General features: G+C 48.1%; 39 protein-coding genes across 39 annotated transcripts; 16 read left to right on the top strand and 23 right to left on the bottom strand.

Annotated features, from left to right (window-relative positions):
- Window positions 1–3161: 3161 nt before the first annotated feature.
- EDB91DRAFT_1132440 (uncharacterized protein) lies at window positions 3162–3536 on the bottom strand (the record flags this gene model as incomplete). Its single annotated transcript, XM_041318687.1, has 3 exons — window positions 3162–3269; window positions 3330–3357; window positions 3409–3536. Coding segments are annotated over 3 exons (231 nt in total), but the record flags the coding sequence as incomplete, so codon positions are not given.
- On the bottom strand, window positions 3443–5467 carry EDB91DRAFT_1132438 (Alpha/Beta hydrolase protein). Its single transcript, XM_041318686.1, has 13 exons — window positions 5168–5467; window positions 5052–5107; window positions 4948–4994; window positions 4839–4900; window positions 4565–4692; window positions 4377–4514; window positions 4111–4324; window positions 3863–4057; window positions 3716–3807; window positions 3672–3693; window positions 3644–3646; window positions 3594–3609; window positions 3443–3536 (listed from the first exon to the last, which is right to left on the bottom strand). Exons 1-10 carry the CDS (start codon window positions 5405–5407, stop codon window positions 3675–3677), a joined length of 1191 nt encoding a protein of 396 aa, XP_041177243.1. The 5' UTR covers window positions 5408–5467; the 3' UTR covers window positions 3443–3536; window positions 3594–3609; window positions 3644–3646; window positions 3672–3674.
- A 665-nt stretch (window positions 5468–6132) lies between these two features.
- EDB91DRAFT_1132431 (uncharacterized protein) lies at window positions 6133–6616 on the bottom strand. The gene has a single exon (XM_041318685.1). It carries the CDS (start codon window positions 6551–6553, stop codon window positions 6248–6250), a length of 306 nt encoding a protein of 101 aa, XP_041177242.1. The 5' UTR covers window positions 6554–6616; the 3' UTR covers window positions 6133–6247.
- Window positions 6617–10993: 4377 nt separating this feature from the next.
- EDB91DRAFT_1282245 (Alpha/Beta hydrolase protein) lies at window positions 10994–13198 on the bottom strand (the record flags this gene model as incomplete). The annotated part of the gene is made up of 15 exons (XM_041324752.1): window positions 10994–11069; window positions 11128–11155; window positions 11208–11335; window positions 11393–11408; window positions 11472–11491; window positions 11541–11606; window positions 11662–11856; window positions 11910–12123; window positions 12176–12313; window positions 12364–12508; window positions 12563–12582; window positions 12637–12694; window positions 12742–12788; window positions 12849–12904; window positions 12965–13198. 15 exons carry the CDS (start codon window positions 13196–13198, stop codon window positions 10995–10997), a joined length of 1440 nt encoding a protein of 479 aa, XP_041177241.1.
- Window positions 13199–14310: 1112 nt separating this feature from the next.
- EDB91DRAFT_1248312 (uncharacterized protein) lies at window positions 14311–15617 on the bottom strand (the record flags this gene model as incomplete). Its single annotated transcript, XM_041322918.1, has 4 exons — window positions 14311–14741; window positions 14790–14989; window positions 15139–15344; window positions 15390–15617. 4 exons carry the CDS (start codon window positions 15615–15617, stop codon window positions 14311–14313), a joined length of 1065 nt encoding a protein of 354 aa, XP_041177240.1.
- A 2229-nt stretch (window positions 15618–17846) lies between these two features.
- EDB91DRAFT_1248311 (uncharacterized protein) lies at window positions 17847–19051 on the bottom strand (the record flags this gene model as incomplete). The annotated part of the gene is made up of 4 exons (XM_041322917.1): window positions 17847–18214; window positions 18261–18540; window positions 18593–18930; window positions 18982–19051. The coding sequence occupies 4 exons, from the start codon at window positions 19049–19051 to the stop codon at window positions 17847–17849; spliced, it is 1056 nt and encodes a 351-aa protein (XP_041177239.1).
- A 1502-nt stretch (window positions 19052–20553) lies between these two features.
- EDB91DRAFT_1020358 (uncharacterized protein) lies at window positions 20554–20796 on the bottom strand (the record flags this gene model as incomplete). The annotated part of the gene is made up of 1 exon (XM_041312554.1): window positions 20554–20796. A coding segment is annotated over one exon (243 nt), but the record flags the coding sequence as incomplete, so codon positions are not given.
- A 957-nt stretch (window positions 20797–21753) lies between these two features.
- EDB91DRAFT_1248310 (uncharacterized protein) lies at window positions 21754–22502 on the top strand (the record flags this gene model as incomplete). The annotated part of the gene is made up of 3 exons (XM_041322916.1): window positions 21754–22251; window positions 22302–22394; window positions 22461–22502. The coding sequence occupies 3 exons, from the start codon at window positions 21754–21756 to the stop codon at window positions 22500–22502; spliced, it is 633 nt and encodes a 210-aa protein (XP_041177237.1).
- A 515-nt stretch (window positions 22503–23017) lies between these two features.
- Window positions 23018–25295, top strand: EDB91DRAFT_1248309 (uncharacterized protein; the record flags this gene model as incomplete). Its single annotated transcript, XM_041322915.1, has 5 exons — window positions 23018–23287; window positions 24190–24378; window positions 24427–24537; window positions 24597–24743; window positions 24900–25295. 5 exons carry the CDS (start codon window positions 23018–23020, stop codon window positions 25293–25295), a joined length of 1113 nt encoding a protein of 370 aa, XP_041177236.1.
- Window positions 25296–27192: 1897 nt separating this feature from the next.
- EDB91DRAFT_1248308 (uncharacterized protein) lies at window positions 27193–27645 on the bottom strand (the record flags this gene model as incomplete). Its single annotated transcript, XM_041322914.1, has 2 exons — window positions 27193–27510; window positions 27559–27645. The coding sequence occupies 2 exons, from the start codon at window positions 27643–27645 to the stop codon at window positions 27193–27195; spliced, it is 405 nt and encodes a 134-aa protein (XP_041177235.1).
- A 4026-nt stretch (window positions 27646–31671) lies between these two features.
- Window positions 31672–32015, top strand: EDB91DRAFT_1248306 (uncharacterized protein; the record flags this gene model as incomplete). The annotated part of the gene is made up of 2 exons (XM_041322913.1): window positions 31672–31859; window positions 31913–32015. The coding sequence occupies 2 exons, from the start codon at window positions 31672–31674 to the stop codon at window positions 32013–32015; spliced, it is 291 nt and encodes a 96-aa protein (XP_041177234.1).
- Window positions 32016–34594: 2579 nt separating this feature from the next.
- On the top strand, window positions 34595–35161 carry EDB91DRAFT_1053259 (uncharacterized protein; the record flags this gene model as incomplete). Its single annotated transcript, XM_041313736.1, has 2 exons — window positions 34595–34732; window positions 34805–35161. Coding segments are annotated over 2 exons (495 nt in total), but the record flags the coding sequence as incomplete, so codon positions are not given.
- A 3425-nt stretch (window positions 35162–38586) lies between these two features.
- Window positions 38587–39622, top strand: EDB91DRAFT_1053224 (uncharacterized protein; the record flags this gene model as incomplete). The annotated part of the gene is made up of 2 exons (XM_041313735.1): window positions 38587–39439; window positions 39489–39622. The coding sequence occupies 2 exons, from the start codon at window positions 38587–38589 to the stop codon at window positions 39620–39622; spliced, it is 987 nt and encodes a 328-aa protein (XP_041177232.1).
- An 85-nt stretch (window positions 39623–39707) lies between these two features.
- Window positions 39708–40460, top strand: EDB91DRAFT_1248302 (uncharacterized protein; the record flags this gene model as incomplete). The annotated part of the gene is made up of 1 exon (XM_041322912.1): window positions 39708–40460. The coding sequence occupies one exon, from the start codon at window positions 39708–39710 to the stop codon at window positions 40458–40460; it is 753 nt and encodes a 250-aa protein (XP_041177231.1).
- An 840-nt stretch (window positions 40461–41300) lies between these two features.
- EDB91DRAFT_1347012 (CHAT domain-containing protein) lies at window positions 41301–44986 on the bottom strand (the record flags this gene model as incomplete). The annotated part of the gene is made up of 6 exons (XM_041325903.1): window positions 41301–42444; window positions 42666–44161; window positions 44218–44312; window positions 44360–44499; window positions 44555–44705; window positions 44782–44986. The coding sequence occupies 6 exons, from the start codon at window positions 44984–44986 to the stop codon at window positions 41301–41303; spliced, it is 3231 nt and encodes a 1076-aa protein (XP_041177230.1).
- Window positions 44987–46633: 1647 nt separating this feature from the next.
- Window positions 46634–48549, top strand: EDB91DRAFT_1328993 (uncharacterized protein; the record flags this gene model as incomplete). The annotated part of the gene is made up of 13 exons (XM_041325302.1): window positions 46634–46758; window positions 46822–46887; window positions 46939–47061; window positions 47114–47256; window positions 47303–47422; window positions 47488–47530; window positions 47579–47690; window positions 47745–47824; window positions 47872–47887; window positions 47936–47997; window positions 48049–48152; window positions 48206–48457; window positions 48499–48549. Exons 3-13 carry the CDS (start codon window positions 46953–46955, stop codon window positions 48547–48549), a joined length of 1092 nt encoding a protein of 363 aa, XP_041177229.1. The 5' UTR covers window positions 46634–46758; window positions 46822–46887; window positions 46939–46952.
- Window positions 48550–48619: 70 nt separating this feature from the next.
- EDB91DRAFT_1222755 (Alpha/Beta hydrolase protein) lies at window positions 48620–51280 on the bottom strand. The gene is made up of 15 exons (XM_041320925.1): window positions 50904–51280; window positions 50788–50843; window positions 50694–50740; window positions 50589–50646; window positions 50515–50534; window positions 50316–50460; window positions 50128–50265; window positions 49862–50075; window positions 49614–49808; window positions 49493–49558; window positions 49420–49439; window positions 49349–49364; window positions 49161–49288; window positions 49082–49109; window positions 48620–49021 (listed from the first exon to the last, which is right to left on the bottom strand). The coding sequence occupies exons 1-15, from the start codon at window positions 51141–51143 to the stop codon at window positions 48947–48949; spliced, it is 1446 nt and encodes a 481-aa protein (XP_041177228.1). The 5' UTR covers window positions 51144–51280; the 3' UTR covers window positions 48620–48946.
- A 1375-nt stretch (window positions 51281–52655) lies between these two features.
- Window positions 52656–53880, top strand: EDB91DRAFT_1328992 (heat-shock protein 70b; the record flags this gene model as incomplete). Its single annotated transcript, XM_041325301.1, has 4 exons — window positions 52656–52935; window positions 52983–53137; window positions 53194–53711; window positions 53788–53880. Exons 2-4 carry the CDS (start codon window positions 53038–53040, stop codon window positions 53878–53880), a joined length of 711 nt encoding a protein of 236 aa, XP_041177227.1. The 5' UTR covers window positions 52656–52935; window positions 52983–53037.
- Window positions 53881–54105: 225 nt separating this feature from the next.
- EDB91DRAFT_1053107 (PIN domain-like protein) lies at window positions 54106–55223 on the top strand (the record flags this gene model as incomplete). Its single annotated transcript, XM_041313723.1, has 3 exons — window positions 54106–54351; window positions 54403–54518; window positions 54566–55223. Coding segments are annotated over 3 exons (1020 nt in total), but the record flags the coding sequence as incomplete, so codon positions are not given.
- Window positions 55224–55565: 342 nt separating this feature from the next.
- On the top strand, window positions 55566–58102 carry EDB91DRAFT_1053146 (uncharacterized protein; the record flags this gene model as incomplete). Its single annotated transcript, XM_041313727.1, has 7 exons — window positions 55566–56056; window positions 56111–56464; window positions 56518–56714; window positions 56771–57129; window positions 57200–57442; window positions 57497–57915; window positions 57976–58102. 7 exons carry the CDS (start codon window positions 55566–55568, stop codon window positions 58100–58102), a joined length of 2190 nt encoding a protein of 729 aa, XP_041177225.1.
- A 2223-nt stretch (window positions 58103–60325) lies between these two features.
- Window positions 60326–62528, bottom strand: EDB91DRAFT_1053035 (Alpha/Beta hydrolase protein; the record flags this gene model as incomplete). The annotated part of the gene is made up of 15 exons (XM_041313718.1): window positions 60326–60400; window positions 60458–60485; window positions 60538–60665; window positions 60723–60738; window positions 60798–60817; window positions 60871–60936; window positions 60991–61185; window positions 61239–61452; window positions 61505–61642; window positions 61693–61837; window positions 61892–61911; window positions 61966–62023; window positions 62071–62117; window positions 62175–62230; window positions 62289–62528. The coding sequence occupies 15 exons, from the start codon at window positions 62526–62528 to the stop codon at window positions 60326–60328; spliced, it is 1446 nt and encodes a 481-aa protein (XP_041177224.1).
- A 3071-nt stretch (window positions 62529–65599) lies between these two features.
- On the top strand, window positions 65600–67144 carry EDB91DRAFT_1237273 (Clavaminate synthase-like protein; the record flags this gene model as incomplete). The annotated part of the gene is made up of 10 exons (XM_041321564.1): window positions 65600–65663; window positions 65715–65857; window positions 65910–66035; window positions 66083–66125; window positions 66173–66284; window positions 66341–66420; window positions 66468–66483; window positions 66532–66593; window positions 66643–66746; window positions 66800–67144. The coding sequence occupies 10 exons, from the start codon at window positions 65600–65602 to the stop codon at window positions 67142–67144; spliced, it is 1095 nt and encodes a 364-aa protein (XP_041177223.1).
- Window positions 67145–67538: 394 nt separating this feature from the next.
- On the bottom strand, window positions 67539–71121 carry EDB91DRAFT_1248295 (CHAT domain-containing protein; the record flags this gene model as incomplete). Its single annotated transcript, XM_041322911.1, has 5 exons — window positions 67539–70475; window positions 70531–70628; window positions 70676–70815; window positions 70874–71024; window positions 71082–71121. 5 exons carry the CDS (start codon window positions 71119–71121, stop codon window positions 67539–67541), a joined length of 3366 nt encoding a protein of 1121 aa, XP_041177222.1.
- Window positions 71122–74028: 2907 nt separating this feature from the next.
- EDB91DRAFT_1248294 (amidase signature domain-containing protein) lies at window positions 74029–75271 on the bottom strand (the record flags this gene model as incomplete). The annotated part of the gene is made up of 6 exons (XM_041322910.1): window positions 74029–74264; window positions 74316–74363; window positions 74416–74555; window positions 74606–74850; window positions 74882–75099; window positions 75148–75271. 6 exons carry the CDS (start codon window positions 75269–75271, stop codon window positions 74029–74031), a joined length of 1011 nt encoding a protein of 336 aa, XP_041177221.1.
- Window positions 75272–75721: 450 nt separating this feature from the next.
- EDB91DRAFT_1237272 (uncharacterized protein) lies at window positions 75722–77418 on the top strand (the record flags this gene model as incomplete). Its single annotated transcript, XM_041321563.1, has 11 exons — window positions 75722–75787; window positions 75863–75923; window positions 75975–76117; window positions 76165–76290; window positions 76356–76398; window positions 76447–76558; window positions 76612–76691; window positions 76739–76754; window positions 76803–76864; window positions 76917–77020; window positions 77074–77418. 11 exons carry the CDS (start codon window positions 75722–75724, stop codon window positions 77416–77418), a joined length of 1158 nt encoding a protein of 385 aa, XP_041177220.1.
- A 143-nt stretch (window positions 77419–77561) lies between these two features.
- EDB91DRAFT_348386 (CHAT domain-containing protein) lies at window positions 77562–81585 on the bottom strand. The gene is made up of 5 exons (XM_041326963.1): window positions 81363–81585; window positions 81154–81304; window positions 80956–81095; window positions 80811–80908; window positions 77562–80755 (listed from the first exon to the last, which is right to left on the bottom strand). Exons 1-5 carry the CDS (start codon window positions 81400–81402, stop codon window positions 77816–77818), a joined length of 3369 nt encoding a protein of 1122 aa, XP_041177219.1. The 5' UTR covers window positions 81403–81585; the 3' UTR covers window positions 77562–77815.
- A 2004-nt stretch (window positions 81586–83589) lies between these two features.
- Window positions 83590–85542, bottom strand: EDB91DRAFT_1248291 (amidase signature domain-containing protein; the record flags this gene model as incomplete). Its single annotated transcript, XM_041322909.1, has 8 exons — window positions 83590–83825; window positions 83877–83924; window positions 83977–84116; window positions 84167–84659; window positions 84708–85052; window positions 85104–85121; window positions 85169–85358; window positions 85414–85542. 8 exons carry the CDS (start codon window positions 85540–85542, stop codon window positions 83590–83592), a joined length of 1599 nt encoding a protein of 532 aa, XP_041177218.1.
- Window positions 85543–86412: 870 nt separating this feature from the next.
- Window positions 86413–87377, bottom strand: EDB91DRAFT_348257 (uncharacterized protein). Its single transcript, XM_041326962.1, has 3 exons — window positions 86862–87377; window positions 86748–86809; window positions 86413–86689 (listed from the first exon to the last, which is right to left on the bottom strand). The coding sequence occupies exons 1-3, from the start codon at window positions 87229–87231 to the stop codon at window positions 86588–86590; spliced, it is 534 nt and encodes a 177-aa protein (XP_041177217.1). The 5' UTR covers window positions 87232–87377; the 3' UTR covers window positions 86413–86587.
- A 669-nt stretch (window positions 87378–88046) lies between these two features.
- EDB91DRAFT_1053093 (uncharacterized protein) lies at window positions 88047–90566 on the bottom strand (the record flags this gene model as incomplete). The annotated part of the gene is made up of 13 exons (XM_041313722.1): window positions 88047–88150; window positions 88203–88348; window positions 88401–88539; window positions 88610–88716; window positions 88775–88891; window positions 88940–89005; window positions 89053–89101; window positions 89159–89255; window positions 89314–89526; window positions 89582–89663; window positions 89746–89792; window positions 89840–90037; window positions 90093–90566. Coding segments are annotated over 13 exons (1839 nt in total), but the record flags the coding sequence as incomplete, so codon positions are not given.
- Window positions 90567–91026: 460 nt separating this feature from the next.
- Window positions 91027–93183, bottom strand: EDB91DRAFT_1132246 (amidase signature domain-containing protein). Its single transcript, XM_041318684.1, has 7 exons — window positions 92947–93183; window positions 92705–92894; window positions 92208–92573; window positions 91984–92156; window positions 91665–91939; window positions 91428–91615; window positions 91027–91375 (listed from the first exon to the last, which is right to left on the bottom strand). Exons 1-7 carry the CDS (start codon window positions 93055–93057, stop codon window positions 91140–91142), a joined length of 1539 nt encoding a protein of 512 aa, XP_041177215.1. The 5' UTR covers window positions 93058–93183; the 3' UTR covers window positions 91027–91139.
- A 925-nt stretch (window positions 93184–94108) lies between these two features.
- On the top strand, window positions 94109–95541 carry EDB91DRAFT_1237269 (peptidyl-prolyl cis-trans isomerase; the record flags this gene model as incomplete). Its single annotated transcript, XM_041321562.1, has 7 exons — window positions 94109–94232; window positions 94283–94370; window positions 94424–94461; window positions 94511–94596; window positions 94652–94766; window positions 94824–95093; window positions 95144–95541. The coding sequence occupies 7 exons, from the start codon at window positions 94109–94111 to the stop codon at window positions 95539–95541; spliced, it is 1119 nt and encodes a 372-aa protein (XP_041177214.1).
- Window positions 95542–98589: 3048 nt separating this feature from the next.
- EDB91DRAFT_347691 (Chloroperoxidase) lies at window positions 98590–100217 on the top strand. The gene is made up of 4 exons (XM_041326961.1): window positions 98590–99006; window positions 99078–99281; window positions 99337–99550; window positions 99601–100217. The coding sequence occupies exons 1-4, from the start codon at window positions 98784–98786 to the stop codon at window positions 99821–99823; spliced, it is 864 nt and encodes a 287-aa protein (XP_041177213.1). The 5' UTR covers window positions 98590–98783; the 3' UTR covers window positions 99824–100217.
- Window positions 100218–100624: 407 nt separating this feature from the next.
- On the bottom strand, window positions 100625–101730 carry EDB91DRAFT_1053120 (uncharacterized protein; the record flags this gene model as incomplete). The annotated part of the gene is made up of 6 exons (XM_041313725.1): window positions 100625–100762; window positions 100816–100923; window positions 100985–101430; window positions 101483–101548; window positions 101598–101634; window positions 101701–101730. The coding sequence occupies 6 exons, from the start codon at window positions 101728–101730 to the stop codon at window positions 100625–100627; spliced, it is 825 nt and encodes a 274-aa protein (XP_041177212.1).
- A 44-nt stretch (window positions 101731–101774) lies between these two features.
- On the top strand, window positions 101775–102207 carry EDB91DRAFT_1222722 (uncharacterized protein; the record flags this gene model as incomplete). Its single annotated transcript, XM_041320924.1, has 2 exons — window positions 101775–102010; window positions 102068–102207. The coding sequence occupies exons 1-2, from the start codon at window positions 101932–101934 to the stop codon at window positions 102205–102207; spliced, it is 219 nt and encodes a 72-aa protein (XP_041177211.1). The 5' UTR covers window positions 101775–101931.
- A 127-nt stretch (window positions 102208–102334) lies between these two features.
- On the bottom strand, window positions 102335–102805 carry EDB91DRAFT_1248285 (uncharacterized protein; the record flags this gene model as incomplete). The annotated part of the gene is made up of 5 exons (XM_041322908.1): window positions 102335–102465; window positions 102521–102570; window positions 102624–102645; window positions 102698–102710; window positions 102758–102805. 5 exons carry the CDS (start codon window positions 102803–102805, stop codon window positions 102335–102337), a joined length of 264 nt encoding a protein of 87 aa, XP_041177210.1.
- Window positions 102806–103053: 248 nt separating this feature from the next.
- EDB91DRAFT_1053030 (BRO1-like domain-containing protein) lies at window positions 103054–106116 on the top strand (the record flags this gene model as incomplete). Its single annotated transcript, XM_041313717.1, has 5 exons — window positions 103054–103240; window positions 103294–103805; window positions 103854–105002; window positions 105052–105353; window positions 105405–106116. 5 exons carry the CDS (start codon window positions 103054–103056, stop codon window positions 106114–106116), a joined length of 2862 nt encoding a protein of 953 aa, XP_041177209.1.
- Window positions 106117–106323: 207 nt separating this feature from the next.
- On the bottom strand, window positions 106324–106803 carry EDB91DRAFT_1053180 (uncharacterized protein; the record flags this gene model as incomplete). Its single annotated transcript, XM_041313731.1, has 4 exons — window positions 106324–106534; window positions 106589–106609; window positions 106669–106703; window positions 106756–106803. The coding sequence occupies 4 exons, from the start codon at window positions 106801–106803 to the stop codon at window positions 106324–106326; spliced, it is 315 nt and encodes a 104-aa protein (XP_041177208.1).
- Window positions 106804–106921: 118 nt separating this feature from the next.
- On the bottom strand, window positions 106922–110106 carry EDB91DRAFT_1132205 (amino acid permease-domain-containing protein). Its single transcript, XM_041318683.1, has 14 exons — window positions 109969–110106; window positions 109811–109917; window positions 109410–109758; window positions 109246–109353; window positions 108959–109193; window positions 108726–108900; window positions 108501–108673; window positions 108376–108448; window positions 108146–108323; window positions 107919–108098; window positions 107657–107864; window positions 107491–107608; window positions 107397–107434; window positions 106922–107341 (listed from the first exon to the last, which is right to left on the bottom strand). The coding sequence occupies exons 2-14, from the start codon at window positions 109881–109883 to the stop codon at window positions 107192–107194; spliced, it is 2058 nt and encodes a 685-aa protein (XP_041177207.1). The 5' UTR covers window positions 109884–109917; window positions 109969–110106; the 3' UTR covers window positions 106922–107191.
- Window positions 110107–110731: 625 nt separating this feature from the next.
- On the bottom strand, window positions 110732–111241 carry EDB91DRAFT_1081966 (uncharacterized protein; the record flags this gene model as incomplete). Its single annotated transcript, XM_041315441.1, has 1 exon — window positions 110732–111241. One exon carries the CDS (start codon window positions 111239–111241, stop codon window positions 110732–110734), a length of 510 nt encoding a protein of 169 aa, XP_041177206.1.
- Window positions 111242–113546: the final 2305 nt, after the last annotated feature.

The raw sequence follows: 113546 nt of genomic DNA, 5'->3' as shown, positions 1-113546 counted from the left end.
GCCCCCTGCTTGACATTATACTTAAAGTTAAACTTGAGACACTTACTTTACCCTTGTATTAGATAGGGGAAGGAGGTGATAATTAAATAAAGCCTCGGGAAGCTCGACACATGTTGGAATTCAAAAAATTTGCACTCAGGTCATACTATGGTGAAGAGAAATGCAGACTACATAGTACTTAGAGTGGTGAAGGGGCGCTAGCAGTGCTCTGCTCACAAATCTTACGCAGTTCAGAGTGGACCCTCAGCATACTCATGACACACAAGTTTAGTGTCATAATCAAATATACCAAACTTAAATGCCCGTGCTCAGGATCAAATTATGTCGAGGAACACAATTGTGGATTCAAACTTGATTCCAATTATCTTTTCATTGTGATGGTCAGTGTCTTTGGTCCTGGTGAAAAGAGTAACACCTACGCCAATGAACGACACGTTGCTCACATCGCCAGTGTGCTACCAATATTAATGCAGGTGTGACCTTTGTATTGCCACGTAGTGAATGAAAATCATGGGACCACAGAATTCTAGCTCGGCACTTGCTCCATCCCTGCCGACTGTCTTGCCACCTTTGAGGTCAACAATACACATCTTGCAACTGCATAGAAGGCGGCCCAAGTTGAGGATTGCTGATGGGTGGCCAGATCAAAGGATAACAGAGGTACTACAACAGACGGTCATTGGACACTGAGACTTGAGAGTGGACTGGGATAATCAAACATACTAGTACCTTGTAGTTAGGGTTGCCGATGGGACTATGGTGCGTCCTTGCAAGGGGTATGGAAGGCTCATAGGTGCCATGTGAGGGAGTTGTGACTCAGTATGAGCCTCGTGAGGTAAGTGGGGAGGTGTGGGAGTCCTCCCAGGCACTTCCGTGCCTTTCTGGATTGGGGCAGTTTTGCTGATGGTGCCCCGGCTCTTTGTGTTCTACATCTGTAAAACACCCAAGTTCTCGCTTAGTAGTGGAAGAAGTTTGATCTGTTACTAATACTTACGGTTCAGTGATGTGGCTTGCCAATTGGTGGAGATCATATTGATGATAGATTTTCGGACAAAATAAAGATCACAGAACAATCAGACTAATTATTGCTTTATCATGCACGATCTCATCATTATCATGATTGGGCATCTACTATAGTACTACTACAACCCCAGCCTTGCCTCTCCACGCTCCTTCATCCTTGCTTCCAATGCCTTGATTCATCACTGAACCATAAGCATTAGTAACAGATCAAACTTCTTCCACTACTAAGTGAGAACTTGGGTGTTTTACAGATGTATCTTCATCTTGCCGGATGGTGAATTGGTCCTTCGAATCATTACATATCTCAGCTAGTCTATCCTTTCCAAAAAAAACTCAAGTCCGTAACAAGTCCATAATCAATCCCTGGACTATCCCAAACTGAGCGCTCAATGAGTGGCTAAAGTTGTAGATGTAAGCCGGGTTACTGTTACCTTGTAAATGTGGACTTCAAATAGAGACGCTCAAAGTTGGGCGCACACGTCGCACACTGCACACCGCACACGCACACGACCCCCTCGCACATGCACCCCTACCCAAAACGGTAACCTTAGATAATTGTCGGACTTTAGACTAAATCTTGCGGTGTGCAGCGCCGCACAATACTCTACAGTACTTGTCATGAATTGTCTATAGCTAAAGCAGTGTTCCTAAACCTTGCCCAAACCAGTTCCAAACCTCGTCATCCCTAAACCTTATGGGCCATTGTAACCCTTGCCATGTTTGGCCTAGACTTTGTCCCCAAACCGGCAACTTAGATAACATTTCGGGTCTTTCCAAGTCGAGCTCATCAGCCAACCACTAGGTCCAACATCCACAACCCTGCCTCAACCTCAGTACTTGACCAGTCCTTTTAAAACCTTCTAAACCCTTTCCACACAGTGTATTGTTCAGTATATACAATGTTGTGCTTTTTCATATATCATATATCACGTGATCACTTGAAATACGACTTTGAATTGATTACATAAAATAATCAAGTACTTGTGTACAAAAAATGTTCAGTATACGTGATCGTAATCAAATCGTTGCGCAATTTGTGTGATCAATTGATTAGTGTACGATTGAGTATGCAAAATGTCAGAACATGAGCAGATTGAACACATTTACTCAGCGCAGTGATCTAGCGTTGTTGACGTAAGTTTACATTTATCGATTTGCGTAGTTATCACAATATTCTTAGCATAAAACTAATATTTCCGTCATTTGCCATAGATATGGCTAGGACCGTTTTTCACTGGGGTTTAGGGATGACGAGGTTTGGAACTGGTTCGGGCAAGGTTTAGGAACGCTGCTTTAGCTATAGACAATTCACGACAAGTACTGTAGAGTATTGTTCGGCGCTGCGCGCCGCAAGATTTAGTCTAAAGTCCGACGATTATCTAAAGTTACCGTTTTGGGTAGGGGTGCATGTGCGAGGGGGTCGTGTGCGTGTGCGGTGTGCGGTGTGCGACGTGTGCGCCCAACTTTGAGCGTCCCTATTAAATGCATCCCCGAACAGGACGAAAACCAGTCATCCGATAGACAGACACTGCTCGCACTTCGCAACCCCACCCCAGCGATTCTCCTACGCACCAAGGCAGCGGAACAGTAACTTAGAGCAAATAATTATTTCAGATTATCCGCGTTATCCTCCTTCGCGCAAGGTGGTCGGCACTATCACATCCAAACACTTCACGAAACTCGCAGCGTCAACTTCTCAGAGCTGCATTCCCTTCTAATCGTGCACCAGACACGCACCGTCGAACAAGCGGATAACACGCTCACCGACGCTAATATGCGAGCGCGAGGAGGAAAAAAATCAGTTCATCGCTTCCAAACTGCACGCCTGGACTATGCTAGACGACGAGAAATACACATGAGCTACTTAAATTGTAACACGCGCGTACAATCTACCTATCAGCCGCCCGAAATGTATTGAACCGAAAGTTTTACTAGGGGGAAAAACGGATCAGAGCACATACCGCAAGGCTACAGATTCCTAGTCTCCCCTAGGTAGTCATCCCTTCTATAGGTAATGCTTAGTGAAATTGTATCGAGGTGCAAAGGGACTTGAGGGTGTCTGGAAACTGTTGGAAGGTCGAAGCGCAGGACAGCGATCGTGATGCTCCCAGAGAGTGAGGACAATCAGATCAACGCGTCCCGCCACGATGTGCGCTATCTGAATCTGTTCGTTAAACGGAGTGAAGCTGTTCCTTCCGTACAACCTGCGAGAAAATCTCCAAAGCTGCTTCGGGCTGGAAGGCAGGCTAGCAACAACATATATGGCCTATCAGTGGATATTATCATCCTGAGGCGAGGCAACCGACCACTTCGTGTCCACTTTCATACACACGTCTAAAGGCAAAATAATGAGATACGCCTTGAAAGTGGAAAGAGAAAACTCACGCGAAAGAGAAGTTGCCAACGTTCTGCACAGCCGCCACGGGCTTGCCATTAATCGTCATATTGGTGAATGGGGTATTATGGAGCGTCTCATTGCCATACCAATCCATTGCTAGGACTGACGCATAGACCTGTTAACCAGCATAAATAATTCAATAATGCGTGCGGCGAGATACGTGACACCCTACCCCAAGCCAGTTGCAGCTGAAGTTGATGAGAAGTGTCAAGATAACATCAGATGCCATAACAGCAGGAAATCGAACTTAATATCAGCATCTCCAGCCTGTTCTTCCCCAGTAAATTAGCAGACAAGGAAGTAGACGTTGAGGCACGCACCCAAATCAAGATCTTCATCCCAGAGTTCGCCAATGTCGATAGCTGGGGTAGCCATGTCCTAGCGTCCTTTGACAGGAATTCACGTTTAACACTCGAGGAAAGAAATTAGACAAAAACCTACGTCGCCTGTAGATGCAAAGCGATAATAGGGTGGGTCTGAGCATTCCTCGTATTCGGAATAAGCACCGATCTTCTTCATGACATCTTTCTTGTGCAAATAATCCACGTAGTATGAAGGGGGGAATAAAGCAGATGTGTTTTGCCGCAAATCATAGCTGTCGTAATTAACCATAGCAGGGGCGTAGATATGGTCAATCTGAAAGTGCTAGGTGACACCCGTAGAGATAGCACTGATATGTTGTTACTCACGCAGTAACGATCGGCATTCTCGCAAATCGCGTTTGAGCTGGTGGAATTTCCAGCAGCGTAACAGGCTTTCTCTTGCGCTATGCAACCATCGTGGCCGTAGAGGGCATCCGAAATGTTCTTGAGTACGCCATCCGGCTGGAGTTTTCCATAGCCAGGGGCATATGTCGTAAATGTTAGGTATGCGATGTTTTGAATGAGTGGATCGATCCAGCCACTGTGAATGTTCATTCGACATGGTGATTAAGCAAGTCACGAAAGCGACATACTTATTAATCATCAGAGCGCCAACAGCTATTGGAACGGCATGGATCGCCCCGCTAGCGATCAAGACATTTTTCTCTTGAAAGTAGGCCACAAAACTCGGTGCATAGTGACCACCATAGCTTTCTGTAGTAAATATGAATCTGAGTCAGACATGAGCAATCGTTCACGATCGCCGAGTAAAGCGACTGACTCTCGGCTGGCATACTTTGAAAATAGCTGGCTCTCAAACAAAACCTGGAATGCAGTCCATACAAACGGCGCAGCCTCTTCCGTACTATTGACCAGACCGGTACCATAAGAGAATCCGGCCCCGATTGGCTGGTCAATGTAGATCACTAGATGAGATGAGAAAGTCAGCATTTGCGACAAGATCGTAGAGCTACGTGCTACACACTGTTGCTGAGATTATTCCAGCTGCCGACATGGGTTAGCATGCCGCATGCGAAGACGTCGATCATCCTGACATACCTGTAGGGATTAAGAGTGATCGAATTACGATCGGCATTCACTGAGCATGGCCCGTTTTCTGTACAAAATGAGAAGCAGAATAAAAGCCAGTCAATCCAATACAACCTCGGAACAATCCGATCATAGAAGAACATCCAGGGCCGCCATTCAACCTGTGAAAGCATGTCAGAGGTGCGACTAGACTCAATAAAGTGATCCAGATCACCTACCATAAAGTGAATGGGGCTTTTTCAGGGGAGTTTCTAGACTCAAAGAACCAGAACCACTATTTTGCCATGGGCGAGCTTTGTAACATCAATAGTATAGTGCACAAAGACGTACTTACCATGGACATGTTCGTTCCGACGTCGATGTAACCAGAAATTTGCGTAACATGTGGAGTTGTTTCGCATATCCCTGAGTTCTTAACATAGCGAATGCCAGTTGCATTGTGAACCTCGGATTTAATCTCGATGTGCCCTGCTTCTGAAGTGTCGAGATCATGCTCCACAACAGAGACGGCACAAGTTATGGATGCGACAGCTAATAGCGTAAAGCCGGTTCGGATGAGCGTTCTGAGACACATGTCAACGCGTGTTGGTAGTGATAAAGCTTCGTGGCCAACACGGCCAGGTATTTATACAGTGCCACTCTGGCCAGATATCAGGCGATCAAAGGCAAGTTCGCGCATAGCGGCAGGAAAAATGAAACATTCTATTAGGATGCCGTACGCTAGCGTTTTAGCATAAGCACGCTGTCGCCGTTTTTTGATTGGTTCCGCAACTGGCAAGCGGTGTGTTAGAAATAAGAACTGCACGAACGAGCACTTAGCCTATCATTAAATGCCAAAGGGTAGGTCTTTTGCTAGTGAGTGATGCGGCGAGGAACGCGGGCTATGGATGTGTCTCGTGCGCTGATGTCACAGGATGTGACCGTGTCATCTGTGCATCAGAAGACACGCTGGAAATGGCCGGGAATCTTGCGACTACGGGTACCGTAATTGCGGAGGACTCAAACCGTCATTAGTAGATACGTACACCGTGCTCATCTAGGAATTTTAATTTTGCCGCCGTCCAGCCTGAGCTATACTCCGCCAGGAGATGCAGATGAGCCTACTTTGGCCCAGCCTGAGAATGGCCATCTTAGAGATGTCCTCGATACCCCAATCATTCGAATACACAAGCCTGGATTGCCATCGAGCATTTGTCAACGAATATTGACCCTAATGAGAACCAGACCGCGAGAATATCAGGATAATTTGTGCAACGGTTTTCGGAAGTACAGCCTGGCCAGATGAACGAGAATAAAAGATCAACAGTGACTCATGAATGACTTCTAAATTTGTACAAAGATGAAAGCAACAAGGTATGAAACTACACACCGATATGAATGAAAACAACTTTCTGTTTGAGCGGTACGATCCTCTTCACGGCACACATAGCATGGTTGAGTGCGGAGGCCGCCTTTGTACAGTCCATGACATGGTCACCCTCCTCCAAATCCTTGAACATATCGCTTCGATAACGCGTTTTGCAACATCATCGTCGACCACCCACAGCGTGCCAATGATGCTCTTGAACCCTGAAAACTGAAGACCGGCTGCGAGGTGAATGACCTCATCGGGCATCTTCTCATCGCCGACGGCGGTATGACACGCCGATAAGAACGCGAATTCTGCTTGCAGAGCGGCGTTCTCTATGATATCAAGCTGAGTGAGAGGTTTATCTTGCATGGCGAAATTAGAATTGTAAGGCTGCTCGCGGTCCTGCTTGCCGTGACAAGCGAGGTGCACCCAAGCATTGCGTGGCAAAGCTTCGAGTGCACCTGCTCATGTGGCTGCATCACCAGAAAGAGTGGTGGGGTTGGCCGTTGCGGTGATGGACTTGCGGACTAATTCGAGCTCACTGTCGATAGCCAAGAACGTCTCGCCTTGACCGGCACCCGGTTGACTTCGCCCGATCAACACGAAGGATGGGGTCACGTGGGTCTTCATCAGCTGTCGAGATCTGATCGACGCCGAAAGTGTTGACGTGCAAGAGTAGATGTAGAGGTCCTCCAGGCATAGCTCTGGCCCAGAGTGGTCTGCCTTCTTTCAAAAGGGGTGAGCTGCATGGAGAGGAATGGACGTAAAAGCTGCAGTCAGACACAGCCAGATTCGAGAGCGATGCGGCAACTTCAGATCATGCTGGAGTACTTTTACGATGGGTAGCATGATCTCATCCCATATCTTCCGCAACAGTGCAATCAGCGCTGTCCTCGGCTCCTTTGGTCCCATACCAGATGTGTGCCGTATTGCCTTTGCAAAGTTGTTCTTGAGCATCTCGAGATTTGCGAGAGCGTCAGAGCAGAGGGGAACATGATGGGACCGCCCTGATGTCAGGACAATGAGGGCGTTGCACGAGTATTTTCTGGCAATGAGGATGATGACTGGGCCATGGCTTGCTGTAGCTTGCAGGCCTTCGTACAATGGTTGGAGTAGGAATCGCGAGAAACCTTGAATATCGAATCTTAGCCACCACAGCTTTCCATTCCGTTTTAAGTCTCCTGTACTCTACTGCTGCCCTATCAGCAGCAGCTCGGTCTGCGCTACCTGCGGAGCCCTGAGCATCAGACAGGCGCTTGCTGTGCACCGAGAGTTTGTGAGCTAGTGACGGACTTACAGACTCGAGGTCTTCCAATGGTGCCCTGAGTCAAGAGGCCAGAAACCATTGTTGGCCGCGACCATGCTTCTCAAGTTCAATAATATCTTCATCAGATCCAACCGTTGGAATATCGTTGCATGCCTGGATCACATAACTGACAACATTATCCCCTGCCGCAATGCTATGAAGATAGGTGCCTAGCTCATGGTAGAGTGGGGCAGATTCACAGAAATCGGTGGCGGTATGTCGATGAATAACCAGCGCTGCAGTGAGATGATATAGAGGAGAAACGATCAGGGTGGCCCTGGGGCCGTAATGCAAGGGTGTCGCAAAATGAAGTGGTGATGAAGTCAATGTCTTGGAGATGCTTTCGACTATAGCCTACTAGCCGGGCCAACGCGAGGTCAGTGAGAGCGGCTGCATAGTCGGGATGGCCGACCGGACACCTGTCCAGAAACGACTGGAAATCCTGCACAGCATTGTTCAGGTGAGACACTTTCGCTTGCTACGTATTCAGAAAACCATGCGTGGCCGGCATTTGCGCGTCGAGTAATCTCGCATTCAAGGATGGACTACAGTTTGCGTTCTGTCAGCAGAAACCGAAAGCATACGGCATCACTCACGTCAAATAACGCACTGTCATCGTGTCCGCAAGCGTGCACAACAGTGGCCTTGAGCGTGACAACAGGGTGGACATCACGGATGAGTAGGAAGGACAGATCTACAACAAGTTAGTAGATGCGCATGGATGAGAAGCAGATCACTTACCGAAAGGCTCATCCCCATAATCAAGCAGGATGTTTCAAGTTTCCCAGCGACTTCCCCGGGCCTAGAATTCGACCGAGTTCATTAATGATGCACGGATCTCCAGTGATAATCTAGGTGACACATCTGTTGACCTACAAGCTGATGATGAGTACTGGAATTGCGTACACACGTCAAGGCTTTACAAGATCACGATATCGCCCCAAATTATAGAGTCATCGGATGATAGCACTCGGACAGCTGATTTCCGGCGTCTCCCCGAGTCGACATTGTTTGATATGTAAATGACTGTAGGTATGCGCTCGGAGGGGATTGTCATATCCCTTCCGCTAATGACTGTGAATAGAGCGTGAAAACCATGAAATGAATTCCAAGGTCATGTAGAGTGGCCCACCTTCAAGTCTGATATATTGGCCTTCCAAGCTACCGGGCATGATGAAGCCAACAATAAGCGACACGGAGGATCGAGGATGGGCTGAGTGGTGGGACAAGAAGTGTGGCATATGGTGACTGTGGATGAAGTTCAGGCGAGAGGTGGAGGAGAAATGAGTAAGGATGCAGTGCATGACGATGGCTCGGCCGGCACGATAGACACTGGTCTGATTTCCTCGAGCGGAAGTGGGCAATGCGGTGGTCAGTCGTCAGCGATAATTGCGCATGACGGTGTAAGCTGCTGGAGCGGTCATGTGAGTCTCAGAGCGCTCTCTAGTGCTAGCCTAGTCTTACCACTGTTATGTTAGCTTTCATCACTCATACTAGTCATTAAGCATACTATACGGCAAAATGTGGAATCCGGTGTATTTTGTAGTCCAAATAAGACAAACCACTGACAACAACGTCAAGTCACTATCCATTCTATACGAGTCCAATTGAGCTGATGCTACATGGGGAGGATGATCAAGAGTGTCGTGGAAACAAAGGCGACGGTTCGCACCGGGAGGGCACAAAAGGAAGCGGGCGGGCAGGAAAGACGATGGGCAGGAAGGATGGTGGGCATGCCACGATCATAATGCAAGAGTTGGGGCAGAGCGCCGCATTACAATGCGGCGGCGGCGGGACATGGTCGTTGCAAACATCGAGCGGGTTTTAAACCCCGAACACCCGACGATGCACTCTGGAGTCTGTGCTACTCTGTGATGGACTCGCTCATCAAGCACTCTCTGTAAGGCTACCCATTAATAGGTTTGACGTGATGTTGGTATCTCCCTTATGGTTTCAAAGCTTGACCTACTGTGATAGCACAAGTCACTCCGAGTTCTAGTACGTTCGATTCCGATTTCAAATGCGACCATGTATCAGCTAAGAAAACCAGTTCACAAATGAAAAGCCGCACCCCGATTCCTGACGACCTTCCACGTCATGATCATGTATTCCGTTCGGGCCAGCACCAAGTCTCGTACAAATAATGAAGTCACCGCGGCTCGTTCCTGCCTTGAAAGGGGATCGCGGTAGAATTACATGGAAGCAGGACTCCCCGAATGCAGCACCACGCGTTACAGAGATCCACATTCACCACGACCCTATGCCTTGTTCCTGAGGGAGGCTCCTGCCCGACCACTCACAAGAACTGTAACTCGAATACCGACGATCATGAGCTTAAGCAAGCTTGCTTGCATTGGAATGCACGCCTCTGAGCACATCTATGATTTGCTAGGTTCTGAGTTCATCAGATCTCCCGTCAGGTGAGCACGTCATTTACTACATATAGACACCCTGCCCTGTCCGTTATACGATACTCCTGTCACCTGCGCTCAGTCAATTCTTTCTCGTCACTTCCTCACCATACGTTCTCGCTCCGCACTGATATTTCCTTGTCGTATTCTTTTCACACAAATAGCAGGTTCATATAATAGGGAATGACAGATGCATTATTACCCGGGGTTCATCAATGTCTCAAAAACCGTCGACTTTATGAGCTGAGGATTTTTTTTCCGTTGGTGAACGAGTCGGAGAATGGTTTGTGGATCGAATCAAGTGACAGATTGACATGAGACTCGGACTTAGCAGATCTGCCTAATGCCATGACTCATTTTTTTTGTTCCAAGCTGGTCATTGCCTCCGACACTCTAGGGCGATTTCAAACTCATGCATCTGATGGACAGACGCTACGCCAATGAGAGTAGATAAACACGTGAAGAGAACAACGCGCGGCAGAATTCTTACCAACATCCCCTCGTACTCGCAACCGCACCCCAGCGACTCTGAATCTCCTCCATATCAAGCTTAAGGCAGCGGAACTATTTAGCGCAAATATCAAAAAGAAAGCATCTCAGATTTTGCCGAACTCTCCGCGCTATCCTCATTTGCAAGGTAGGCAGCACTATCTCATCCAACTGCTTCGCGAACCTCGCAGTAACCAATAACAACTTCCTAGAGCTCTCTGCCCTGGACCTTCTAGTTGCGCACCAGATACGTACCATCAAACAAGTACTTATATCGGATAACACGTTCACAGAGGCCAATACGCCAGAAATGCGGGGAGGGGGAAGAATTATCAAAATAAATGTCGATTGAGATGTGTCCTGGTACATAAAATGGGGATAAACATTCTTAGTCTCCCTGTAACTTAGGCAGACCTTGGACGAATGGAGACAATCGTCCCATGCATAGGTAGCGTTTAGTGAAATTATATCAAGGTACAGAGGGACTTGGGGATGGTTGGAAGCTGTTAGAAGGTCGAAGCGTAAGAGATCGTGATGCTCCTAGAAGGTGAGGACAACCAGATAGACGCACCCCGCCACGATATGCGCAACCTGAATCCGTTCGTTAAACGGAGTGAAGCTGTTCCTTCCGAATAACCTGCGAGAAAATCTCCAAAGCTGCTTCGGGCTGGAAGGCAGGCTAACAACAACATATGTCGCGTCAGTGAATATTATGATCCTAAGGCAAGGCAACCGACCACCTCGTGTCCAGCTTCATACACACGTCTGAGAGGCAAAATAATGAAATATGCATTGGAAGCGGAAAGCAACCATTTACACGAAAGAGAAGTTGTCGAGGTTCTGCACAGCTGCCACGGGCTTGCCGTCAATCGTCATATTGATGAATGGGGTATTATGGAGCGTCTCATTCCCATACCAATCCATTGCTAGGACTGACGCATGGAGCTGTTAATCAGCATAAGTAATTCTGCAATGTTGGCGGCAAGATACATAACACTCTACCCCAAGCCAGTTACAGCTGAAGTCGATGAGAAGCGTCAAGATAATGTCACATCTCATAACAGCAGGAAATCGGACGTACATGATATCAGCATCTCCAGCCTGTGCCTCCCCAGTAAATTAGTAGACAAATAGATGTTGAGGCACGCACCCAGATCAAAATCTTCATCCCAGAGTTCGCCAATGCCGATAGCTGGGGCAGCCATGTCCTACCGAGCTTTAACAAGAATCCACATTTAGCACTCGAGGAAAGGAATTAGACAAAAACCTACGTCGCCTGTATATACAAACTGATCATAAGGTGGGTCTGGGCACCGCTCGTATGTGACCTGGGCACCGATCTTCTTCATGACATCCTTCTTGTGCAAATAATCCACTTCGTATTGAGGGGGGAATAAATTAGATGAATTTTGCCGCACATCATAGTCGTCGTAACCGTGGGCAGCAGGGAAGTAGACATATTCATCCTGAAGGCGTTAGGTGACACCTGTAGAGATAGCACTGATATGTTGTTGCTCACGCAGTAACGATCGGCATTCTCGCAAATATTGTTTGAGCTGGTAGAATTTCCAGCAGCGTAACAGGCTTTCTCTTGCGCTATGCAACCGTCGTGGCCGTACAGAGCATTTGAAATGTTCTTCAGTACGGGATCCGGCTGGAGTCGTCCGTAGCCAGGGGCATAGGTCGCAAAGGTTAGGTATGCGATGTTCTGAATGAGTGGATCGATCCAGCCACTGCGAATGTTCATTCGACAGAGTAATCAAGCAAGTGATAAAAGCGACTTACTTATTAATCGTCAGAGCACTAACAACGATTGGAACGGCATGGATCGCCCCGCTAGCGATCAAGACATTTTTCTCTTCGAAGTAGGTCACAAAACTGGGTGCATAGTGACCACCATAGCTTTCTGTGGCAAGGATGAATCTAAGCCAGACATAAGCAATCGTTAACGATCACCGAGTTAAGAGACTGACTCTCGGCTAGCATACTTCGAAAAAATTTTGCTCTCAAACAAAACCTGGAATGCAGTCCATACAAACGGCGCAGCAGCTTCCGTGCTATTTACCAGATCGGTACCATAGGAGAATCCGGTTCCGATTGGCTGGTCAATGTAGATTACTAGATGAGAAAGTCAGCACTTGCGACAAGATCGGAGAGCCACGTGCTACATACTGTTGCTGAGATTATTCCAGCTGTATAAACCCGTGTCGGGTTAGCATGCAACGACGTCTATGATCCGGACATACCTGTAGGGATTAAGAGTGGTCGAATTAAGATCGGCATTCACTGAGCATGGTCCGCTTTCTGTACGAAGTGAGAAGCAGGATAAAAGTCAGTCGACCCAATCAAACCTTCGAACAATCCGATCATAGAAGAACATCCAGGGCCGCCATTCAGCCTGTGAAAGCATGTCAGAGGCGCAACTACTAGACTCAATAAAGTGATCCAGATCACCTACCATAGAGTAAATGGGGCTGTTTTAGGGGAGGTTCTAGACTCAAAGAACCAGAACCACTGTTTTGCCATGAGCGAGCTTTGTAACATCAATAGTATAGTGCACAAAGACATACTTACCATGGACATGTTTGTTCCAACATCAATGTAACCAGAAATTTGCGTGACACCTGGAGTTGTTTCGCATATCCCTGAGTTCTTAACATAGCGAATGCCAGTTGCATTGTGAACCTTGGATCGAATCTCGATGTGTCCTGCTTCTGAGGTGTCGAGCTCCACAAGAGAGACGGCGCAAGTTATGGGTGCGCTAGCTAAAAGCGCAACACCGGCTTGAATGAGCGCTCTTAGACGCATGTAAACGTGCGCTGATAGTGAAAAGTCTTCACGGCCAGGTACTTATACAGTACTAGATACTCTGGCCAGATATCAGGAGATCACAGGGAAGTGCGCACATAGCGACAGGAAACATGAAAACATACTATCAAGATGCCGTACGCTAGCGGCGAAGCACTTTTGCATAAGCACGCTGTCGCCATTTAGACCGATTGGTTCCACGGACCACAACTGGCAAGCGGAGCCCACTGACCCCGTGTTAGAAATGTGTGCTCAACCAATACAACTGCGCGGACTAGCACTTAGCCTAATCAGTATATGGTAAATGGTAGGTCTTTTGCTGGCGACCGATGACGGAGAACCGCGGGCTATGAATATGACCTCAGACCGACGTTTCGGCCGCTGGTATCACAAGATGTCACCGTGTCACCGTGTGCGTCAGAAAACACGCTGGAAATGCCTGGGAATTCCGGGCCTACGGGTACCATAATCGTGGAGGACTCATAGCATCTGAGAAAGGCCTCACTTTACGTTCTTCACTGATAGCGCGGCCCATTGTAAGACGAGAGGTAGAAGACGTGACTGGAATGTCACGCATTCCCGCGCCACGCATGCTGATGTTTTCACGGACTTATGCAAAGGGCTGTAAGAATAACACATCGGCAGTATCGGAGTTTTACCTTAAGGGAGATTGAAATCAAAATGTCATTGGAAGATTAGGGGTTTTCACTTCAAATTTTGACACTGGAACAACGATAAATTTCGGTAGACGGCGAGATGATAAGGTAAAATAAACCATTCTGACCCAAATTTTAAGTCCCATTTGAACTTAAAGTTTTCTATTATAACAAATGACAAACAAACATGAAGTTTTGTATCCAATGTAAATAATAAAGTTTTGAGCGTGGGAAAATGTTCCTCAGAATATCATGCAAGGACGGGCATTTTCCAATTGGCTGCACAATCAATTTTTTTGATGAGGTAAAATGTAGTAAGTAAAACTTGGAGTTTTAGCACCAGAAAAAATGATGTGGGCACTCATTGGGCATTCATTGGGCAATTGTCGGGCATTCATAAGGGGGCATAAAATATTGTAGAGTACTGGGAGTCTGGCAATGACGGGGTATAGAAGTCTATTGGAATCTACGTTCCTCCACAAGGCATATCTGATTGAACCGCATAGTAAAGCTAGTCCTAGCAGTAATAGCAATCTCAACAGAATTCTTCTTCATGTTGCATTTTGCGATAGTTAGGATCTTGCCGCAAGTATTGCCATCCAGGATGAGACACTGTTGGTTTTTTTTGTGCGGTGAGGCTGGGATTAGATCACTGGCAGGAATATGGTAGTGCTGAAGCGCGGCTCTGGCACCATTGGATGTGCAGAATACCGCAATGCAGCCATCGGGTGCAGGTCCATTGTCACCGCAGAACGGGTCAGGACAAGCTGTCGATACAAAGCAATTGTGCAGCTTGTCTCCCATGAAGCATGGTGAAACTTTAAACAGCATGTGATACTGAGTCAATTTCAACGCAAATTCTTTGTTCATCAACCAAGGTAATGGGTCTGTAATGAAATAAGCCAAACATTAAGAAGTCCATGTTGGAAACTCACTGTCGCTTCGGAGTTTCTCTGTTCTCTCTGCAATGGTGTCTTTGATGTCCTCAGCATTGTTGGCAGCCCAGGGGTTGTATGCCTTGACACCGGAAAGGTTATCTGTCAAATCAAGATTGTTCCCGGACCAGTCAGACCACTCGCTGGAGCTGGGATCTATACTGGATGGGACTATGGGATCAGATGGGGGAGGGGTCTTGCTTCAACATTGTGGTATTAGGTATGATTTCCTCCGCATGTTGCAGAAAGAGATCATGTCTGATCCTTTGAGCATTGTGCCATTTAACCTCATTCCGTACCTTAAACAGTCATGAATAAAAACCAACAAAAAAATGTGCATGGTGGTCACCTAGTAGCAACATCCGCGTGTTTGACTGTGGTGCGCGCTTGCCCATGCACAGAAATGAAGCAAGTATCATGAGTGAGCTGGTATAGTGTGGCTCGGTAACCCTTCTGTGCACCTCCAATAATGAAGACCTCTTTCCCAATGATATTGCGAAACAAATCTAAGTTCACGTTGGATACTTTCATGATGAATCCGATAGGAATGTTGACCTGTCATAACTCAGAGATGCTCGAGTTGAGGAGAATAGTACTTACAAGTGAGTAATCACCCTCAGATATCAGGGTCAAGCACGTGTTTGGAAAGTCCACGATTTGCACGACCCCTTTCATCTGGAACTCTGGCCCACGGGCAACAATCACGACGTCTCCAGGCTTAACGTCATAACCCCTTTCCTTGGTAAATTGGAGTGTCTTGGAGGACGGTGTGGGGAACGTCCCCACTGTAGGCCCGTATCCTGTATAATTCCCATGCCTTCCCACCATTTTCCCGTGCGTTCCGCTACCATCCCACTACCCATCCGCATCTTCCCCAAGCCGTCCGCTACACGGAACCAAGCGGAACCCAGTGGGACCCAGCGGAACAATTGCGTACCTGTCACGAATCCCAAATATGAACCATTTTTCATTTCTCGGTTTTCCTTCGGCTACTTCCAGTACCCGAGCCGGTCACATGACTTCACGTCATAGGTCACCCGTTGCTTCTCCGATTGGCTCCCCTACTCCATGGGCTAGAACAATCTTGCTTCCTAAAGAAGAACTGGTCGGATCTTGGGTTTCTATTTAGTAACCGTCTTACTCAGTTGCTTATATATCATGATGTCATACTTACTCATCCGCAGTATCGTACAACTCTTTTCTCATTGGTTGATTTCTTTTGTACCCAGATATCTCCGACTCAATGTTATGTATAAGAGTAGGGTAGTTAGTGTAAGAGCTCCTTAGACTTAACCTCTTCGTTTCTACTGTTGTAGTGACCTAGACGTTCACGCTCAATCCAACTCTGTTACTCATCATCATCTCTGACCGAGTCCTAGTGGTTGTGTACTCACCTTCAACATTATTGTTGGACGTCGGTCATAACAGTACCACACACATCATATCCTTTTAGCCTTCGGAACATCCTCCTCCGTCCTGTCCTTGTCCTTCCATCCTCGCTGGTGAGTACTAGCTACGTTCCCCGTGTTACTAACATGTTCCTATCTCATTTCCTATGTGTTACGGTACTTATATGGATCCTTCCGCTACATGGGACCAATTCCTTATCTCACAGCCTCACCCGGTTGTAGCATAGCGCATTTCAGAACCCCTTCCTATATAGGTAGCAATAGATGGGATCTTAGTTTTTTACCTTCTGATAGACTCGACTCCACTTCCACTTACAGAGTACTTCCCAGTACTCCACTCACTGTCTAAAATATCTTCCCGAATCTATTCCTGATCACATTGCATCATTCCCGTCCCTGTGAGTTCCGCTTGAAATGCCTGACATCGGATCCGACGACTTGGAGCAAGTACCAGACACAAGCCTGGTCTGACTTTGCCCAATCATCCTCCTGCAGACTTGTAGTTTCTTTTCCCTCTGTTTGTTCCCCATTAGTTCCGTTTGTTCCCCGTTTGTTCTGTTTGTTCCATGTTAGTTTCGTTAGTTCCCCGTAGTTCCACTCATTGCGCACTGAGTTCCGCTCGTCGGGAACCCTCCACATCTTTGTGTTCCCAGTCCTAGTAAGGACCGGAACCCTTCGGGTCGCTAGACAGAGTCTAGTCTTTGTTTCCTCGCACTTATTTGAGGACTCGCTACCCAGTAGCAATCCCCTCGGGACGAGTATAAGTCTCGCACCCTTGTTAGACTTCTGAATCACCCAGAGTCTATTTTCCTCACCCACAATGGAATGCACTTTACAAATGCCACGGGGACATGGACCAGCGGGTCCTTGATACCACTCCCAGCCCAGAACCACAGCGTGGTTTCTCCCTTAGGAAACCACACTACAATCCTGCATTTCCCCATGTACTCTCCCACACACACTTCTATGTCATCCCTGATTTGAAGGGATTCGGGCTCAGGGAGAGGGTTGAAATCTGGCTGTGTTGGCAGCCGGGATTGAAGCATGTGAGTTAAAGGACGACAATCCAAGTAGTACTTTGATACTTCCACCTATGCAATAATCAGACAGGCCTACAGGATGTTATATTTACTCATACCTCTTCATTGGTGGCCTCTTGACATACGTGAAATAAGTCCTTGGACTTTCTAATGATATGCCCTTCTAAACCTGTGTATGCGCCCGCTATGACTCGAACCGTGCTGCCGACCCAAAAGACAGGCTCAATGTCCTGAAGTCGAAATTCCAGTTCTTGTTGATGTCCATCGAAGGTGAATTCTAAGTGTGCGGTACCAAATGTATGGCTTGTCAAGACGACCGTACCGATTTCTGAATGGACTTCTCCTGTGATAGCCCTGGCCGAATCACCTACGCACAAGAATTGCAGTGAAAAGGCCACCAGAGTTTTCTTTAAAAAAGGTGAATCCCACCTGGCTTGCAGATGTAGTTGAATATTGTTAGCATGAGGTGAGGCAACCAGCTCCAGATTGTCGTGGCAAAATTTCTTGAGTAAAAGCCCCATGTAGTACCGCTCTCCTTTGTATGACCATCCTACAACTTTATCATTCTGAACAATGTCCGACACTGCCTTGTTATTTGGCAGGCAAGATCAGTCGAGCAGCACCACAGATCTCGCAGGCATGTGATATGGGAAGTCGCGTGGGGGAATTAATATTGCGACCAAGTCATTCGATTGCTTGGAATAAAAGACATAGCCGATATCGCCCTTATATTTCCCTTGTGTGATTTTCACCCACCCAGGGTTGGGAAGTGTGGAGCGTGAACGTTCGACCGCTGCTTGTTCTTCCTCCGAAATGCGAATATACTCTTTCACAGAGGAAGAAAGGAAGTTAAGTGATATTGCGATCGTTCTAGGGCTATCTGAGACAGCATAAAGCTGACTTGGTATCCAAGGTGATATGGTAACTGCAAATCCATTGCTCCTAAGATGTTCAGCAACATGTTGCGTGGCAGATCCTACAACATTAAGTGACCATGCTAGATCATTGAAATATACACTCACTGTGAACATGAAGAAGGTACATCCTGCTTTGGACCGCGCCGTAGGATGAGGCCGCTCTATGAGATGCATTCTCTGCATACCTGTCGAAGATGTGATCGATTGCTATGGCTAACCTATCCTTGGCTGATGAAGGTCCTAGCAAGCTTGTAACGTTTGACGACTGTGCGGAAGGGCCATCGTCACCCTCCGACTGAGGGTTTTCCTCTTCTTCCTCTTCTTCTTCCTCCTTCTCTTTCTCATCATCGTCAGATGCTTCGTCATTGATAAAGGGATTTTTTGGCTACGTCTATTATTTAGTATAGAGGCCATGACAACAGGAATGTATTTCTTACTCTTTGGATGCATGTACTTTTCAAGCGACTGGCTGCCTTTGGTGCAGATGTTGATATGGCAGATTCTTTCTGCGGGGTCACAATATTTAATGGACCAGAGGCGCCCTGGGGCGCATGCCTGGCCTTCACAGCGAGAAGATTTTCCAAGGCGAGGCTGTCATCACCGTCACTGGAGAACAAAGCATCATGAGCATCCTTCCAATCGTCCCCATTGTATCGATCGCCGAGATACGAAGAAAAGGACACCTCTATCTGAGGGTAGGTCATGTTGGTGGTGAGGTATTGTTCCAGAATGTGCCATGCGCCATGATCTGCCAGTGGTGACAGCACTTTTGTCCCTGTGTTATCCGCATGAGAAAAAATATAGATGACATGATGTAACTACTCACCGTCATGATTCCTGATGCGTTTTGGGGTAGGTTCATCATCATGAGATTCAGATGCCATACGTTTGGACATTCTGTAGTTGACATCGATTAATTGAACATAGACTTCTGTTGCAGCAGGGAGGCTTACATATTGCACTCTCTATTCTCTATGTATTCAGTATTCTAAGGACTTTGTTATGCTATGTATCAAGCTATGGAGTAGTGGTGACAGAAAGAAGAAATGTTAACGTGAAGGGATCCGTATTTATAGTAAACAACTAATTTTGAGGCACTTAGCAAATACGGCCACAAGTGTGCAGCATTGTTGGAGACAATATTGTGGACTCCGATGTTTTGTGCTGAGACCTAGAATTCCAAAGTCCTGCCTGCCCACATATCCAGCAGTAAGTAGTCAGTAGTTAATGCAATAATTATGTCATAGATGAATTCTATCTTATTCCATCACCTATACATACTTGCAATTGGGTTCAGAAAGGAAATATTTTAGTCAAAGGACACCCTTGATATACAGAATGACTATGAGTTCAAACCCAGCTGGCTGCGGGCACTGAGCACTAGCATGAATTCAGGCTGAGATTGAATCTCAAAGTCATTTTATATATTAACTGTGTCCTTTCAGATGCTTGAACTCTTTCCGACTTTCATCTCTTAGTTCTGCTTGCCTTGACCTTGCACCTGACTTTTTGCCTTACTTCTCAAAGGCTTGGTTTCGCACTTGACTTTGACTCTAGAATATTTGCATATGTAATAGTAATACTTAAGCTTGACATTCAAAGAATAACACTACTGTTAGAATAGTATCAATATGATAACAAAGACAACTTCAGCTGGGCCTGTTGCCCAGCACAGATGTGCCTATGCATATGGTCGTGCATTGCCCATCAATGAATGATTATCGATGCGAATCGATGTTTCACATGAATCCCATTTACGTACATACATTATTTCATCTCAACGGAATCTGTCTAATTTCTGAGAAGAATCATGGTGTGCATGTCCTCATCATGCAACTTCTCACTGCCCAATATGATGGGTTTCACTTGTTCAGAGTGTTTCTCATTCTCCACCAAGCTTTGCACCCTCTCAAGGCCTTCGCCCCTCCTCTGATCTTCGATGTATTTCTCTACTAAGAAACAAACATCATCTGTCAGGTCCTGCGGTCGATCCCCAGACTTTGAATATTCTCGCCAAACATTTCCCAGTGATGTCAATGAGATGGGTGATGTGTTCTGTTGCCTGAGGACCTGCAGCCTGGTGGGTCAGTTTGTCGTGTGGTTATATGTCAATGTTGCTAACATATGCTATCATTGCCATTGCGATAGCCAGCTGGGCTATTTCCCGCACAAAGTTCTTCAGCGCTGACACCAAAGGATGGTCATTTGCCGACTTTGCAACACTGTTCCATTTCCAACACCAGATGGAGATGGTCGGTTCCGTGTCATTCATAGACGTTGCCCCAAAGATCAGGCTGTGGTGTGTGTCATCGTATGTCTTGCAGTCTGTCAGTCTGATTAATCATTTCATGTCATGTAAATGACGCACTGTCACAGTTTGTACTCAGCCATTATCGGCATGTTGCAAGACTTGTTTCAGTGTTCCTTCATTTTTGTCAAAAACATAAATAACTCCTGTGTCACTACCCCCAACTACAAGGGTAGCCTTCGCCCCCAAAACAACCTGCTTCGGGAATGTCTTGACTGGGTTGGTATTATAGGTACGGATACACACTGCATCGTCCAGGTGATGTAAGCTGAATCCGTTCATGACATTGTCAATCAGGAATAGTGTTTGAGCTGCGTCCACAGAAGCATGCCCGCTATAGTGAAATGGTAAGTGATTGTCGACTACTTCTGATGTGAATATCATTCACATCATTGGTCCAGCGTTGTTTGTGGCGATAATAACACCATCTGTGCCCCTAAGTACATGTCTAGAACGAAATATTAGATTCATAGTGATGAGGTGGGTATGGACACCTACATCTTGCCATCATACATGCCAAAGACTACTATGTTTCAACTTGCAGTATGGTGGAAATTTACTGTGCATGGGATCGTAGTAGCGAGCTCAATGCTAAAAATCGGTATCAACGGTCCTTTGAAGTCAAATGACCACACTTGAATGCGTCTGTTGCACATCCCACTCGCAATTCAAGTTTTGTTCCTGGTATGGTCGTATGTAAGACACAAAATTTCCTTACCCGTTCCGATCCTCCTTGACACTGTTGCGTCAAAGTCATGCAAACCTTCCCCCTGCTGTTGCCAAATCCCTATGAAACCAAGTCCCATGCCATAGCATAGCATCTCGCACGTTGCCTCATGGTGGGTAATCCAACATGCACAAGTCACTGGATCAGTTGGATTTCAAACGGCTGGGGTTTGAGGTGGAGTTGGGAGCTGAACTCGCCTTTTGAGGTCCCAGATTCTCATTCCGTCAGAGCCTGATACTTGGTGAGTTAAGTTGTATTCCATCATGCATATCGAACTCACCCCCACTTGCTAACATATTGCCATTGCAAGAGACTGCTAAGCAATTGATGGCGTTCTTGTGCCTGACAAGGCGCCCTTCGAGGCAATAATCGTTGGAATGACTGGTGGAAAGTAAAAACATTGGGGCGTCAATGTAAGTCCATTGTTGATGTCTTAAAGGGCTTTAATATTGACTGACCATAAGGTCATAGACAACAATCAATAACGACACCCTGCCTAACAATGTTATCCTGGTTGGTGCTTGATGTCTGATCTACACCTGAACTATATGACTCCATATAAAATGTCTTTCTGGCTCAAGTTGGGTATCAGGTCAGTCATGACTTGGTCCTCCGTGCCTGTCGCTCCTTTTTATGAGCCCGAGGGCCCCCCCCAGTCCCTTCCATTATTGACGTATCACACAGAAATGTTTTGTCCAATGACATCATTCGTCTTGGTATCTTGGCAAGAAGAGATGGCATTCTTCCCTCCTAAACTCAAATTCACGGAGCGTACGCCTACTCCTTTGCATGTGTTTACTATCGCGTCATCTCACACAGCTACACCCATCCCTTCTGGCCTGCCTGCCCTCAAAGTCGCTAAGGCTGTCTCATTTTCTGCAGATCAGATCACGCAGATCAGCCAGCCAGTGCAGATGTCAACGGGTTCTTCCTTGTCATCCATAGATTCCCATGAATTCAAAATCCCCAAACCAGACAGTGAGGCTGGGCGTCCTAGCTGTGGTGGATACAACTTGGAAAAGGCACTCAAGTGGGATGCCGACCACTTCAAGGCGTTCAAGGTGAGATCACACCTTAAGTAATGAGGTCTCCTTGAAATTGATGACATTAGGAGTATGTTCATGGTTCGATCCAGACACATTGTGACACTAGCAAGAGCAAGGCATCTCAAACTCCTACCATGATAACTGCAGTTCAGATAGAGGTAGATGTATAATTATCTACATCTGTTTGATACTAACTTCGCTTGAGGTCCTCTCTCACTTTTCAGAACTCAATGACTATGACGGCTGTTGGCCAATTGGAGATATAATTCAGATGCAGCTGAAAAATATGTCTGCAAAGCAGCAACAAAAGCATACAAAGTAGCAGTACGTACAAACAAACAGAATTTCTACACCTGTTTGATACTAACTTCATTTGAGGCCTTGCTTTTTGGAACTCAATGACTATGACAGCTGTTGGCCAATTGGAGATATAATTCAGATGCAGCTGAAAAATATGTCTGCAAAGCAGCAACAAAAGCACACGAAGTAGCAGTACGTACAAATGAACCATGAACACAATTCAGTTTTTTGTTAGTTAATTGACTACACTCGAACTCCTAATGGAGGTAGTGATAGTTGAAGAGAATTACCTATCATGTTATGACATCTATATGCCCCATAGATTGCCCCATAGATTGCCTCATCGTACACCCTGGATACTGTTTTTATAATAGAGTTGTTGTAAGGCAAGAATGTTGTAGTCGCATTTGGTTATGCTCTTGACATTTAGGTGAGCTGTCTTGAGATAAAATGTGCACTACTGAAATATTTGAATCAGAAGATGTCCCGCCTGGTGTCATATCTCTTTTTGAATGCTGCAGACAATCATCTGCTTACCCCAGTTGTGGAGTCTTACCCTCTCAATGAGCTTCGTCTGGCAGCCACCATGCATATGTATCCACCCCAGCCTGCTGCCTCAGCTAGTTTAGATTCTCATCCATCAGTAACCATGTCTTCAACCACTACATCAGTCGTCGTCGAGTTCACAATGGTATTATTTGATAATGCCAGGGAGCCTGCTCGGAGGAAGAGAGATGATGATGACCAGCGGGTGGGTCATTGAATTCTTCGCTTTTCTCAGCTAAGAGCCTGGACAGCTGCCGTTTATTTCGCAGTTTATTTCGCAGTTTATTTCATTTACCACAACATGCACAAATAAATGTGACAAGCCACCGTCCAGCGTTACGAACCAAATTGGATACATTGCGCGACCTCACGCCACATGGTGTCAAAACCTTCGTGCTCGCTGTAGGCAACAGCGAGCTCAAGTATTCTACCATTTCAATAAAAAATTTGTACATTCTCATGGACTAAAATCATTCAGCATGTATTTATTACAGTGAACAAAATAGATAGTATCTGATGGCCAATAATGAACAGTTTGGAGTAGCGAAGCATGAAGGCTGTGAATTGAACCTTGTTGTTGGTCGCAGTTGATCGTGATGACAGCGCTGCCCAGCGCCGCCGCAAGCCAATCTCATGGACATGTCACAAATGCGTCACTCATTGTCACCGCAAGTCACACATTGCCACGCCACATACAGAAACAAACTGAGAAATAAACTCGAAATAAACGGCAGCTGTCCAGGCTCTAATGAATATTCAGCCTAATAAAATATTCCTCAAAGAAGTTGATCAGTCATCCAGACTGTGGGATGATGTGCGCGAGCTACAATTCTCCAAGCACGATATATTGCTCCAAAAGCGGCAAATCCAGGTACACATAATTAAACATCTCCTGTGTTCGTACTTGACTAGGTTTTAGATCACTGCCAACTCGCGAGAATCGGATTTGCAATCCATCATCACACAGTATTGAGAACATCAGGAATTCCTTGAGTGTAGCAATGCCGATGCCCTTGCATTATTGAATGACAATCATCACAAGGAACTTGCCGAATTCCAGGTGGGGTTCTGTCCTCACAACGTTAATATCCTGACTTTCTGTGGCAGCTTCAGATGACATTGGGTCTGCATGAAGCACAACAAGAAGCCCGTATAGAACGAGACACACTATTGGCTGAGAAAGACGCTCTCTTTCAATACAAGGCTAGGGTCACCAGAGAGAAGTTGTTGGCTGAGAAAGAAGCCGAGTTAGCCCGCTTTTCTTCCGAGTATAGCAGCAAGATAGCTTCATTGGATGTGCGTATCGACATGTTTGTGTGGGCAGCTCTCCTGATATATTTACAGAGTCAAATGCAACAGGCAAACACCACAAGGTCCCTCCCCTCCCCTGCATGGTGCCATCTTGTAGGCAAAAGACCTGTCACCACATGCACGAATATTGTTGGGTTTTCGATAGTAAGTTCATCTCTCTAGCGTAGATTTATGTTTATTGTCTAACACCACCCATGCCTCAGATTTCTGACGCAAGTTCAGAATCTGATGGAGATGAGGAACCTCAGATTGGCATTGGGGGTGATGCTGCACCCCCCCTTACTTCACTATTAGCCGATGTTCCGATTCAGAATGCTACTGTTGGCATGCTTGTTGAGGCGCTTGCAAAGGTTCTTCACATTCCATTGCAGACAACACCCCCCAGGGCAACTTGATCGAAGCGCAAAACACATAAGCCCCCTGTTGAGAATTTTACTGATGCCCAGCGCTGAAATAATAAGGTACATTATTTCCTGAAACAACTGACATTGCTAATGAAACGCCAGGCCAATGTGCAGGAGCTATTTCACATGGCATTCCATTTCGCAAAAGATGATGAGTATATGCTTCATGTCACTGCATTGTGTGAAGCCATATCGTCTTTCATGCACAGATCGGGCATGGGCCCTGATCCTCTCGAATTGCAGTGGGATATGACAACCACACACAACTCCAAGTGGAACCAAAAAGTAATTGACATTCTCTGCTCCCAGTATACTTCCTTGCTTGAGAAGAACCAATGGACCTCAAGATCCCGTCAGTCCATCATGGAAAATATTACCAATAAATTCAATCAATGCCGCAAGTGCTGGAGAAAAGCGCAGCCTCGTGTGCTCAGCGATGGCATTCGTGAGACTATGCAAGAAATAGGAGATAGACTCGTGGATCAGACCAACAAGTGATTGCGGCTCACTAGGGTTCACACTCACAGAGCGACGGTCAGTCATCTTTCTGTTGTGCCTTGAAGAGTTGAAGAATGTTGAGCTGCTTTCTAGAAGTTCGAAACTTGTAAGAAAGTCACGTCAGCCCTCCTAAGTGACAGGATAGCAACTGGAAAGGATGACCAGGCTGTATGGGTGTATCTACAATCTCTTGTGGAGACTCTCGGCAAAGATGGTATGAGCTCTGATGAGAGTGAGCATGAAGATGGCGAAGTTCAGGTATTTCAGCTGAAGAAAATGCCATGGAGGGCAGAAGTCAGGCATGAGATGCATATCATTGATCAACAGCGGTTGGCAGGTGCCGCGAACTTCACTCCCCACAAAAAAAAACCCCGTGAAGCGTTTTCGCAATGTGAACCGGGAGTCCTCTCGCCAAGCAATAGAAGGCCTGCCAAGGGTGTTATACAATCCTTCATGGTTGAATGACCAACCTCCTTCCTTCACAGTATCTGATAAGAAGTTCCAGAGGATGGAAATTATCGTTTCCCACCAGTGATCATGAACTCAAGTAGCTGCCGTTTGTACACTTATAGTGCCTCCTTTATCCCCTTGTATTCCCTATGTACTTTTACAATCTGTTCACCTCTGTATTGCCTCCGGGGTATTTTTTTGACATGCACTCACATGGGCAGCTCGATTCAAAAATGTCTACAATTACAACAAGCGGGTGCTGATGCGATCAGTGGAGATTGATTTTAGTCGTTCACTATATTAGGCTGCATCTTCACATCTGTTACTCTTTCTTTCTGATTTGAATGTTCCTTATAGCTAGGGCCTTGACAAATCAAATGTGCATTGAGCGCACTTGCTTGGCATTGTGATCTGCGAGGTAGAGACTCATTTTTCTATGGTACATGTTATACATTCTTACGAAATCAAGTACGTTCTGTCTGTAGTTCAATCAATCCGTCAACTCTGTTGCTGTTGGATATCCTCCTGGCATTCCAGCAAGGGAACCTAGTGTGTGGCCTAGTGTGGTGCATTAGACCATCACACTGCAAGGTTCATGAACGCACCTCACCCACAAATTAACAAAGGTTCTGGTCTCACACTTTGAACTGTTCCGAGGGGAAATGATCCGTGCTTCATGCTATTCCAAATGTGTTGTGCTACAGGTGGGATGAATTTGTCGTCGGTGCGAAGCTTCTAATAAACATTGTTAAGGTCATGCTCAAGGGAGGTTACTCAAAGGGCTTTGGCTTCAGCTCGTGCGCTGCGCCCCTTACCTGAGTACGTGCCCTTAATTTCCGGTGGGCAGAGGGGAAGTCCAACAGAAGTCCGGGGAGTTCCAGAGGACAAATGTTGGTGGAGTTCGGTGGAACTCCAGAAGACTATGTAGGGGCATAGTAAGGCTACTATGGAAATCCAGAATAGAAACAGAACAGAGGTTAGACTACCCTGAGGTAGAGCTGGAGAATCAGTCCTAAGGTTTAACCCCTAAGACTTGGAGGTGGACAAGAGGTGAGACTCAAGTCCAGAGATTGCAGGAATGAGCAGAAATAAGATAATATTCGAACTGAGGAGGTCCGGAGTATTACAGGGGTTTATATACTGTAGGTATCATGTAAGTAAATCAGTCAGCAAAGGTAAGGGCTATGTACAAAGCATGTGGAAAGTCTATTAATAAGTGTAACGGATCAAAGCAGTGAAGTCGGAAATGAAGTAAGAATGGAACAGATCAGTAAGCATAGCGGAAGAGGACATAACCTGTAACCAGAGATAGCTATTCTAAAAGGAGTTAGGGGTGAGTACGGAGATGAAGGCAGAGTGCCGGGCAGAATAGCAGGGTCAAGAACCGGACTTTAATGGAGTAGATCCGGAATTCCGCATCTGGAGGTATGGGATATGACAAACAGGATCAATAGAGATTACTGTGAAATGAATTCACTGCCCATACATCTTGTCCGTTGTCGTTTGTTTTGGGCTTCTCTTCACCATTGGGCATAATGTTGTCCACTTCCGTGTCCAACAATGCACCCTTGAGTGCTGCATAGATGCGCTCGCGTAAGAGGTCAGTAGTTGGATGTCCCCCCTTACAATGATAATGGAGATACTTGTTTATTGCCTTTTGTAGGCTGCAAGCAAGTTTCTTCTTCTTCGAAGACAGATGCCCTGCAATCTGCCTGCCGCCAATGTTATTGGCAACATTGGCCATTGAGATTGGCGCCTGAAATTCCTAAACACAATAAGTCTAGAGCTTGTCGGTGGTACTTATGTTGCTAACCTCATCGCCCCCTACATTAGGGCTTGGGATTGAAACATCTTGTGCACTTCCCAATGTCTCGGGTGATTTGGGTTCATCAATCAACATGGCGGATCCCATCCACACAAGCTGTGTATTTGGCTGGGAACAATCAGTTGAGTGGTTGCTTCATTGCGAACACATCTTCACCATCTCTTGTCCCAGACAAAGATCGTACTTGTCTAAATACATGGCAAACCTCCTCATCAGAGGTGTTGGTTCCATTTTTGTATTGCTTGATGCCTCGATCTGTGGCGATGGCCAAACATATTGATTGAAGTGTTTCCTACAGACTGTAGTGGTTTGTGATGTTAGTGTATACAGCGGCATGATCATGAGTTGTGCGATTGAGCAAATGTAGCCTTTAAAACAAGTCCTATGCTCCATGAATGGAATCACGATATGGTCTCCATTCAGGCCGTCTAGAATTTCATTTCGTAGCTTGTTTTCAATTGTATTCCCTACTGGTGAAATGTTTCTGGTTTATCCCCTCTGATTTATCCCCTCTGATCTTTTATCCCTCTACAGGCGATTAAGTCAAATTTAAAACCTTCATGGTCGCTTCTGTGACTAAACAATAAGCTTCCTCAGAACAATCACTTCAAGTGACTTAAAACAAGGTCCTCTTCAATCCTTAAAGATTATTTTGCGATGGGAAACTCAATAAGTCACATCTCTGGCCAGAAATCCGATTTATGTGAGGTCCGCTCTGTATATTCATTCCCTCTGTTCTGTTGTAACTTATTAGATACAGTCCTGGGACTCCTTGTCGACGACCACCTCCTCTGGCACGGTGAGGCTTTCACATGCATATAAGCACCCACTTACTGCTGATTTGTAGAACATCGACACTCTAACAATGGCACCCCTGAAGCGTAAATTCAAATTTGATGATGATTCAGTATCCCCGCGAAAGCAACGCCTCCTAGAATGTTATTCCATGGGCGACATAAGCCACATTGTTGCTATGGTACGTCCCGATTTCTAACATATGCACTGGTATTGACTAAGTTTTAGCCCAGAACAATAAATCGTCGCAACACTGACTTTACAAACCCCTCGGCCAAGCACTTGTACAGGGAGGCGGTATGGAAAGACCTCATATATATTTGTCTCTGTTGATCTCAACCCTAGTCTGATATTTTCTTGAAGCATAAAGTGGATGCTGTACTAGATCCCTTTTCAATTCAACGCGTCAACCTTTATGAGCCTTGTAGCACCCCGGCATTTATATGGTCCTTACCCGCGGAAATCCTCATGGCTATCGTCGCTCTTCTAGGACCACAAGATCTGCGCTGTGTTACCCAGTTTGTTCTCTGTTTAGAGAAATCACTGGTCCCCTCTTCTTCGTCAACCGAAGCTTCCCAACTTCACTGCAGGACATGTTTCACATTCAAGTAGACTCATACAATTTTGACGTTTTGCTTACTTGGATACGTATGGATACCTTTTGTCCTCCCCATATGATGTTGTGTTGGATCCTGATGTGCGGTCCACACAGCTCTCTGCATTTTCACACTTTCTCCAGTCCATCCCCCACAAATTGATACTATACATAACTGTCATATCCCGTACCTCTGGATCTGGAATTGAATTCCAGATCTACTCACCCCTAACTCCTTTTAGAATAGCTATCTCTGGTTACAGGTTATGTCCTCTTCCGCTATGCTTACTGATCTGTTCCATTCTTACTTCATTTCCGACTTCACTGCTTTGATCCGTTACACTTACTAATAGACTTTCCACATGCTTCATACATAGCCCTTACCTTTGCTGACTGATTTACTTACATGATACCTACAGTATATAAACCCTTGTAATACTCCAGAACTCCTCAGTTCGAATATCATCTTAGTTCTGCTCATTCCTGCAATCTCTGGACTTGAGTCTCACCTCTTGTCCACCTCCGAGTCTTAGGGGTTAAACCTTAGGACTGATTCTCCAGCTCTACCTCAGGGTAGTCTAACCTCTGTTCTGTTTCTACTCCAGATTTCCATAGTAGCCTTACTCCGCCCCTACATAGTCTTCTGGAGTTCCACCGAACTCTACCAACATTTGTCCTCTGGAACTCCCCGGACTTCTGTTGGACTTCCCCTCTGCCCACCGGAAATTAAGGGCATGTACTTGGGTAAGGGGCGCAGCGCACAAACTGAAGCCAAAGCCCTTTGAGTAACCTCCCTTGAGCATGACCTTAACAATAACACTTTTCTGGAATTTTGACATTCTCACTTGCTTAGTTCTCCCTCAGATCATCACAGTCCTCAAGAACATCTGTGCCTCTGGCTGCGAAGATCTGACGTGCATGGGATTCTGCGGTCACATTGGCTCATCATCCATCACTGGACTCACCCAAATTCAGGGGCATGTAAGTGGGAATCACCTCAAAACCTTTGATGCATCATCACAGGCATTTTTTTCCCCAAAACTCCTTCCTTTCACAATCCAGACCATCCACTCTTCCCGTTTGGAAAAGCTTTGACTCAGTTCCATCAAACTCAGTTCTGCACACTGGGACAAACTCCTGCAGCACTTGGCCATCCCAACGCTCATTGAACTCCAAGTTGATGCTGATTGCGCGCCATCCACGCTCATTCGTTTTCTGGCCCATCACCCTGGCATTCATGACCTTAGTGTCATTCTGCAACCCTGTGGTCTCTGGAGGACCCATCGAGCCACCGCCCCTTTGGCATTATCGGTGTCTATGCTAGATGGGCCTTTGTCCCATGTCCTCCCAGTCCTTCGGAGTCACCTTAAACCACCCACCCTCACCTGCCTTGCTCTATCATTGCAAGCTCATGATGCTTCACCTGACTATCTCACCACCATCTTACAATGTGTCGGCTATTCCAACAGCATTGGATATCTCACTGTTTCCCTGCCTCTGCAGAGTCATTCCTATTCGGCAATGATTTACACAGGCACCCAGTCAGTGGTTCACATCAGACACTTGGCGATCCACTCCTTGACCGCTGCAGGATCATGCTCCACTTTGTTGGGAGATGCATTGGTGCATGTTTGTTAGAGCACTATTTCAATACCTCAATACTGATCATGGCCCAGGCATTATCTGCTTCGTGGATTGAAGCCTTTCCTCTAGTCAAACGTGTCAGTATGCAAGGCTGCTCCAATCTCACTGCTGAGGATCTTATTCACATTATGCGCAAAATTGCTGCTGATGATGTCAAACTGTCTGTGAATCTGTGTCCATAAGATTCCTTGTAATTCATTATTTGTGTCGCACCCATGCCCCTCAGAATCGGATACCCGAAGGTTGTATTTGCGCGGTACTCAATAGTACTTCTTGTACTTCTATATCCTGCTTTTCAATTGACTCCGCTATATAATCAGCCTATGTACAATCAGCTGCCCACACAGCGGGCGCTGGGTGCCAAATTCTGGCAGGAGTTTGATTATGTAGTCATTTGCTATATCAGGCGCGTTCTTTAGTCACTTCACCTCTTTCCAATTTCTATGTTACAGTTACGTTGAAAGTTCTAAGTACCTACTATGATTGTGACAGTTCAAAGTTCAAAGATTCTCAATAAATGTGGACCAAAGTGTTGGTGCTTCCAACACACCGAACACCAACCGAACACAGTATGTCCATCCATTCCTTGATGGAACGAACTTTGAATTGGCGCACCTAGGAAGCCGCATTTCAAATTCCAGCCCTATGCTCACCATCTACGACATTCGTATCCTTAGAACAATCTTTGTCGAGTACAACAGCCGATTGACATGCCTCAATACTTAAACCTTTGCCTGCGCATCTCATAAGGTAAGAATCTAGTGAAGCTAGTGGTCCATGTTCTGAAGTTTGTTTAGATGCCTAGCCAAATATTCCTTTGCAAATGTACTCAATGCTGCGAGGTTGGAGGAGACAGAGTGCCTAGGAATCCTGGCGGCAAAGAACTGCCCGTCGCTATGAAGCATGTACATTCGCTGCAAGCTGCCAGCATTGCTTCCTCATCCCGTGAAGCTTCTGTGCTTCATCTTGCTCATCAGGCCTTATTTGAGTCCAGCGATTTGCATCATATCACAGATCGTCAAGCATCATCCTCCCAACATTTGGTCCACCCAACACATGAACCCACAATGTCGACACCAGTGGACGATCTCACCACTGAACTATTCGCAATCACCCTAAGTGACAATGAGGCTGATCCAGATAGTCATAGTAAACTCTGGGTTTCTCAATCAGAAGTTCAGCAGGACAAGGGAAAAAGCTGCTCTCTGGATTTTACGACCAATCTGCTGTCTGGACTCACTCTGGATAATATGCAGTGAGCATTGTATATCACCTTACATCGAGCTCTCTAACTTGGCTATTTCTTAGATATATTGCCCATGCTCTTCAGGCTGCTGAAATGCGGCGCCAGTCAAAGGCTCAAGTAACATTGAACTTCGTGGAGTCACAAATGGCCAGAGCTTGCGCTTGAATTTTCTCCACAACTTCTCGTGATGTGTTGCGTGTCATCCGAGATGAGCTGACTGTGATAACTGCGACCCTCAAAAAAGTCAAACACAAGGTCTCCTCTATTGTTTCTAGCAGAAGTCGGCTAGAAGCTTCATGCGATGAAATGTACAGACTGCTGATCAACAAGGAAGATGAATTTCCCGTATCATCTGAGCCTTTCAAGTTTGATTCTTGTGAGTGTTGTTCATTTCCTTGCTATGTTCCTCTGACTAATATCCCATGAAGCACATCATTATGATTTGCCAATTGATTACTGTGACGAGGTTGCCCAACTATCCCTCTTTCTAGGGGCAGTCTCTGTTGTCATTTTTGGCATCAGTCGCAGGCACAGGGAGTTCCTCATGGGAGTTCTCTCCCTAATTTTGAGTCTTGCGATGGAGATGCAGAGCCCTCATTCTGAGTCTCGTTGTCAAAACACTCTTGCTCAGATCCCACAATCTATGGAAACCGTGCTTTCACGCTTTAAGCTTGACAGCCAGACCACTACTTATGCAGTCTGTCCAGTGTGCAATTGTACTTACAAAATGACGGCCAACCCCAATTCAAGTCACCTGTGATACCCTATGAATTGCATCAACAAACCCATACCAGAGGCTGGTCCTTGCGGCGAACCGTTGCTGCAGTGCTCCGCTGACAGGCAATTCGAGCCGATAAAAACCTTCATCTATCACCACTTCCACAACTACCTTGCTGGATTGCTATGTTGTCCCGACCTGGAGGCCTTGATGGATAAGCCTTGTGATGAATTACTAGTGTCCATCGGGAGTGCACCACATATTGTCAAGGATGTTTGGGACGTGGGTTTCTTTCGTACTTTCAAGGGACCGACCGGCCAGTCTCTATTTATTGACAGAGGTGATGAAGGCCGATACACTTTCAAACTCAACGTTGAAGGCAATTGTCAGCGAAATGCATCAACATCCACTGGCATCATCTCGTGCACATGTTTGAACCTCCCCCTTGATATCCGGTACAAACACAAGAACATGTACTTAGCTGGCATCATTCCTGGGCCTTCAGAACCTTCGGGAGATGAGTTAAATTTCTTTCCTAATCCCGTGGTTGATGATATGGTTGAAAGTTGGGAGCGAGGGATACATTATTCCCGCACAGCTCTCAACGCTCACGGTCGGGTGACACACAGCACCATAGCATGTCTAGTATGCGACCTCCCAGCAGTGAGAAAGGCCGCTCAGCTAGTGGGTCCAACGAGCCATTTTTATTGCACTGCCTGCCATTGCTGGCACAGGTCAACTTGTGGTCGAACAGACATCCAGTCTGAAGATTGGAGACTTTGGGACAAGGACAAAGTGCGCCGCTATGCTGAGCTCTGGAAGAATGCCAGAACTTCGGCTCAGCACAACAAGTTGTTCGCATTACATGGGGTGCAGTGGTCGACACTCTGGAGATTATCATACTGGGATCCCCCTCGTCAAATTGTTGTCAACACTATGCATTGTCTGCTGGAGGGTCTCGCACATGCTCATTTCCGTGAATTTTTAGGCCTCACAGCTGACTCCACACATCGCAAGCCTGATATTATCCCTGCTTTTGCTTATTCCTTCCTCGACGTTGACCTCAACAAACCTCAAGACTTCCAAGAAAAAGACGTCATAGTTGTCAAATCAATCCAGAGCCTCCTTACTGAAGCGGTCCCCAACCTTGAGGGGAATGATACACAGCTTATTGAGGATCACCTCGTACAGTTAGAGAGGAAATTGTTGAACAAGACAGTTGCATCCCTTCGGTTCGTGTTGGTAGGATTGGGCATCATGCCAGACGCCCCACACCCTGGCAAAAAAGTCTTCAAACCCCATTGGGTTAGATCGCTTATCAGTTGGGTAGGTATTTTATTTTATTGGTGTTATTGTACCCTCTTAAACCGCCACCATAGCATCGAACCCAACCTTTCACTTCTGAGCTGTCCAAATCGCGCATTGGTGCCCCAGAAGTCATGCAACATATTACTGATGTCATTAGGACGACAGATACGCCATCCTCATTAAGATCAGTCCCCTATAACTTCGGGGAAACGAAAGCTGGGACTGTGAAGGCCGATGAATGGCACACATTAACGACAGTATACTTACCCATAGCTCTGGTTAGCTTATGGGGTGAGGGATCTACTCATCACACCTCGGAAATCGCAGCCAGTTGTCGTGCCATCCTTGATCATATGATGGCCCTTGTATCTGCCGTCCACATTGTATGTCAATGATCCATGACCACGGCTCGAGCAGAAGCATATCGTGGATACATTGTCGACTGGATTAGGGACTTGCAGGTATTACTTCCACATGCACCCCATCGCACGAATGGTCATATGGCATTGCACGTCTGGGACTACCTGCAGCTCTTTGGTCCCATAAGGTCATGGTGGTGCTTCCCATATGAGCATCTCATCGGGCAGCTGCAGCGGTTGCCCAGCAATCACATTTTCGGTATGATTCCAACTTCTGTGTCAATAGTGATCCTCTTACACTGGCTCACACAGGTCAGCAAGAATCAACTCTCCTTCACTCATACATCAAAGCTGCAAAGCTCAAATACTGGCTGAACCGACCTTCTTGTCCTCCCATGTTTAGGGAGGTGAAGTCTCTATTTGACAGATTTGTGTCTCCCTCAATCGACGCCAATCCTATTTCTGTGCCCAAAGATCACCCACCTACACCACAACAAGTTATTCCAGAGGACCTCCACCAACTCATTCAAGTTCGGTGGGCAGTTTTGCATGCTTGCACACTTCACGAGGGATCTGTTTATACCTGTGACTCCACCCATCTGGGCAACAGCCTGATCCTCTATTATCCTGGTGGTATCAGGAATGTGCAACCAACACTGGGAATCATCAAGTATATTTTTGAGACAGAGCAAGTAGTGGGCTTCGCCGGGCGACATCACCTCCCTCAGTACTCTCGCCCTGACCCTTTCCGCCACTATCCTCACTTCCAAGCTTGTTTATATTCCTCAGTGCTTGCAGACCATCTCGAAACTGTCATGCCTGAGTGGGTAGTGTCACATTTCGCACGATGGAACTTCTCTACACAGCATATTGTTGCCGTGTCTTTGTGTCAGGTGTGTTCCTCCCGCTTTTTTCACATGTTATGACGGTCTCACAATGAATGAATAGGACTGAATCATATGATTTGCTGAAGGGGAGTACTTGTATTTTACAATATGTAGATGTGAGCCTTTATGTTGTTGTTTATTTGTACATTCTCCAGTAACACCATGTGCAGGAAATTCCGGACTGAGTTTCATTCTCTATATAAACCTCATTGAGTCATTGTTTTTTTTTCTCTTTTTCATCATCCTGCGCACATACACCTGTAAGCATGATCCTGTTTTTTGCTGTTACATACCTATACCCATACGTACATATTATATACATATATCATGATCCGGGACCCTACCACATCTGATGGGACTGTAGATGTAGTTGCAATACCAGTACACATTGACGCGCAGGATTCGCAGTCTGCTACCCCTAGCAATATCCAATGTGATAGTTCTCCAGCCGACGGGACTGTCATCCCTGCTGCAGAGCTGATACTATCACTGCTTTCTGCATGGGACTCACAGCTCACTGATACTCCCATCAAACGGGATAGTTCCACCTTATTACCCTTCACGACTCTTGCATGATGCCGAGTCGACACTCTTAACGCTATGGGCAAGGAGATAAAAGACCATGTTGTTGGCCCAATGCCAGTGGAGGACTTTCTCGATGAATTCCTACCGAATCCGAAAAATCATGACCCCTTGGACTTCACTTCGCTCTTCACTTCAGCCTCCAATGCTGAAGTATTCAACATGCAATCCATTAAGAAAGAGGAGGATTCTTACAATCTATTCGTGAGTGACTCCACATCTAAGATATTGAGATCGTTGACAATCTAACTCCAGATCAACCTGTCATATACCTGATCCGACCGCCCTGATATCCGCTCCGCTTTCCAACCCCCTCCGCTCCATTCATCATCCACTCCGCCCGATCATCATTCGTATCCGCTCCGCTCAACCGCTCAACCGGTCCCCTTCCATAGCATCTCCATTCAACTGGACCTCTTTCCCCTTTTAGATATATGCTTTCCTTTTCGGTACTTAGACCATTACTTCCGGATCACCGGTAATTCCTATTACCACTCAATCACTGATCTGACACGTACATATTGATATCCGCCCCGACTTATGTCTTTCCTATGTAAAGTACTTACAAATGATATCCTTGGTACATAGCTTTACTACATAGTTATCCTGGTCACTGCCTCATACATAGAAGTATATAACATATCATGTACTTAGATATTTTTCCTTAGTCTTAATATTACTTGTCTTCTCGCAGTTACATCTTGTGAGAATTCTCAGTAGGACCTTTCCCCCTCTGGACACAAGTCTCAACTTGTCATCACCTCCAACCCTCCGATCCCCCGCTCTGACTTAGAGCCGTGCTCTAAGTCTTTTCCATATACTCCGCCCCTATCCAATATTCTCCCTTGTCCCTCTGCATCATCCCCCACCTTCTCCGCCTCTGCCAAACATTCCCATTGCTCCTATCCACCCTCTGCATCAACCCCCGTCTTCTCTGCTCCGCTCCTAGTCGGCCCACCGCTAGCAGCTCATACTCCCCGACCCTCAAAGCGGACCGAAGCGGTCCATTTGTCCTATCATCGGACAACGTCGGACCCGCTCCAAATTCGGGGCACATACTCGGCTAAGGGCGCAGCACAAGAGCTGAAGCCAAGCCCCGACCCCTCTGCCTCTTGAGCCGGCACGGTACCTAACACAACCACATACAACCCTTCGCCCCCCAATTATCATTTGTGAACTCGTCCAACCGTGCAGACGTGAAGAATTGTTCATCATTCACATTCAACGTCAAGCCAGATGTATGTGTATATGCCGACGGAACATCTCAAGGCTGCGATATCGCCAAATTCGAACTTAACATTGAATTCCAATGGAATGATGCAAATGACGCATTCAGCAAAGATCCTGGGCTTGATATGCATATTGTATCTGAGACCGAGAAGGCCTTTGATACATTGGGCCAAATAACGAGCTATGCTAGCGCTCAGCTTGGCGCTCAATATTGTACCCACACATTCTCTGTGCTGATCCCCAGTAGAAGTCCACTGTTCCCAGAATGGCTGAGGTTGTGTGAGGTTGTGCAAAAAATTGAGACGAAGCTGAGATTGCTTGAGATTGGCTGGTGGTGTTAGTGCACTGGTCTGAGATTGTGTGAGGTTGTATGTCTCTAATGTCGTCACTGCACATTGCATGTTGCACACAACAAATTGCATACATTTTACACAATGTCGATGGCGAAGCTTATCCGAGTCCCGGGTCTGCGGATTTAGGATGACTTGGAGTATTGGAGAATCCCAAGTCCCCAACCACAGCTTTTCCCTCAACTGTCTTTCCTCTTTCTCCCCAACCATCATCTTCACTCCAACCATCTCCCAAGTTCACTCTAGTCAATCGTTGGTCCACCTACTTCTAGTAACTTTCTTTTCCCTCTGGTGATTTTAGAGGCCCTCTCACTTAGAATGACTTATACTGGATGCACTCAGAATCTGATTCTGAGGACTGGAGGGAATGTTTAAGTGAATATATGCGCATATATTCATCCTTTAGTGAGTTGTTGATCCACGCTTTCACCTGTCTTACCCGCTGGTGGCTCACATTTATGACAATTATTCGTGTTCTGTGCTCGTGACTCATAGAGACGCATTTTCTCCCATCTGTGATTAAAGCGAGGGCTTGAGGGTATGTTTGAGTGACTGTATGTGCATATATTCATCCTTTGGTGAGTTGTTGATTGGTGCTTTCATGCATTATCTTTCCCCCTGGCTCACATTTATGAATTGTCCTGCACTTGTGACTCATAGAGATGGCTACCGTACTGACCCCAGAATACTCCCTAGATCCCTCTGATGCATCCGATGGGGCTGTCCCACCAGTCACCATTGCCACCGATCTGATACAAATTACTAGTAAGTATTACCACATAACTGCATAACTAACTCAATCTCCTCCAGCACGTGAATGGCTCGCTCGCAATGAGACTGGATCAGCAGCCGAGTTCAAGACCTACTACGATGGACTGTCGGAAGTGCAGAAAAAAGTGCGTCTTTTGTATTGTTTGTCCTCGGGTTGGACTGACATCTTTAATCAGTCATACGACGATCTCGCTGCCAAGAAGGTATGTAGTGACTTCGACTAGAACATGTTGCACCTACTGACAAGTACTCTTTCTACTAGGTTGCAGCTGGCGAATGGCTCCATTAGCAACACCACTCTCCTTCCAACTTCTTACGATCTAGAACGAGCATGGGGTAGAACGGATGGTGGCAGGAACGAGCGCGGGCTAGAACGGACGGTGGTGGGATGCATCGAGTTTTATTATATCCAGCGTCTACCTGTAATAATGTATATACTACACAATACCAGCAGATCTGGCACAATCTAGAGTGACACAACAAGCATTGCAGCCAAGCAATACCAGCAGATCTAGCACAATATAGGGTGACATGCAAATATTGCATCTAAACAATCTGCGACAATCACACACAATCACACACATTTGCACATGTGCTATTAGTCTCATTTTTCTCTTGAGATTGTGTCGCTTAGTTCAGACAATTTCACGAAACCTCAGCCATCCTGGGAACAGTCGACTTCTACTGGGGCTGATCATCCGCAATCACGCTTGCATCATCAGATGGGATATGGAGGGAGCTATTGTTACGGGCGCCTTCAATTACAACCACGAGCCACACTTAGCCGACTTCTTCTATTGTTATGCACGAGCATTGCCTGAGATGCATGGCATTGATACTTCTGTCATGCCCGCTAGCACTGAGGATGCTACTCTTGCAAGGATGGCCTTGAAACTTCCCACCACTACGCGCATGTTCAAAGTTGCAGTTCCTGAGGATCCTGCTGTCAAGGACTCTGGCTGGTTGACGTTGATTATTCCCCAGCCTGTTGCAAAAGGTTTTCCACCTGTTGGCCGCTGGACTCGCACATGCCCTGCATTTGATATCCTGAACCAGAAGGTCGTAATGTTCAAGGACTCTTGGCGCGTGTCAATAAAGGATGTCCTACCGGAAGGTGAAACTTATAAATTATTAAAGTCACACCAAGTTCGCAATGTTGCAACATGCATTGCATTTCATGATGTAATCCACCATATCCCTCAGCAAAACACCCAGACTGCCAAGTTTGGAAGTGCCAAATGGGCGTGTCCCAACAGGGCCGTCACCAAGAAGCCCATCACTCTGCATACTCTTCACCGCCTGGTTCTTGATATTGTGGGCGAGAAGTTGAACAACTTTGCAAGCTCTCATGAACTTGTCCGGTCTATCCGTGACGCATTGTTAGGTGTGTATCTTTGAACCTCGCATATCACCTGATTTCATTAGCCACGCAGCTCACAAGGATGCATACGAAAACGCAAAAATCTTACATCGAGACCTCAGTGTCGGGAATATTGTTGTCTACCAAGGGGAGGGCTTCCTTATCGACTGGGACCTAGCAAAGTTACTCACCATTCAGGGTTCTTGACAAATGACTCGCACGGTATGTTAATTCCATGCCCAAACTCATATCTTGTACTGATTTTGCTGTCGCTAAGGGAACCTGGCAGTTCATGTCTGCTCACCTCGTCAAGAATAGCACCACCAACCATACTGTTGAGGACAACCTTGAATCAAGCCTTTATGTCGTTCTGTGGACGGCTTTGATGTACAAGGAGAGCTACATGAGCATTGTTGACCGGACACAATTTATAATGCAGGTCTTCGACACTGATCCGCTGCGGGGGTCTGAAGGATTTGTGAAATCGAATTGGCTCGTCGCGAGAACCTACTTCCCACAGGATATATTTGTTGGCTGCAAGCCGCTTGACAATGTTGTCCTTGAACTTGCTCAATTCTTCTCGCATAGGTACTTCACGGTCCCCCTTGATGAGCAGGAGTCACTTGCACAATTGCAGCTCTCATTGAAGGATGCTTTAGCCAAAGGGGGGCATGTACGCACGGCTGGACATCAAAAGATGATAGATGTCATACAAAGCTTCATGTGGGAGTCGCCTGCTTACAAGAAGGAGATGGGTATGAAGCTCCTGCACTTACACGACCCTGTCATCAAGATTTACAACAAGCACCTTGAGTCATTCGGTTGGCCTGATCAAGACACAGCCACACTGCAAGCACTGCATCCGAGCGAGAAGGCAGCTGGGTGTCACATGTACACGAAGTTGCTATGCATCTCACAGGACGTGACGCCAGTACGGGTGCAAGTCACACCAACTGGCAAGAAATGTAGGCTAGATCCTGAGGATAGTGACGAGATCCTCAGTTTGGTGGTTGGCTTAGATGACCTTTTGTCCTTTACCCAATGATATTCTAGTGTTACTTTGCGTGCTATGTGCATCCTTCCTACGATACTGTGATACATTTTTCGTATACAACATTACTTGTAATTGTAGTACGTCAATGACCTGCCCATTTGAAATCGATGTCATTCCCCGGATTGAAGTTGTGAAGCCGAAAGAGATGATGGTGTATGAGATTCTGCAGGATCAAACACTCTGTCCTTACATATGGTAGACACTAATGACATTAAGTGCTTCTTACCCAACGGGCCACCAAGTGCCCAATGAGTGCCCACTGTAATTTTCCATGGTCAAAATTATACATTTTTCTGAACCTCATTTTACCTGGAGACAATCTGAAATTTCCTGGAATGGGAAAACACCCGTTATTATATAATATTTCGCGTCTGTGCTTCAAAATTTTGTAATTACCATGAATACCACTGGTTGCAAAAGTTAATATTTATACTAACATTTATGTCAGCAGAACACTTAGAGTATTATATACATTTAGATGGACTTGAAATTTGTATCGAAATGTGTTGTTTTGCTGTGTCAATTTGCCGGCAGTCAAAATTTGTTATAGTTCCAGTGTCAAAATTCAAAGCAGAAATGGATAATTTGTCGACCACATTTTGATTCAAGTCTTGCCTGTGGAAAAACTCCCAAACCGCCGGTGTGTAAGTATATGTGAGAATTTACTGATGAACTTATATAAAATGAAAGAGAACCAAATATCAAAGACTTGTAAATCTACGACATAGAACTACACCATGACCCCAATATGAATGAACACAACCCTCTGCTCGAGTGGTACCTCCTTCTTTGGCACGGTGCGTGTAGCATGGTTAAGTGCCCAGGCTGCCTTCATACAGTCATGTCACTGCCATCCTCCAAATCCTTGAACATATTGTGATAGAAACCCTCGACAATGTGTTTTGCAACAGCATCATCAACCGCCCAAAGAGTGCCAATGACGCTCTTGAACCCCGAAAACTGCAGACCAGCTGCAAGGTGGATAACCTCGTCGGGCATCTTCTCATCCCCAATGGTAGTATGACATGCCAACAAGAATGCAAATTCAGCTTGCGGGGCATCATTCTGCATGATGTCAAGCAGTGTGAGAGGTTCATCTCTCATGGCAAAACATGAATGATAAGGCTGCTGGCGGTCCTGTTTGCCATGACAAGCAAGGTGCACCCAGGTGTTGCGCTGCAAGGCATCGAGTGCACCTGCTCGTGTAGCGTTGCCGCCAGAAAGATTGGTGAACTTGACATTAGAGGGAATGAGTGCATGAACAAGCTTAAGCTCATTATCAACATCGGCAAGCACTGTGCCTTGCCCGATTGCCATGAAGGACGGAGTTGCGCGCATCTTCATTGTCTGCTGAGACCTGATCAGAGCAGACAATGTCAACATGTAAGAGCAGACGTAGAGATCCTCCAGGCATGGTTCCGGCTCTGAACGGCCTGGCTTCTTTTGACAGGGGTTAGCAGCATGGAGAGGGAGGGACGTGAAGGCTGCCGTCGGACATAGCCATATCCGAGACTGGGGCTGCAATCCCAGTTTATGTTGGAGGACATTAACGATGGGTTGCATTATCTCATCCCATAATTTGCGCAAGAGCACTCGCAAATCCTTCCTTGGCTCTGTTGGGCCCATAAGACCTGTGTGCCGTATCTCCCTGGCAAAGTCATCCTTGAGCATCTCTAGATGTGCGAGAGAGAGAGATGGGAAGGGAACATGGTGGGGTTGCCCCGACATCGGGACAATGAGGGCGTCACATGAGTATTTGCTGGCAATGAGGATGATGACTGGGCCATGGCGCGCTGCCACTTGCAGTTCTTTGTATGATGGTGGGAGCAGGAATTGCGAGAAACCATGAATATTACGAATTTCGGCCACCGCAGCTTTCCATCGTGTCAAAAGTCTCCTGTACGCTGTTGCTGCCCAATCAATAGCCGCTCGGTCTGTGCTAACTGTGGAAGCCTGGGAGTCAAACAGGCATTTGCTGAGCTCTGAGAATGTGAGAGCTAGCTTGGGACTTCTGGACTTCTGGACTTGAGGTCTTCCAGTGGCGTTCTAAGTCGAGAAGCCAGCGACCATTGTTGGCCACGGCCCTGCTCCACGAGCTTGACAGCCCTTTGTAGGTCACAATGGCGTAAGGCACACGATGCAGCATCTACAAGGAGTTTTCTTGCATAATGGAAGGCAGCAGCAGCTTCACGTCACTAAATGGTGGATGATCGTGTCGCCAAATGAGCGTCAAGAAGCTCAAAAAATGTTGCGTAGGCCTCCAGTGCCGATTCATGGTAATAAGCCTCAGCTTCATCAACCCAGTGAAAGGCCCCCTCAATTCGATGCGGAAAGCCTTTAGTGGGGTGTCTGGATGCCAGCTTGAAGTTTGCCATTGCAAGGGACAAATCAGCAGGTTTGTGTTGTGCCCGGTAACGAGATGCATAGGCTCGTTGCAGCCATCTATAGCTGTAAAATCTGTCCGGGTGCAGTGGAGGCAAAGCCGTCAATGATTGCTGGCACAGAATAATGGCCTCCTCAACATCTTCATTCTTCCAACCTTGCGTGAAACGAGAGCAAAGTGCCGAGCTCAAATTGTGCAGAATTCTATGGCGCTCTGGATGATCATGCTGCATTAACCAAAGTGATTCTCGGTACCAATCGATGGCCTCGTTAAGATCCCCACTGGCATGCGATTTGTCATATCTGGTTTTGAGCGCAGAGGCAATGTTGGCAAGGATGGTGCCACGACATGGATGCCAAGGTGGGCGCAATATCAACGCCTCGCGGTAGAGGCTGATAGCTCTGTTTACGTCATGAATGTAATGACTTGGATGTTTTTCGAAACGGGTGCAGAGGGCGGCCCCCAGGTTGTCCAATGAAAAATCACGATATCTATGTCCAACAGGGCGCAGGCGCAAGGCTTCTTCATACAAGGAGATGGCCTCGTTGAGGTCGTGGGATTTGCCTTGATGATCGAAGCGGCGTGCGATAGAAAAGGCCAAATTATTCAAGTAGGTGTCACGACCATGACATCCTTTGGGAGCCAGAGAAACAAGTTCACGGCAACATTGTATCCTCTCGTCTAAATCATCAATGTTGCCGCATTGTTCAAAGCTTGCTCCGAGGGCCTGTGAAAGCTTCTCGAGGGCATTGAGATGGTGTTGATGACCCAAAGGACAGAGCTCGAGTATGATTCGTCGAAGTTGGATGTCTTCATCAGATCCGTCCGTTGGAAGCTTATCGCATTCATTGATCACATAATCAACATCATCTTCCCCAGCCGCAATGTTGCGAAGATAGGTGCCCCCAGGAGAGAGATGCAGTAGCTCATGATACAGTCGGGCGGATTCACAAATGTCAGCGGGGGTTGGTTGATTGTGGTGGCGCCAGATCAACGCTTTGGTAAGATGGTAGAGAGATAAGGGACAATCAGGGTGGCCCTGCGGATGCAATGCAAGGGCGTCACGGAATAGAGAGATAGTAGAGTCGATATCTTGAAGATCATTTTGGATATAGCCTTGAAGGCGGGCCCGCGCGAGGTTGGTGACAGCGGCCGCATGGTCGAGATGACCAGCAGGACATTGGTCCAGAACCAATTGAAATTGCTCCACAGCATTGTTCAGGCGAGAGACCGTCTTGCTTGTGATGTATTCGGCAAATCTTGTATGGCCTACATTTGTGTACCGAGCAATCTCGTAATCTATGATAGACTATAGTTTGTGTTCTGTCAGCAAAAGCGCACAGCACAGGGGCTGGAGTCACTCACATCAAACTGTCCACCATCGTCGTTTCCGCAAGGATGCACAGAAGTCTTCAGCGTGAGAGAAGGACAAACACCCTGAATAAGCGGGAAGGACAGATCTACAACCAATAAGGAGATGTAGATGAATGAGATGCAGTTCACTCACCAAAAGGCTCATCTCCATGATCGAGGAGCTCATCCCACGATGTTTCAAGTTTCCCAATGAGTTCTCCCTGTCCTAGCATTCGACCAAGCTCAAAGGATGCCCAGATCTCAAGTGATAAACTAGGGGACACATCTGGTGATCTGGAAGGCGATGATGAGTACAATCACATCTGCAAGTCTCTGTGGAAGGCTTTACAAGGTCACTGTATCACTCCAAGGTACGGAACAGTCGGACAATAGGACTCGGATAGCTGACTTCCAGCCTCTCCTCTCGTTGAGTTTGATGGACACGTAAATCCCTGCAGGTATGCGCTCGGAAGGGACACTGAGATTATGTCCTCTGATGACTGGAGAGAGCGTGAAGATCCCGAAAAAATACCAAGGTCCTATATAATAGCGCACCTTGAAGTCTGATGTATTAACCTTTCCAGCTACCGGGTATGATGGCATTATCAAGTAAATGACAAGCGGCACGGTGCATCGAGGATGAACTGAGTGGTGGGACAAGAAGGGGCTGTGGATGAACTTGAAGTTCAGGTGCGAGGGAGAGGAGGAATGGGTGAGCATTGAGGGGATGTTGCAGCCTGCACCTGCACCTGCATTTCCGGCCTTCCCCACTACCGGGCATGATGGCGCGATGAAACAAATAACGACTGGCACGGCGCATCGAGGTGGAGCTGAGTAGTGAGACAAAAAGGATGTAGGATATGGGGACTGTGGATGAAATTCAGGTGCGAGGGGGAGGAGAAATGGGTGACAGTTCGATGCACGCTGCAGCCTGCATATGTATTCCCATGCTGTTGATGGTTGGTCGGCACGATAGACGCTGGTCGTAATTTCGCCTAGTGATGAGACAAAGATATGACACAGGCGGCAGCGGGAGGGGCTCTGTTGATGAAGTGTACAATATTGTCATGGTTAGTCGTCAGTCAAAGTGGCCTGCGATGAGGCAGGCTGCTAGAGCGGTCATGAGAGTCTGAGAGTAACCTGCAATGCTGACCTGGCCTTTCCACTCTTATCGAAGCTGTTGGTTTTTATCACGCATACCAGTCACTTAGCACACTAGGGCAAAATGTAGATCCCAGTGTATTTCATAGTGCAAACAATACAAATACAAACCATTGAAAACGACATCAAGTAAAAAGCGGGTCCATTGCATACAAGTCCAGTTGAGCTGATGCCATGGGACAGGATGACCGAGAGGTGCATCGAGTGACGAGAAGATGTGAACATGAATGTGTGACTTAAGCAAGAGTCAGATGGGCACCGAAGCGAGACTTTGAACATTGAAAGTGTACGTGGGGAGCCTGTTTGTTAGGCGCGCGAGCTCAGCACACTTAGGAAACGCTACTTGTGTCGGCAGGGATCTAAAAATTTAAAATAAGGGCAAGAAGCGGGCGATGATTTGGGCATTTCCGCGTATTCCGCGGAGGCCACATGGCTTCGATAAACCTCGCCAGCATCAGCTGGCGTCGGTTGTCTTTGCTTACAAGCCGCTTAGTTGTATCTTCCGCTTCGAGTTCTTGTTCAGCAGCACGTCGGGCTATAGTCGGTCCTGAAGCTTCAAGTCCCACGGCCACGCGTTGGCTGGGCTTCCAGTGCCGGCGGCCCGGGATCGTATAATGGTACCTGACAATCTGGAGAGTTAACAAAATCAACGACATTGAAACGGGATGACGATTCAATGATATCAGTGCATGGATGTCCTGTAGTGCACGTCGTTACTTCATCGCAAAATGATGGTATATGATAGCTGGCGCGTTTGCGATGAGTGGTTCCGGGATTTCTACCAGGCTATAAAGAGGATTAGCGACGTCCAAAGCAAGGAATCGGATGTACACACGATGACAGGAAGCCCGTAGACCGCTTCGACCTCCTCCCTCATCAGCTCCAGTTGGTCTCCGGTATCGCGAGGGGGAATTTGCTATGTAGGTCAGGCCAAGTCGGGAACTTGAAGGAGTGCGAGGACAATGAAGATGTGACTGAGGCTAGAAAGGGCTAGAGTCTAGAGACTCAAGTAGAAGTGGCAAGTGCCGAAACATCACTCATGCCAGGGCTCGGATGCGATAAGTACTTGATTGATTGATGAAACGACGAAAGCAGCAAGAGGCGCTGTAGAAGAGCCGGACCAGAAGCTATAGGGTACGACGAGCAAAGCAACGATGCAAAATTTAGGGTCTGTGCGCAGGTACAAAAAAGGGAGCAGCAAAGGGCTTCGAAAAAAGCGGTCCACAGCGGTCCGGGATCACGGGAATGACGGAGATTTTTTCCCCTGGTCCCTTATCGGGTCCAGGGATCTTTGCATGGACCCCTGGACTCCTCAATACCGTGCTAACTTCTGGATGGTAATGAAGAACGGATTGTGCTTGGATGCCGAGGCTGCATGCATGGAGACCATTGGTGAGGAGGCCCATGTAGGCCCATGTGATGTTTCGAAGCTAAGGTTTCCCGAATACGCACCAGATGATCACATGGCCCGCTGGCGCCCAACATAGAAGAAGTGTACTAGCAGCGACTTGCCTTTGTTAGGTACGTGACCATGCAACCATCCCTGCATTTTCCCTAAATCAGGTTGGCAAGGCCCATATAAGAACATGAGGGTTAGTGTTGACTTCTGTTCCTTGGTGCCCTTGAGTACAATGTCCAGTCTTACCTTGCCCTATGCGCCGCATTACGTTGCAGCACCTCCTACAAAGGAAATTTGTCTGTATAGAGTCTTCTGCTCAATACCGGACACTGACATGTGCATTGATAGTGGAGTATGCTGACCTTGCGATCATCGACATTTCGAAAGCCGCCACCGAAGAAGGTCGCGCAGCGCTCGCAATTGAATTAAGGGAGGCTCTCCTCAACCATGGGTTCTTCTGTGTCGTGAATCATGGATATTCGCAAGCCCAAGTGAGGCAATTCTCGCATATCATATTTTTATCATATCTCGACCCAGACAGCTCGCATGCTTGACATTGCGGATATGCCCTTCTCGACCGTCCACGATGACGAGAAGCAGATTTATATGTCAACAAGAAAAGAGTCAGTTCACGGATATACATTACTGCCATACACGGTATGTAGCAGTTGTGCATCGCGCAAAACACAAGCGTTTTATTTGTGCAAATCAATTAAATTCAGGATGTCGATGGTAGAGTACGCGACCAGCTTCAGCAATACTCCAGTGAGCAGAACACGTTCAATCTTCATCGACTTACTCACACCATTATAGCCAATTGCGATGTGACCGAGCGAGGACACCCAGAAGCCCTCCGTCCTCTTCTCCCAGAGATCCAGGAGTTTAGCAAACACAATCACTTCAACGTGTTGCATCCTATCCTAAGGTAAACATATATCCTGGTGTGCTTGAGATGTTTCTCTGATAACACATTTTTCAGGCTTATTGCACGCTGCCTCGAGCTGCCGGAAGATACACTGGTGAACAACCATGACTATGATGCCGTTGGCGAGACAGCTGGTACATACTTTCCAAGCAGTTCATGTCATTGCTAACTTATTGATAAGTCACGTTCCTCAAGTAGTAAGTTCTTCCTTGAGTTTCTACTCTTCACTAATTCATGTAGTTTAGCCACCCACGAACAGAGGAAGAAGAAACCGAAACAAAGAACGTTTGGCTGAAGGGGCACACGGGTCAGTGACCTGAATCACGAACAAAACATGGGCTCACAGCTTTACCGCAAGACTTGGGAAGCATTACGATTCTGTGGAGTCAGCCTGTCGCTGCACTTCAAATTCAGACCCGTGAAGGCGAATGGCGTTGGATCCGTCATCTGGAAAATGCGCTTGTAGGTGGTCACGTTCTATCTCTCAACGCATGACATAACGAGAGGCGTTACAGGTTGTCAATGCAGGCGATGCAATGGACTTTCTTTCCGGCGGGTACTACAAGGGCACGATTCACCGTGTTGTGCAGCCCCCAGTGGACCAGCGGAACTATACTCGCCTTGGACTAATCTACTTTAGCATGCCCAACGACAATATCAAGTTGGTGCCGATGGTTGAAAGCCCAGTCTTGAAGAGAGTGGGAATCCAGAGACGTTGCGATGATAGCGAGGCACCGACGATGGAACAATGGAGGAAAGCGAGGTCAGTGGCTTATGACCATTCAAAATTGAAGGTGGAAATGGGAAGGCCGTAGAAGAGGAGATCATTAATGGGGTGGTAGTTAAGCATTACAACTGAAGCTTTTGTTGTCCTTGTATGACGAACATCTCCTCGGCGAGAATATATAAGGTTCAGTGCGAGAGGTTCTTAATTGCGCGCCTGGGCTATGCTAGACGAGGAGCACTCGTGCGCTACTTACGTGACACGCGCGTACAATCGCAAGTACCTGCTTACTAGCCAGCCCAGATGTATCAGAGTACATAAAGCAGGGCTGCACAATCCTAGTCTTCCCTAGACAATCGTCCCTTCTGTAGGTAGTGCTCAGGGAAATTGTATCGAGGTGCAGAGGGACTTGAGGATGACGGTCGGCAGCTGGTGAAGGTCGAAGTGCAGGACTCAAGCAGAAAGCGATTACAATGCGCACACAACCGGGTCAACGCACCCCGCCACGATGTGTGCTACCTGAATCCATTCTTTACACGGAGTGAAGCTGTTCCTTCCGAATAACCTGCGAGAAAATCTCCAAAGCCGTTTTAGGCTGGAAAGCAGGCTAAAAACAACATATATGGCCCATCAGTGGGTATCATCATCTTGAAGCGAGTCAACCAACCACTTGGTGTCCAGATTCATATACACGTCTAAAGGCAAAATAATGAGATATACTTCGAAAGTAGAAAGAAAAAACTCACGCGAAGGAGAAGTTGTCGACATTCTGCACAGCGGCCACTGGCTTGCCATTAATCGTCATATTGGTAAATGGAGTATTATGGAGCGTTTGATTGCCTTGCCAATCCATTGCTAGGACTGAGGCATGGACCTATTCACCAGCATAAGTAATTCAGCAATGTTGGCGGCGGCAAGATACGTGACACCCTACCCCAAGCCAATTACAACTGAAGTCGATGAGAAGCGTCGTCAGATGTCGTAACAGCCGGAAAGCAGACTTACATTATATCAGTATCTCCAGCCTGTTCTCGCCTAGTAAATGAGCAGGCAACGAAGTAAACGTTGAGGTACGTACCCAGATCAAAATCTTCATCCCAGAGTTCGCCAATGTCGATAGCTGGGGCAGCCACGTCCTAGCGCTCTTCAACAGAAATCTGCATTTAACACTTGAGGAAATAGATTAGACAAAAGCCTACGTCGCCTGTCTGTCTAAACAGACCCCTGGGTGCATCTAGGCATTCCTCGTACTGGACCTGAGTACCGATCTTCTTCATGACATCCTTCTCTCGCAAATAATCCACGTAGTATTCATGGGGGAACAGAGCAAATGAATTTTGTCGCAAATCATAGGCGTCGTAATCGCCCACAGCAGGGATCAAGAGATTACCAATCTGAAAGTGTTAGGTGACGCCCGTAGAGATAGCACTGATGGTTTGTTCCTCACGCAGTATTGATCGGCATCTGCGCAAATCTTGTTTGAGCTGGTAGAATTTCCAGCAGCGTAACAGGCTTTCTCTTGCGCTAAGCAACCATCGGAGCTGTTGAGGGCATCCGACATATTCTTGAGTACATCATTCGGCTGGAGTTGTCCATAGCCAGGGGCATAGGTCGCAAAGGTTAGGAATGCAATGCTCTGAATGTGCGGATCGATCCAGCCGCTGCGAATGCTCATTCGACAGAGTCATCAAGCAAGTCATGAAAGCGACTTACTTGTTAATCATTAGAGCGCTAACAGCGATTGGAACGGCATGGATCGCCCCGCTAGCGATCAAGGCATTTTTCTCTTCAAAGTAGGTCACAAAACTGGGTGCATAGTGACCACCATAGCTTTCTGTGGCAAAGATGAATCTGAGCCAAACATAAGCAATCGTTCACTATCACCGAGTTAAGCGACTGACTCTCGGCTGGCATACTTCGAGAACAGCTGGCTCTCAAACAAAACCTGGAATGCAGTCCATACAAATGGTGCAGCCTCTTCCGTGGTATATACCGGATCGGTACCATAGGAGAATCCGGTCCCGATTGGCTGGTCGATGTAGATCACTGGATGAGAAAGTCAGCACTTGCGACGATATCGGAGAGCTACATCCTACACACTGTTGCTGAGATTATTCCAGCTGTATAAACCCGTGTCTGGTTAGCATGCGAAGACGTCGATAATCCTGACATACCTGTAGGGATTAAGAGTGGTCGAATTAAGATCAGCATTCACTGAGCATGGCCCGTTTTCTGTACAAAATGAGAAGCAGAATAAAAACCAGTCGACCCAATCAAACCTTGGAACAATCCGTTCATAGAAGAACATCCAGGGCCGCCATTCAACCTGCAAAAACATGTTAAAGGTGTGACTAGACTCAATAAAGCACCGACCATAGGGTAAATGGGGCTGTTTTAGGGGATTTTCTAGACTCAAAGAACCAGAACCACTGTTTTACCTCGGGTGAGCTTTGTAACATCAATAGTATTGCGCACAAAGACGTGCTTACCATGGACATGTTTGTTCCAACGTCAATGTAACCAGAAATTTGTGTGACACCTGGAGTTGTTTCGCATATCCCTGAGTTCTTAACATAGTGAATGCCAGTTCCATCGTGAACCTCGGATTGAATACCGATGTGCCCTGCTTCTGAAGTGTCGAGATCATCATCCACAACAGCGACGGCGCAAGTTATGGATGCGCCAGCTAATAGCGCAATGCCGGCTCGGATGAACGCTTTGGGAAACATGTCAACGCGCGCTGTCAGTGAGAAGTCTTCGCGGTCAGGACGTCCGGGTATTTATACAGTACCAGATATTCTGGCCAGATATCCGCTGGTAATCAAACGCAAGTTCACACATGGCGGCAGGAAAAATGAAACATGCCCGGACCGTACGTGCTCAAAACATTCGAATACACAAACGCTGGGATTGCCGTCGAGCATTTATTGACCCTAACAAGAATCAAACCGCGAGAATATCAGGGTAATTTGTACAACAACTTTCGGAAGTATAGCGTGGCCAGACGCAAATGGCTTGTAAATTCGTACAATTATGTAAGCAACACCCTCGATATTCAGTTTTCTGGGTTTCAATAAAACGAGAACAGAGTGCCAAGCTCAAATTTAAGAAAAATCTATGGCACTCTGGATGATCATGCTGCATTAAACGAAGGGATTCATGATACAGATCAATGGCCTCGTTAAGATCCTCGCTGGCATGCAATTTGCTATATCTGATGTTGAGCGCATGGGCAAGGTTGTGAAGCTTATGACATCATGACTTGAATGCCCAGGCGGGCACAATGTCAGTCCCTCGCGATAGAGGCTGATAGCTCTCTCGACGTCATTAATGTCACTGCGTTGTCTGACATGAGCGCAGAGGGCGACTCTCAGGTTGTCCAATGAGATTTCACGATGACCGACGAGGAACTTGCTCTTGCTATACACGGCAAGGATATGAAGAGATGACATTGGGAGACATTGGGTTGTAACTTATCACTGACAAGCTTGTGAATGTAAGTGATGATTGATTAATGCATGTATCGAAGCTAATTTCACGTGCAGGCTGAGCTCCAGAAGAAGCTTGCTGGGGGGGGTTGCCTTAAAGAAGTGTTCAACAGTTCGCGAATCTCTACAAGACCTCGATTTTCATTAGCACCGGTTCCATCCTAGAGGCCCACATAATGTTTCGACGCTAAGGTTTCCCGAATGCGTATTCGTCAAGACCGGCGCAATGTGTCCTTGGAATTGTACGATCAAGTGTTCCCATGACCCAGCGAACACAGGAAGTGTACTGCCAGCGACCTGCCTTCGTTAGGTGCGTGACTAATACAACGGGCCATCCCTGTGTTTTTCCTAAATCAGGTTGACAAGGCCTCCAAGACATATAAGTCAGGATATCTGGAAAAATTCACGATTAGCTAACGTAAATTCTGTAAAGGGGGTTCGTCTGAGATTCGTTCTATAAAAAAAAAGGAATCCTAAAAAGTCACGTGACGCCTTATTCTAGCCCAAGATGAACTCGAGAATTGCCGCCTGGTGGCAGTACTAGTACTATCTACAGTCTATGAGAAATGCTAAGTAAAACTAGAGCGGAAACACGAGAAAATACACTCGTAAAACATAGGCAAGCATATGTGAACCAAAATGATAGATTTGAGGGAGCTTGCATGTAAATTTACAAGTACGTGGCACCGGGCACATCCGCAGGGAGGGAGCCTGCCCAGAAGTTCGGAATTTACAAAATTTACAAAATTTACCGTGTATTTCTCACTGTCCCGCACTTTCCTCACTTTACTGACTCAAAATCACACTTTACTGGACTTTACATTAATGTATTGCACTCACACTCCCTTATCTCTACCTTCTCCTTCTCTCCCTCGAACTCATCCTACACAGCTGCCATAAACAGGTGCGGCTGTGTTCCAGTCACGTGACAGAGCTTTCCTCCGCTCTGAACCTTCTTCGTCACTGTCGTGCGCAACGCTGGAGGTGAATGCTGCCAACAACGCAACAACAACTCCCCTGGAGAAGAAATACTGTATGTCATTTTTTTTCCTCATGCTTCTCAGTACTCACATTATACAGGGCCTCTGGACTACTGCACTTCCACTCGCACCACCCATTGGAGGGTAACTTCAAGATGAAGGCCACTGCTGGTGACACTCACTTGGGTGGTGAGGATTTCGACAACCGTCTCGTCAACCACTTCGCGCAAGAATTCAAGCGCAAGCACAAGAAGGGTGAGTCTATCTTCTAACCTAGTTATTTACTCCGGTGCTTAATGACATCGATGCAGATCTTTCCTCCAACCCTCATGCTCTCCGTCGTCTACGGGCTGCTTGCGAGCGTGCTAAGCATACTTTGTCGTCGGCTACACAGACTTCCATTGAAATCGACTCCCTCTTCGAGGGTATCGACTTCTACACTTCCCTCACTCGTGCCCATTTCGAAGAGCTGTGCGCGGACCTGTTCCGCAGCACGCTCGAACTCGTCAAGAAGGTTCTCCGGGATTCCAAGATCGACAAGGCCAATGTCCACGAAATTTTTCTTGTCGGTGGTTCTACTCGTATTCCCCGTATCGTCAAGCTCGTGTCCGACTTCTTCAATGGCAAGGAGCCCAACAAGAGCATCAACCCTGATGAGGCTGTTGCATACGGCGCTGTCATTCAGGCTGCCATCCTTTCTGGCGACACCTCTGAGAAGACCCAAGATCTCCTGCTTCTCGATGTCTCTCCTCTATCGCTCGGTATTGAGACCGCCGGTGGTGTCGTGACCGCTCTCATCGAGCGCAACACCACCGTCCCCACTGAGACAGTCTCGATATACTTGGGCAGCCAGCCTGATGTCTTGACCAAGGCTGCTGCTTTCAGCAGCGGTCAGCTGACATCAGCTGGCCCCTCTCTGGCTGCCCCCTTTTCAAGAATTTCTACTTCTGCACTACCATCACAGCTCAGCATGGGCATCCAAGGGCTATGGGAGGTGAGCGAAATAAATCCATGGCGGTATTGACTTTGACTGGTACTGATGCCATCTGCAGCGCGTCAGCACATCCGCCGACAACCGAACACTTAAAGAGCTCGCACTGTCAGAACTGAAGACCGAATACATTGGTGGCAACCCCATAGTCAAATTGTTCAGGATCGGGATTGATGCTAGGTACGGTGCTACTCTTCTTTCACATGTCTGCAGTGAACTGACTCGTGTTGTTAGCGCATGGATGCACGGCATATGTGCCGTCTTTCAGATGAACCATGCAGGAGCTGGCAAATCACCGGAACTCCGAACACTGTTTTTTCGGCTGGGCACACTACTAAAGCTTCCCCTGCATGTGGTCTTTGTCTTCGATGGCCTGAGCCGCCTGCCAGACAAGGGTCGAACAATCAGACACAGCCCCCACTGGCTCACCCGCGACTTCCAGCGCATGCTGGAGTTGTTTGGCTTTCAGTGGACCGAGGTAAGTTTTGCTCACCTCACCTCATGAGACTGTTGTCTCACCACTCCCCAGGCCCCGAGTGAAGCCGAAGCCGAATTGGCTGCCATGAACACCCATGGTGTTATCGACGCTGTGATGACCGAGGACAGTGATGTTCTGATCTTCGGAGCTGTGTGCATAATTAGAACGTATGCCGTCATGTTTTTCTCATGCTTTTGCCATTGATTTGTCGCAGTGCGAAGAACGACAAGGACTATCTCAATGTTCAAGTGTATACGGAGGATGGTCTCGAGCATGGTGCCTCCTTGACCCGAGGAGATCGGCTGCTCATTGCCCTCCTGGTGGGCGGAGACTATGATAGAGGGGTGCCTGGTTGTGGAATTGAGATTGCTCACAAGGTTGCTATGTGCAGCAGAATTGGTGAGAATATGCTCTGCGCATTCCTGTCTATGCCGCCGGAGGAGTTCTCTGAGCGTGCGGAGGACCTCGTCGATGAACTACGCACTATGCTCACCAATGACCCCTACCATGACCTCAAGCGTCGGTATAAGGCTGTCGCAGATTGTATCCCATGCGATTTTCCACATCGTGCAGTGATCGACAAATATGTCCATCCTCCAACATCTTTTTCAGCCGCGGAGAATGTGCTACTGGACGTGTCGTCCTCCCAGCCACATCTTGCAGACCTTGCAGACTTCTGCAGGCTGCAGTTGGGCTGGGACGATGATGCCATCATTGACAAGATGCACGGGAGTGTGTGGGAGGGTGCATGTCTCCGCACCATATGCAAGGTAGGCGGCACATGTGGTTCAATTTTTATAGACTCTAACTCATGTTTTAGTTGCCCCGTCAGCATGCGGACCACACAGACCGCCGGCCGGTGTTCAAAATAATTGCTCGTGGAACGTTGATGGCATTGCGGCATGATATCGCTATTTATAATATCAAAGTCGATGGTTGGTGGTTGGCACACAACACCCTAGGCAACTCAGCTCAAGGGAAATTCTCTCCCTCGTACATGCGTCTTCCGGCAACAATACTGGATCATATGGCTCCCCAAGTAGTGCAGCAGTATATTAGTGCCTAGTGCAATCAATTGTCGTCTCCTAATCTAAATAGTGTGAAATGTGAAATGTGAAATTGTCATTAACTAGTTAGAGGCCCCTGACAATGATCTCCGTCCCGAAATTTTGAACTACCTTTGTGCCACACTCACTCGTTCGTGTTCACAAAGTATGGCACGACTCAAGAAGGATTCCGCGAAAGCCCCCCAGCTGCCAGACACTGCTCAGAAGAAAGCTGGGCGAAAGACGAGATCAGCTGCTGCGAAGACAGCTTTAGCAGACGTCCAAAAGTGTAAGGAACATGGAATAAAAACTCACCTTCAGGCAAATAACACAAGGACGAACTATGCCGGGCATGTTCGGCGTGGACGGGAATGGTTGGCAAGCCATTTCGAAACCCCGAGCTGTTCTGCTGTCAGCGAGACTTGGAGGGGTGACACGTCTGAAAACTCACTCGTTCTGTTGCCTGCAACTGCCGAAATACATGCCGACAATGACGTGTATGAGGACCCGGCCTTCAAATATGCATTTGAGAGCATCCCGAACAGATGCTCTGACAAAGCACTGGCGCTCTTCATGTCCCTGAAAGGGTTCCACGAGAACCTCAGCAAAACTACTGTCGAGAGCATCCGTTCGGCATTTAAGAAGCTGTGGGAGCTATCGTGAGTATTATCAGTACACAAATTAGAGCATACGAGCACTGACTTACATTTTAGAGATGGTGATACCTATCGTGGCAAATGGCACTTCAATGAGGCGAAGCAGCGCTGGGAAGGAAACCCTGCTGATTCTGCAGACATTTATGATGTGCTGTCATCCATCAAGCATAAGGCAAGTGCCGAGGGAGGAGATCGCACTCACTCAATGGCAATGACGAAGGACTACATGGATCGGGCATTCCGATGGCACCAGGCTGTGTGTCCACTCGAGATTGCACTACAGATGATTCAGAAGGTGATGAGTGGTGCTCGGCCTTCGGATATGCACCTGGACTTGGAAATGAGGACAAAACTTACTCGCCATCTTGAACAAGTCACGTTCGCATCGAACGGATGGACGTTATGGACAAGGTGAGATCTGATTAGCTTTTCCGCAGCACGTGCGCGATCTAACTTGCCCGCAGGTGTTTTGAGCTTGTAAAGTTGCAAAGAAAGGATATCTCACTTGATACCACTATTTTGGATGGGGTGCTCGGCGTGTACCTTGCAAACGAGACACTCACGCTGAGTAAATGCACATCATACTTCGAGATCTTTCTCGCTCACCGGAAAGGATGGCAAAAGAAGGTGGACAAGGGCCAATGGGAAGCAGATCTGAGATGTGAGTTGCTCACATTAAATCGAAGCCGGATGACTAAATGACCTCACCACTGGCAGCAAATCACTACAAGATTTATCCACGCCCCAACATGCCAGCCTGCGACAATTTCTTCTGGATGTTAGTTTGGATCAAGTGGCTTGAATCATTTCACTACGGGCGAACTCTCCAGCCGAACGACTTCATTTTTCCTGCGATGAGTGCAAATGGTGTTGTGCATCCTGGACAGCCAATCTCTCACGATACGGTACAAAAATGGATCAATGAGTCAACCGCTGGCGCTGGCATCCGTGGTAACTTCTCAACTCACTGCTTTCGTCGGGGAGGTGCGCAATATTGGTTCATGTTTGCTCCAGTGGGCCAGCGGTGGACACTCGCTAAAGTTCGTTGGTGGGGGGGATGGGCTGATGGCGAGCAGGTATGTCTCATGTTCTTATGACTGACACTTGACTGATGCAGCATTTTTTTCTCATTGTGTCTATTTTCAGCGTGATACACTCGTTCGCTACCTCCTCGACGAACTACATGCATATGAGACTGACTACAGTGATGCCCTTGCCCCCATCTCCCGCGGTGCTGATGCCTCCCTTGCTGGCGAACATGCTCTCGCCAGACCAGCATCGACAGAAGAGCTTCGCATGGTGCACGCATCCGTTTCAGCAGATGTCAACTCCCTTCGCAATGACATGCGCTCCCTAACGAGTGTTGTAGCACAGGCTGCCTGCACCACAGTAATCGCTCTCCAGCGTCTCGATTCAGGCCCCCGCTTCACCAACGTCTCTGAGTGTGCCTCCCGCACACCAACTCCACCTGTCAGAGACATATGTGCGAGAGCCGAACAGCCGGTTTTACCCAGGCCCGTCGTCAGCCACACTCTCCCTACCACCGAGCCATCCATCCGCACCTCGTCACAACAACTCTGCACCACGCTGCCCATCAGCATCACTCGGGCTTCAAGTACCCAGAAACTCCCAACACCTGGCCTTGTGATCCCTCGGGTCCCAGTCTCTCGTCCCAACGGAACCACCAGCCCGAAGCACAACTCCTGGAAGGAGATTGTCGAACACTGGCTTGTTGGCGATCGAGACCGAGGACTGACAACGCCACTGAAGGACTGGCCAAGGCACTGGTACCAAGGTGCAAATAGACGGTTTGCATCAAAGTACCACCAACGTGCAACAATCGCGCTAGAGTTCATTAATCAGTAAGTCCCTGCGCTGGTATCTACACTGCCGGCACTGCTAACCCTCTGTTTCGGCTCCAGGTACGAGTCGAACGAGGCACGCTTCCTCGCAGCCTATCCAGAGGCCGAGCTAGGGCACACGCAACTTCTGAAGGCTGTGAACAAGGCACGCGCTGCACGAGGGGACCGTATCTCTCGCAACAAGTGATACCGGTCCCGTTTTTACTACATACTATCATTGCCTTTCAGTGCTTTCACTGCTTCGCTACGATGTTTCACTGCTTTGGCTGACTCTGTACATTCCACACTCACTGCCTACTACTTAGTAGCATACTACTGATACTCTACCTTACCACTCGCCGTCGCTAATCATGCCCGCACCCCACTCGCGTTTGTTCCGTCCTGCCAGCGCATTTGTTGAAACGCTCTGTTTTTTTCAACCAAAACTCACGCCTGTCACACAAACTGGTCATGTGCCAGCGAGGTCAGCGAATCCCGCCTCGAAAAGGGAATTGATCGTGGTCACGTGCTCTCGCTTGGTGTTTTGGCTGAGCGCCACCGTAAATTTCTCGACATAAGTACATGTTACAGGGTCAATATTGACTTGGTTCCCATGATTATAATGCCCAGTCTTACCTTGCCCTATGTGCCGCATTACATTGCAGCACCTCCTACAAAGGAAAATTGACTGTGCAGAGTATCTTGCTCGATACAGAACACTGACATGTGCATTGATAGTGGAGTATGCTGACCTTGCGATCATCGACATATCGAAAGCCGCCACCGAAGAAGGTAGCGCAGCCCTCGCAATTGAATTATGGGAGGTCCTCCTCAACAACGGATTCTTCTATGTCGTGAATCATGGGTATTCGCAAGCCCAAGTGAGGCAACTCTCTTGTATCACGCAGCTTTCCCATCATGTCTCGACACAGACAGCTCGCATGTATGACATTGCGGACATGCCCTTCTAGTTCTCAGCTGCTGCCGTCAATGATGATGAGCAGCAAATTTATGTTCAACAAGGAGAGAAACTAGGTCAGTCCAAGCATATAAATTTCTGCCATACACGGTACGTAGAAATTGTACATAGTGCGACACGCGAGCGTTGAATTCGCGGAAATCAATCAATTGAATCCAGGATGTTGATGGTAAAATACGCGACCAGCTTAAACAATACTCCAGTGAGCAGGATGCGTTCAATTATCATCGGCTTGCCTCACGCCATTCTAGCCAATCGTGACGTGACCGAGCGAAGACACCCAGAAGCCCTCCGTCCTCTTCTCCCAGAGATCCAAGAGTTTAAAAAACACGATCACTTCAATGTATTATACCCTATCCTGAGGTAAACATATGTGTGCTCGGGGTGTTTGTCTGATAACATATTGTTTTTCAGGCTTATTGCACGCAGCCTCGAGCTGCCAGAAGATACACTGGTGAACAATCATGACCACGACGCCGTCGGCGAGACAGCTGGTACACACTTTTCAAGCAGTTCAAGCAGTCGCTGACTTATCGATCAGTTAGGTTCCTCAAGACGTAAGTTCTTTCTTGAATTTCTCCTCTTCACTAGTTCATGTAGTTGAGCTACCCACGAGCAGAGGAAGAAGAAATCGCAACAAATAACGTTTGGCTGAAGGGGCACACGGGTCAGTGACCTGAATCATGAACAAAACATGCTCACAGTTTTGCTGCAAGACATCGGAAGCATTACGATTCTGTGGAGTCAGCCTGTTGCTGCACTGCGAATTCAGACACGTGAAGGCGAATGGCGTTGGATGCGACATCTGGAAAATGCACTTGTAGGTGGTCACGTTCTATCTCTCGATGTATGACATAATGAGAGGCGTTACAGGTTGTCAATGCAGGCGATGCAATGGAATTCCTTTCCGGTCGGTACTACAAGGGCACGATTCACCGCGTTGTGCGGCCCCCAGTGGACCAGCGGAACTATACTCACCTTGGAGTATTCTACTTTGTCATGCCTAACGACGATGTCAAGTTGGTGCCGATCGTTGAAAGCCCAGTCTTGAAGAGAGTGGGAATTCAGAGATGCTGCGACGATAGCGAGGCACCAACTATGGAACAATGGAGGAAAGCGAGGTCAAGGGCTTATGACCATTCAAAATTGAAGGGTGGAAATGAGAAGGGCATAGAAGAAGAGATCATCGATGGGGTGGTAGTTAAGCATTACAACTGAAGCTTCGAGTTATACTTGCAGTCTAGTCGTCCTTGGGCGACGAACATCTTCTCGGCGAGAATATTGGTTTTTCATATACAAGGTCCAGTGCGAGAGGGCTAGCAAGTATTAACACGAACTAGGATGCCATGTATGGAAGGTCGAAGCGCAGGACTCAAGCAGAAATGCTCCCAGAAAGTGAGGACAACCAGATCAATGCGCCCCGTCACGATGTGCACTACCTGAATACATTCTTTAGACCGAGTGAAGCTGTTCCTTCCGAATAACCTGCGAGAAAATCTCCAAAGCTACTTCAGGCTGGTAGGCAGGCTAAAGAAAACACATGGGCATTAGTGAATATTATCATCCTGAGGCGAGGCAACCGACCACTTCGTGTCCACATTCATACACACGTCTAACAGGCAAAGCAATGAGATATGCCTTCAAAGTAGAAAGGAAAGACTCACGCGAAAGAGAAGTTGTCAATGTTCTGTACAGCCGCCACGGGCTTGCCATCCATCGTCACATTGGTGAGTGGGGTATTATGGAGCGTCTCATTGCCATACCAATCCATTGCTAGGACTACCGCATGGACCTGTTAACCAGCATAAATAATTTAGCGGTGTTGGCGTTAAGATACGTGACACCCTACCCCAAGCCAGTTGGAGCTGGAATCGACGAGAAGCGTCAAGATAACGTCAGATGTCATGACAGCCGGAAAGCGAACTCAATATCTGTATCTCCAGCCTGTTTTTCCCCAGTAAATTAGCAGACAACGAAGTAGACATTGAGGCACGCACCCACATCAAAATCCTCATCCCAGAGTTCGCCAATGCCGATAGCTGGGGCAGCCATGTCCTAGCGTCCTGTAACAGGAATCCACATTTAACACTTGGGGAAAGAAATTAGACAAAACCTACGTCGCCTGTACTTGCAAGCTTATCATAGGGTGGGTATGGGCATTCCTTGTATGTGACCTGAGCACCAATCTTCTTCATGACATCCTTCTCTCGCAAATAATCCACGTAGTATTCATGGGGGAATAAAGAAGACGAGTTTTGCCGCAAATCATGGGTGTCGTAACCGTTCACAGCAGGGGCGAAGAGATAGTCAATCTGAAAGTGTTAGGTGACGCCCGTAGAGATAGCACTGATGGTTTGTTCCTTACGCAGTATTGATCGGCATCCGCGCAAATCTTGTTTGAGCTGGTGGAATTTCCAGCAGCGTAACATGCTTTCTCTTGCGCTATGCAACCATCGTGGCGGTAGAGGGAATCCGACATGTTCTTGAGTACGTCATCCGGCTGGAGTTGTCCATATCCAGGGGCATAGGTCGCAAAGGTTAGGTATGAGATGCTATGAATGAGCGGATCGATCCAGCCGCTGCGAATGCTCATTCGACAGAGTCATCAAGCAAGTCAAGAAAGCGACTTACTTGTTAATCATTAGAGCGCTAACAACGATTGGAACGGCATGGATCGCCCCGCTAGCGATCAAGGCATTTTTCTCTTCAAAGTAGGTCACAAAACTGGGTGCATAGTGACCACCAAAGCCTTCTGTGGAAAAGATGAATCTGAGCCAGACATGAGCAATCGTTCACGATCACCGAGTTAAGCGACCAACTCTCGGCTGGAATACTTCGAAAACAGCTGGCTCTCAAACAAAACCTGAAATGCAGTCCATACAAATGGCGCAGCCTCTTCCGTGGTATATACCAGATCGGTACCATAGGAGAATCCGGTCCCGATTGGCTGGTCGATGTAGATCACTGGATGAGAAAGTCAGCACTTGCGACGAAACTGGAGAGCTACGTGCTACACACTGTTGCTAATATTATTCCAGCTGTAGAGACCCGTGTCGGGTTAGCATGCGAAGACGTCTACAATCCTGACATACCTGTAGGGATTAAGAGTGGTCGAATTATGGTCGGCATTCACTGAGCATGGCCCGTTTTCTGTACAACATGGGAAACAGAATAAAAGCCAGTTAAACCAATCAAACCTTGGAACATCCCCATCATAGAAGAACATGCAGTGCCGCCATCCAACCTGCGAGAGCATGTCAGAGGTACCACTAGACTCGATAAAGTGATCCAGATCACCTACCATAGGGTAAATGGGGCTGTTTTAGGGGAGTTTCTAGACTCAAAGAACCAGAACCACTATTTGCTATGTGTGAGTTTTGTAATATCAGGAGTACCATAGCGCACAAAGACGTACCATGGACATGTTTGTTCCAACGTCAATGTAACCAGAAATTTGCGTGACACCTGGAGTCGTTTCGCATATCCCTGAGTTCTTAACATAGCGAATGCCAGTTGCATCGTGAACCTCGGATTGGATCTCGATGTGCCCTGCCTCTGAAGTGTCGAAATCATCCTCTACAACAGAGACGGCGCAAGTTATGAATGCGCCAGCTAATAATACAATACCGGCTCGGATGAACGTTCTGAGAAACATGTCAACGCGCGCTGGTGTTGAGAAGTCTTCGCGGCTAGGACGTCCAGGTACTTATACAGTACCAGACACTCTGGCCAGATATCAGGCGATCACAGGCAAGTGCACATATAGCGGCAGGAAAAATGAAACTCCAAACATTCGAAATACAAGCGCTGGCATTCCCGTCGAACATTTGCCAACGAATATCGACCCTAATGAGAACCAGAACGTGAGAACATCAGGGTGATTAGTACAAAAACTTTCGGAAGTACAGCGTGGCCAGATGAAAGAGCCTGAGAATCGCAATATGGACTACATTTTGCCTGGTGTCAGAAGAAACCGAAAGCACACGGGGTAGTGTTATTCGCATCAACTAGTGCACTGTCGTCGTGTCCGTAAGCGTGCACGACAACGGCCTTGAACGCAACGAAAGGTTGCACATCACAGATGGATGGAAAGGAAATATCTACGACGAGTTATGTATGTGCATGAATGGGAAGCAGATCACTCACCGAAAAGCTCATCTCTGTGATCGAGCAGCTGCCAATAAATCCTCCGTGGCCTAGCATTTGACCAAGTTCAGTCTCTAGTGATTATCCAGGTGACATATCTGTTGATCTGTAAGCCGGTAATGAGTACTGGAATCACACCCGCTATTCTCTGCAGAAGGCTTTACATCTCCCCGAGCTACAGAGCTGTCGGATGATAGCACTCCAGCGTCTCCGTTTTTTTTTTTTGAAAAAAGGAAGAAAAAAAATCGAACTTTTGTCCGTTGGGATCGTAGACCACATGTTGGACATAACTGTTACAGCGTTTCCTCGAGTCGACATTGATAGATATGTAAATGCCTGCGGATATAGCGTGAAGACAATGAAACGGATCCCAAGGTCGTATGGAGTGGCCCACCTTCAAGTCTGATACATTGACCCTCCAAGCTACCAAGCATGATAGTGCAATGAAGCAAATGATAAGCGACAGAGGCTCGAGGATGGGTTGAGTAGTGGGGTATAGAATATGGTGACTGTGGATGAAGTCCAGGCGGCGAGAGGCAGAGGAGAAATGAGTAAGGATGCGACCCCAGTGTGTGATGATGGTTCGGCAGGCTCAAAGCGCCCTGCAATGTTGATCTAGCCCTGCCACTCTTATGGGGAAAGTTGTTCTTGGCTTTTATTAGTCAATACTAGCATACTATAAGGCAAAATGTAGAACTCAGTGTACTTCATAGCGCAAACAACACAAACTGCTGAAAACGACATCAAGTGCACAGAAGAACCGATCCCTTCTATATCACTATGCCATTGAGTTGATGACATAACAGTACAACGAGTGACGAAGAAAATGTGAGCATGAATGTGAGTAACGTGGAGTCAGAGTGGGGATTACCGTACTCAGGCTAGGCCTGATGCAGCGGACAGTACAACGACCGATGAAAAAAAAAAGTAAACGTGAATGGGCACAACAGCGTGTTGGCTGCAACGAGCCAGCGCTGAGCTGCGAGAGAATAAGTACCTGTGCGTCATTTTCTGATTCGTCCAGTCCACATGGTGCAGTCCTTATGATATCGGTGGGGTGCGCGTATCGGAAGGACGAAATATTCGACGCACACCGGTGTTTGCTGAGGCTTTACCAAAGTTTGTCCCGCTCATTGCAAATGTTCGGCATGACTTCTAGCTCATCTGCTACAGGCCAATCCATACAATCCACTCCCGCTCGTAGGACTATCAGAAGGGATATGAAAATTCAACCACTGAGCCCGTAGCGTCTGAATTGATCTTCGCATGGATCTGTGGACTCCTCTACCGTGCTGCACTGGATGGCAATGAAGTTGTTCAACTGCTTGGATCTTGAGGTTACATGTAGAGACGATTGATCAGGATCATCGGGGATATGTCAATGACCAAGGAACTTGCTGTCCACGGCAAGGATATGAAGAGAGAACATTGTTCAACACCGGAGCTATCAGCGACAAGTAGTATCCGGTCGCCGTGAACGTAAGTGATGTTTCGTGAATGCATGTATCAGAGCTAATTTTTCTTGTAGGCTAAGCTCCAGAAGAGGCTTGCTGGGGACGCCACTGCTAACCCTCGAGCGCTTTGTGTCGTGCATGGCGATGTATCCTGCCTTTGTAATTCGTTACAGGAACGGTGTATTCTACATTTCCCTGCGGCGTGCAGCGCGTGAGCATCGTCGTGGACTCATATACCAATTTGAATGAGGGCAGGTGGCGCATCTCAGCAGCTAGTTTGCATGTTATTAAAAGTATGAGCATCTTCAAGTTGGCTCTGATTTCCTTTTCAGCTTCCATCGATCGGTCGGGCAGAAGAACTTGAAGACTAAGATCGTTCCGGTTTTACCCCGACGTTTCCTTGCTCGCAAACGTCAGAAATGCTAACCTCTTGCTTTTGTGTCAACGTTTAATAACGTTAACGCTCCCGCTCTGCAGACTCAATCAAAGGAGGCTTGGTTCTACGTCAAGTGTATTATTGGCAACGCTCTCTTGTGCCATCTTACTATATTATTATGATGCGGTGACTTCGATCTTGTTCATTCTTTAGATTCATCGAGTTAATCATACAATCCCAGTCGACAACGTGGCTGCACACGACTGGGCGCGATCTAACTTCGCTATCTGAACGACAATATAAAAGAGGAAATGACGGAGTTGAGGTGGAGCCTGTACGTGGCATCGACGGATTGATTATGCGGAAACAAACCGTTCCTCCATTAATATTGTGGAGAGGTATGTCCATTTCAAATAGCATCTGGGTGTTCATTCAGAAAGTGTTCAATAGCTCATGAATCTCTGCATGACCTCGGTTGTCACTCGCAGTAGTTCCATCCTAGAGGCCCACGTGATGTTTCGAAGCTACGGTTTCCCGAATGCGTGCCAGTCAAGGGGTCCTTGGAACGGTGTTCCCATGGACCGGCGAACATAGATGAAGTGTACTGCCAGCGATTTGCCTTTGTTGTGTGCGTGACCATGCAACCATGACCCGCGTTTTCCCTAAATCAGGTTGACAAGGCCCCAAAAGCGTATAAGGACGTGTTACAGGGTTAATGTTGACTTCTGTTCCTTGGTGCCCTGGATTACGATGCCCAGTCTCACCTTGCCCTACGTGCCGCATTATGTTGCAGCACCTCCTACGAAGGAAAATTGTCTGTACAGAGTCCTCTGCTCACACAGAACACTGACATGTGCATTGACAGTGGAGTATGCTGACCTTGCGATCATCGACATTTCGAAAGCCGCCACTGAAGAAGGTCGTGCAGCGCTCGCAATTGAATTAAGGGAGGCGCTCCTCAACAATGGGTTCTTCTATGTCGTGAACCATGGGTATTCGAAAGCCCAAGTGAGCCAATTCTCTCATACCATGCAGATTTTTCAATCATACCTCGACCCAGACAGCTCGCATGTTTGACATTGCGGATGTACCCTTCTCGGCCGTCACTGATGAGGAGAAGCAAACTTATGTTTCAACACGGAGAGAAACTGGGTCAGTCCAAGGATATACATTACTGCAGTACACGGTACGTAGTAGTTGTGCGTTTTATTCACGCAAATCAATTGAATTCAGGATACCGACGGTAGAGTGCGCGACCAGCTTGAACAATACTCCAGTGAGCAGAATACTTTCATTTCGTTGACTCGTCCCACACCATTATAGCCAATCGCGATGTGACCGAGCGAAGACACCCAGAAGCCCTCCGTCCTCTTCTCCCAGAGATCCAAGAGTTTAACAAACACAATCACTTCAACGTGTTGCATCCTATCCTGAGGTAAACGCTTATCGGTGTGCTCGGGATGTTTCTCTGATAGCATATTGTTTTCTCAGGGTTATTGCACGCAGCCTCGAGCTGCCGGAAGATACGCTAGTGAACAACCATGACTATGACGCCGTCGGCGAGACAGCTGGTACATACGTTTCAAGCAGCTCATGCCGTCGCTGACTTGTCGATCAGTCAGGTTCATCAAGTAGTGAGTTCTTCCTTGGATTTCTACTCTTCACAAGTTCATGTAGTTTAGCTACCCACGAACAGAGGAAGAAGAAACCGAAACAAAGAACGTTTGGTTGAGGGGACACACAGGTCAGTGACCTTGATCACGAACAAAACATGCGCTTACAGAGTCACCAAGACTTGGGGAGCATTACGATTCTGTGGAGTCAGCCTGTCGCTGCACTGCAAATTCAGACCAGTGAAGGCGAATGGCGTTGGATCCGTCATCTGGAAAATGCACTTGTAGGTGGTCACGTTCTATCTCTCGACTCATGACATAACGAGAGGCGTTACAGGTCGTCAACGCAGGTGATACAATGGAATTCCTTTCCGGCGGGTACTACAAGGGCACGATCCACCGCGTTGTGCAGCCCCCAGTGGACCAGCGGAACTATACTCGCCTTGGAGTATTCTACTTTTCCATGCCTAACGACGATGTCAAGTTGGTGCCGATGGTTGAAAGCCCAGTCTTGAAGAGGGTGGGAATTCAGAGACGTTGCGACGATAGCGAGGCACCAACTATGGAACAATGGAGGAAAGCGAGGTCAAGGGCTTATGACTATTCAAAATTGAAGGGCGGAAATGGGAAGGACATAGAAGAAGAGATCATCGATGGGGTGGTAGTTAAGCATTACAACTGAAGCTTCGAGTTGTACTTCCAGTCTCACCATCCTTGGGCGACGAACATCTCCGCGAGAATATATAAGGTTCAGTGCGAGAGGGCTAGCGAGCGTTAACACAAGGACGTCATCAAAGCCGCTGCGGAAGCGCGGTTCAATGCCAATAGCATATGTCTATCTTGAGGTGTAGAAGAATGGGTGGAAGGTGCGAGTCGACTCGTACTCAAGCAGGCCTCGGTGATGCTGCAAACACCTAAATTCGAATACAGAGTAGACAACAACACGAGCGAGAATGCGACAAGATACCACAAGAGTGACATGGTAACCTACAAAACCTGAAGCAGCGAACGGAAGAGAATGGAATATCAACGACTTGGAGATCTGTACGAGATGAAAGCAATACGACATCATAGAACTACACACCAATATGCACGAAAACAATTTTCTGCTCGAGCGGTATTTTTTTCTTCACGGCGTTGGTAGCATAGTTGAGTGCCAAGGCTGCCCTTGTACAGTCAACGACACCCTCCTTCTTGAACATATTCTCGTAAAAAGCTTCGACGACGTGTTCTGCGACAGCGTCGTCGACCCCCCAAAGAGTACCAATGACGCTCTTGAACCCGGAAAACTGCAGACCAGCAGCGAGGTGGATGACTTCGTCTGGTGTCTCCTCATCGCCGACGGCGGTATGACATGCCGATAAAAACGCAAATTCAGCCTGCGGAGCATCATTCTCCATGATGTCCAGCAGCGTGAGAGGTTTATCTCTCATTGCGAAGCGTGAATTATAAGGCTGCTCACGGTCCTGCTTGCCGTGACAAGCGAGGTGCGCCCAGGTGTTGCATCGTAAAGCATCAAGTGCACCTGCCTGTGTAGCATTGTCACCAGAAAGAGTGGTGAACTTGACACTGGGGGGAATGAGTTTATGGACAAGCTCGAGCTCACTGTCGACAGCAGCGAGCACCGTGCCTTGCCCAGCACCTGGTTGACTTTGCCCAATTGCCACGAAGGACGGAGGGGCCACGCGGGTCTTCATCATCTGTCGAGACCTGATCAAAGCTGACAGTGTTGGCGTATACGAGCAGACATAAAGATCCTCCAGGCATGGTTCCTTCGTGCGAAAGGGGTGAGCTGCATGGAGAGGAATGGATGTGAAGGCTGCTGTGGGACACAGCCATATTCGAGACCGGCGCTGCAATTTCAGATCATGCTGGAGGACATTAACAATAGGTAGCATGATCACGTCCCATACTTTCCGCAAGAGTACCCGCAAATCCTTCCTCGGCTCCGTTGGGCCCATAAGACCTGCATGCCGTATCTCCCTGGTGAAGTCGTTCTTGAGCATCTCGAGATGTTCGAGAGTAACAGACGGGAAGGGAACATGGCGGGGCCCTCCTGATGTCGGGACAATAACAGCATTGCACGAGTAGCAGCTTGCAATGAGGATGATAACTGGGCCATGGCTCGCTGCCGCTTGCAAATCTTTGTACAAAGGTGGGAGCAGGAATCGTGAGAAATCTTGAACATTGCGAATTTTTGCCACCACAGCTTCCCATTTCTCCGTAAGTCTCCTGTACTCTCTTGCTGCTACATCAGCAGCAGCTCTGTCGGTGATGGCTGCAGAGCCCTGAGCAGCGGAAATGTGCTGACTGAGCTCCGAGAACTTGTGAGCCAGTTTCAGGTTTGCTGATTCAAGATCTTCAAGCGGAGTCTTAAGTCGGGAGGCCAGCGACCACTGCTGGCCACGGCCCTGCTCCGCGAGTTCAACGGCTCTTTGTAGGTCATGATGGCGCATGGCACACGACGCGGCATCTACAGGGAGTGTTCTGGCATAACGGAAGGCAGCGGCAGCTTTGCGCCGCGAAGTGGTGGATGATCGTGTGGTGAGATGAGCATCAAGAAGCTCTAAAAATGTTGCGTAGGCTTCCAGTGCAGACTCATTATCATGCTCCTCCGCTACAACAGTCCAGTTAGATGCTGCAATAATGCGTGGCGGCAAGCCTGCAGTGGGATGTCTTGATGCCAGTCTGAAATTCTCCACTGCAAGTGACAAATCAGTAGAGTTGTGTTGCATCTCGTAGCGAGACAGATAGGCCTCCTGCAGCCATGCGTAGCTGGTGCATCTATCGGGGTGCAGCAGAGGTAAAGCCGCCAATGATTCTTGGCAGAGACTAATGGCTTCTTCAATATCTTCGTTCTTCTGAGTTTGCTTGAAGCGAGAGCAGAGTGCCGAGCTCAAATTGAAAAGATGTCTATGGCGCTCTAGATCGTCATGTCGCGTTAACTGAAGGGATTCGCGATACAGATTTATGGCCTCGTTAAGATCCTCGCCGCCATCCAATTTGTCATATCTGATTTTGAGCGTGATGGCAAGGTTGTGAAGCATGGTGTCACGACGTGGATGCCCAGGTGGGCACAATGCCAGTGCCTCGCGAGTGAGGCTGATGGCTCTGCTGATGTCATTAATGTCACCATGTTTCTTGAAACGCATGCAGAGGGCGCCCCCTAGGCTCATTAATGATTCATGACGAGATCCATGCCCAACAGGGCGCAGGTCCAGTGATTCTTCATGCAGAGAGATGGCCTCGTCTAGATCATCAGGTCTGCCTTGGTGATCGAAGCGTTTACGGATAGAAAAGGCTAGGTTATGCAAGTAGTCATTACGGCCAGGGTGTCCCTCGGGGAACAGAGAAAGGGCTTCGCGACGAAGTTGTATACTCTCGTCTATATCCTCTATGCTGCCCAATTGTCCGAAAGATGTGTCGAGTGCCTTTGAGAGCTCAGTGAGGGCTATTGGACGGCGGTGATGACCCAGAGGACATAACTCGAGCACGATTCGTCGAAGTTGGATGCCTTCATCAGATGTGTCTGTCGGAAGATTGTTGCACTCCGCGATCACATAATCGGCACCATTCTTCCCTACCGCGATGCTATGAAGATAGGTGCCCTCGGGACAGAAAGGCAGTAGCTCATGGTAGAGTCGGGCGGATTCGCGCATATCGGCGGTGGTACGTTGATTGCTGTAGCGCCAGCACAGCGCTAAGGTGAGGTGGTGGAGAGATAAGGGATGATCGGGGTGACCCTTCGGACGCGATGCAAGGGCATCGCGGAATAGAGAGGCGGTAGAGTCAATGTCTTGAAGATCCTTTCTAACATAGCCTTTAAGGCGGGCCCACGAAAGGTTAGTGAGTGCGGCTGCATGGTCGGGATGGCCGACCGGACACCGGTCTAGAACCCCCTGAAAATGCTCCACAGCATCGTTCAAATCAGAGACGCTCTTGCTGGTCACGTATTTGGTAAAATTCGTGTGTCCTGCATCCGTATCTCGAGCAGTCTCGCAGTCGATGATGGACTACAGTTTGCATTCTATCAGAAAAAGCCAACAGTATAGAGGCTGAGTCACTCACATCAAACAGTTCACCGTCGTCGTTTTTGCAATCATGCACGGAAGTGGCTTTCAGCGTGAGAGAAGGACAGACGCCTTGAATGGGCGGGAAGGACATATCTACGACCAATGAGGAGATGCAGATGAATGTGAAGCAGATCACACACCGAAAGGCTCGACTCCATGATCGAGGAGCTCATTCGAGAAGATACCAAGTTCTCCAATGAGTTCTCCCTGCCCTAGCATTCGACCGAGTTCGAAGGATGCACGGATCTCCAGTGATAATCTAGGTGACACATCTGTTGATCTGCAAGCTGACGATGAGTACTGGAATCGCGTCCGTGAGTCTCTGTGGAAGGCCTTACAAGGTCACGCTATTCCCCCAAGCTACGGAACTGTCGGATGATAGTACTCGGACAGCTGACTTCCAGCGTCTCGTCTCATCGAGTTTGATAGACACGTGAATGCCTGCAGGTATGCGGCCGGAAGGGACATTGAGATTTTTTCCGCTTGTGACTGCGGATAGAACGAGAAGATCATGAGATAGATCCAAGGTCATATGAAGTAGCTCACCTTCGAGTCTAATATATTGGCCTTCCAAGCTACCGGACATGATGGCGCAATGAAGCAAATGACGAGAGACGCGGATGGGCTGAGTGGTGGGACTAGAAGGGGCGATTGGATATGGGGACTGTGGATGAAGTTTAGGTGAGAGGGAGAGGATAAAGCGAGGGCATGCTACACGTGTATTTCCATGCGGTCGATGGCTGTCCAGCACGATAGACGCTGGTCTGATTGCACTGACTGAGCGCTAAGACCAAACTAAGACGCAGACGGCTGCAGGAGAGACTCCGCTAATGAAGTGGACAAATATTGTCGTGATGAGTCGTATCAGCAAAAGTGGCCTACGATGGGCCAGAATACTGGTACGGAGCAGTACTCATGCGAGTCTCCTTCAATAAGAGTGGGACGCTCTCAGCTGTATCACTCATACTATCCATTTACCGCACTATAACGCAAAACGTAGAATCTAGTTTATTTCATGGCGCTAACAATACGAACCATTCTATGCGAGTGTTAAGCTGATGCCATGGGGGAGAATGAACGAGAGTCAGAGCGTCGTGGAAACAAAGGCAATGGTTTATGAGAGTATGACAGGTCGAAATTCGGTCGAATATAAGATGAGATAGCGTGACAGTACATGTACAACGAAAATGTGGAGGTGAATGTGACTTGGAGAAAGCGTGGCCTAGGGACAGAGACGAGACTTTGAACATAAACAACCTGCAAGTGGTTGCAACAAGCCAGCGTCTAAAGTTCCTGAGGTACGAGAACCTGCGCGACTCTTTCACTTGGGCAGTGCCGGAGTGAAAGGCGCCGAGACACGAGTACTATGGCAAAATATGCTGCAGCTCGCACATTGGAACGGGCTTCCGTCGTGCAACGTTATGAAGGATAGTTGACAGTCCTTTAGGCCTTGACTATAGATTGAGCGGAAGAACAAATATTCGTGGGTGGGCGGACGTTGCACCGGTGTTTGCCGAGTTTACTTGGGCTCTTGCACGCCCTCTCTCAACCAGTCTACGTATCTTGATAGTTCTTGTTCCCTTATCCTATTGACCGTCTTACTCTCTCATGAATCCACATCAGCTCTTCCCACTTCCGACAATACACTTCCCCAAATGCAGAGATCCGCATTTACCCTCCTAGTATCTCGACCCTTCCATGTGTACTTCAGCACATGAATTCTGAGCACACCAGGCTGCACCTTTGCATAATCACTGAAACACAGCATCCACTCCCTCTCACTCAGGATTCTGCCTGCCAACGCGTACTCGAACACTTCCCCATCCTCAGTCGGATCTGAGCCTCCCCCATCAGATCACGCTGACCATACCAGAACTAAGCATTTAGTGCTGGTGTGGAACCGACCTCTCCGCCTAACGGGTGTAGAAGGAATGTGCCTACCCCCCGCGCATTTGCTGATAGCTAGCTTCAGATATCATCAATTCTCCCATCGGGCGGTCGCATCGTCCTTATAGATGCCCCTCTGTATTCCTGTCTCCTCTGCTCGGATATTGCCTTCGATCTTTCATCTCTCCTCATCTTTACTCCTGATATAATACATGCATGCCAGGAAAATGTCCTGGGGCTCATTCTGGAAACCGTGAACTTCGCATCAATATCTTGGTTGAAGTTCGTTCCGCTGGTGGCGAGTAGTATTGATTATACTAGAGCGTTGGTCCTCTTCCGTCTGACGACCCAGCGCATGAACAAGTAACAGAGCAGTGAAGAATTCAAAGCGCATAATGCCAGGACAAACCCCATATATAAGTCTTCTCTGTTACGGTTCTGCGAGGGAAGGACACATCTACACACTTATCAGATGCACGGAATGGGGAGCAAATGCATGTATCACCGAAAGGCTCATCTCCACATATGATCAAGCAGCTCGTATTCATGAAGTTTCAAGTTTGCCGATGAGAACTCTGTGGACCGTGGCCTAGCACTTGACCGCTCGAGTTCAAAGGACGCCCTGATGGGCCCCAGTGATAATCCAGGCGATGCATCTGGTGATCTAGACGCCAAAGATCAGTCCTCGAGTCGCATTCACAAGTCTCGGTCAAATGCTTTCAAGTTGTAGGACTGCAAATATGTCGTATGATGGGACTCGATGCTGATTTCCAGCGTCTTTTCGAGTTGACATTGATCGACATCTTGCCGAGCAGGTACCCAGGTCATGGGGCGGCCTTAGATTGGCCCTCCAAGCTAACCCGCATGAAGACCCGATGACAATCGGTCGACACAGATGGTGGGCGGCAGGACAATAACGCAGTGTAGATGTGCAGTCAACTTAGGCATTGATAAAGGATGCTGCTCGGGTGAGCAGCATGATAATGACAAAGGCGTTGCACTCGGAAGGAAGTCTCCCCTAGGCGGACCAGACAGAAGAAAGACGTCATTCACTAGGTGAGGGTGAAAGTGTTACTAGGAGAAAAATGGATAGTGTTCGGAGTACATAAAATAGGGCTAAACATTCCAACCAAAGTCTAAAAATCTATCCTCGTGCACAACGCCCAAGGAGGATGAAGCTTGAAATAACAGGAGAGATAGTCTTCCACGACCAAACACCAGAAAGGATCAAGGGCAAAATGGAAGCATAGATGTGCGAATCCAAGCACTGGCCTTTCATCCTGCGGTGCGTTAACACGGCACAAGGATTTTGGATTTTCTCGGGCATGTGTCGAAGCGAAGGGGCGAGAGGAAGGGAAACAAGGACCCACGACAAAGAATTCCGCGATCGAAGGAATGTAAACGAGAAACCTGGCGAGAATAAAGCATCGACCACTCTAAAGAAAACTCACAGCTGGTGTATGACGTTCACGCCTTCCACTCATGCGGGGAATGAATAATGAATTGTCATCGTTCAGTTGCATACAAATCCAAGACATGGCTCTATATCACGATGAACGTGTGTTCAAAAAGGGGAACGTACGTAGGTGTACGCGCTAGTCTCTGTTCAAGCTGAAAGCACGTCCTTGATCTGTGTCGCAGGAATTGTTTCAGCATAGGCCCTTCTTTTCAGACGGGCATGCGTAGCCTGCTCAAATGCATAGGCAATGCTAATAAGACTGAATTCGCTGTACCCGGTGCCTATGAAGGCTATTCCGAAAGGAAGCCCGGGAGCTTGTGTGTGCAGTGGCGCAGCGGGCAATGGCAATATCTCAACATTATCTGGCTGGAAGCCCAGCGGAACTAAGCGTTTGATTTAGTCAAATGAACTTTCATCAAAGTGGTGAATCTCACCCGAGATTATAGGGTATCCAGAAATTGCTGCAGGTTTTGAGGAGAGCCCTAAACAAAATTTGAGATTCCAAAATCGACGCAAGTATATGTTCGTACATACCGTCAGCAGGAAGAATGATTGCATCCAATTTGTATTTTTGGAGAGTTGCATCAACGCCTCGTGTACGGCCTAGATCGAAATCTTCAGCCAGAGCTGCATAATAAGCATCGGTTTTTTCCGTTGCTTCAGCCTCGATGAACCTTGCAGGAAGAGTGAGAAACTCCATAGCACTACCAACACATATACCTACCTATCCTGATTGCCGTGGTATGGTGATATGAGTTCCAAATCCGCGTGAGTCTTGTTGAAGTCGATCAAATCCGCGAGGTTCTTTACGCCAGTCGGAACTTTGAGTAACCCCGAAATATAGTTGGTCACATCGACCTTGAAGTCTGTCTTTAGCACAAGCGATTCTGCTTGCGACACTTTCATCTCCTCGGCACAGGGCAAGTCAGCTGGATCTACGATCTCCGCACCGAGTGCCCGGAAGGTTCTCTAATGAAGCGTTGAAAGCTTCTCGGATCACTTCACCATCGCGGAGGAACATCCGCGGCACTCCCAGTCGCTTGCCTTTCAGGGCGTTAGGATCAAGCGCTTTCATGTAGTCAGGGAGGACACCGGGCTGGTGCAACGTGGCTTCATCTCGAGGATCTGGCCCGGCGATGACGGAGAGTAGGAGGGCTGCATCCGCAACTGACCGACACATTGGCCTAGCTGTATCTTGATGTGATGAGATAGGCATCACTAAAGAGACTCAACCAACTGTCAAGACAGGTTTGGAAAAGAAAATACCTCCTGCTCGAGAAACCAGCCCTACAGTGGGCTTAAAGCCCACTACATTGTTCTTGCTGCTTGGAGAAACAATGGAACCATCCGTTTCCGAGCCCAGAGAGCCAGCAGCAAGACCTATGGCCATCGAAACCCCACTTCCGGAGCTCAACCCAGACGCATCACCATCCGGGTAATAAGGGCAAAGAGTCTGACGTTAGGAACCACATGCGATCATGCCACTCAATTGTATCTGCCGATCTCATCAAATCAAAGACGGACGACGACATTCTTAAGTGCTTACATGAAAATTTCAAACACTACGCTGCAGACTACTGCACTGCAAATAAGCTCTCGTTGATCACAGGAAAGGCTAAGGGTAAGATTGACCCGCAGGTCGCTCGCAGGGAAGCACGGAAGAGAATGGCAAGACAAATTTTCAACTTGATGACGTCGTCACTTGACTAAACTTTAAATCAAAAACTAGAGGAACGAGTCAGTTCACGGACGAAATCCAATCTAACAAGTATGCAGTGAGACTTTGCCTTCACCTTGCCATATCCGAGCACCGACGAGAGTGTGCAATCAGAAGACGACTATGGAGGTATCGATCCAGACACTGATGAGGAGAAAGATCTTTGTAAGAAGCCTACAAAAGTCAAGGGTAAGCGAAACATCAGTAAATCCCCGAGTTCCTTTTCGTCCCTTAGATTACTTAAATTATTGATATTGTGAAGAGGTATGTCTTACCTTGCCCTACGTGCCGCATTACGTTGCAGCACCTCCTACGAAGGAAAATTGTCTGTACAGAGTCCTCTGCTCACACAGAACACTGACATGTGCATTGACAGTGGAGTATGCTGACCTTGCGATCATCGACATTTCGAAAGCCGCCACTGAAGAAGGTCGTGCAGCGCTCGCAATTGAATTAAAGGAGGCCCTCCTCAACAATGGGTTCTTCTATGTCGTGAACCACGGGTATTCGAAAGCCCAAGTGAGCCAATTCTCTCATACCATGCAGATTTTCATACCTCGACCCAGACAGCTCGCATGTTTGACATTGCGGACGTACCCTTCTCGGCCGTCACTGATGACGAGAAGCAAACTTATGTTTCAACACGGAGAGAAACTGGGTCAGTCCAAGGATATACATTACTGCAGTACACGGTACGTAGCAGTTGTGCATCGCACAACACACAGGCGTTTTATTCACGCAAATCCATTGAATTCAGGATACCGACGGTAGAGTGCGCGACCAGCTTGAACAATACTCCAGTGAGCAGAATACTTTCATTTTCGTTGACTCGCCCCACACCATTATAGCCAATCGCGATGTGACCGAGCGAAGACACCCAGAAGCCCTCCGTCCTCTTCTCCCAGAGATCCAAGAGTTTAACAAACACAATCACTTCAACGTGTTGCATCCTATCCTAAGGTAAACGCCTATCGGTGTGCTCGGGATGTTTCTCTGATAGCATGTTTTCTCAGGGTTATTGCACGCAGCCTCGAGCTGCCGGAAGATACGCTAGTGAACAACCATGACTATGACGCCGTCGGCGAGACAGCTGGTATATATTTTCCAAGTACTTCATGCCGTTGCTGACTTATCGATCAGTCAGGTTCATCAAGTAGTGGGTTCATCCTTGGATTTTTACTCTTCACAAGTTCATGTATTTTAGCCACCCACGAACAGAGGAAGAAGAAATCGAAACAAAGAACGTTTGGTTGAGGGGACACACAGGTCAGTGACCTTGATCACGAACAAAACATGTGCTTACAGAGTCACCACTGAGACTTGGGGAGCATTACGATTCTGTGGAGTCAGCCTGTCGCTGCACTGCAAATTCAAACCCGTGAAGGCGAATGGCGTTGGATCCGTCATCTGGAAAATGCACTTGTAGGTGGTCACGTTCTATCTCTCGACTCATGACATAACGAGAGGCGTTACAGGTCGTCAACGCAGGTGATACAATGGAATTCCTTTCCGGCGGGTACTACAAGGGCACGATCCACCGCGTTGTACAGCCCCCAGTGGACCAGCGGAACTACACTCGCCTTGGAGTATTCTACTTTTCCATGCCTAACGACGATGTCAAGTTGGTGCCGATGGTCGAAAGCCCAGTCTTGAAGAGAGTGGGAATTCAGAGACGTTGCGACGACAGCGAGGCACTAACTATGGAACAATGGAGGAAAGCGAGGTCAAGGGCTTATGACCATTCAAAATTGAAGGGTGGAAATGAGAAGGGCATAGAAGAAGAGATCATCGATGGGGTGGTAGTTAAGCATTACAACTGAAGCTTCGAGTTATACTTGCAGTCTCACCATCCTTGGGCGACGAACATCTCCTCTGCAAGAATATATAAGGTTCAGTGCGAGAGGGCTAGCGAGTGTCAACACAAGGATGTCATCAAAGTCGATGCGGAAGCGCGGTTCAATGCAAATAGCATACGTCTATCTTGAGGTGTAGAAGAATGGGTGGAAGGTGCGAGTCGACTCGTACTCAAGCAGGACTCGGTGATGCGGCAAACATCTAAATTCGAATACAGAGTAGACAACAACACGAGCGAGAATGCGACAAGATACCACAAGAGTAACATGGTAACCTACAAAACTTGAAGTAGTGAGCAGAAGAGAATGGAATATCAACGACTTGGAGATCTGTACGAGATGAAAGCAATACGACATCATAGAACTACACACCAATATGCACGAAAACAATTTTCTGCTCGAGCGGTATTTTTTTCTTCACGGCGTTGGTAGCATAGTTGAGTGCCAAGGCTGCCCTTGTACAGTCAATGACACCCTCCTTCTTGAACATATTCTCGTAAAAAGCTTTGACGACATGTTCTGCAACAGCATCGTCGACCCCCCAAAGAGTACCAATGACGCTCTTAAACCCGGAAAATTGCAGACCAGCAGCGAGGTGGATGACTTCGTCTGGTGTCTCCTCATCGCCGACGGCGGTATGACATGCCGATAAAAACGCAAATTCAGCCTGCGGAGCATCATTCCCCATGATGTCCAGCAGCGTGAGAGGTTTATCTCTCATTGCGAAGCGTGAATTATAAGGCTGCTCACGGTCCTGCTTGCCGTGACAAGCGAGGTGCGCCCAGGTGTTGCATCGCAAAGCATCGAGTGCACCTGCCTGTGTAGCGTCGTCGCCAGAAAGAGTGGTGAACTTGACACTGGGGGGAATGAGTTTATGGACGAGCTCGAGCTCACTGTCGACAGCAGCGAGCACCGTGCCTTGCCCAGCACCTGGTTGACTTTGCCCAATCGCCACGAAGGACGGAGGGGCCGTGCGGGTCTTCATCATCTGTCGAGACCTGATCAAAGCTGACAGTGTTGGCGTATACGAGCAGACATAAAGATCCTCCAGGCATGGTTCCTTCGTGCGAAAGGGGTGAGCTGCATGGAGAGGAATGGATGTGAAGGCTGCTGTGGGACACAGCCATATTCGAGACCGGCGCTGCAATTTCAGATCATGCTGGAGGACATTAACAATAGGTAGCATGATCACGTCCCATATTTTCCGCAAGAGTACCCGCAAATCCTTCCTCGGCTCCGTTGGGCCCATAAGACCTGCATGCCGTATCTCCCTGGTGAAGTCGTTCTTGAGCATCTCGAGATGTTCGAGAGTAACAGACGAGAAGGGAACATGGCGGGGTTCTCCTGAAGTCGGGACAATAACAGCATTGCACGAGTAGCTGCTTGCAATGAGGATGATAACTGGGCCATGGCTCGCTGCTGCCTGCAAATCCCTGTACGAGAGTGGGAGCAGGAATTGCGAGAAATCTGGAACATTGCGAATTTCTGCCACCACAGCTTCCCATTTCTTCGTAAGTCTCCTGTACTCTCTTGCTGCTACATCAGCAGCAGCTCTGTCGGTGACGGATGCAGACCCCTGAGCAGTGTTGGCAATGCGCTGGCTTAGCTCCGAGAACTTGTGAGCCAGTTTCGGGTTTGCTGATTCAAGATCTTGAAGCGGAGTCTTAAGTCGGGAGGCCAGCGACCACTGCTGGCCACGGCCCTGCTCCGCGAGTTCGACGGCTCTTTGTGGGTCATGATGGCGCAAGGCACACGACGCAGCGTCTACAGGGAGTGTTCTGGAATCACAGAAGGCAGCAGCAGCTTTGCGCCGCGAAGTGGTTGATGACCATGTGGCCAGATGAGCGTCAAGAAGCTCGAAAAAAGTAGTGTAGGCCTCCAATGCAGATCCATGACTATGCTGCTCCCCTGTGACAGTCCAACAATATGCTGCAATGATGCGTCGCGGCAAGCCTGCAGTGGGATGTCTTGATGCCAGTCTGAAATTCTCCACTGCAAGTGACAAATCAGTAGAGTTGTGTTGCATCTCGTAGCGAGACAGATAGGCCTCCTGCAGCCATGTGTAGCTGGTGCATCTATCAGGGTGCAGCAGAGGTAAATCCGCCAATGATTCTTGGCAGAGACTAATGGCTTCTTCAATATCTTCATTGTTCTGAGTTTCCTTGAAGCGAGAGCGGAGTGCCGAGCTCAAATTGGAAAGATAACTATGGCGCTCTGAATGATCATGTCGCGTTAACTGAAGGGATTCGCGATACAGATTTATGGCCTCGTTAAGATCCTCGCCGCCATCCAATTTGTTATATCTGATTTTGAGCGTGAGGGCAAGGTTGTTATGCATGGTGTCACGACGTGGATGCCCAGGTGGGCACAATGCCAGTGCCTCGCGACGGAGGCTGATGGCTCTGTTGATGTCATTAATGTCACCATGTTTCTGGAAACGCGTGCGGAGGGCGCCCCCTAGGCTCATTAATGATTCATGACGAGATCCATGCCCAACAGGGCGCAGGTCCAGTGATTCTTCATGCAGAGAGATGGCCTCGTCCAGATCATCAGGTCTGCCTTGGTGATCGAAGCGTTTACGGATTGAAAGGGCTAGGTTATGCAAGTAGTCATTACGGCCAGGGTGTCCCTCGGGGCACAGAGAAAGGGCTTCGCGACGAAGTTGTATGCTCTCGTCTATATCCTCTATGCTGCCCGATTGTCTGAACGATGCGTCGAGTGCGCTTGAGAGATTGTCAAGGGCTCTTGGACGGCGGTGATGACCCAGAGGACATAACTCGAGCACGATTCGTCGAAGTTGGATGCCTTCATCGGATGTGTCCGTCGGAAGATTGTTGCACGCCGCGATCACATAACCCGCACCATTCTCCTCTACCGCGATGCTATGAAGATAGGTGTCCTCGGGACAAAAAGACAGTAGCTCATGGTAGAGTCGGGCGGATTCGCGCATATCGGCGGTGGTACGTTGGTTGCTATAGCGCCAGCCCAACGCTAAGGTGAGGTGATAGAGAGATATGGGATTATCGGGGTGGCCCTTCGGACGCGATGCAAGGGCATCGCGGAATAGAGAGGCGGTAGAGTCAATGTCTTGAAGATCCTTTCTAATATAGCCTTTAAGGCGGGCCCACGAAAGGTTAGTGAGTGCGGCTGCATGGTCGGGATGGCCGACCGGACACCGGTCTAGAACCCCCTGAAAATGCTCCACAGCATCGTTCAGGTCAGAGACGCTCTTGCTGGTCACGTATTTGGTCAATCTCGTGTGTCCTGCATCCGTATCTCGAGCAGTCTCGCAGTCGATGATGGACTACAGTTTGCGTTCTATGAGAAAAAGCCAACGGTATAGAGGCTGAGTCACTCACATCAAACAGTTCACCGTCGTCGTTTTTGCAATCATGCACGGAAGTGGCCTTCAGCGTGAGAGAAGGACAGACGCCTCGAATGGGAGGGAAGGACATATCTACGACCAATGAGGAGATGCAGATGAATGTGAAGCAGATCACACACCGAAAGGCTCGACTCCATGATCGAGGAGCTCATTCGAGAAGATACCAAGTTCTCCAATGAGTTCTCCCTGCCCTAGCATTCGACCGAGTTCAAAGGATGCACGGATCTCCAGTGATAATCTAGGTGACACATCTGTTGATCTGCAAGCCGATGATGAGTACTGGAATCGCATCCGTCAGTCTCAGTGGAAGGCCTTACAAGGTCACGATATCGCCCCAAACTACGGAACGGTCAAAAGATGGAACTCGGACAGCTGACTTCCAGCGTCTTGTCTCGTCGAGTTTGATAGACACGTAAATGCCTGCGGGCATGCGCGTGGAAGGGACTTTAAGTTGTTTTCCGCTTATAACTGTGGATAAAGCGTGAAGACCATGAAACAGATCCTAAGGTCGTATGGAGCAGCTCACCTTCAAGTCTGATACATTGGCCTTCCGAGCTACCGGACATGATGGCGCAATGAAGCAAATGACAAGAGATGGGGATGGGCTGAGTGGTGGGACAAGAAGGGGCGAATGGATGAGGACTGTGGATGAAGTTGAGGTGAGAGGGAGAGGATAAAGCGAGGGTATACTACACGTGTATTTCCATGCGGTCGATGGTTGTTCGGCACGATAGACGCTGGTCTGATTGCACTGAGCGCTAAGACCAAACTAAGACGAAGACGGCTGCAGGAGAGGCTCCGCTAATGAAGTGGACATTGTCGAGATGAGTCACATCAGCAAAAGTGGCCTACGATGGGCCAGGATGCTGGTACGGAGTAGTCATGCGAGTCGGCCTCAATAAGAGTGGGACGCTCTCAATTGTATCACTCATACTATCCATTTATCGCACTATAACGCAAAATGTAGAATCCAGTTTATTTCATGGCGCTAAGAATACGAACCATTCTATGCGAGTGTTGAGTTGATGCCATGGAGGAGAATGACCGAGAGTCAAAGCGTCGTGGAAACAAAGGCAACGGTTTGCGAGAGTATGACAGGTCGAAATTCCGTCGAATATAAGATGAGATAGCGTGACAGTACATGTACAACGAAAATGTGAGGGTGAATGTGACTTGGAGAAAGCGTGGCCTAGGGACAGAGACGAGACTTTGAACATAAACAACCTGCAAGTGGTTGCAACAAGCCAGCGTCTAAAGTTCCTGAGGTACGAGAGAATATGGCGCCGAGACACGAGTAATATGGCAATATATGCTGTAGCTCGCACATTGCAGGGATGGAACGGGCTTCCGTCGTGCAACGTTACGAAGGATAGTTGACAGTCCTTTAGGCCTTGACTATAGATTGAGCGGAAGAACAAATATTCGTGGGTGGGCGGACGTTGCACCGGTGTTTGCCGAGTTTACTTGGGCTCTTGCACGCCCTCTCTTAACCAGTCTACGTATCTTGATAGTTCTTGTTCCCTTATCCTATTGACCGTCTTACTCTCTCATGAATCCACATCAGCTCTTCCCACTTCCGACAATACACTTCCCCAAATGCAGAGATCCGCATTTACCCTCCTAGTATCTCGACCCTTCCATGTGTACTTCAGCACACGAATTCCGAGCACAGCAGGCCGCACCTTTGCATAATAACTGAAACACAGTATCCACTCCCTCTCACTCAGGATTCTGCCTGCCAACGCGTACTCGAACACTTCCCCATCCTCAGTCGGATCTGAGCCTCTCCCATCAGATCACGCTGACCATACCAGGACTAAGCATTTAGTGCTGGTGTGGAACCGACCTCTCCGCCTAACGGGTGCAGAAGGGATGTGCCTACCCCTCGCGCATTTGCTGATAGCTAGCTTCAGTTATCATCAATTCTCCCATCGGGCGGTCGCATCGTTATTATAGATGCCCCTCTGTACTCCTGTCTCCTCCGCTCGGTCGTTGCCTTCGATCTTTCGTCTCTCCTCATCTTTACTCCTGATATATTATATGCATGCCAGACAAATGTCCTGGGGCTCATTCTGGAAACCGTGAACTTCGCATCAATTGAAATTCGTTCCGCTGGTGGCGAGTAGTATTTATTATACTAGAGCGTTGGTCTTCTCCCGCCTGACGATCCGGCGCATGAAGAAGCAACAGAGCAGTGAAGCATTCAAAACGCATAATCACAGGACAAACGCTGTATATAAGTCTTCTCTGTCACGGTTCTGCAAGAGAAGGACACATCTACGAACTTATCAGATGCACGGGATGAGGAGCACATGTATGTATCACCGAAAGGCTCATCTCCACATATGATCAAGCAGCTCGTATTCATGAAGTTTCAAGTTTGCCAATGAGAACTCCGTGGACCGTGGCCTGGCATTTGACCGCTCGAGTTCAAAGGACACCTTGATGGGCCCCAGTGATAATCCAGGCGATCCATCTGGTGATCTGGAACTAAGGACCCACGACAAAGAATTCCGCGATCGAAGGAGCGTAAACGAGAAACCTGGCGAGAATAAAGCATCAACCACACTAAAGAAAACTCACAGCTGGTGTATATCGTTCACGCCTTCCACTCATGCGGGGAATGAATAATGAATTGTCATCGTTCAATTGCATACAAATACAAGACATGCTTCTATATCACGATGAACGTGTGTTCAAGAAGAAAACCGTACGTAGTTGTACGCGCTAGTCCTGCCAGTGTACGTCTCTGTTCAAGCTGAAAGCACGTCCTTGATCTGCGTCGCAGGAATTGCTTCAGCATAGGCCCTTCTTTTCAGCCGGGCATGCGTAGCCTGCTCAAATGCATAGGCAATGCTAATAAGACTGAATTCGCTGTATGCGGTGCCTATGAAGGCTATTCCGAAAGGAAGCCCGGGAGCTTGTGTGTGCAGTGGCGCAGCGGGCAATGGCAATATCTCAACATTATCTGGCTGGAAGCCCAGCGGAACTAAGCGTTTGATTTAGTCAAATGAACTTTCATAAAAGTGGTGAATCTCACCCGAGATTATAGGGTATCCAGAAATTGCTGCAGGTTTTGAGGCGAGCCCTAAAGAAAATTTGAGATTCCAAAATCGACGCCAGAATATGATCATACGTACCGTCAGTAGGAAGAATGATTGCATCCAATTTGTATTTTTGGAGAGTTGCATCAACGCCTCGTGTACGGCCTAGATCGAAATCTTCAGCCAGAGCTGCATAATAAGCATCGTTTTTTTCCGTTGCTTCAGCCTCGATGAACCTTGCAGGAAGAGTGAGAAACTTCATAGCACCACCAACACGTATACCCACCTATCCTGGTTGTCGTGGTATGGTAGTATGAGCTCCAAATCCGCGTGGGTCTTATTGAACTCGATCAAATCCGCGAGGTTCTTTACGCCAGTCGGAACTTTGAGTAACCCCGAAATATATGTGGTCACATCGACCTTGAAGTCTGTCTTTAGCACAAGCGATTCTGCTTGCGACACCTTCATCTCCTCGGCACAGGGGAAGTCGGCTGGATCTACGATCTCCGCGCCGAGTGCCCGGAAGGTGTCTAATGAAGCGTCGAAAGCTTCCCGGATCACTTCACCATCGCGGAGGAACATCCGCGGCACTCCCAGTCGCTTGCCTCTCAGGGCGTTAGGATCAAGCGCTTTCATGTAGTCAGGGAGGACACCGGGCTGGTGCAACGTGGCTTCGTCTCGAGGATCTGGCCCGGCGATGACGGAGAGTAGGAGGGCTGCATCCGAAACTGACCGACACATTGGCCCAGCTGTATCTTGGTGTGATGAGATAGGTATCACTAAAGAGACTCAACCAACTGTCAAGGCAGGTTTGGAAAATAAAATACCTCCTGCTCGAGACACCAGCCCTACAGTGGGCTTAATGCCCACTACATTGTTCTTGCTGCTTGGAGAAACAATGGAACCATCCGTTTCCGAGCCCAGAGAGCCAGCAGCAAGACCTATGGCCATCGAAACCCCACTTCCGGAGCTCGATCCAGACGCATCACCATTCGGGTAATAAGGGCAAAGAGTCTGACCTCCACGTCCGGAGAAGCCGTTTGGAACCTTACCACGATAGTTTGCCCACTCAGAGAGGTTGGCCTTTCCGAGAAAGATAGCACCGGCCGCGCGGAGCTTAGTCGCAACGAATGCATCCCTCGGGACGACGGAACCCAAGAGGGCATGAGAGCCTAATCTCGCAAAATATTTAACCCAGAACTAGACGTTCTTGGATATCGTACCAGCGGTAGTGTTCATGCCTCCGGGAGGATGAGTAAAGTATTGTTAACCATCGATAATCACGTACCTTCTTCGTGCAGTGTAGCGATGTTATCTTTGAGTAGCAAAGGCATGCCATGCAGTGGGCCTCTACTCCCTTTAGACTTGCGCTCGGCATCAAGTTCTGCGGCCTGAGATAAAGCATTCGGGTTCGTCTCGATGACCGCATGGAGAGCTGCACCCTTCAGGTTAACCTCTTCAATCCTGGCAAGATAAGCCTGTAGTTACGTGAATATTCGTCATGAAATAAACCAATTCTTTAATGAATCTCACCTTGATGAGATCAACGCTCGTAAAGTGCCCCTTCTCAAGACCCTTTTGGAGGTCGGTAATTCCAGATTCATATAAATCAGGGAACATGCTCTCCGAGAGCACGTCACGATCGGGCATATCTCCAGGCATTGTGCACTGCAGGCGTCAACGAGATTCAGAGAGGTAATGAATGGGTTAGGTTAAACACGCAGTTCCGACTATTGTCTGTTGATAAACCACTTCTCTTACTATGCGCATCTGGACGCCCGTGGGACTAGAGATAAGCCTCGTACAGTCACGAGTTCGAGATTGTTAGCAACGCGGCCCCCCGCGCCGGGACCAGAAGCCTTACGAGCAAGGGAATTACTGGGAGTTGCCACCAGTAGTCTCCCGTAGCCAGACCTTCAGGTGAAAAAGGAGGAAAGTCATTCCTTCTTTTCATAGGAGTCACTTGTCACCAATATCGACCCTATAGGACGATTGACTTGGCATGACCCACCCTGGGCCCTTGTTTCAGCCACAGGCACCTATCGATACATCCAGTGCTCTCCGACCTGCGCGAACATCGGGTCAACACTGGCATTTTTCTGTGTAAGGACGTTGGCGGTGGGGTATTGACGTTGACTTACGTATATTTATACGCTCATTTTCCCGGATCTAATAGCCTATAGGCCAACAAATCCAAAGATGTGGCCAAGACATCTTTCCACCCTCCGACACTTCAGCGCTCGGTTTCAGAATAAGTGTAACTGGGAAAACGCGAACGAAAAGATGTCTGCTTTGCATGTGGGCTACGAGTCCTCGACAAACGGCGAACCGTCTAAGGGATGCTAACGGTATGTTCATGTAACAAGGACTAAACGATAGTAAAAGGTAGAAGGATCGAAAGTATAAAAAAAGTATAAAGAAAAAGCAAAGAAAGCATGTCCTGTGTGTACATAGAAATGAAAAAGCCGTTTGTCAGTCCTTCGTTGTCTGCTTTGCCTTGAGTACTATGTAAGTCCAATCATAAATAATCACGTAGATTCCGTAGTATATCATCAGGGCTCATGAACCATGAGCGACCAGTCCGTTGAGAATCTTGAGATTCGTTCGTGATTAGCGTGGGTGAGGGTATAAGCTATTTCCGGCCGGGTAGCCCATACCCACCCTAAAATGCGGAGTTATTTTGGCGCGGGAATGAATTATTATGTGTTTATGCTATTGAGTGGAACAGCTGGGAGGTCGGCTGTGGAGGACGGGATGAAGATGCGGTAGACAATCTACGTGGCCGGTTTGGATTTGGGCGGCGGAAGGTCTGTGGGTTGGGCAAGACGTCAGTGATTGTAACTACCAGGTGACGAAGCATTGCATACGTGTCGTGACATGATGAGCTTTGCCATGGAGAGAGGTGCCGGATTTTGGTACACTACTGGTGCTAGAATGCAACAAGTTAGCACTGCGACACAGAAATCGATAGAAATTCTTACGTGGTGGCTGGAATTGACGACCTGGTCGACGCAATTGCCAGTTGCCAGGGAGAGATCCGACTCGTTCAGGTGAAAGTCCTACGCCAGCTCCTGCGCCGACTTCAGGCGATGGTTTCTCTGGGATGGTGAACGAAAAGGGTAGTGGTGCTGGGAGAGCACGCTGCAGAGACTGACTCCACGTGTTGGGTAGCGACGACAAAGACGCCCAAGCAGAGGTCTTCACGTCCGATGCCGTTGAGATAGTAGGACAAGACCAGAAGCGCATAAAGCCATAAATTATGCGCGCAAGAAGCAGGCAAAAGAGAGATGCAATGCAGGCAAGCATGACAGCAGCGACGCTGGGAAATTTGGTGGGTACAAGGACGCTCATGACGAATAGCAGTTGAGGGAGTACACCCTACTTGTTAAAGGAGAAACACGGAGATTGAGACCACGGGGGAAGAGAAAAGAGGATGGCGTCCAGGACAAGGCACTGCTGGCTAACAGAAACGCGCACAGCTCAAGTTGATCTCCAACATGGAAGGAGTTTCTTATAATAATATTTCACCTTTTACATTTTGACGTAATTCATTTCGGATATACAATTCAGTATGTATTCCCACGGAATTTTGTTCGCCTCCGTACCCCCGTCGATCAACACCATGACCTCAATGCACGTTGGACCTACTTAGAGCTCTATGAAATCTCAAGGACATGCTAAGGCTTCAATGAAGGGCGCTGTAGAACCAGATACGCTGTCTTATCAGGCCTTATCATGTCGCCACTGCGACACGTTTATAGGTCACGAGGATTCTTGGAGGCTGACACAGTCTTCTAGTCTCCCTTAGTCCATAAGCCCATTCATATTTGGTAGTTAATCTCTGAATGGGAAATTGGAATATCGAGGCTGGTCTGCGACCTAGTCCGTAAAAGAAATGAAATTTGGACGTTCCAATGCGTGAGTGAAAATGTCCTTATTTAAATAATCCTCACGAAGAATTTCGAAATACGGTGCTGCGGAGTGGATACGACGAATAGATACGGGGCGTAACACGCGACGTAGCGCAAAGTTAACTTTGGGTGAGAAGTATAGTAGGGTTGGGGGGGGTTGAGGAGAAGGTTCAATTGCACTTCCCCGATGATCACCACGCGAACCCAACCTAAAATAGGAGTTCTTCGCGCCTGAACAAGCCCTCCAAACTCGCTTTAATCTCTGTTAGACCGTGGTGAGCGAGAAGCCACAGAATGTTCAGAGTGCGTCTCACGTAAGGCTAAATGCATGCTGTGAATGCGTGCTCGTGATAGGTTTCCTGGCGCCCGTTAGCATGCGTAGAATGATTCGTTATTAATGAGCTCGCATACCGGCTGCAATCCAAAGAGCCTCGTGTCCGCTATCCTTCCAGACGCCACGTAGTTCGCCTTCATCGTCCAACCCCCACATAGGCCCGACCTTCTGCGCAACTTCCTCGCCACACATCAACCTCACGCTATCACGTAGGTCGCCAAAGCTGCAAATTACATTCAAGAACCCCCGCCTCCGCGGTAGAACGGCGCACATACCCCGTGGCAAGAATAACTACATCCGCTTGAAACTCAGTTCCGTCATCCAGTGCCAGACCATGTGTGGTGAAGTGTCCAACCGAACAGCCACTCTTTAGCTTGATGCTACCATCTATGATTTTATCACTTGCACCAGTGTCTGCGGGGAAATGCGGGGTAGCGCATGATCTTTTTTATCACTCTAAGTGGAAAGAATTTCGAGAACATACTGATATAGAAACCTCCCCCGCGTCCGTAAACCAGGGCAATGAGGCCGGCTCCCTCAGGGCCCAGATTCGTCTGGAATCCAACACGCTTGAGGCCTTCAAGCAAAGCCCTTCGTATTAAATAACGTGTAAGCATGCGATGTTTCTAAAGGGCGAAATATGATTTACTTGTCGGTCGTTCCGGCCACCCGAGGAGTAGTGTGTTGTGTGATCGATTTTTGCGTTGACCAGGGCAGTGCAGACTCGAGAAGATCGGCAAGCTCGATCGGGAAGTCGTCATTGTATCTGACTATTCTCATTGTAAATGGCTATGATGAACTGGGTGCGAAGGACAGATCACCTGCATGTCCAGCTACCAAGGCCTGTTGTGAGATAACAAAAGTGGAAGACCTTTGTATACTGCTTGCGTTGAACGTGAGGAAACGCTGAAAAAACTCCTAACCTACATGGTCACGTCGACGTTATGGTTGCATAGATCCAGCGCGATATCGTGCGCTGAATACGGGGTCATTATGAAGATTGATGCGTCTTGCGAAGTCATCGAGGTCCTACCTGAGTTGCATGCACCCACAATAACCACTTTCTTGCCAACATAGCCAGAGCCTGCTTTGTATTCTGAAGAATGAAGTACCCTGCCGCGGTAGCAGTTCTGTACAATGCTTTGTTCGAAAGTAGTTTTATCTCCGATAGAAATCCAGGCTCGCTACCTTCCCGGAAAAATCTGGGGATCGCGGAATGCTTCCCCCATGGCCAGGCGCAAGGACGATGTGTTTAACCTTCGAGCGATGCGACGTTCCTCCACGATCGATGACCACATTCCAAGTTTTTGTTGTGTCATCCCAGACTGTTTCCACAACACTAGATGACGTCCAGACGTTGAGGTCCAAGAGGTTAGCGTAACCTTCAAACCAGTCGCCGAGCTGAATGAGATTGGGAAATTGAGAGGACTTTACCGAGGCTTGTTCGGAGACTCACTTTGGGTGCAGGGCTGAAATATGGCCAAGTGGAGGGGAATCTGTGCAAGTTAATAAATGAGTAAGAATGGGTTAGCGAAAGACTCAGAAGATTGCCTCAGATAAGATGTCTGATTATAATCTGTGCCAGAGTGTGAACGATAAAACTCAAGTCAATCAAAGGACTTACGAACTGAGTTGTGCAAGAATAATGATTTGTATCGAGTTCTCCACTGAATGAGACGCGTCAGATTAGATGATATCGAGAATGAAAACATACGTTGTCTCCCACTCGTGCGTTACGTTCGATCACTAGGGTAGACACCCCCATGTACTTCAAATGTGCAGCGACTTGCAAGCCGCACTGGCCAGCTCCAATAACAAGCACCTCCGGATCACCATTAGCAAACTCTAACTCCCGTCTTCGTTTCTCCTCCCAAGTTCCATGAAAAACCGTGCGACTGCGAAAGATGCCAGCCTTGAAAGAATATCAACAGGCATGCACTGTACAGGGAGCAGTGTGTTTAAATTACTACCTGAACCGGAAAAACTTTCAGTGTATCAAGATGTGTTAACAGAGCATGCGCCTTCCAGGTTACTTCGGGATTCGGGCTGCTCGGCATTAGATGGCAAACCCCGCTACCTTTCCCATGAAATGTCTCGAAGGTAAAGCAGAACCGAATAAACACTAAGTCCGGAAGCGGCGCGACATGAGCAGGTGCTTTGCGTTCCTCCTCGCTCAATCGGAGAGTTGTGAGGCCAGTTGCCTCGAGTCGTGCGTCAAGAAGGCGTTTGATATCATTTCTTCCTCCCAGCGTGCGAAGACTCCAAGTAAGGGCAACGACATCTCTCCAGGAACCCTTTTCGTGGAAGAGATCGACAACTGAAGCTATGTCACTCGTGTGAATGGCGTTGGCGAAGGCGCTGAACCATTTGTTGGTCTCTTCTACTGGAGAAGCTGCCTCGACGAGAGCTTTGGCGGCGTCTAGGGAATCCAGAGTGGGCAGAGCTGAGAGACGCTGGACAATCTAGTGCGACTACTCAGTCAGTAACAAACGAAGGTCACTGCGAGAGACAGACAATATTGCAAGAGACTCAGTCTTAGTGGGAAAGGACTCGGATTTGTTATAAGCACCTGCGAGGGACAAACAAGAGACTACCGTGACGTAGAAGACGGTCAGCTGGTAAGGATCGAGTAAGGTAATGACAGTACGGTAAGTAGTAGTATGATCATAGTATCTCACCTTAGTCTTAGTGAGGAATGACTGAGGTGAAACAACACGGGTACCGTTGACTATATCAGCGCTGCAATTGAGCGGCGCCGGTGATGTAAAGATACGAGTCTGCTAAGGTCTGCTAGATACTGATCGATGATCGTACGTGTACGATGTACATAAGTGATTGTGAAAATGAACGAGTGATTCAGATTGGTCACAGCAAGACTTGCCCGTTACGTCCAGTCTTTATCCGACCAGAGAAGTGCTTATAATACGAAAGCACATTCCACTATTTAAGAACGGAAAAACATTTCCGAGCGGCACGCAAGACAGCTCAGTTATTCCCTGCATATAGTGTACAAATCACTGAAACATAACATCTATTAGTTGGGTTCTGGGAATCGCATCATCATATGCCCTTCTCTCAAGTCGCACGTGAGTAGCCTGCTCAAAAGCATAGGCATAGCTGATGAGCTTGAACTCGCTATACGCAGTACCCATGAAAACGATTCCAAAAGGAAGTCCTGGGGCTTGGATGTGCACTGGGGATGGCGTCGCAGGCAGTACTTTAACGTCTTCTGGCTGAAAGCCGAGGGGCACTAAATGTTGGATAGTATAAGCGACGTCAAGATCGCAATACGAAGTACTAGCCTGAGATCAACGGATACCCTGCAATTGCCGCGGGTTTGCATACCAGCGCATCGGTCGGTAGAATTATGGCATCGAGATTGAACTGAGCCAGAGTGGCGTCAATTCCCCTCGTGCGTCCCAAATCAAAATCCTCGGCTAGTGCTGCAAAGTAAGCGTCGTCAACCTGTGTAGCTTCCGATTCGATGAATCTGGATATCTTTTGTGAAAGGACATCACTTAAGATTAGATTTGACATACTGGGATTGATCTTTGTAGAATGGTGGTGGAAGATCTAGCTCTGCACGACCCTTGTTGAATTCTATCAGAGCAGCGAGAGTGGTGACGCCTGTCGGAACGTCGACCAGTTCTGATAGGTACTTGTTAAGATCAACTTTGAAGTCCACGTCCAGTATCCGCTTCTCCGCTTTAGAAGCTACTAGTTCTTCCGCATTTGGAAAATCTGCAGGGTCAACGATTTCTGCGCCTAAAGCTCGAAAGACGTCAAGGGATGAGTTGAACTTCTCCTCGATGGTCTTGATGTCACGGATGAAGGCACGAGGCACTCCAAGACGAGCACCTTTGAGGCGTTTGCGTCGAGCGCTTTCATGTAGTCTGGGACAATCCCAGGCTGATGTAAAGTAACTTCATCTCGAGGATCAGGCCCAGCGATAATATTCAATAACAGGGCTGCGTCAGTGACAGAGCGACACATCGGGCCAACAGTATCTTGATGAGAAGAAATGGGTATTACTAGCGTTCATCATCAGATAGAGAATCGGTAGCCATCGCGGGAAACCTTACCGCCTGAGCGAGATACCAGCCCGATAGTAGGCTTGATGCCCACAATATTGTTCCTGCTACTTGGGGAGACAATAGAGCCATGAGTTTCTGAGCCAAGGGAGCCCGCTGCTAGACCAACAGCAGTCGAAATGCCACTTCCGGAGCTTGAACCGGATGGACTAGCATTCGGGTAGTAGGGACAATGAGTTTGCCCTCCACGTTCCGTGAAGCCATTGGGAACTTGTCCTTTCAGATCACCCCACTCGCCCCTCATACCAGACCACTCGGAGAGGTTTGTTTTGCCTATGAATATAGCCCCAGCTTCACGTAATTTTGCTGCAGCAAATGCGTCTCGAGGAACAACTGAACCCAGCAGCGCGTAGGAACCTGGCATAGAGGAATTTTTTTTGATTTGCTAGACGGCAGCCAGTAGCGCAGAATGTACCTGCGGTCGTATTCATTCCTTATCCGGATCTCAATTTACTGGTATTGCATGTATGTGACGCAAAGAATCTCACCTTCTTTGTGCAACGTAGCAATGTTGTCTTTCAATAACAATGGTATTCCGTGCAATGGCCCACGGCTGCCTTTGTCTTTCCGTTCATCGTCAAGGGACACAGCTTGTAGCAAGGCTTTCGGATTAGTCTCAATGACTGCATGCAATGCAGGACCTTTCAGGTTAACTTCTTCGATTCTGCCAAGGTAGGCCTGCGATCACTTAAGTAAAGCCTATATCAGATGTGCTGAAGCAGCAACTTACCTGCACAAGCTGAACACTACTGAAGTCTCCTTTTACTAGACCATCTTGAAGTTCTGCGATTGAAGCCTCATAAAGATCAGGCAAAGCACCGCCGGAAGCCTTGAAAGTCATTAGATTCCAGTAGCGGCAGGGTAAGAGCCACGCCCAGGTTAGCTATTCAGCCAAAGATAAGGGTCTGCATTAATGCTACCCTTTAATCCATGTGACAGTGTCCGTCCGAAGTCACCAGCTCTAATTGCACTGGCCATGTAGATAAAGAGTATTTTTAGACCTCGATGCTATATCAGTTGACCTGTACATTACTTGCAACAGTGATGAGAGTATACAGCCGTCTCTTGTGGGCACGCATGAAATTTTAAACCTGACTCCTTCGCTCTATCCCTTCAAGAGTGCCAATAACCCATGTCAGAGCACGGGCCTGTGCGCAAGGAGCAAGTTAAGGTCGGAGTGGATGTATCCGAGGTCCAATTTTCGCTTGCGCAAGCCTCAAGCCAGGTTTGAGCTTCTACAAAAACACAGGGAAATAAGTATTTTAGCTTCACCTAGGGAGCTTGAATGATTAGCAAAGGAACACGTACCGCGGTCCGTACTATCACTCATTCTGAGTCATTCATAGAAAGTCTATACTCTGTAGCCTCGTCGTCGTCTTCTACACCGGGTAAGTAGTCGATTCTGAGCGCTGGCCAGTGGCCATCCACGGACGGTTACGATCATAATGCCCAAACATCATAGTTGTCGTCGAGCACTAGGTAATCGACAATTGGTCAGCTTCAACTTGGCTTGCTTGCGTTCGTTCCATCATCATATACAATTCCTCAACAAAAATCAGCCGCTAACGCTGTCCATTGATCATGTGGTAGTCTTGACCTAGTGCGTTGTAGCAAACGGTGCAAGGTCTATACGAACTGCACTCGTCTGAATGCATCTAGAACGTCTATAGAATGCGGCAAGCTCTCGCACTTGTTTTGATCAAACAGAAATAAATTGATGGGATGATATCGGCCTTCATGACAGTTCTCGAAACTGCCAGAAACAATCGTTCGTCAGTCTTACAGCATCCGATCTGACCTTTATAACTTCGCCAACTCGTGACTTACAAGCGCTGGCGAGACACAACTAATTGTCCTTGAATTCGTTTGTTCGAATTGTCATTGAGCGCTACATGTCTGAAGCATCTGCAGAGCGCCCTATCGCCTACTTTGACATCACCATCGATGGTAAGCCCATTGGGCGCATCGTGTTCTCGCTGTATGCAGACTTAGTACCCAAGACAGCTGAAAACTTCCGTGAGTTTTCAGATACGCGATCAATCATGTCAGATTTATAACCCTTCCAGGTGCATTGTGTACGGGTGAAAAGGGTATCGGAAAGTCTGGCAAGCCGCTATGCTATGCTGGATCTGGCTTTCACCGCGTGATCAAGGGGTAGAAGCTTCCAGTCCCCTGATATTGCAACGAAGGCTAATGCAGTGCACCAGGTTCATGTGTCAAGGTGGTGACTTCACGGCGGGCAATGGTGCGTCCCAGAGTCAAATCCAGATGTCACAAACTCATTGTCCAGATAGGCACCGGGGGAGAATCAATCTACGGCGAGAAATTCGAAGACGAAGCGTTCCCTGTGAAACACACGAAACCTTTCTTGTTGTCCATGGTAGAATTCCGCCTTATTTTCCATCGAGGAATGTTGGTTTTGATCGGATTCTCAGGCAAACGCAGGAAAAGACACTAACGGCTCGCAATTCTTCATCACCGTGAACCAAACCCCCCATCTTGATGGCAAGCACGTGGTTTTTGGTGAAGTGATCAAGGGCAAATCATTAGGTAAGATATATTGTCCACGCGCCTCTTACTTTTTGACGGATTGCTTACTATGCGTAGTCCGTACAATTGAAAACTACCCTATTGCGTCTGGAGATGTGCCCGCTGCTCCTGTCATTATCTCTGCTTGCGGCGTTCTCTCCCCGGATGACCCTTCCCTCACCAGTTCCGAGACAACCATTGGCGATGACCACGAGGATTACCCTGAAGACGATGATTCCGACGTGCAGAATCCCGCAGTTGCGCTGAATATTGCACGTGAAATCCGTGAGCTCGGGAACAAGCTCTTCAAGGATGGACAAGTAGAACTCGCACTCAAAAAGTACCTTAGTGAGTCATCCCGCAAACATCCTTCGTTCGCAGCATCAACAAAATGTCAGAATCGATAAGGTACCTGGACGTGCACCCCGTATTGCCGGAAAACTCTCCACAGGAGCTCAAGGACTCTTATGACTCGCTTCTTGCGCCCCTTCTATTAAACTCGGCACTCGCTGCGCTGCGCACGCAACCCGCAGCTGCCGAAACTGCAGTGAAGAATGCCACGCGAGCTTTGGACCGTCTGCAGCTGAGCAACCCAGATAAAGCCAAGGCCCTGTATCGCAGGGCGGCGGCACATGTCATTCTTAAGCAGGAAGATGAAGCTGAAGCGGACCTTGTTGCTGCTAGTCAACTTGCACCCGAAGACCCGGCGATTGTGGGCGAGCTCGCGAAAGTGAGGCAGAAGAAGAGGGAGAAGAGGGAGAGGGAGAAGAAGGTTTACAAGAAACTGTTCTCATAGACTGATCATCAAATTCATCGTAATCATTGGAAGAATAGAAGTTGACTACAAGGCGCTGTAAGCAATCAGTTTGGCTGAATTCTAAACATTTGCCATCGTCGTTCGGGATTAAATGTGCATACCTGATTCACATAGTACGTCTGTGTCTTCTATCCAGAATATTTAACAATATTTACAAGCTGATGGAATACGAGAATCATAAGGCAAGCATTTTACTGCATTATATTGACAGCAGTCTATGTTCGTCGCCCAAGGATAGGGATTATACATTGAAAATTCAGTCGTGGCGCTTAACCAGCAACCCGTAAATGACCTCTTCTTCTTTGTCCTTCTTCTTTCCCCATTGGCCATGGGCAACCATCTTCGCTCTCCTCAAATGTCCCACCGTTGGCGCATCGCTATCACCGCAACGTCTCTCAATTCCAACTCTCTGCAAGACTGGACTTTGAACCATCAGTACCAACTTGACATCGTCATTGACCAGGGAGAAGTAGGACATGCCCGCCCGTAAGGAAGTTCATTGCATCGCCTATGATAACAATCTGTAACCCCCTCGTTATCTTGCGCGTTGAAATATCGAACGCGGAGATGACTTACGAGCGCATTTTCCTTATAACGGACCCAGCGCCATTTGCCTTCATGGTTCTGAACTTGCACTGCATCGACAGGCTGACTCCAAAAAATCGTAACGCTTCCATGGTCTTGTAGTAACACTGGTGAGCACACTTTTCACTTCATGAGTGAGGTACTCACCCGTGTGTCCCATCAGCCAAACATTATTTGTTGTCTTCTTCTGCCTCTGTTCGTGGGTGGCTAAACCATACGAACTTGTGAAGAGTAGAAATTGAAGGAAGTGCATACTACTTGATGAACTTGACTGTTCAATAATAAGTCAGCAACGGGTCGGGCTGTTTCAAAAATTGATATCCCGGGCATCTCATTAGCAGCGTCACAGTCATGGTTGTTGACTAGCGTTTCTTCGGGTAGCTCGAAGCCACGTGCGATAAGCCTGGAAGAAAATCTGTTATCAGGAGGTCACCCTCGAGCGCAAAAAGACATATCCTCGCCTCAGGATGAGATGCAACACATTTTAATGGTTGTGTTTGGTAAACGCTGCAATTTCTGGGAGGAGAGGACGGACGGCCTCTGGGTGACTTCGCCTATTCACATAATAATTGACTGGAAGGACGTGAGGCTAGTATCGATGAAATGTAACTGCATTCTACTCGCGGCTATATTGCTCTTGCTGGGTGCGGAATCCCCCATCTACATCCTGGATTCGATTGAATAAACGCCATGTTTCAGGTAGGACACAACTGCACGCACCGCGTACTGTCGGAATCTATACCCTTCGGGTGACCCGGTTTCACTTAATATTGTAAACTGACGGCCGAGAAGGGTACATCCGCAATGTCGAACATGCGAGTTGTGTGAGTCGAGTTGTGATATATATTCCACATACCTGAGATAATTGCCTCACCTGGGCCTGCGTATTTATGAGATAGAAAGACCTATCATTGCGGAGGGCCTTCCTTAATTCGATTGCGAGAGCGGCCCGACCTTCTTCGGTGTCGGCTGTCGAGACGTCGATGGTAGGCTCCCGAACGGGGGGAAATAGGGGGAAATAAGTCACTGGACTGATCAAATATCGCAGCGAGAAAGCTCAGCAAACATGTCAAGTCCAACGAGTAGATACTTGGGGGATGGTACTGCAAGGTGGGAGGGGAAACATTCAGGACAGTGCTTGCAGACTCAGTGCAGACAGCTGAAGATTGAAGGCTGCACCACTGCGGGAGCCAGGCTGGTTGTTGGAGCCAATATCGCGAGAGATGTAGAGGCAGGTAGAAGAGGACGAGGATGGCTATGTCAGCGGTAGACACATAGAATAAGGAAGGCAGTTGTTCCTTCTAATAAAGTGTTAGCAGCTGCGTTGGGGCCCCGGGGTCTTGTGTCGCCCGTACTGGCTGTCCAGGAACGTGCCATCGAGAGGGTCCGATGGGCTGGCGCCAACCTTGGTACGCTGGCCGCGATACTAATGGAGAAATCGGGATAATGATGTTGTTGAGGGGTTGTGGGACTAAAGGTGAACAAATTTTAGCCAACAAGGTTGTTACTTAGGTTTCAAGCGCTGGAGGCGGGAGGTCGCTCAACCCGTTCGCGGCAAGTGTCACTTAAGATACGTGGTTTTAAATTTCAACGTCGGACGAGCACGACAAGCACGACTCAAGAGTCGGTGACACGATCTATTGGGTTGGGCTGGGCCGAGCGTTAGCTCGGGATGAGACGCAAGCAGGTGGAGACGCTGGGTGGACGGGACAACTGCTTACGAATTCGATCGTGTCTAATGACTCTTCGAGTAGCAATAATTGGGACGGTAAAGTGCAATTGATAGAGCAGACTATAAGACGTATGACTAAACAAATTACTAGGAGTAGAATTACGGTGCGATAAAATTAAAGGGAGTGGTGGGCGGGTATAAAGAAAACTGTTCGAGCGAGTGAGGAGTGTAATGAACGACGAACTCGATGTCGTGGCGGAGAGGAACAAACGGCGAACAGCGCAACCGCTCAGCTGGACGCATGGTGCCGGGATATTCCGGCAGGCTGCATTACCCGACACCTGGACATTTTTGTGTGACTGTATGTGACCAATTGTAACAAAAATGTCACGCTTTCCATGTGTGACCTGCCAATTTCTGTGGGGTGCCGATTGCACCGGAAGGGATAGTACTCCTAGATAGCGATTCATTTCGGAATCATTAATCCACCTCGCCGCCAAGTGCGCGCAGAGACTTTTCAACTCCTTCAAGTTGACACAATCAAGGAGGCTCGAATACGATTGCTACAAAAAGTAAAAACCATAGTACTAGATATAATAATAAAAGCAAAGAAACCTAAGCGACTGACACAGAAACACCGCGGAGTAAACACGAACTTAGTATCAGCTAGAACTCCGGAAATTGACAGTTGCACAGACAAATACTGGCAAAGCTTCGGTAGCTTTGCGGACCGAATAGCCAGGTATGTGCATAGTATTACACTCCGGGTCGGTAAAAGGACAATTGGAAGTCGCCAGAACTCGCCTCGTGGCCGTTACATTGATATTCTCTGTGACACCTTGGGAATACTCCTCCCCATGCGGAACCAAGTTTGCGGAACCCTTAGACATATATTAAAGGCCTTCATGAGACTTGGCTTCCTGCTCACAAAGAGGCTAGGTATCCCTCAACGCAAGGGGAATAAATGGGCTTCCTCTCCAGCATATCCAGCCTTTTCTACGATGTTGGGATCATATCTTGGGATGTGCTCCTCACGCTCCTCAATCTCGTGAACAGGAAGCGCCGCATTGGACATGTCACGCCTGAGGGCCACCCAGGCTATGGAGGGCACTGGCCTGAGTTTAGGCCTCCTCAGGAGGGTGACTCCCGCTGCTCATGCCCCGCACTCAATGCGATGGCCAATCACGGTCAGTGATCTGCAAACAATATTTTAAGCGCTTAGGCTAATAGTAGCACTGGCGGTGTGGCATGATGAAAGGCATCCTCTCACGCAGCGGCCGTGGGATCTCTTTCATCGATCTTAACCACCAGATTCGGGCGACTTATAACTTCGCTCCTTCCTTCTGCTCTTATGTACCGCACTATGCCGCTCGCATGCTCAAAAAGAGCTACAGCAATGATACCTTTGATCTGGCAGAACTCGACCTGCACAATGGTATTGAACACGACGCATCTCTCTTCCGTGAGTGATTTACTACAAATGCCTTGTTCATGCATATCGAATAACTTGTCTTCAGGCCTTGATGCTGCCCTTGAACCAAACCAATCAGTGAAGCACATACCTTTCATAGAGGAGTTACTTGCGGCATCTACCGGCAAGGGCAAGGATGGCAAGGATATCCTTACCTCCAAAGATCTCTCCAGGATTCTCGGCAAGCGTCGTGCAGTGGCGCGTGCAGTAAACAAGGAGTTCTCGCTGAGCTTCTTCCACAAGATCTTCGGTAGCTCCAAGTATGTCATGACGTCATCCTTTTCAAGCACTTTCTGAACGTTCGCATCAGTTCCTCGACACTGCTCACAATTTTTGGAGGTCGTGTGGATGACCTGCGTAGCGTTGTTCTCCATGAGCGGCTCCCAGAAGGCTGGGAGTCGCGCATTCGCCAACCTTACGGACTGACTTTGACGAACTTCAACAAGACTGTACTGGGAGTTGAATTCGGTGTGCGCGAGAAGGATTGGGCAGAAGCGGCACAGGAGGCAGCACGTAATAGTGCTCCTACTTGAAATCACACTCCATCTACATCTACTCCAACCATGGATATAGCATCATCTCATAAGAGGTCATCATTCTCTACTGTCTGCTTTCATGTTATGTACAACCACACTGCAGTACTACCGACATTACGATGTGTTGATACCTTGACGTTACGTTTCCAGCCTATCTATATCTGCCCTTGCTCTCCCCCCGAGGAGTCAAGTATCTCGATCGTCGTTGCCCTTTGCTCCATTCAAGTTGACTGGATCACACATCATTAATATTGCGCGTGTAGTCGCTGTTGTTGGAAAGCCAATCGAGGAAAAAAGAACTGAAATTGTTGAAGCAAGCACATAGATAACCAGCGCTCTAAGGCAAACGTATGACTGTCTGCATTGGCACAATACTGCCTGTGGTCCCGCTTGCCGTGAAGGACGACGTTTCCCGAGCTCTCTTGGCTCAATTGTCTACTCCATTGCCTGTTGAATGTAATCTAGATATCCCTAATACGTGGCAGGATTGACGTATTTAAGGATACGAATGCTAGCTGAAGTCGCCGTAAGGAAGCGACATTTCCCAACCTGTCTTGGTTCCATCGATGTCAATCCTTACATGTCTGCTTTCATGCTACGACCAGCTCACGGCGTTTACGATGTGTTCCGATCTCTCGCTAATGCGTGGCAGGGTTGACGTCGAAGATTGAATGGTAGCCGTCAATGCTCTTTCGGTTTGCTCTTGGTCGTTTCATGCATCGTTGGATATTTGTGAAAATAGAAATTATGCATTACGATCAAACTGACCAAGACCAGCACAGGATCATTTTCGAGACATCACCGTACGGGGTCCGCTCCAGGCCCGATCTCGTGCACAACGTAGTAGCTGAAGAACAACACCTTGAATGTCAACGCTAACCCTGCGTGCAGCGCGCCGATAACAATTATCAGCAAGCGAGTGGCTTTCGCGTCGGCCTGAGCGAGTCATCAATAATCAAAACTAGATCAGGCAAGGAATATGATCATACCATCGCCAATATTGGGTACACGTTCGCCACGAGGAAGTACCCTGATGAGCAGAACGCGATGCCCACAAGAACCCAACGCAAAATGGGAACAGGAACAACACATAATATCTATGGGATGACGGGTATTCAACAAAACGGTGCACCTAGTTGCGAAAGTTCATGCGCTTACCGAAATAGGTACCCAGACGAATAGTGAGTAACCCCAGACCCCAAGTGCTTCTACCACGCCCCATTCGCCAACGCCGAAGTAGCGCAGTGCAAGCCACAGCAGAATAGGTACTGCAAATGCGTATATGTATACGATCGTTGCCGCAAGACTAAGCAGGCCAAAGTCATATTCATACGCAACTCCTGGGGCCGAAAGGTAGCTAGCGATGCTTGCTGCGAGAGACGAAGAAAGAAATAGAGCTAGTATAAGCGTGGTTGGGATCCAAAAAGGGCCATATAGATCGGCAGTGGGTGTAAGAACCGTCAGGTACGAGGGTGAAGTGGGGAGGAGCGTCGTGTAACATCGCTTCAAGACGGTCGACGTATCAACGTCAAAGTATGGTTGGTAATATTCGACTGTCCAGAATCCAGATGGACCTTTGCTCGTGGTGTGGTCTGTGAGATATCCTGTGTTTGGGTACACGTCAGGGGATGTTGTTATGACGAATTTTCGACGTACCTCTGTCAAGGTTTGGAGTGGCAGACTGCGTTCGTTGGTCTCCTCTCGCGTCCGCTCCAAGGAAAGCTGCTCGGGATTGAATATCTGATCGCCACTTCAAGGCAAACGCGCTCACATTTGAACTCGAAACCCTCTGGTCCTTCTTCTAGTCGCTATAACCCACAGTGCAGCATCAGGAATTCTGTTGAACACAACAATAATAGCACCATGCCACTCACATCATCCTCTTCCACAGCAACATAAGCCATTGTTCCTCGCGCAGAAAAAGGCAGGATGTTGTTGATGAGAGACAAGCTAGTACAGTTAGCGTGTCAAGGGACTCTTGACACCCTGTTCAATCGTCAAGGACCCCGAAGATATATCTTCAGAGAAATTTAACCTTCCTTCCGGACGAGCCAGCATCTTATTTTACAATTAAGTAGCAACCTTCTACTGTCCGTGAGCTAGCAATGGCACAGAAGCTGCCTCCTCAAGCTCGCAGGCTCCGCACCATCATCGTCACCGTTCCTATCATGGGGGCAACAGCATGTTCGTCTTCGTTCAGCAAACGTTCCGGTGCCTCAGCTTACCTTGAATTGCCTGCAGACGTGCTCTACGAGCGGCTTGTGCTTGGAAAACCTCGAAGAACGTTGCCTAGGGAGTCACCACAACACTCTTCTACAATCAATGAATTACTGCCCGAAAACTCCAACGCTGGGAGCGAACACTGGTCAAAAGGAGAATGAACATTCGCGTTGTGATCTATGGGAGGCGGAAGGATGTGCAAAGGCACTCTATGTAAAATAATGCTAGGTCCTCGAGGATGCCACCGTCCAGAGCACTCTGCGATACTACTGAATGAGTCGAACGACATCACTTGCTCTCGTCTGTCTGAGATATTATCCGCGTCCCCGAGACGCGTGCGGGGTTGAATGAGCGATCGCAGTCTGCGTATGCTGCACCCATGCCGAAGCCCGTTGAAAGGGCAATAGGCCATGTCCGTCCTGTAATATTTCGGGTTAGAATGTGTAGAGAAAATAAGGTAGGTAAGACGCGGACTTCGGAAAAGAATGACGGATCCAACAACTCCTACGCTGAAACCTACACCACTGCACAATTCTCAGTAATTCATGCCAACTACAAAATGCAAGTCAAGACTCACGCCTTCACCAAGAAATCGGCCACTTGCGGACATAGTCAGTAAACTCCTCCAACTCAGAAAATGAAAGCACATACGACACCTGTCATACTTGAGGATGATTAGCTTCAAACATTGTGTTTGACGATATAACTCACCTTCTGGCTAACAATGTTCTCGCTGGATGATGCTTTTTCAGACGACATAGCTCTGGTTGTGAGATGACGGTCTTGAACCCAAGCACGACGGGCGGAAACGGCAAGGAACCAACCCCTCTCACGGGGGTTGACATCTACAGATTCGGAAACTGCTTCCGGATTCCGTGAGCCATACTAGTATGCGCAGTTTCACGGAATCATAGCCTACTTGCTGGAACACGACCGCAGTGCTCTGGTCAGGTTGCATCAGGCTCTGAGTGCAACTTCAAGGCAAATAAAAGGTATAGTGTTCAGAAATGGCGCACCAGTCGCCCATGATAGCGATTCCGAAGAAGACGACGGAGGACGTCGATTGGACAGGCCCCATACGCAATCTCATTGCCAAGTCTTTCGGCGAGAACCCAGATAACTATGCGCAGGAGTGCCAAGCGCTGCAACGCTGTCGACAAGACGCTGTCAAAGGCGCAGGCAGCGATATGACAGGTTCGTCGCTCAAGCAATCATGATCTCAGGGTACTCACTGCCTTGCTTCCCAGGTCGCGATCTCCTCTACAAGTACTTTGGGCAACTCGAGATCCTCGAGATGCGTTTCCCAGAGATTCGCGTCAACTTTCCGTGGCATGACGCTTTGACGAACAAGCTGACTACGCAGACGTCTATTGCGTATGAGAAGGCCTCGGTTCTGTTTCAGATCGCGGCCACGCATTCCGCCATTGCCGCCTCTCAGAACAGGTCCGATCCAGAAGGGCTCAAACTCGCCTTCTACTACTTCCGAACATGTGCAGGCATGCTCACCTATGTCAACGAGAACTTCTTGCATGCCCCTTCGACTGACCTCAGCCGGGAGGTGATCAAATTTTTGGTAGGAGTCATCATGGCGCAAGCTACGGAAGTATTTTTAGAAAAGTGCATCAGCGAGAAGAAGGCGCCCACCCTGGTGGCCAAGATTGCTTCCCAGTCTGCATCCATGTACACCTCCCTGAACGAGGAAGTAAAGGAGTTCATGGGTAAGGGCATATTCGATCGCAACTGGGTCACTCTTATCCAGGTATGTTTATATTACGAAGCCTGATACTAGCATTGACGTGTCGCCCAGATCAAATCCAAACACTTTGGCTCTATCGCACAATACTATCGCGGTCAAGTTGACGATAAAGCTGGGGCTCACGGCGAGGCCCTCGTACGATTCACCCTCGCTGAATCTCTAGCAAAAGAAGCCAATCGCTCTGCTGCATCATTCTCTGCTCTATTTGCCCACGTATCACCTACGCTTCCCGCAGATGCCGGGCCTTCCATCACCGAACGCACGAAGGTGCAGCTCCAATTAAGCACAGACCGCAAGACAGAAGCGCAGCGTGAAAATGATCTCATCTACAATGCTGTCCTTCCATCAGCCGACGCACTGCCCGCCATCGAGAAAGCAGTTGTCGCCACCCCTATCTCCATTCAAGAGGTGTATCGCGCGCCAGATGTCCAGAATGTTATAGGCTCGGACATCTTCATCAAGTTGATCCCGCTGAGTGTGCACGAGAGCGCCAGCGTGTACTCAGAGGAGAAGGCGAAGCTTGTGCGCAAAGAAGTCGAGAACGCAGAAAGCGCTGAGGTCGAGGCGCGCAGCGCACTGGAAGCGATGGGAGTGCAGGAGGGACTTGCAAGATTCAAGGCGATGGCTGAGGGTAGCTTGGGTGGGGAGGAAGAGATTCCCCTGGATGTACGCCGGTGGAGAGAGGATATCAACGTCATGGAGGACAGGGAGGGTATCGAAACGCTCTTGCGCGAGATGGGTCGTCTCAAAGAGGCTGTCAAAGCAGAGCTGGATGGTTTTTCGAGGGACCTGGATGTTGAATCGAGAGAGTGCGAGACGATGCGGGTCAAGTACGACCACCTGTGGACACAGGAGCCATCTGCGTCTCTTACGAAGTCTATCCGGCAAGACTTAAAATCTCATACAGGCGCCTTAGACGCGGCTGCTGTGTCAGACCAACAGGTATCGACACTCTGGGAATCAGTCAAATCTGACATTCGACTACTGCTATCACCTGGCGTCGAGGATGTCTTCCGCGCTAGTGCCCAGCGTGATGCCCCTTCAGAAAGCCTGCTTGATCTTGACATCGGTACCGAGGCGCACGATGAGAAGGAGCGAGCCAAAATCGGCAAGTACACTAAAGAAATTGATGAGCGTTTTGGACGGTTGAAGAAAATTGCTTATGAGCGAGGAGAAGTACTCAAAGAGCTGAAAGACAAAGTAACGTGCATGATAACTTTTGGACTTGGCTGATACCGTCTCCATCTAGATTCAAGCTGACGACGTTTCGCACCTGTTACTTTTGAACCGCCGTAACCCTGGTGCCGAGCAGTCGCTGTTCACCGCAGAACTTGAGAAGTTCCGGCCATACCAACAGCGCCTTGTAGCTACTGTGCACAATCAGCAAGTCGTATTGCAGGAAATCCAGGGACTATGGAAGAGCTTACGAGACCTTGCTGGGCGTGGACCTGGTGCAAAGAAGTGGGATGAACGCGAGCGGCGGAAGAAGGACACTGTACGTAGGTTTTCGAATGCGAGAGACGGGTATATGGAGGTCAGGGATGGGTTGACGTATGTGTACTCTTTTCCCCGTTCCATCCTTACTGACTAAATCCGGTTCAGGAAAGGACTGCAGTTCTACCAACAACTCACTGAACTGAGTGCGACGCTCGCCCTGAGTGTTAAGTCCTTTATCACCGACCGTCGTTCGGAACGTGACAGACTTGTTGGGCAAGCGGACCTCCAGCAGCGGCTTGCGGTACCACCTACGCCCGCTGAGAAACCTCCCGTGCCACCACCACCGCGTTCTCTCCCATCTCTGAACTCATCCTTCGCATCCATGAATCTGCAAGGAAGTAAGAATCCGGTATCTCCCCCACCGAAACCGCCACAGGCGTCATACTCCTCCGCATTCCCGCCACCTCCACACCAGTCAACCAAGGCACAGTTGAATTTTCCACCTCCACCACCACAACCCGCACGCCCAACATATACAAATTCAATATCGCCAACTCCGCCACCCGACCCATATGCAAGTCTGGGAGCATTCGGATCTCAGTTTTCTCCACCCCGCGCGCGCCTTCCAGTTCCACCTTCTGCTCCGCACACGCAGTCTTCCTTTTCCTTACCGCCACCACCTACACAGCGACCCCAGTACGCTGCGAATCCACAGACATACGGCCAGCAAGCTCCGCCACAGTCACCGTCACGGGGGCCTTATCCAGCACAGACACAGCCGACCCGGCAGGGGTCACAGTACCAGACCATGCCTCCGCCTCCGCCACCTTCACAAGGGAATAATACTCAACAATATTACCAAGGGTATGGAAGATGATAATTTACTTAGATTCCGAGTTTATGAGCTAGAATCAAAATGTGTATGTTGGAAGGAAAGAAATTTCGTAGTCATGCAATGTAATGGAGCACGGGGCTGTCGCTGGCGGTTAGTGGTGCATAGTGGAGGCCGTTTGCTGGAGTCAAGATTCTAGGAACGACCGAAGATATTAATCTTTCGATTAGTCTAATGCCTAGCTTGGCGGTATCATGAGTCACCACCATACAGAACTTTCTTCCCCAACTCCACTGCACGCTGCTCCCATTGGCAGACAGTTCCGAATAAACCAGCGACCTCGTTGTTCCACTTGGACTGAATGAGCGATGTAAGCGGATGGTACGTTATGCGCGTGGACGCAGGCGGAGGAGAGGGAATTGTAGTCGAGGCGCTAACGAGACGTTCCGAGAGGGTATGAATGCTGTAGAATATGTTCAGTAGGCGTTAGAGGTAAAGAGGAGGGATGTAGACGAACTCGGCACGGTGCTGGGCAGTCCTGAGGCATGAACAATGAATCCGTTCGCCTTTAGCTCTTGCACATGGATTGATACTCACCTTGTTTGCATCAAGTTCGAAAACCCATGGTAAATCTAAAGTGGTGGGACGATTAGACGAATTCCTGCATTGGGGAACGACACTTACACCACCCATTACAAGTGCACCAGCGAGAGAGCCAGCCGCGAACGACATCCCTGTGCAGTGCGATGGAAGTTAATTTCTTAGTACAGTAGCTTTCCCTGCAAGCGGCGTCCAAGGACCAAGTTTGCGACTTGAAGATTGTCAAAGCCAAATACGTCACGACAACAAGCACGACAACAACTAAATATATTATGTACGAAGGGACCAGATGATTCAATCACTACGACGTAGCCATAGATAAAGCCTACAGATTCTACAGACGGGCCTAACATTAACTTAGATCTATGTAAGCTTGTAAAAACAATTATACAGCGTCTACACTTGGAGACAAAGCCCATAGTAACACAAGAAGTTGCTCGATATCAAAAGAGCGGCGCCCTACCATACAGCGCGAATTTCATGTCGATAACCGATGGGATCGATGCGATGTACGTGGTGCTCAGATTGAGATAATGCGTGTTCCAAGCTCTGCTACAGGGTACTGGAAATTCGGACCTGGGCTGCTCATGAACATGAGGGACCGCGGAATCTTCAAATGGTGCGCTAGGGCAGCTAGATTTTTTGGGTCAAATTTGCCCTCAACAAGCATCTGGGAGTTCAAGAATTGAGTATTTAAGTACTGAGCGAGGAAGTTGTGCGCGCACCAGGTCAACGGTGATTTCAGGAAAGGCTTCGTCCAGAACTAAGAAACCACACTGTCAGCATCGCCAACATTCAAAGGTAGCAAGATAGGCTTGCTCTTAGCATTGGCCTCCATCTCGGAAGGTATATCTCCATTATGAAAGTGCACTATCTTCAGACATGCCGTTTCTTCATTATGCCGGACATAAAGAATCATGTTGAATAGATCATTGATCTTCAGGCTTGTTTTAGTAAACGTTCACCTTTAGTCTGATGCCCGTACCTCGTCGGTTTTAACCAGCAAACAAACCTCCTGCCTACGCATGCTTCTCATAAGCCGGATCAGACCGTCACCCCACCCTTTGGTAAAGTGCAGTCTATGTAGCCAGGGAAGCTGGTCGTACTCCCAGTATATCCACCGCAGTATAGTGACCTTATTTTGCGACATGGAGAACAGGACGAGAAGGACACTGAAGTATAGAGCAAACCAGCTAAAGCAGTAAATTAGCGTCGACAAATGTCGCGACGGGATGTAGAGGCTTTACCCTGCTATGGTAGGATCGATGGCAATGTTACCTCCCGCTACTGTGATAGTGACACCTACAGCACCAGCAACGATCAGCAGTGAGCATTGCGACCCACGCGGAAGTCGAGGTCGTGAGAAACGGAGGAGTATCAGAGACACCGGGAAGAGCGCCATAACGGACAACCACACCATCGTAAACCTGTTTCATGTCAAATACATCAGATACCGCTGAAATATGAGACATACATCTGGGATATCACAATCAGGTTAGCACCCGTGCTTGCATATATTAAAACACTAAATGCAATAAATGAAAAGACTGTGACATAGGGGGCGCCTGTCGCCGGCAGTCTGGCAAGAAAAATGTGAGGGATGACGCGATCGTATGATAGCTCAGCAAAGAGCTCGCATGCGCTCAAGATTCCTTGAGATATAACATGACTATGCAGTACAACGCGTGAGTCTGGTTCACGAACCTGTGAGTACACCCGCACAGAGTACAACAACAGCGTCCACTACGACCATTATTCGTAACCACCGCCCTGCAACCTAGCCATGTACCTCAGCACGCAAAATCGTCAAAAATGACAAGCGTACTCACCCTTTGAGCTAATAAACTGAGGATATTGTCGCCACTTTCAACCACGTCGAGGGGCAACAACGCCACAATGAGGAGCATCATCCCGCTATTCAGGACAAGCGCAGATAAATGCAAGTTGCGCAGAACCTTAGGATAGCAGTTCTTCTTCATCTTTGCTGTATATGCGGGTGCGCCTATGCGATATTATACGCTGCACGACCGTATGTTACTGGTAGAATCACCCACATTCAAATCCAGTCAGTCCAAGCATCCCTATACATATGCCATTGAACACCTGTCGGGCTATAACCGTAGGAGACAATCCAACCTGCCCCAATGACCAGTTGGAACCAAGCTGAGCCAACCCGGCTCGGCCCCAAGCAATAGCAGAGGCTATAATAAGCATGATCATTATCACAGCCTTTCTCCCACCGGATCATCAGAAGCATGAAGATGGAACAATAAATAGCGGAACTCACGTGCATCGCCAGCACACCAGTTGCTACGCGAGCACTTTCTCTCAAGCCCGAAAGGCTGACGAAAGTAAACAGCACGAAAACAAAGGCAGTGCCAATATAAATTGGAAAGGGTAGCGAGACTTCGCCTGCAAGATATGATGCCGCAGTTGCAGCCGAAACTATTGCTGTCGCTGCAAAATCGAGAAGAAGTAGCGCCGCTCCAAGAAGAGCTACAGATTTTGTTGATACATTAAGCCTGGTGATAGTTGCGTCACGAAATTTTCTGTCTAGAAGGACAGACAACGTACAGGTAGGTATAAGGAGCCCCGCTAATCGGTAGCGCAGAAGCCATTTCCTCCATGATAGGACGCCAGAGAAATAATGTTAATCCAGCCACAAAGAGCGAAATAGGAGAGCTGGAAAGATTGGTGGTAAACGGTGTCCAATTGATGTTAACTGACGGATAGCTCACTAGACACCGGCAACAGCGATAACACTTGGAAGAGTATAGAATATACCGCCAAGTATGTCATTGGCTGCCAGCGCACTGGCTGTAAACTGCCCAAGAACTTGCTGGTCTTGGAAAAAACTCTGTTTGGCTTCACCTTCACCGATATCTTCAGGTGTAAGCTTGAGATGAGAGATAGAACCCCAGCCGGCAAACTCAAAGTCATTGGTGAGGTTCAGGAATCTCGAGGGAACAGCTGTAAACTTGGGCTTTCCTTCTTTATGAGCACGCTGCCGCCGAAGAACGATGTCAAACTGAGACTGGTTAAACAAAGGGGAACTGGAAAAAAGCGAGCCAGAATTTGTTCGGGAATCTTGGTGAATTGAATCAGTGAGGCAACTAAAACGACTGTTTGTGGCACTCACAGTTCGTACTAGATGAGTAATTTCCACTGGAAGGCGGAGGTTCGATGATGTACTCCTGTTCAGAGTTCTGCATCGCGGTTAGAGATTGACGAGCAGCTTCAGGTCCCCTGTATGGCCTCAGTTCACTCTAACTGCAGTTAAGAAGCCAGAGAACTGACTGCAATTAATACGCCTGAACAGAAGTACTTGAGCGGGAGAAGGGGATATACAAGTCGGCGAGGGGTAACCGTGAATTCTGCTTCTCTAGGTCTCATGAAGAGTTGAGCTTTAAGAAAGAACTTGGTTTTACGGCATTTTGATGCCAAAGTAGAATTAAGTAATTCCCGCTACCTTTAAAGTTTAGGTAGTACTACATAGTAATGCTAGTCCGGCCACTTACAGTACCATGTCTTCTACCGACAAGGTTCATGTATGTACTACTCAGCTAATAGAAATCGTTCCTCGTTACTGCTGAATGAGCGTGTAGCTCGTGTAGTTGCACTAGTCAGCTACCGAACGGTTACCCCATGCTACCCCAGGCCCCGGCAGAGTCCAGTAGTCGAGCAGCCAGCCCGGACAGATGGCACTTCATGATGAGCGCGTCAATCAGGTCGTCGTCCTCGTCGTTTGTTGCGTTCCAATTGCCCATGAATATTTGAACTAGCCCAAGCCCATTGTGCCTTCGGCACAGGAAGCAAGCAGAGCACTTCGTGCTCTGCTGGAGGCACCTTCAGTGCCTTGTCTCACTGTGTCTACATATTATTTAATTATAACAAATCAATAATTTCTTACATTATATAGTTTTGTTTTAGTTATGGGATGTTGCACAAACAGTTTGACTGAAGGTTACCTGGGACACTGGTTTGCGATCCCGTGGCCTCGTGCCTCGGCCAGCAGGATGCAAGCCAGTGTCCCAGGTAACCTTCAGTCAAACTGTTTGTGTCATGCTATTGACTCATACACTTCCTCCCAATTATTTGATTTCCTATCTCCCATGTCCTGTGTCCCGTGTCCTGTGTCCCATGTCCCATGGTTCTGTGTCCCACTGTCCCACTGTCCTATTGTCCTGTTGTCCTGTTGTTTGTCCTGTTGTCCCGTGTCCCGTTGTCCCATTTTCCCGTTGTCCCGTTGTCCTGTTGTCCCATTGTCCCATGTCCTATTGTCCCATGTCCCGTGTCCTGTGTCCCGTGTCCCGTGTCCCGTGTCCCGTGTCCCGTGTCCCGTGTCCTGTTGTCCTGTGTCCCATTGTCCCATGTCCCGTGTCCCATGTCCCGTGTCCCATGTCCCGTGTCCCATGTCCCATGTCCCATGTCCCATTGTCTGTCCTCCTGTCTTCCATCCTCCCATTGTCCTCCCATTGTCCTCCCATCCTCTTGTCCTCTCATCCTCCCATTGTGTCCTCTTGTCCTCCTCTTGTCCTCCCATCCTCCCATTGTTCTCCCATCCTCCCATCCTCCCTATTCACCCCATTTTTCCATTCTCCATCTTCCCATTCCCCTGTTTACCCATTGCCAATTTTTCCCATCTTTATATTTTCGCAATTTTGCATTTTCACATTTTTCTACTTGGTGTTTTCTTTTCTCTTTTCCCCACAAAAATCCCAAAATCCCTTGTTGTCCTTCAATTTTTACTATTTATCATGTATTCACAGTTACAGTACATATATAAAATCATTGTTGTTGTGCAAAATGGAGGGCCAGTGAGCACCTGCCAATCCCATCTTTCTATTTTCGCATTTTCGCATTTTTCACATTTTTATTTGCTTGGTGTATCCCGTTTGGCTCAATTTTTACAAATTCCCAATTTTGGACAGTGAGCTCGTATAGTAAGGGACAATGGTTTTCGCAACTTCAAACTCCGCTTGACAGAACCACATGGGATCCCTTTTTCAGCGACCTTAGCGAAATAAGCATTCCAAGCGGCTTGTAAACGAAAAAACCGACGCTGGCGACACCATGTGCGCTACGCGGAATACCCGTCTCCCACCCCTTCCCCCACACCCTTCTCCCTTACTTTTTAAGACGAGTCCAAGCCCATTGTGCCTTTGGCACAGGAAGCAAGCAGAGCACTTTGTGCTCTGCTGGAGGCACCTTTGGTGCCTTGCCTCAATGTGTCTACATATTATTTAATTATAACAAATCAATAATTTCTTACATTATATAGTTTTGTTTTAGTTATGGGATGTTGCACAAACAGTTTGACTGAAGGTTACCTGGGACACTGGCTTGCAATCCCGTGGCCTCGTGCCTCGGCCAGCGGGATGCAAGCCAGTGTCCCAGGTAACCTTCAGTCAAACTGTTTGTGTCATGCTATTGACTCATACACTTCCTCCCAATTATCTTGTCCCATGTCCCATTGTCCCATGTCTTGTTGTCCTGTGTCCTGTTGTCCCATTGTCCCATGTCCTGTGTCTCGTTGTCCCATGTCCCATTGTCCTGTGTCCCATATCCCATTGTCCTGTCTCCATGTCCCATTGTCCTGTGTCCCATGTCCCGTGTCCTGTTCTCCCTTCCTGTTCTCCCCCATGTCCCATGTCCTGTCCCATGTCCCGTCCTGTTCTCCCGTTCTCCCGTGTCCCATGTCCCATGTCCCATGTCCTGTTCCTGTTGTCTCTCCTGTCCCATTGTCCCATGTCCCATTGTCCTGTCCTCCTCTTGTCCTCCCATCCTCTTGTCCTCCTGTAGCCCTCTCATCCTCCCATTGTGTCCTCTTGTCCTCCTCTTGTCCTCCCATCCTCCCATCTTCCTATTCACCCCATTTCTCCATTCTCCATCTTCCCATTCCTCTGTTTACCCATTGCCAAATTTTCCCATCTTTATATTTTCGCAATTTTGCATTTTCACATTTTGCATTTTGCATTTTTCACATTTTTCTACTTGCTTGGTGTTCTCTTTTCTCTTTTCCCCACAAAAATCCCAAAATCCCTTGTTGTCCTTCAATTTTTACTATTTATTATGTATTCACAGTTGCAGTACATATAAAATTCATTGTTGTTGTGCAAAATGAGGGCCAGTGAGCACTTGCCAATCCCATTGTGGCTCAATTTTTACAAATTCCCACGTTTGGACAGTGAGCTCGTATAGTAAGGGACAACGGTTTTTTCAAATTCAAACTCCGCTTGACAGAACCACATGGGATCCTTTTTTCGACCTTACCGACGCAACCGAAAACAACCGAAACAACCGACACCATGTGGGCTACGCGAAAATGCCCAAATCGTCCCACCCCTTCCCCCATACCGTTCTCCCTTACTTTATAGACTAGCCCAAGCCCGTTGTGCCTTCGGCACAGGAAGCAAGCAGAGCACTTCGTGCTCTGCTGGAGGCACCTTTGGTGCCTTGTCTCACTGTGTCTACATATTATTTAGTTGTGAAATCAATCATTTCTTACATCTTACATTTAAAAATATTATATAGTTTTGTTTTAGTTATGGGATGTTGCACAAACAGTTTGACTGAAGGTTACCTGGGACACTGGCTTGCGATCCCGTGGCCTCGTGCCTCGGCCAGCGGGATGCAAGCCAGTGTCCCAGGTAACCTTCAGTCAAACTGTTTGTGTCATGCTATTGACTCATACACTTCCTCCCAATTATCTTGTCCCGTGTCCCGTGTCCCATCTCCCATCTCCTGTCTCCCATCTCCCATATCCCGTCCCCGTCTCCCGTCTCCTCTCCCGTCTCCTCCTCTCCCGTCTCCCGTCTCCCGTCTCCCGTCTCCCGTCTCCCGTCTCCCGTCTCCCATCTCCCATCTCCTTCCCA

The sequence above is a fragment of the Suillus paluster genome (genome assembly GCF_016628075.1).
Source record: "Suillus paluster strain FC165 chromosome Unknown EDB91scaffold_25, whole genome shotgun sequence".
NCBI lineage: Eukaryota > Fungi > Basidiomycota > Agaricomycetes > Boletales > Suillaceae > Suillus > Suillus paluster.
Note: the sequence above shows the minus strand (reverse complement) of the source record. Positions and strands in the feature narration are given on the sequence as shown.

Bases quoted from the DNA above. Each gene is read 5' to 3' on its own strand.
- EDB91DRAFT_1132431 (XM_041318685.1), bottom strand. From the start codon at position 6,553: ATGCAAGATAAACCTCTCACTCAGCTTGATATCATAGAGAACGCCGCT.
- EDB91DRAFT_348257 (XM_041326962.1), bottom strand. From the start codon at position 87,231: ATGAGCGTCCTTGTACCCACCAAATTTCCCAGCGTCGCTGCTGTCATG. The intron at 86,810-86,861 runs GTAAGAATTTCT...GTTGCATTCTAG, and splicing joins TCGTCAATTCCAGCCACCAC to CACCAGTAGTGTACCAAAAT. The intron at 86,690-86,747 runs GTATGCAATGCT...CCCAACCCACAG, and splicing joins AGCTCATCATGTCACGACAC to ACCTTCCGCCGCCCAAATCC.
- EDB91DRAFT_347691 (XM_041326961.1), top strand. From the start codon at position 98,784: ATGGGCTTCCTCTCCAGCATATCCAGCCTTTTCTACGATGTTGGGATC. The intron at 99,007-99,077 runs GTCAGTGATCTG...GCATGATGAAAG, and splicing joins CAATGCGATGGCCAATCACG to GCATCCTCTCACGCAGCGGC. The intron at 99,282-99,336 runs GTGAGTGATTTA...ACTTGTCTTCAG, and splicing joins ACACGACGCATCTCTCTTCC to GCCTTGATGCTGCCCTTGAA.
- EDB91DRAFT_1132438 (XM_041318686.1), bottom strand. From the start codon at position 5,407: ATGTGTCTCAGAACGCTCATCCGAACCGGCTTTACGCTATTAGCTGTC. The intron at 4,515-4,564 runs GTCAGTCGCTTT...TGTCTGACTCAG, and splicing joins TCAAAGTATGCCAGCCGAGA to ATTCATATTTACTACAGAAA. The intron at 4,058-4,110 runs GTGAGTAACAAC...TAGCACTTTCAG, and splicing joins AGAATGCCGATCGTTACTGC to ATTGACCATATCTACGCCCC.
- EDB91DRAFT_1222755 (XM_041320925.1), bottom strand. From the start codon at position 51,143: ATGTTTCCCAAAGCGTTCATCCGAGCCGGCATTGCGCTATTAGCTGGC. The intron at 50,741-50,787 runs GTCGGTGCTTTA...ATGTTTTTGCAG, and splicing joins ACAGCCCCATTTACCCTATG to GTTGAATGGCGGCCCTGGAT. The intron at 49,440-49,492 runs GTACGTACCTCA...AGGCGAGAACAG, and splicing joins GGATGAAGATTTTGATCTGG to GCTGGAGATACTGATATAAT.
- EDB91DRAFT_348386 (XM_041326963.1), bottom strand. From the start codon at position 81,402: ATGTCCGGTAGCTCGGAAGGCCAATGTATCAGACTTGAAG. The intron at 81,305-81,362 runs GTGAGCTGCTCC...CTTTATCCACAG, and splicing joins CCAATGTATCAGACTTGAAG to TTATAAGCGGAAAACAACTT. The intron at 80,909-80,955 runs GTGTGTGATCTG...CATTGGTCGTAG, and splicing joins TCATGGAGTCGAGCCTTTCG to ATATGTCCTTCCCTCCCATT.
- EDB91DRAFT_1132205 (XM_041318683.1), bottom strand. From the start codon at position 109,883: ATGCAGAACTCTGAACAGGAGTACATCATCGAACCTCCGCCTTCCAGT. The intron at 109,354-109,409 runs GTGAGCTATCCG...CAATCTTTCCAG, and splicing joins ATCGCTGTTGCCGGTGTCTA to CTCTCCTATTTCGCTCTTTG. The intron at 108,099-108,145 runs GTATGTCTCATA...GACATGAAACAG, and splicing joins CTGATTGTGATATCCCAGAT to GTTTACGATGGTGTGGTTGT.
- EDB91DRAFT_1132246 (XM_041318684.1), bottom strand. From the start codon at position 93,057: ATGACTTTCAAGGCTTCCGGCGGTGCTTTGCCTGATCTTTATGAGGCT. The intron at 92,574-92,704 runs GTGAGATTCTTT...CCTCTATGCCAG, and splicing joins TGCTACGTTGCACAAAGAAG to GTTCCTACGCGCTGCTGGGT. The intron at 91,616-91,664 runs GTATGTCAAATC...AAAGATATCCAG, and splicing joins TTCTACAAAGATCAATCCCA to ATTCATCGAATCGGAAGCTA.